Raw genomic sequence first — 144,179 nt, forward strand, 5'->3', positions numbered from 1 at the left:
GCATAAAAGTCTGATAATCTGTGTCTAGCATAAAAATCAATCAGAATTACAAACTTGTCCTCTTTTGGCACATTGTCAATGAGGGTCTCTGGATAAAATTTTTCTTTGACCCCCTCAGAGTTGGTAATGATGGGAGCATATGTACCAATGATGGTGGTGTGGCACTTTCCTGAAAGTGGAAGTTGCATTGCCATAAGCTAGTTGTTCATACAAGTTTTTTAATTTTAATTTTAATTTTTTTAGCTTTTTGCAAGGTAAATGGAGTTAAGTGGTTGCCCAAGGCCACACAGCTAGGTAATTATTAAATGTCTGAGGCTGCATTCAAACTCAGGTACTCCTGACTCCAGGGCCAGTGGTGCTAGCCACCCCTGGCATACAAGTTTGCTGACTAGATTAGATCTTATTGTGAAACCTTTGCCAGCTTCTTGGTACTCTCCATCACAGCAGTTACACTGTGTATTTAGTTCCAACTTCAGTAAGTTGATTTTCATTTTCCAGCCTTGTTTCACCAAGGGCTACTATTTGGATGTGGTATCTGCTGAATTCTCTTGCAATGAGAGTTGTTTGCTCTCAGGTTTATTGGATTTGCACTTTCCAAGTATTGGAATTATCTTTGCAAAAATTTTTGTTCTTTTTATGCTTTGAATGCAGGGTGGGATTCCTGTCTGACCTGGTAAGCAGATCAGGCTTGAGTGAAGCAGATAATGCTAGGGGCACTTTATTTAGACCCTTCCTCATTGCTGGAGGCAAGTAGTATGTGCTCAGACACACCCAGGGAGATGACTTAAAAGGTTTTGGAAATTCTCTTTGTGGATTCCTAAAGATGTTCCCCTCAAGTATGGGTCAATTTTCTTTTTTATTTCTTTTTTCATTTTAAATTTTTAAAAATTTCATTTGTATTTTTTCAATTACATGTAAAGATAGTTTTCAACATTCATTTTCTGTAAGATTTTGAGTTCTACAGGATAAAACAGAGCATCCTTTAATTTAATTACTTTGATTGACTGATTGATATGATAATGTTGTTCTTACCTGATAAAGATACCTGGGTAGACTATCTTCTGAATTATTTTAAATGAATTAGTTTTTTGGTTTCTTTAGTATTTATTAAGCACTTATTAGATCCCAGACACTCTGCTAAGCATTGGGAATATGAAAAAAGACAAAATTAGCTTTACTCCAAGAACCTTATGTTCCAATAGGGAAGATGCTGTGTAGAAAACAGAAAATATAAGACAAATACAGAGAAGATGGAAGGTAGTCTTAGAAAGGAGGGTACTAGTAGTAAAAGGGATTGAAGCCCTCTGGGAGGAAGGGAGGTTAGAATGCTTAGAATCTGAATATTGGAGGGAGAACATCCTAGACATAGGGAGCATCCACTACATAGACAGGAGATGTCTTCATAGACAGGAGATGGAGTGTTGTATGAGGCAACAGCAAACTGGTCAATATGTGCAGAATATAGAGTTTGTAGAGAAAATTAGACTACAGAGTGATTACATACATTAAGATGAAAATGAGGAAGATGGAGAGATACAGAAGCTGCTAAATGAAAAACAAGAACTCCACAGGATTAGCCAGCAGGATGGTTTTCATTTTCGAGAAGGCAGCATTTAATTCCATCAAAAGTAAAATACAAGGGGAAACTTAGAGAGATTCAGGATTCTTGGCTTAGCTTGTTGGCAGAGGAAATTTAGTTTTACTCTGATATTAACAATTCAAAGTTACTTTAGGATGTCCTTTAGGTTATTTAGGAGCCAGGGACATATGTTACTTCTCAACTATTTAGGACTGATGGAGTCACATTGATTAGTGAAAGTAACATGATCCTAGAGAGATGGGCTGAACACTTCCATAGTATTCTCAACAAATCATTATGAATCAGTGTGGAAACCATTGACTGTTTACTTCAAGTTGAAGTCATTGACTATCCCTCACTGAAGTTCCAACTGAAAAAGAGATTTTGAATGCCATTAGACTTCTCTCCTTTGGCAAAGCACCTGGTGCTGATTCTATTCCAGGTGAGATTTACAAGAGGGGGGGGTCCATTTTCCAGGTTTTATGGCATGAGGAGGTTATCCAGGAATCCAAGGACACATCCATTATCAACTTCTATTCAAGTAAAAGGAATAGATTGTCCTGTGACAATCACAGGCATGTGTTGTGGCTTGCTTCCTTGGGGCCCACAGCAGTGACCTCCCTCCCGAAGGGGAGCTGAAAATAAGGAGTCGAGCCACTACTGCCTTTTGCCTCCAGCTCAATTTTATTACTGCTTAGCTATTACATATATAATGTTAGGTCTTCTGGGGTAGAACAAAGAATAATGAGGTAATTGGGGGGGATACAATCGGGGTATACGTGCAGCTTTAGGGGGGAGGTGATAAGGCACAGCTGTGTCTAGTGCCTTTGGTCAGTGGGGCAGAATGTCCAGCTCCCAAGGACTCCAGCACACCTTATCTCTCAGGGTGGCATGCCAGCTCCTGAGACTGTCCAGGTGGTGGTTTTACTTGGAGATGATTTGTGTCATGGCAGTTAGAATAGCCTGTGTACCCACAGGAATGTTTCTCTCTTAGTCATTGTTGGCAAGATTCTTGCCAGAGTCCTCCTAAAATAGACTGATCCTTCACCTGGTCACCTTCCTGAGAGCCAGAGTGGCTTCAGAAAAGGTCAAGGAAACAGTTGCTATGTTTGCTGCTTGACAAATCCAGGAAAAACACCATGAGCAGAACAGGGTTTGTATACAACATTTGTAGGCCTTTGATACTGTCAGTCATGAGGGCTAATGGAAAGTTATATCAAATTTGGTTGCCCAGAGAAGTTCATAGTTTTGTACAACAATTTCATAACAGCATGCTCAAAGGGGTTCTAGATCATAGACAATGCTCTCATGATTTCCCAGGCACCAATGGAGTGAAACAAGATTGTGTCCTTGCTCCCATGCTATTTAGCATGTTTTCAGTCTTATTATCCAATGCCTTCACTAAGGATGAACATAGCATCAAGTTCAGCTATTGCACTGATGGCAAATTCTTCAACTTGAAAAGACTCAAGCCAAGACTAAAGAAGAGGGAGGTTGGTGCATGATCTTCTGTTTGCAGATGATTGTGCATTTAGGGCAGCCTCTGAAGCTGAGATGCAACAAAGTATGGATCAATTCTCTGCTGCTTGTGCTAATTTTACACTAAGAAAATAGCTCCTCCATCAGTCACCATCATACCATCCAAATTTGAAACCATTGGTTACAGCAAATGGGGAAGTTTTGTATGCTGTGAATAAGTTCACTTACCTTGGCAGTATACTTTCCAGGAAGGTACACATTGATAATGAGTTGACACTCACATTGCCAGAGCCAGCTCAGTATTTGGGAAACTCTGAAAGTGTGGGAAAGAAGAGGTATTTGACTATCAAACTGAAGGTCTACAGAGCTGTTGTGCTGACCTCATTAATGTATGCCTGTGAAACCTGGACAGGCTATGAGCACTGTGCCAGGAAACTGAATGGCTTCCATTTAAATTGTCTTAGGAAGATTCTGAAGATCACCTGGCAGTATGAAATACCAGACACTGAGGTCCTTTCTGGAGTTAAACTGCCAAGTATTCAAACATTGCTACAAAGAGTGCAACTCTAATGGGCTGGGCATGTTGTCCAAATGCCAAACATTTGCTTGCCAAAAAGACTATTTTATGGAGAACTCACACCAGGCAAGCATTCATGGAGAGAGAGAGAGAGAGAGAGAGAGAGAGAGAGAGTGTGTGTGTGTGTGTGTGTGTGTAGGTGTAGTTTTTCAGAAAAAGTGTTATGAGGAAACTCTCAAAGTCAATAATTTTGGAATTGATTGTGCAGAAAGGGAGACACTGGCACAGGCCTGCCCAACATGGCTTGTCCTCATCAGAGAGGGTACTATGAGCAAAATAGAATGGAAGTAGTTCAAAGGAAACATGAGATGTACAAGTTTAGAAAACTCATCTCAGGTGTTCACATGGATTATTTGTGCCCAACCTCTGTTAGAGCATTCCAAACTTGTATTGATCTGATCAACCACAATTGAATATACTGTAACTTGTCTCTAACATAGTGATGTTAGTGTTAGTCTTTTTTTGATAACACAGAACAAGAATTAAAACAAACTGCAAAGGCAGAAAAATAGAATAAAGTGAAAAGTGAAAGGAACTGTAACAAAGTCTAGGGGAACATCCACAGTGGGAAGGTATGACACATGAATGAAAAACCAACAAAAGAAACTAAAAAGTGGTCAGACAGGTGATGATGTTTGGTCCTTTATTCTTTTTTATTTAATTTTTGCAAAGCAATGGTTAAGTGACTTGACCAAGATAATACAGTTAATAAGCTTCAAGTGTCTGAGGCTGAATTTCAACTCCATAGTCAGTGCTTTTTCCATCTAGGTGTCCTGGCCAGGCAGATATGAAGAGAACCAAAAGAAAACAGTCATGAAAATCCAGAAAGAAGAGAATATCCAGCAGAAAAAAAGTGGTCAGCAATGTCAAATGCTACAGAGAGGTCAAGAAGGATGAAAACTAAGAAGAAACCATTAGATTAGGCAATTAAGAGATCATTTGTAACATTGAAGGAAGCAGTTTCATTTGCAAAATGAATTTGGAAGTCTCTTTAATCAACAATCTTAAAACCATTGAAAAATCCAGATAAGGAGTGGGGGACCCTCCTGTGGCTGTCCATTCTACTTTTGGACAATTTTAAATGACTATTGTTTCCCTTATGTTGTACTAAAATCTGCTTCTCTTCAATGCAATTTTAACTCGATGTTTCTCTTTTCTAACACACAATAGATTGTCTATTCCTTCTTCCACATGAGAGGCCTTCACAAAACTGGAGAAAAATCTTGCATTCTCCCTAAGTTTTTTCCAAGTTAAACTACCTCAATTTCTTCCTCTGAGCCTTCAGTTGCATTATTTTAAATCATCTTTCCATCTTGACATTTACAATATATCGGACACCCAGGAACAAGCACAATACTGAGGACCAGGCAGAATAGAGTGGATTATTCACCTTCCTCACTGACCCTGGAGTCAGGAGGACCTAAGTTTGAATCCCACCTCAGACACTTGACCCTTATTAGGTATGTGACCTTGGGCAAATCACTTAACCCTGATTGCCTTGAGTCCAGGGCCATCTCTAGTTGACCTGATTCATATCTGGCCACCAGATCCAAATGACTCTGGAGAAGAAAGTGAGGCTGGGGACTTAGCACAGCCACCCTTGCTCAAATCTAATTCATGTGCTTGTCATGGCATCACTTCCCTGCTGTCAAAATCATCTTCAAGAATAAAGATCAAAACATTATTTTTATTTTCATCCTTTACACTATGACTTTTTTTTAAAGCAACTTATAATTGGGACAGTCTTCTAGGCTGCCATGATCTTTTAAGAGCTCTTGCATATTCGCTTTCTTTTCACTTTTTTTGGGGGGGGCGTTTCCTCCCCCCCCTTCCTCCACCACTGCCCCTGTGGTAACTTAATTCAGTGCTGAAGACCGTGAGCTACTTGAGAACAGGGGCAGTGTCTGTCTTATCTCTCTAGTATTTACACTTAGCATTGTGCCTGTTACATAGTAGACACTTAATATATGTTACAGATTGACTTCTAGAATTGGCTTCAAATGGATACATTACATTGAAGAGATGTTGTTTGAAATACCTTTTATAGTTGCATCTGCAGCTTTGGACACTGAGTCTCACAATGGAGGTTAAAATTCATCTAAAATTTTTGGATCTCATTTTTTTAAATCTGGAAACTAAAACATATGTTGCTACTGAGAATGACAAATTAAGGTTAGTCAGAATAATTTGGTTCCATAGCTAGTTTCATTCCTTTGGCTCATGCCAAAAAAGTGGCTTTGCCTTCAGTAAAGATGAATTGGTAATACCTAAACTCATCAGTCATACTATCCCTTGCTGTGAATGAATTTCTCCCAGATCCTTTTGGTGGAAGCCTGTCTGATTGAGAAGGTGGTGGTGGGGAGCAATCAGTATAGTTGATTCCTGCTGTGGGAGGGAAAAGAGCTCAGGAAGGGAAGCGAAAGGCCCTAAAGTGTGCAATTTCATCTTCATAATTTTGTCTATCTGGTCCAGTTTCCTATAGATAGTTCACTCCCCAACACATACTCATGTAAGTGAATCTCTGGTTTCATTGTCTCATTTACCTTGTCACCTGCCTAAGAATCTTTGATCCAAAACCCTCAGCAAGGTTCTGTGGCATGAGCTGGACAGCCGGAGCTTCAGAGGTAAGAGAAGGGGACTTTAAGGCAGGCACTGGATACCTTGGATCCTTGTAATCTGCAGGGCTTGCACAACCTCTCGATTGCATGGTTACTGGCTTCAGTGCATCTGGGCTCCATTTCAATGCACATCTATGGAGACCATGTTACAACAAAAAAACAAACCACTGTAACTGCAAGTTACATTAGCAGCTTAAAAAAAACAAGTCAACACATTCGAAGTGTTCTGCTCAGGGGAGCCCCTCCCAGGGAGTCAGCTTTGGGCCGAGAGGGAGTTACTGTGCCTCCTCCTTGACTTCTTTTTTTTTCTGTTAAAAAAATTATTTACTCTGAAGTTATTCCCTGTCGATGGTACTTTTTTCCCCTCCAGAAGAAGGAATTCTTTCTAGGTCTTGAACCCATCATCTCAAGTTGGGACTGGATTTCCCAGAGATTCCCCATCAATGCTTCACTTTTTAAATGGATATAGGAGCAAGGTAACCTAGGTAATAACAACCCATAGAATCATGCATCTAGGAATGGAAGGGGACTTTAGGAGTCATCTAGTCTAGTCTCCCCAATTTGCTGGGTGGCAGAGAGGGTAAATGACTTACCTGAGGTCTTAGAGGTAGGGATCATGGAACCCATATCTTCTGACTCCCAAGACCCTAGGTTCATACAGTATGTTTGTCACAAGCACATCACTTCAGATTTTCTTGCTCTTTGGATACCTAATTGTTGCTTGAGATAGCCATTCATTCAGAGAGTTAATGCACCTTCCCAAATCAGGGACTTGGGGGAGAAACCTACTTTTATCCCATTAATAAATAATGAATTGCTCAAAGTTCCCATAACACAGTGCCCTTGTGTGAAGTGAGAGCAAAGAGTTCCCGAAATGCCAGGGAAGCAAGCCCAGGGTTACCTGTAGATTGGAGTCTTTTAAAAATAACCATCCTCCGTGTACACATATATTTCTCCTCAAACCCCATTTATGAAAATGAAAACTGGCAAGCCAAGAACACTATATTGAAGTAATATGAAGCTATGGGAGCATGGAAGGAACATTAAAACTTTCCAGAATGTTCCTGTTAGCTACTCAATTTAATCTTTTAAAAAAACCAATATTAGGTAGACTTTAGACATTTTACCGTTTCCTTTTTTTTCCAGTCCTTTACCTCTTTCTTCTTGCCTTAGAAATGCTCATATTTCCAGGGTGCAGAATATTGTAATGTTTCTTTTGTATTGTAAGCTTTCATTACCTTTGTTAAAAAAAAAGGTCAAACAAACCAAAAACCAAAACCCCACTCTTTCTACTACTTTAGTTTTATCTGAAGCAAGGTCCTTTGGATTCTTCTCCTGGTATTTTCCTTCTTACACTTAATTTCTCTCTTGTTTCCTCTTGTCTTCCTTGCTCCTTTCTGTCTTCTCAACTAATTGAAATGTCTTACCATCTCTTCTTATTTCTCCTGGCCTTTGGGGAGAGAGAGAGAACATTCTTTTTCAACTGTCATAACAGAACTTTAATGAAATTTGCCCCCAAGGCTTGTTTAATACAGTTCTATTCACAGAACAAATGGCTCTGCCTGCTCTGAAAGAAAACTAGGAATTATTTGAATGTGTGGGTGTGGGTGTGGGGTGTAAAGGGTGGTGGTGGGGGTGGAGGATTAGATGACCTCTTCAGGGCCTTTCCAACCATGAGATGCCATGATTCTATGAAGAGATGCACTTGGGTGTGGTGGATGATAGAATCATAGCTGGAAGGGAATTCCCTGGGAAGGGAATTTAGAGTTTATCTAGTCCAAGCCTTTGATCTTGGAAATGAGTTCACTGAGGGCAGTGAAATGACTTGCCCAAAGTCATATAGCTAGATAACATACACATCATGAAATTCAGTCCCTCTTGGCTTGTTATTCTAGATTCTCCAGCACAGATGTTTCTAGTATGCAGTTTAGCCCTTTACACTTGGCTCATGCCATTCCCCATTCCCCCTTAACCCCCACCCCTAAATTTAAAAGAGAAATCCCATTCTAATAGTAACTTCCAATTTACATTATCCATGGTGCCTTATGATTAACTAATCTCTTTCCTCACATCTTCCTCTCTGTAGGAAGTGTAAGCATTTTTTTGTCCATACCTGTGATTGCATCATTAGAGAGCTTCTAAGAAAGGAAACTACCTCTGTCAAGTCAATTGGATGATTTTTCTGCAGTTTAAAGTAATAGAGAATTCCCTGGAGATATTGAGAAGTCAAATGACTTTCCTAGGATCATTCAGTGAATTTGCAGTGAATTTGAACCAAGGTCATTGTGACTTTGAGGTTATAGGATTCCAACTAACTCTTCAACACAATTTCCTTGCTAGAATCACATTTTTGATAAGAAAGCTGAGGCTCAAAGAACCCTAGATTGAGAATCTGAGATTCTAAAAGACTCCTTGAGTGCAGGGGCTATGACTTAGCTAAACTTTCTTTCTGCTCCTAGTAGAGTATAAACATATACAGTAATAGTTTAATCTTTGTTGAATTGTAAGACAATAACAGCATAGTACAAAGTACTTGATGTTTGTTATGTATTATTAAATGATTTACCAAGTCATAGACAATCAGGGTCAGAACAAAAAACAAACAAATAAAAACAGCAAATCTTCCAAACAGACCCATATCATCTAATCAAGTTACTCCCAAGGTCAATGGTGTACATTGTTCTATTTCAGTAGAGTCTAAGTTTCCTAAGATTGGAATTGTTTTTTGCTTTTTTAAAATTTCTCTAGTTGGCACTGTGCCTATAAATGATCACTGATTGAAATAACCCTGAGGCTTTGAAAGTCTCTGAGAAGCTGGAAATTCTGTTGAGTTGAATTCCTAAATCTTCTATGTACATTGTTTTTCCTTCCTACTTACCAGGAAAACTCAAGAATGTTCATATATATTTGTGATAAATACCTCACAGAGTTATTGTTGTAAGGAAAATACTTTGTGCATTATAAATAGGTAGAGAAATATAATAACTTGTTATAAATAATTTTTAGCAATCTGTATTTTCTCTCTGAACTCTTTTTTGGGGAGGTTATTTCAATAACTGTGGACTTGGAAGATATTCAGGAAAATTCAGTTTCTTAATTAGTAAAATGAGTGGATTGTACTCAATCACTTCCACTTGCACATTCTGTTTACTAATGTCTCCTCCATTTCTCTACTGTCCATTTAAAACTAACTTTTCATTTAAGGTTCAGTTCAGCTCATCTTCCTAGATAATAACAAACCCACAAAGTTCTTCTTTCTCTATGAACACTTAATGTCTATGATCCTTTATCTTTTTAACATGTCTCATGCAAATGTTACATTTTTACACATGGTACACAAATGCTATATTTCAATATTATTTGTTAGGTGATGCAAGGTATAGAGAGTTGGGCCTGGAATCAAGAAGACTCACCTTCTTGAGTTCAAATGTGACTCAGATACATTAGCTATGGGACCCTGGACAAGTCATTTAATTTAGTTTGCCTTAGTTCCTCATCTGTCAAATAAGCAGGAGAAGGAAATGGCAAACCACTCTAGAATCTTTGCCAAGAAAACCCCAAATGGGGTCATGAAGAGTTGGACATGACTGTAAAACAATTCAACAGCAAAAAATGTTACATGTAAACAGAACTTAAAACTGCAAGTAACTTTATCATTTATTTGCTATATGGAAATGCCATATATCACAATCACATGTAAATATTACACATTCTCTTTATATGTCACATGAAAATATTGATTTTTGTATTCTGTGTAAACAGCCTGTTTTCCATATTATAGTACATGTGGTATTTTTGCCTATTAAATCTAAATGTTTCCATGTTATCTTTTTTTTATATATTGTCAACCTGAAATAAAGAATATTACCAAAAGGAATTATAATTGGGGGCCAATGGTTGTTTCTTGTCCTTCATTATCGAAGATGACCAAAATGACATCACTAGATTTGAGACGAATTACATGATGTCCAGCAGTGGCTGATCAGCCCAATATGAGCTGAGAATGCTTACCACAGGTTGGGCAGAAAGATTCTTATTTGCTGCTTATTCTAAACTTACATATGTCACATTTCCTTTGAGCTGCTTCCATTCTGTCTTCCTCATAGAATGTAGCACCTTCTCGAATAAGGGCACACTATGCTGGGCGGTCCTGTGCCAGTATCTCCCATGTTGCACAATCATTTCTAAAGTTCTTAGGAGAGACCTTCAGGGTGTCCCAGTATTGTTTTTTTCTGATCCCCTTGTGAGAGCTTGCCCTGGGTGAGTTCTCTATAAAATAATTTGGCAAGCATACGCCTGGCGTTCTAACATATCCAGTTCATCATAGTTACACTCTCTGTAGTAATGTTGGAATGCTTAGCAGTTTAGGTCAAGAAAGGATCTCAATATCTGGTCTCTTCTGCCAGGTGATCTTCAGAATTTTCCTAGGACAATTTAAATGAAATCTTATAGTCGAGCACCATGGTGGAGGGAGATGGGTACAATTCTTGGGATGACCCAGCCTCATGTGTGAGGGGGGTTGAGACATGCTAGATTTTAAAAGGTAAGTTGTTTTCTATAACAACCAAATGTCCATAGAGAAAGCTTGGGATTCTTGGGAGGGAGGGGAGAGTTGAGTTTTTACAGAATGGGTGATGGTGGTTGTGCTGGTGGTAACATCTTGTCACCCTGAGATAATTCATGGGTTTTTGGGAATGAGGACAGTTTCAGTCAGGTCAGAGTAAATTCAGTAGCAGTTAGCCCATAATCAACTGTATTCCACAAAGTCTATATCTTGATCTACAGCTAAATTATAAGGGTTTTTCTTTGTGGTTTTTTTTTTTAGGATTTTGCAAGGCAAATGGGGTTAAGTGGCTTGCCCAAGGCCACACAGCTAGGTAATTAGTGTCTGAGACTGCATTTGAACCCAGGTACTCCTGACTCCAGGACTGGTGCTTTATCCACTCCGCCACCTAGCCATCCCGCCTTTTTTTTTTTTTTTGCAAGCAATGGCCATGCCTTTCACTTCTTTGTATTTCCCACAGTACACAAGATTTAGAGAATTTAGGTTGAAATCTCACCTCTGAACCTTTGTGATCTTGGACTAGTTTAATCCTCCATAAACTAAGAAGTTTGAACTAGCTGCCCTCTGAGGGTCCTTCTGGCTCAAGATCTATGAGTTTATGGATTAAGTACAGCACTTCACACATACTCCGACAATCCATAAATATTTATTGATCATCTGATGAACCTAATTTTACTCCTTTTCTTTAAATGACTTTTTAGTTGCCTTTGTAGGAAATAGGGAATACCTAACTGTTGGATTAATTGAAATCAGAAAACTTTTCCTTTATTCTGCTTACAAGTAAAGCAACTCTGTACTTGTTGAATTGCATTAATTTGACTGGATTAATTTAGCAACTGGATTTTTTTTTTGAGTAAGAGCTACTTCAGCAATATTCTCTTCTTCATGCAGTACTTCAGACTCACTTGAAGACGTTGCAGTTTTCTGAGTTACAATCTATGATCAGTGGAATTTTTCATTGTATTTGGTGGAAAGTAATCATGCCTCCAGATTTTAGGTTGTGCCAAACTGAAAAGTAATTTTCAGCAATTAATTATGAGAATTAGAACAAAATTTGGAAGATGACCAAAGAATACAGATAGTGAATATTTAAACAAACAGATAAAATGTTTACTACTGGAGCCATTCACTAAACCATTCTTAGGAACTTGGGAGTGGGTGGTATTAGAGGGGTAGGGGTTAGTGAAAACTAAACCAACCAAATTCCTGGAAGTGTTAAAGTACATATATATGAGGGCCTGAAAAAAATCACAATCTACCCATTAAATCTACCCGCTAAAATTTTTAAAATTAATCTTTTTTAATGAATGAAATTTATTTTCTCTACCTCCCACCATTCCCCTACCACATAGGAAAAAGAAAAACAAATCCTGGTAACAAATATGCAGAGTCAAACACCCTTTTTGTTGTTGTTTTGTCATGGTGTCTGACTCTTCCTGACCCCATTTGGGATTTTTTTTTATCAAAGGTACTAAAGTGGTTTGCCATTCCTTCTCCAGAAAATTTTACAGATGAGGAAACTGAGTCAGGCTGAGGGTTAATTGACTCTGTCTCTTTCTCAAGCCTAAATATAAACGTCTTTGTGAGAAGGTACAAAGTGTGCATGCTTCCTCATTAGACCTTTGAAGTCATAGATTATCACTACAGAGACCAGAATTCTTAAAGATTTTGAACTTGTTTATCTTTTTTTATATGATTTTCATATCATTTAATATGTGTAATGAAATTAATAATAATAATAATAATAATAATAATAATAATAATAATTTAGTTTCTAGAGTTTCTTTTTTTTACAGGCAGAGACTCTGGCCCTGGGAAACAGTGAAAACAAAGTAGCAAGAGTAATTTGTTTTAATTCTGAAACTTGTTTATCTTTTTCATGTTGTTATTATATAAATGGTTTTCTTAGATTTGCTCATTTTATCCTTCATTAGTTTATACCTATCTCAAAAGTTTTTTAAATTACTTATGTTATAATGTAAATTAGATTGTTCTAAAAACATTAATCAGTGAAGCAAAATACAACAATAAACTATGATTGAGATTTGGAAAAAACTGAATGTTCCACTATATTGGGTAGATTGTTAGGGCAGTTGGTGGTTCAGGCAAAAGGGAGTGAAGTCAAGGGAGATCTGTGTTCAGATTTGGCCTCTGACTCTTATTAGCTGTGATACCCTGGGTAAATCACTTAGCCTCTGTTTGACTCAGTTTTTTCAACTATAAAATAGGAATAATAGTGATAGTACAACATGCCAAGGTTACAAAGATTATTTCTTTATTCCTGTGAAATGTTAGGCTATATACAGAATGTCCACACACACACACACACACACACATTTTTGTCTCCTGAGCTTAGTATGTACTTTCTCCTCCTCTGTCAGCCCTTTAGAATCCCTTTCTTCCTTTAAATTCAATTTTCTGCTCCCAGTGGGAGCCTTTTCTGATTCCATTAGGCATGAGCATTCTTTCCCTCCTCAAATGATCATATATATATATATATATATATATATATATACTTATTGATTTACATATCATATATCCTTTATAGAATGTAAGTCCCATAAGAGTGGGGACTTATTCTTCATTTTCTTTTTGTATCTCTACTGCTTTCTACATAGAAAATAGCACATATTTACTCGAAAGGAAGGAAAAAAAAACCTCATTTATTAAGTGCCTACTATGTGCCACCTCTGCTGAGTACTTAAAAATATTGACACTTTAAATACTTAATAAGTATTTACTATATTGGACTAAGAAAGGTGGCAAAACAACAGGACTTAGAATATGGCAGATGGCAACCATGTGAAGAAATGAGAATGGCAGATAAACTTTGAAGACATGTACCCTGCATGTCAGTGTCTGGAGGCAAAGCTTTGGCTGACCAATGCTAGTTGGGGCTCTCCTTCTCTGCACTGGGAATGTGAAAACACCTTTTTTTATGGTGATAGTGTTACAGGCAGTTTCTGTTTTTATGATCAAGAACTAATCCTCTGACAATCCTATGCATGTAGGTACCCTAGGGGAGAAAGTACTAGATATGGTGTCAGGAATATTTGAGTTCAAATCTTGTTCAAAAGACACAATACCTATGTAAACCTGGGGAATTAATTTGACTTTTGTGCCTCAGTTTCCTCATGTGTAACATGAATTAGTTGAACTTTATGGCCTCTAAGGTCCCTTCAAATTCTAAAATTATGATCTGAGGCTTTCATTTTTATTTTGTCATTTTAAAAATAGCTGCTATGTAATCATTAAAAACTTAAAAATATGAGTTGCACTTTAAAAAGGTGTGCTGTCCCATCATTTAATTTGCAAGTTTTTTTAAAAAAACATGTTAATGTATATTTAAAGATTAGAACAAAGTAATAGCATGTATTTGTCTAAGAATATATCAGGGATTTGTAAAATTGTAAAAGAAAATTTGGATTAATAAAATAAATAATTGTAAATTGAGTAAATCTATAAAACAGACCAATTCCTTTTCATGTATTAAAAAAAGCTTTGATCTGAACTGAATAAAAATAAATGACTATTTGAATATACAAAGAAGAGACAAAAAAAGAATATTTTACACATCTTCAAACACTCTTAAGTTTCTTTTTATGCATTGTCTTTCTCAGTTAGATTGTATGCTCCTTGAGTTTAGGGATCATCTCTTTTTACTTGAATTTCTATCCCCAGTGCTGGCTATAATTGATTGCCTGACTAATCTTTTGGACCACCACAAAAAAAAAATAGAAAATCTATTCGGAGGTTTCTAGTCAAGTGGTATATTACTTTAATGGTAGAAGAGTTCCATTTCAGAAGTTTCTGGCTTGAGAGATGGAGTAAAGTCCTAGTTAATGCTGAATTTAGTTCATTCTAGGCTGACCTTATTACAGCCTAGGCTGGGGTTGCTAGATCTGATCCTTATGAAGCTTTATCTGAATTACCATAGCTACTTCATATAAAGACAGTTACTAAATTATTTGATAATGATCATAATCTTCCTTAACAATAAAATATTACTCATATTTAAAACATTTCCTATTATGTATATTGTGCTATGATAGTTATTTGATCAATTATTTGTCAATGTTCATGGTGTTCTAGGCTCTCTTGAGACTTCAAATTCTCTACTGCTTGGACAAGAAAGGCAAAATGATCCTTGTCCTGAGAGGTCCCCATGTGTGGCATTCTTTTTAAATACTCCTGAGTAGGCTGCTATGACTTCTTGGGATCTTCCATATTTCACTGAAACTTTTGCCTATTTAAGATCTTTGCAAATAAGAGAAGAACAAGAATTTTCCCTCTCCTCTTAAAGATGTGTGCCTCTAGTTTGAGTAAGTTTTGAATTATATACATTTAGAATTGGAAGGGGATTGTAAGCCCCTCCCTTAAAACTAGTACATAGCAAGTTTGTTTGTTTTCCATTCAATCTCTTCTTTTGCCAAGTCTTTTGTAGTGCCCATAAAACAAAATAGGTTCATTAAATCTGAGATAGGAGTCATGTGATAGTAAATTTGACAATTATACCAATGCAAATTAAAAAAAAGATGTTTATATATATATTTTTTACATTTTTAAAATTTAAGACAATGTGGTTAAGTGACTTGCCCAAGGTCACACAGGCAATTATTAAGTGTCTGTGGCCAGATTTGAACTCAGGTACTCCTGACTCCAGGGCCAGTGCTCTATCCACTGGGCCACCTAGCCTCCCCAAGATGTTTATATTTGATAAAAAAAAAAAGAATAGCTACAAGATATATAATTGTGCAGCTACTGCCTATGTTGTGATTTTAAGACGAATGAGGTCGACTTGACCCCCCAAAAAGATAGATAGTTTCCTCTACATTTAGTGAGAATCAAGTAGCTCAAATATGAAACGATTTCGTTGTTGTAAGGACAGAGAGCTATCAACACGTGTTTCTTTTCATCTGCCTATGACTTGGCATCAAATTGTATGATGGGGCCACAGGAGATAGTCAGTGAACACCGTGATTTTTGAACCCTGATAAGTAGTAGAATAGTGGAATCATTAACAAGAAATATAGAAAGAGCAGGTTTTTTCACAGGGAAGTTGATGACTTCAGTTTTGAAAGTGTTGACTTTGATGTACTAGTAAGTCCTCTAGGTAGAAATGTCTAGCAGGCAACCTAGATGGGAGATGAGATAAACTCACATGCAAAGATAAATGACAATTCAAGACAGCAATTCAAGGTAGGGTATGATATATATGGGTTAAAGAGAGTAGTACAGAAAGTAAATGTAGTTGGAGGACAGGTAGGTGAGAAAGCACTGTGGTGATTTAGGGAAGATTTCATAAATAATAATAATAGCTAATATTTATATAATACTAATTATGGACCAGCACTGGACTAATCACTTGATAATTATTATTTCATTTGATCCTCACAACAACTGTGAGAGATAAGTACTATAATTAACCTAATTTTACATTGAGGAAACTGAAGCAAAGAGGTAAAGTGACTTGCCTAGGGTCACACAACCATTGATTGAGATTGAATTTGAAATCAAGTCTTCTGACTCCAGGTCTAGAAATCTATCCATTGAACCTCCAGTTGTGGTGCTAGGTCTCTCTTCTGACCTAAATTACCAGTCTCTAAGTAGAGAACCTCATCTGAATATTTCATAGACATAGCAATCCTTCCTCAATCCATCCTTCCTCATATCTTCTCTTATTCCTGACAAGATACCACCATCCTTTTAATCATGCAAGTTTACAACTTCAGAGTCATTTTTGTCTCATCATTTTCACTCATCCTCATATCTGATCAGTTGTCAAATCTTATTGTAATCTGGCACCAGTCCAGACCACCTGAGTTGATGTCTCTCTACCATCTGGAAGACTCTAGAGAGTTACTTCCAAGAGAATTGTAATGATGTATAAGTGAAGTGCCTTGGAGAGAATGAAACATGTGTGGACCTTCTGAGACTGATTTCAGTGAACTAACTGTGATGAAGGAAAAGCTGTCTGATTGACTTTGGAGATATTCAAAAAGGCATCTGGTGGAGTGAGGTATTTCCTCTCTCATTATATCTTGAGAAGTTTCCAGTCTGAGTTGGGAATACAAAATTATGGGAACCTGCAGATTTGATGTTGCAACCAACCCAATATCAATGCCCTAAGGCAACAAGGAGTGACCTTTGGGAGTAACTTTCAGATCCCAGTCCAAATGATGACAGCAATGTATATGAACATTGTGGAACCAATACTGAGTTAAGTTTTGAGACTAATCTTGATCATAGGTCAAGGTAGTTTTAGGGAGATTATGCCTCCATAGTACTGAGAGAAGTGTTTATATGTTTGTTTTTGCTATATCTTTGAAGTCAATATCCATTTATAAAAACCAACCAATGTTAAATGGTAAAATGGAACTGGGACACTAGTCACAGGTTCCTAACAAATGGGGAAAACAGGAGTTGTTGCTCTTCTTTCAAAGAGAACCAATGACAACATAGGTAATGTCTTGTCTTATGTGTGAATTGGATTAAGTTAGTCTGAGTTGCACAAAATTCTCAGCTTCACTCTCTTCTCCTGAGTCATCAAAATCCAATGGTAGGACAAGAATCAGGATTACTGCTGAAGGCATAGTGAATGAAGTCTTTGATGTCTGACTGAGCTCCAAAAGTTCCACAATTTTTGCTTTAGTTGTTTTCATGGCCAATGGAACAAATTATTCTCATCTGTCCATTCCACTGGAGAAGTCTTCATATGCTTGGGGTAGACATCCTCTTTTTTTTTTTAATTTTGAATTTTTTACAATCCCCCCCCCCCCCCCCATCTTGCTTCCCTCCTCCCACCCCCTACAGAAGGAAGTCTGTTAGTCTTTACATTGTTTCCATGGTATACAATGATCTAAGTTGAATGTGATGAGACAGGAATCATATCCTCAAGGAAGAAAAATAAAGTATTGTGCCTGATTGTTACAGTAATGGAATGAGCAAGTCCATCAAGGTAGGTCATTACCCCTATGTTGCTGCTAGGGTGCACAATGTTCTTCTGGTTTTGCTCATTTTGCTCAGTGTCAGTCCATGCAAATCTTTCTGGGCTTCCCTGAACTCCCATCCCTCCTGGCTTCTAATAGAACAATAGTGTTCCATCACATACATATACCACATTTTGTTAAGCCATTCCCCAATTGAAGGACATTTATATTAATTTCCAATTCTTTGCCACCACAAAGAGCTGCTATGAATATTTTTGTACAAGTGATATTTTTTAATATACAATACTAAAATATTCTTGTTTAAGAGTAACATAATACCCCCCCCCCCCCCCCCCCCCCGCAATATAGACCCTCATGAGAAATAAAGTAAACAAAAGAGAAAAAAATGTGTTTCATTCTGTGTTCTGTTGCCATCAGCTCTGTCTCGGGTGGATCACATTCTTTATGATAAGTCTTTATGATGATAAAAAATACTTCTATATTTTTGCACTGTTGCTGTTGCTGATTATAATTTCCTCCATCCATTCCTCCCCACTACCATATACTATATTTTATCTCTTCTTTCACTCTGTCCCTCTTCTAAAATGTGCTGTAGGGTAGCTGAGAGGTGCAGCAGACTGATCACTGGCCCTGGGGCCAAGAGGCCTTAAGCCCACATACCACCCCTGAGACCCAGCAATCACCTGGTCCTGTAGTTCTGGGCAGGCCACCCAATTGCACCTCCTTGCAAGAAATAAAAAAGAAAATGGGTTATATCTGACTATTCTCTCCTATGATCTACCCTCTCCTCTTTACCCATATCCCCCCCTTTCCCCCTTCCCCCCTCTCCTTTTTACTCTAGATGTCTATACCCTATTGAGTGTGTATGCTGTTTCTTCTCTCATCCATTTCCGATGAGAGTGGAAGGTTCCCTCATTCCTCCTCGCCTCCCCCACTTCCATATCATTTCAAAAGCTCATTGTAAAAAAAATATCTTTTTTTTAGTTTTTTTTATTTGCAAGGCAATGGGGGCAAAGTGGCTTGCCCAAGGCCACACAGCTAGGTAATTATTATTAAGTGTCTGAGGCTGGATTTAAACTCAGGTACTTCTGACTCCAGGGCTGGTGCTCTATCCACTGAGCCATGAAACTGCCCCCCCCATATCTTTTATATGAAATATCTTAGCTGATTCCACCTCTCCTTTCCTTTACTCCAAGTGCATTTCCCTTTTAGCCATTGACTCCATCCTTACAATATACTATATTTTCAAATTCAACTCTTTCCTGTACTTCATCTAGAAAAGTTCCTTCTACCTGCTCTATCAAATGAGAAGTTTCATATGAGTATCATCAGCATCATTTTTTCTATGCAAGAATACATGCAGTTCATCATCATTAAGTCCTTCATATTTTACCCTTCTCCTCCGCTCTCTATACTTCACCTGAGTCCTGTATTTGAAGGTCAAACTTTCTTTAGCTCTCGTCATTTCAACAGGAACATTTGAAATTCTCCTGGTTCATTGAAAGTCCATCTTTTGCCCTGGAAGAGGATGTTCAGTTTTGCTGGGTAGTTGATTCTTGGTTACATTCCAAGCTCTTTTGCCTTCTGGAATATTATATTCCAAGCCCTATGAGGCCTTAATGTAGTTGCTTCTAGGTCCTGTGTGATTCTGACTGCAGTTCCATGATATTTGAATTGTGTCCTTTTGGCTGCTTGTAATATTTTCTCTTTGACTTGGGAGTTCTGGAACATGGCCATAATATTTCTGGGGGTTGTTTTTTTTGGATCTCTTTCTTTTTCGGATATCTATTTTTGCCCTCTGCTTGTAGAATATCAGGGCAATTCTCCCATAGAATTTCTTTAAAAACAAGGTCAAGGCTCTTTTCCTGATCATGGCTTTCAGGTATCCTAATAATTTTTTAATTATCTTTTCTGAATCTATTTTCCAGATTAGTTGCTTTTTCAATGAGTTGCTTCACATTTTCTTCTAATTTTTCATTCTTTTGGTGTTGAAGTATTGTGCCTTGACTTCTCATTTAGTCATCAGCTTCCTTTAGCTCCATTTTACATCTGAAGGATTTGTTTTCCTCAGAGAGCTTTCTTATCTCCTTTTCCATCTGGTCAATTCTGCTTTTTAAAAGCATTCTTCTCCTCAATAACTTTTTAAACTGTTTTATCCATTTGACCTATTCTGGTTTTAAACATGTTATGTTCTTCAGCATTTTTCTTTTTTTTTGGGATCTCCTTGACTAAGCTGCTGACTTGGTTTCATGATTTTTCTGCATCTCTCTCATTTCTTTTCCCAATTTTTCTTTTCTCTCCCTTAGTTGATTTTCAAAATCTTTTTTGAGCTCTATCATAGCCTGATCCCAAGTTTCGTTTCTCATGGAGTCTTTAGATGCAGGAGCTTGTACTTCCTCATCTTCAAATTGAGGAGGATTCTTGGGATCATAGACAAAGAGTTTCTCAATGGTGTTCCTCTTTTTTCTCTGTTTACTCATTTGTCCAGCCTGTGCCTGGTTTTGGGGTGCTTCCTGAGCTTTTGAGTATTATTAGGACTTTGGGGAGTTTTTTGGGACACCCCACTGGACCTCTATTCCTCCAAGGTCTTATGTTCTCTTGCCTGTGCTTTGATGTTACAGGGGCTCCCCTCTGCCCTGGAGCTGTGAGGAGGATCCCTGCTATCTTAGTATGGAAGGCCAAACTGCAACCTGGATCTGAATGTGGACAAACAGCAGAGTCTTGCCTCAGGGAGAGCAGATAGATTTCTGTAGTCTCCCCTGACCCCCTCTACCATCTGTGGACTGTGCTCTGGAGATACAGACTGCTTGCTCCCAATTCACGCTGCAGGTTCTGTGGCCTGTGCTCCTCACTCCACATTCATTCTGGTGTAGCAGAGTTTTCTCATGGACCCTTCAAGCTGTTGCCGGTGATTCCTGGGTTGTGCTGGGCTGTGTAGTGTGTGGCTGTGGCTTTTTTCCAACCCCTGGTCTTGATGAAACACACCTTTCCAGCACAGAACTTCTAAGTTATCTTGGACTGGGAAAATGGACTGGGACTCAGTCTTTCTGTGACTTCTGCCCCTCTAAATTTTGACTAGAGTCATAATTTGCTTGCTTTTGGAGGTTTTGGGGGAAGGAATTTCTGGGAAATGCTGCCTTCACTCCGCCATCTTGGTTCTACCCCCCCTCCCCCCCACTGTAGACATCCTCTTAACTCACTGATGGGTTTTGCAGCCTTTTCAGCCTGGTTAACCCAACTGCTGAGATGGTAATCTGGCTCTGTATGCTATAGCTTCTTGGAGTTACAGGAAAGAGTTGGGTGAATCTGATGGATATCAAAGGTAGATGAGCAGACCTAAAAAACCTGACAATCCTCACCCCAGAAATGTAATCCTCCTGAACCCTAATACAACAATAGAGTTTAAATGAGTGAGAGTGAAAGTATTCTGGTAAGAAGGAGAATGATTTGATCCTGGAGATTAAATATAAAAAATTCAGTAAACAACCAGTAGACTGATCTTGCTGGAGAAGAAAATCAATTAAATTCTATTCAACTGAACAATATTTAGACATATGAAAAAAAATGCGCAAAGTCCCTGGAAGTTTACAATCTAATGAGGATAGAATGAAATGAGTGTGGTACAAAGTAGAATGTGATAAGAGTAGAAGAGAGGCTTGGAAAAAAAGTGCTATAAAACATTTTTTGGATCCTGTCCAGTTTACTACCCAGCTTGTCCTCTAGCATGTGATAAAGCATTTTCAGCCCTCTACTTTCCCTGACACTATCAAAGCAATTTATACCCTATAGTTGTCTGAATAAGGTCATGAAAGAGCCCAAATACCTCTCATCTAATTCCAAATCAGTATAACTATGGTTCTTGAAAGGGTCATGGAATGTAGAAAATGGCTTTCTATAATGAATATAGGCTAGGACACCCTTGATCTAGTATGCCATACCTGAGAAGTTGTTTATCCTAGATTAAGGGAGATTGCCTTCTGTCGCTTCCCCCCCCCCCCCCCAGAGTTGTGGTGAGGATAAAGTGAAATAATATTTGTAAAATGCTTTGCGAACTTTTAAAGTCATATACAAGGTGTCCCAAAAGTCTTAGTGCTACTTAAAGTTTTAACATATATTAACACACATAAATTGCATAAATGCTAGTGATTATGTTGATGTTGTCATATTCTTCTTGTTCCAAAACTTGCTGCTTAGAATCTGGTGAAACTTCCAATGTATGACTGAATGGATTAAAAATATTTATTAAATACTTATGTGCTAAGTATTCAGAATACAAATACAGAAGCAATGACAGTCCCTATCCTCAAGGAGCTTATACTTTTCTAAGGGCAAGCAACTCATATAAGTGAACAGGAAAAAAATTTTGATTTGGGAAGTCACAGGGATGGAGGGTGGAGCAAAGGAGAAATGCATTGATAAGTCTTCTCCAGAAAGAATGGCAATGTTGTTTTGCTCACAGATGATTACAGTGTTGATTTGGACTCTCAAAATAAGGTGGAAAATGGGAGGAAGAGGAAGAGTTGATAAGTATATGGTGGCAGAGCAGAACATGACTGGAAGCAGGGTCCCAGAAAATTCTGAATCAAGAGCAATGTAGTTCTAGGTTTGGTGCTACCCTTTGAGGGGGTAGTTGAGGAGTTAACTTGGCTTTAGATGCCTAAAAGTATGTGACTTAGTTTGATTAGAGGATTAGACTAGGACTTCTGAAATGTTTACTCTTATTCTTTCTTGCTCTCTTACTTTCTGTTTGAACACAAGGAATGAGACTTTTACTTTTTCTCCTTTCTTTCTTTTTTCTTTGATCAGAGAAATAGGGACTTGGCTCTGTTTTTATGTGAAAAAAAAAATTCTCTCCCCCGCTTAATTATCAGGAGTGGGGAAAGTCCACTCTTAGTTTGCAACATATGTAAATTGCAATCTTGTATCTTTTCCTTTCCAGGAATAATTGTGTATCATATTTTAAAGATTATTGTTAAAAGTATTATTTACATTATATAGGAATTATTTTTTTTTATTTCAATAGGCAGCATGTAGCCAGAAGACTATAATATGAAAGTGTACTTAGGGAGTCCTAGAGTGTCAACTAAAAACTAATCAAAATAATTAATAACTTCAGCAAAATCGAAAGGTATAACATAAATCCTTATAGATCATTAGCATTCCCATATATAACTTAGCTAAAGGAGCTATAGATAGTCCATTCAATATAAGTACAGAAGCTATGAAATACTCTTGAGAGTGTATCTTCCAATATTCAAATTACAAATCTAATTATAAAATACATACTAAAATAAAGACTTAAAAACAAAGCAAAAACATTAATTGCTCATGGGTGGATGACAACACTATCTAAATTAACTTACTTATTTAATTTTTTTGTCAATTCTTCTAAAAGAATATTTGATAGAACTAGAAAAAATAAAACTCGTATGAAGAGAAAAAGTAATAATGAAAAAGGGAGAAGGATAGAGTTCTTTCAGTATCAGATCTCAAACTGTGCCACAAAGCACTAATAATTAAAACATTTTAGTTTTAGTTTTAAAAAAGAAAGGTTCATCAGTAGGACAGATTAGTTATACAAAACAAAGATGTAAATAAACAGTAGTTTTGTGTTCTATAAACCCAAAGACCCCAGTTTCGGGGGGGGGCAGAATTTGCTATCTGACAAAAATTACTGGAAAAAATGGATATTTAGCTAGATTTCATAATGCATAGAATGCTTGGCCAGGAATCAGTTCTAATTTGGCCTTACATACTGGGCATCTGTTTCTCTCAATTTCCTTAACTGTAAAATGGGGATAGTAACAGCAGTATCAATTAGGGGTGTTAATATTAGATTTCTTCCTTTTCTTCTTTTTTATACATACATACATATATAACTTTTTAATCTCTAAGTGCTAAAACTTTTCAGAAATCCTGACTGTGAACGTGTTTGGAAAACTGTAAGTTAGCTAATAAGGACATATGGAATTTTCTTCCCCAAATCCTTTTGTTATATTTTATTCATTCAGGATATTTAAATACTTGTTTTTTTTTTTGTAAGGCAAATGGGGTTAAGTGGCTTGCCCAAGGCCACACAGCTAGGTAATTATTAAGTGTCTGAGGCCGGATTTGAACTCAGGTACTCCTGACTCCAGGGCCGGTGCTTTATCCACTGCACCACCTAGCCGCCCCCTATTTAAATACTTGTTAAAATTACATACCAGTGTAGAGATTTTTGTTCTTTCCAAAAATCCTTCACCTTTGTCCCTCTCTTCTTGTGGATGTCCCAAATTTCTATAACAGGAAAACAAAATCCTTCATCTTAAAGTTAGAAATTAGAGGTTATGGTAACAAAGACAACTCGCTTATAATATGCAATCAATCACTATGTCAGATCCCTCTCTGATTTAGAGAGGAAAGGAAAAGTGGGCATTTGAAACAAAAAAATCCAGGACATACACAGCCTTTGCTTGAATATCTGTAATAAGGGGGAACCCACTATTTCTAAATGAACCCCATTCCATTTTTGGTAGCTCTAATTATAAGAAAATTTCGTTTGACCCTTACAATAATTCTGTCAGAGAGAGGTATCATCACTATTTTAGAGATAAGTTAAAATGAATTGAAAAATGATTAAGTGACTTGTTCATAGACAGCAACCAAGTGTTGAAGAGAACATTTAAAGCTATGTTTCTAATACCTATGCTCTCTGCTCCCTGTGTTTCTTCTTGCACATTCAACTTATAACCCAGAAGACATATGCTTTTTTTGTGGTAATTGCAAGAAGGAATAATGGAAAGAATCTGAATCCTTTTGTTCTCCAAAGGGTGGAATCTAGGATTCCCATTTTTGTTTTGGGCAGTTTCTCTTTGTCTTTGGCCTAATGTCGCCTGACTTATTGGCATACCCTAAAAAGGGATGAAATTGTGTATGTGCTAGTGGAAATTGCTTATGTGAAAATCTAAAGTCAACCCTGACCAAAATGTGGTTGGAAACTTTGACTGGGAACCATAAAACTGTCAAAAGCTAGGGACTGATCTTGCTGTCACACCAAATAGCTTGTTACGGAAACTATTGAGAAGATAAAGAGTCATAGATTTAATTTGCTTTGTGCTCAGCATTGTTTGCGACGGGAGCATCTGGCAGAGTTAAATAGCTTTGCATTACATCATTTTTCATCTCTTGGTTTTCATTTATCATTTTCATTGATTTATTTGACACCGAAACTGGTCCCACCCTCTTCTGAGCACGTCCTGTAGAATAAAAAATGTGCATCGATATCATTCAGTGTCCTCAAGATGAAATATCTTCTTTGATTTGGTTTGGCTCTTTGGAAAAAAAAGAGAGGATTCTTTGATGCTTTTGTAGCAGATGGTTTTATTTCTCCATCCACAGGGGCAAGGGGGGCAGCTTATATACTGAAAGGATTTCAGATTTCAAGTTCTATTCTTGACTTTCTATTGTTCTGTACTAGCATTCAGAATCCTGGGTGCCTTTCTTTATTGTCTTTACCTAGGCCAAGCCTGTTCCTCCTTCTGTTATGAGGGCTTCCCTTACCATTCACTTCAGCTCCCAGAGCTGGAAGCGTTGGTGTTATCTTTGACAGGAAGTGTGGTGTTGTGAAAACAACACTAGATTAGGAAACAGGAGACCTGCTTTCAAGTCCTGAGTCTGATCCTTACTAGCTGTGTGTGCTCAGGCAAATCATATAACCGTTTAGAACCTCGATTTCCTTACTGATTAAATCTAACAATGCTGTTGATGCTATTTGCCTCATAGTGCTATTGTGTAATTTGTATTTTGTAAACTTTAAAGGACAATATAAATATGGGTATTATCACTGTCTTTGACCAGCCTCTGCTTCAGCATTCACATCCAGTCATGTCAATTCTGTCTCTTGTTAGCTCTTTTCCTCTCCTAATTGCTGCCCTTCAATAGGTGTTGATTAACACCCACCTGCACTATTGCAGTAGTCTCTTGCTGTCTCCCCATTATTTCTCCCTCTCTTTTTCAAATCATCCTTCATACCGCTATCAGACTAAAGTAGAGTTAATAGGATTTGAAAGGACCTGGGTTTGAATTAGTATTTACTAGTGATATGTCTATGACAAGGGAATTAATCTTTTTGTGCCTCAGTTTCTTCATCAGGAAAACTGGAATAACCATAGATAAGGGATCTATATGATAGGTTTGATGTAGATCTTTAAAAGTACTCTATATAAATGTGAATGATTATTATGCACATGCCACTCATGTTCAAAATTTCACTGATTCCCTATTGCCTTAGAGATAAAGTTCAAATATCTTTTGAAATACTTTACATTCTAATTTGCTATGTAATCCAATCATCTTCTTTGAATCCACCTGTTTCTGCCTACTTTGGATTGGCAGACCTCTTGAGAGCTTGCCTGGGAGAATTTACTCCTCTCAGCTTTGGAATTCCTGCCCTGGACTGGAGCTGTCCTGATAATGACCTATTAGATTATGTTTTACATCCAATCCAGCTGTCCATTCTGGTTATCTTCCTGACATCTGTCCTGCTCCTGGGCATATTTACTTTTTTTTTTTTAAGAAAGGTTTTATTTATTTTGAGTTTTACAATTCCCCCCATTCTTGCTCCCCCCCCCCCCCCCGCCCCAGAAGACATTCTGTCAGTCTTTACATTGTTTCCCATGGTATACATTGATCTCAGTTGAATGTGATGAGAAGAAATCACATCCTTAAGGAAGTATGAGATAGCAAATAAAGTATGAGATAGCAAAATTGCATAATGAGATAATGTTTTTCCCCTCCCTAAATTGAAGGTAAAAGTCTTTGGTATTTGTTCAAAGTCCATAATTCTTTCTCTAGATACAGATGGTTTTCTCCATCGCAGATATACCAAAGTTGTCCCTGATTGTTGTACTGATGGAATGAGCAAGTCCATCAAGGTTGATCATCGCCCCCATGTTGCTGTTAGAGTGTACAATGTTTTTCTGGTTCTGCTCATCTCACTCAGTATCAGTTCAGGGGTATCCTTTGTCTTGAATCACCAGCTTCCTCCTATCTTTTTCATTTCTTGCTCTGGCAACAGTAATCAGATCAATCAAATTAGTACTACCATGCCTTCAAGAAAGAACATTTAAATTCATTTCGTTCAACATCTCTGTGGTTTACCAGACTAAACCATCTTTCCCTGGACATTAAATTCTTCTATATGTTGTCTTTCCTATTAGAATGTAAAAATCTTGAAGGGAAAGAATCTTCTCTAAGTAGATGATTCTGTATTAAATTCCTCAGTGCTTAGCACACTGCTTGGATAAATGCTTTTCATTCATTCATTTAATTTCATTTATTCTTTTACCTGTTGAATCAGGTCCTTCACAATTTGGTGACATCCAATCTTTATAGCTTATTTCATATTGCTTACTTTTACACTCTAATCATACTGAACTAATCTGTTTTCTAAATAGGTTTCTTCCTTTGTAAAAATAAGATTTGTGGCTTTTACCTTTATCTCATAGTTATTTCTATATCTAACCTGCCTGATCCCTTTCACTATTCTTCCTCATGCTGAACTTTGCTTGGTAAGAAAGAAAAATAATTAAGCAAAGCAGTGACCAATCTGATGTTGTATGCAACATCATGGCCCTGTAGTCCTCCATATTACTGCTAAGAAAAGAGAAATATTTCATTTTTATTTTCAAGGACCTAAACTGATAATAATAAGCATTTATAGTTTGGTTTTATTTATTTTTTTATTAATTTCCTTTTAGTCATTGTGCAAATTTTTTCCTCATTCTTATTTCACTCTAGGTCAATTCAAGCTATGTTTCTCTAAATTCTATTATTTATTAATTCTATCCACACAATAATATTCTATTATTTTTATTGGTCATTGCTTTTTTAATCATTCCTTAGCTGATGAGCATCCACTTTGTTCCAGTTCTTTGTTTCTATCAAAAAGTATTTCTATGTCCTTCACTTTCCTGTGAATACTTGCACTCATGAAGTGAGTGCAAGAAAATTTTCTGTGCCAGAAAATTTTGAATTTTAAATGTTTAGATGTTTTGAAATTTTAAATTTCTCTTCAGATGTTGAATTTCTACTCATTTTTGACAGTACAATTCAAACACTATCTCTTCTATGAAGACATCCTTGGTGTCCATTTAGTAACCACCTTTTTCTGCTGTGGATCTTACAAAACTTTTTTTTTTTAACTAATATACTTATATTTCCTTGAGGGCACAGACTCAAGTCTCATGTAAACTTTACATTCTCTCAATGACCTAGTACAGAGAGCTCTGCAGACAGACTAATTATTTGCTGAATTAAATTGCATTAAACTCATTGTAACCCATTATAATTTCAAGTAATTATTTGTAGTCTTGATTTTGGGATGCCTCAGATTTGTCTCTTATTTTTCTCATGGTACATCACAATATTTTCAAAGTAGTCTCTGAACAAAAATATCTTCCTATTATCAATTTAAGATTAAAAAATGTTCTTGTGGAAAAGGGGAGAAAGTAGAATAAGTTAAATCTAACTACAGTAGGATGCTGCAGCTCTGCAGAAGTTGTGAATCTCTGCTAAGAAGGAGAAAACAGAATGATCACATGTTGAAATTCTAAGGTTCCTTTTAAATTGGGCCTTTTTCTTAAGTCATGTCACAAAGAGAAGAGATGATTTGTAAACAGTTTCTCCTCCTTTGTGTTTTGTAGGAAGCTAAGTGGTCTAGGCTTGTTATCTAGCTATTAGATAGCTAGCTAATTATCCACAGGGTTAATTAGGCTTGCTCTTAAAGAAGAGAAGGATGCCAAATCTTTCATTACATGTTTAATTAAATTTTGCATTATTCTTCAACAGGTCTGAATTAATTATTATATAGGATCTTTTTTTTCTTGCTCTAGAATTTTATTCATGTAATTTCATTGGTGTGGATACTTTCTTTATTGATAGAGATGGGGCCATTCATCTGAAATTTAGCTTACTCTTCTCTCCATTCACTTTATCATCTTGTTCAGGCCCTCATTACCTGTCACTTGTACTATTCAAATAATCTCTTAATTGGTCTTCCTGCCTCAAGTCTATCTCGATATCAATCCATCTTCCACCCAGCTGCCAAATGATTTCTTAAAATGAGGATCAAACCAGGTTACTCTCTACTAAAACAGAAAAAATCAAAACAAATCTCTAATAGTTCTAACTTACCTCTAAAATCAAGTATAAATTTCTCTGTTATTTAAAACTTTTCACAGTGTGGTCCTTAATGGTCCAATTTACCTTTCCTGTTCAACTTTATTATTACATATTACATTACTTTTATTCTCAGACATTATGGTCCTGGCCTTCTTACTGTTCTTCAAGCAATGCCCTTTATCTTCTCTTTTCATATGTTTATACTGATTGTCCCTATTCCTAGTCATCCTCACTACTTCTTAGATTCAACACTCAAGGAGCATTTCTGAATCTTTTCTTCCCACTCTTCTCACCCCCAATCCCAGTAATAGTAGTCTACCTCTAAATTAGCTTGTATCTTATTTTTTTCAAATATGTACATATTTTCTTCTTCATCTAGATTATAAGTTTCTTGACGCTAGGGACTGTTTCATTTTTGTCCTTATATTTCCAGAGTCTTGTAAAATGCTGGGAAGACAGTAGATACATAAGAAATACTTGTTGCTTGGTTGATTAATAATAACGAGCATTTATATGGCTCCATCTAGCTTTGTGAAATGCTTTATAAATATTTTCTCATTTGATCCTTACAACAAGTTTGAGAGTTAGGTGCTATTATTATCTTCATTTAACCAATGAGGACACTGAGGCAAATAGAGGATAAGTGATTTGTTCAAGGTTTTTCAACTTGTCAGTGTCTGAGATCATATGCTCCTGATTCTAAGTTCAAGGTTTTGTTCACTGCACCACCTAACTACTACATTTCAAATGATTCTTGCACAAACATGATTGACTCCTAGTTGAAGAACAGCCTTTAAGATTTTGTTTTTCTCTACTAAATCAAATACTTTTTCATAATTAACAAATAATGACGAGTCATTTTTGCTCTCTGTAGCTCTCATTTTTTGACTATAGCAAATTTTCTAAAAGTCATGACAGACATTTAAGTTTAGTTGGCATCATTAAGATTTTCTTCATCATTTTCTTAATTCTAAACAATCAACAAGTGATTAAAGTATGTCTGAGGTGTAAATCCCCCTATTGAAAATTTAACAGTTGACTCTCACAAACTGGTTTGAACTGGCTTCCCCTGGCTGGGGAAGAGGGTACAAATAGAATAGAAGGAAAAAAATGATGAAATAAAAATTTAATTGTCATTCTTTCTTGCCACCCCCACCCACAGAGTCTAAACTTTGGTTCTTTTCCAGGAAAGATGCTTTGCCTGCCATGATGAAGGAAATCCATCACAATATTTTATGAGAAAAAAATCAACCAGTGTTATTTTTTTTCAGATTTTCAAACTAAGGAACTTTCAGCCCATAAACCTGTTTCATTTATTTGATTTTTAAGAAATTGCACTTTAAAAATTAGATAATACTGTCTCATATGGAAAATCTTATTCCACTATCTCTGATCAGGATTTCTTTTGGAATGTTATTCAGATTTTTTAAAAAATGCATCTGAGACACACAAACAGCTCAACAGACTTACTTAAACAAACTTAGGAAGAAAAGGCACAGATTTTTTTCTGAATGTAGCAATTGATATCTTGGCTTGGCAAATGAAATTTTGGAACTAAGAACTTAGAAATTTAAAGAATCAAGAAAAAATTGTATGAACTCTTCTGCATTCATTAATATGGATTTTTAAATTAAATTGTACAGATGATAAAAAGTATGAGCTTCAAGGAACTTCCCCCCTCTCCAACCATATTTCCATTATGTACAAATCTTCGTATATACTGTTAATGTTCTTATATATTTACTATATACTCAAAATAAATTAAACTGCAATCTCCAACCCCTTTGGAAGTTTTGACTCTGAGACACTGCAGTACACTAAGGCAGCCCGACATATTTTTTAGTTTTCTGCAGAAGGAATAGCTGGGAAATGGGAATAACCAGTGACTGGTAGTACACACTCAACCCCTTCACATGTAGTAATTATCTACTTGCTCTCCATTGACATCACAATACTGTCTGTAAAAGGTAACCATTCACTGAAAAACTTCTATCTTCATCTGATGCAACTTTGAAATTTCTTCCCCTATTGTTGCCATACAGATGTTGGGAGACAGCTATCTTTTCCTCTAGAGAGCATAAATGGTGGTTCTTTCATTATCCTCAAAGTTATGTCTTCAACTATATGAATAACTATTAGACTCTACTGTCCATAGTGACCTCTGCCATAGGAAACCTGTAATCATGGAATATGGGATTCCATCCTCAACACTTAGAATATTAATCTCACTTCCCCAATGAGAACTTTGTATAATTTTTCAGGATTCCTTCATTTTGTGCGCCTTCAGGAAAGAACTCATCAGTTTTTGACTGATGTTTTCTATTGTATCCATACAACTGAGAATTTAAACTTTGCCCCACATATTGGAGGGTTACTAAATTTGTGAATGATACAGATGTGATAGGAAGGAGAATATCTTGACCTATTGCATTGGGCAACAAAGTATATAATTTGATTTCTCTTTGGAGGCATACTTAATATTTTATCTAGTACCAGATTTATGTTCAGTTTTTGGCACTGAGCAATCAAATTGGTTTTTCAACTTACAAGTGCTTCAGAATTTGTCATCTTATAGCATGAATCAATATTATCTTAGGACATCCTTTTTGTATTACACCTATGATTTCACACTTGATCATTGTGATTCCAACAAGATTTTTATATTTCAAGAAAAAACTGCACATGATCATCTTTGATAACAAGTTAGCTGGTGCTCGTGGATGTATCAATTGTAGTTTTCCACTTCATTGCTTGACATGGCTTTGGTTTGTTGCCCTTTTACTCAGATACCAGTGGTACATGGGAATGTTTACTTCTGGCTCTCATTAGATGTCTTTAAGGGTAGTCTTTTTTATACTCCATTTCAAAACTCTCATATTGGAAACTTCCACTCCTATTATCCCCTGTGACTTCATAGACATTCCCATTAGTCTTCTTGTCATTGTCTGTGTTTGGAAATCCAGCAGATGGGAGAGTCCTAAAAGAAAATTCTGATCCTTTGCCACTGGGACCTTTTACAACACAGGCTCTACTGGTTGAAGAACATTTACTAATTTTGAGGCAGCTGGGTAATGTAATAGATAGAGCACCAGCCCTGGAGTCAGGAGGACCTGAGTGCAAATCCAGCCTCAGACACTTAATAATTGTGTGACTTTGGGCACTTAACCCTATTGCCTTAAATAAATAAAATTTTAAAAAAAGAATATTTTCTAGTTTTGCTATATGGTTCCTGAAATCCATTGCAGGAGTACCTGAGGAAACTGAGCTTTTTCTATAAATGACACTTGAACCCTCAGGCTTACAATCACCAACAGATACATAGTTGGGATGGTTCTAGTGCTGTGGTTTTAGGCTCACCAAAATTTCTAGTCACAGTCCTTACAAAGTCAGAACTTTGAGAAGTAGCGCTGCATAAGGGGAGTTTCCCTTAGGACCTGGACTATTATCACAACTGGAATAAATATATTTGCTTTTCTTCTACTTGAGCATTTAACTGGCTGCTCTCACATGTACTTTGATCTGCTCACTTGTGACCTGGAAGCTTTTCTCATAGCTATTTTCCTTGATAGAGATAATTTCAAATGACCCATTTGTTGGGAGGAATTGCATCACTTTTTCACTCCCTGGGAGTTGGCTATATTCTGCTGGCTTTCCAATTTTGTCTTCTTTATCAGATTAGTTCTGATAATTGTTCTTAGTAATATAGGTTCAAGGAACTCCCATACTCTTCCTTATCTTTGCTCTATGATTCAAGATGGATGATTAGTGTTGTTTTTGTAGCATCCTCCTTTTTTTTTCCTATCAACTTCTGTGAGTTGATGGGTTGAGGGGTTTCCCACATCTTTCATGGGAAAAACAGCTTGGCTGTGAATTGGGCCTTCATTTCTACTCTATCTTCCTCAAAACTTCTTTCATTTCATTCTGCCTCAACCACAATTCAATGAGCTGACCGGAAATTTCAAGTTTTACTGAATAATACCTTACCAAAGTAACAAGCCCTATCTATCTTGAATGGTCTGTAATCCAAATTTTTGGGTTATGCAAATGAAGGCAATTATAAATGAGTAGGTATTGATATAGGAAAAACTTCATTGATATCCTTCATCCTGTCTTCTGTCAGAATTTTCCACAATATTAACAAAATTGAACTTCACCAAATTGGCACCAGTCATTTTGCACTGTTATAAAAACTCTCAGCTTGAGAGTTTCAAACTGAGGGAATTCCAATTCTGCCATCTTTAGTGCAGAAAAGATACCATTTTTGATTAGAGAAGGTTACAACTTCATGTAACCTTTCAAGCAATAGTGATGATGAAGTAGCCAAGACTTGTCAAGAACAGCTCCCAAACAATAGTGTACAGATTTCAAAAACAACCTGATCATCAATTGTATTCAACTGCATGTTGGATGAGACCCCTAAGGAAAGGAATTTAAGCCAATTCTAATTGTTCCAGGTTTCAGACAGAAGCTAATCCTATTACCAAGGGTACATACTTCAAAGATTTTGTAGATCCAATACTATTCCTTATGACAAAAGTGTATATACTCCTGCAAAGGAAATCTTTAAAAGACTGAGGAGTGGTGAATCTAACCCACTTCAAATACAGCTGCTTAAGCATTGGGATAGAATTTCAGGAACATTCACCCCCCCACCCCCACCCCCAGCTAGATGCAAGATTTGATTTTTGGTTCCTATGGGAATTTTCAATTTGTTTTCAGAAGGGATGGGAAAAGCTCCATTATGATTACGAAACTTCCCTAAAATATGATCTTGAGACTTATAAATCCAGATGACTTCTACTAACTCCAAATGTGAAGTCTCTATGCCCAGTAAGTTTGAGCAAATCTACAAGGCTTCTAGCATATTAGGAATGCTATATGTCTCATTGCTATGGTTCATTACTTCTCATGGTGAATGACATGGAGCTGTTCAAGGTCTGGTATAATCTTGAGTGTTAGAAAACTGGAATCAGTAAAGACAATTGGCATGTATTCCCACAAGTGACCTGCACAAGGAGCTACAATATTTCCTATTCTCAGATACAGGGTCATAGACTCCTTCAGCTTCTGGGAGAGGAAGTCCATACATGATTTCCTACAGAAGGAGATACCTAAAGATATGGAAAAGTACTACATATGAGAGCTGATTTATAAGCCAGAATAATGAAGGTCACTTAATGATATGTAAGTTTTATCATAAATGTAATTAGCTGCTTAATTAAGTTTCCTGAAACTCCATTATAGCTAAATAATAGGCCAAATTTTTTTCTTACTTATTTTAGGATGCTGCCTTATAAACTAGGGAGACTTACAAAACAATTTCCTCAAAATATATCTACTTTTATTGCCTTGAATTCTGCCTGCTTTGATGCAGGCAGAAATTGAACCCCCCACCCCCACCCCATTTAGAGCCCAGCCTGTTTATGCAGCCTTTTTTAAATGCTTTCAAAAATGGAAAAAAAATTCCCTGAGAACCATTAATCAAAGTTGTGTCATGCCTAGCTACAGAACTGTAAGAAGTGGGCTCATGGTTGTTATGAGCTGCTCCATTTTGATGATTTTTCTATTGGTACACAGCTCAGTTCTTAAGAACACATTAAAATCTCTTGTGATTTTGATTGAAAACATTTTTTTCCCAGTTAGGTTGACTATATTTGGCATACACTTCTCCAGATGGAATAAGATAAACAGAAAGTTATTTCATTTGATAATTTTACTTGATAAATTTTACCTTTTCTTATTCTAGGCAAGGCAATTACCATAAGGTAATTTGTTTGCTTCATGGTAATTTGTTTTTACTTATGGTAATTTGTTTTTATTTCATGCTCACATGTGGCCTTATGGTAATTCATTTTCACTTCATGGAAGAAATATGACTTTATGAATTCCATTGTGGAATCCCTAAAGCCACATTTTTTTTTAAGGTTTTTGCAAGGCAATGGGATTAAGTGACTTGCCTGAGGCCACACAGCTAGGTAATTATTAAGTGTCTGAGGCCAGATTTGAACTCAGGTACTCCTGACTCCAGGACTGGTACTTTATCCACTGTGCCACCTGACCATCCCCTAAAGCCATATATCTTACATGTTGATTTCTGTATATGGATTAAGTGTTTGAGGCTGAATTTGAACTCAGGTCTTCCTGATTCCAGGACTGGTGTTCTATCCACTGTGCCACTCAGCTGCCCCTAGGATGTAACTTTTCTTTTTATGTTTTTGTAAGGCAAATGGGGTTAAGTGGCTTGCCCAAGGCCACACAGCTGTCTGAGGTGGGATTTGAATTTAGGTGCTCCTGACTCCAGGGCTGGTGCTCTATCCACTGAGCCACCGAGCCGCCCCTAGGATGTAACTTTTTTTCTTTTTAGGATGTAACTTTTAAAGATTTTTTTTCCCCCTTCTGTTTCTAAAAATAAAATATTTAGAAATCACTTAGATACTTAAAACTTAGTCACCTAGAGCAATGACTCTTTTCTTTCTTTCTTTTTGTTTTTTTTTGGCAAGGCAATGGGGTTAAGTGGCTTGCCCAAGGCCACACGGCTAGGTAATTATTAAGTGTCTGAGGCCAGATTTGAACTCAGGTACTCCTGACTCCAAGGCCAGTGCTCTATCCACTGCGCCATCTAGCTGCCCCCTCTTTTCTTTTCTTTTTTTTTTTTAGTGAACATGTATTTATTTTCTATCTCTCCCAACTATCCTCCATTTAAAATTAAAAAAGAAAAAACCTTGTAATAAATATGCATTATCTAGCAAAATAAATTCCTGGGTTGTTCATTTCCAAAATGGACATGTCATTCTGTATTCTTTTTATTAGGAGATGAATAGCATAGCTCCTTATCAGCACTATGGAATACTGGTTGGTCACTTAGAATTCTTAAGTATTTCAAAGTTGCTTGCATTTATAATGTTTTTTCATTTTGTTTAATTTATTTTTCTTTAATTTATTTACACATTACTAAAATATTCTTGTTTAAGAGTAAAAATAATACCCCCTCTCCCACAAAAATATAAAGCCTCTTGAGAAATAAAGTAAAAGAAAGAGAGAAAAATGTATTTCAGTCTGTGTTCTGATAGCATCAGTTCTGTCTTGGGTGGATCACTTTCTTTATCACAAGTCTTTAATCATAAGAAGTTACTTCCATATTTTTCCACAGTTGTTGTTGCTGATTTTAATTCCCTCCATCAGTTCCTCCCCACTACTATCTGTTATATTTTATCTCTCCTTTCACTTTGTCCCTCTTCAAAAATGTGCTGTGGGGCAGTTGAGTGGCCCAGCAGACAGAGGCACTGGTCCTGGGGCCAAGAGACCCCAAGCCCGTATCCCACCCCAGAGACCCAGCAACCACTAGGCCCTGTGGTCCCAGACAGATCACCTAATCCCAGCACCTTGCAAAAAGTAAAAAAAGAAAATGTGTTATATCTTAGTATCCTCTCCTATGATCTACCCTCTTATCACCCACATCCCCCCTCCCCTCCCCCTCTTCTTTTTCTTCTAGAAGTCTACACCCTTATTGAGTATGTATTCTGCTTCTTCTCTGAGCCATTTCTGATGAGAATAAAGGCTCCCTCATTCCTCCTCACCTTCCTCCTTTCCATACCATTGCAAAAGCTACATAATATCTTTTATATGAAATATCTTAGCCTATTCTGCCTCTTCTTTCTTTTACTCCCAGTACATTTCTCTTTCACCCATTGACACCATTTTTACAATATATTGTATCTTCAAATTCAGCTCTCTCCTGTGCCTCATCTATATATGCTCCTTCTACCTGCTCTATTAAATGAGAAAGTTCATATGAGTAATATCAGTATCATCTTTCATGCAGGAATACACACATTTCATCATCATTAACTCCTTCATAATTTACCCTTCTCATCCACTCTCTCTATGCTTCACTTGAGTCCTGTACTTGAAGATCAAACTTTCTGTTCACCTCTGGCTGTTTCAACAGAAACATTTGAAATTTCCCTGGTTCATTGAAAGTCCATCTTTTCCCCTGGATGAGGACGTTCAGTTTTGCTGGGTAGTTGATTCTCAGTTGCATTCCAAGCTCTTTTGCCTTCCAGAATATTATATTCCAAGCCCCATGAGCCCTTAATGTAGTTGCTGCTGCTAAGTCCTGTGTGATCCTGACTGCAGCTCCACAATAATTGAATTGTGTCCTGGCTGCTTGTAATATTTTTCTCTTTGACTTGGGAGTTCTGGAACTTGGTTATAATATTCCTGGGGGTTATTTTTTTTTTTTGAATCTCTTTCCAGGGGAGATTGGTGGATTCTCTCAGTTTCTATTTTGCCCTCTGCTTCTAGGATATCAGGGCAATTTTTCTGTAGAAATTCTTTAAAAATGAGGTCAAGGCTCTTTTCCTGATCATGACTTTCAGAGAGCCCAATAATTTTTAAATTTTCTTTCCTAAATCTGTTTTTCCAGATCAGTTGTTTTTTTAATGAGATGTTTCACATTTTCTTCTAATTTTTCATTCTTTTGGTGTTGAATTATTGTGTCTTGATTTCTTGCAAAATCATCAGTTTCCTTTAGCTCCATTTTATATCTGAAGGATTTGTTTTTCTCAGAGCTTTCTCTTCCTCTTTTCCATCTGGCCAATTCTGCTTTTTTAAAGCATTCTTCTCCTCAATAACTTTTTGAACTGTTTTATCCATTTGACCTAAACTGGTTTTTAAAATGTTATTTTCTTCAGCATTTTTTTGTCTCTCCTTGACTAAACTGCTGACTTTATTTTCATGTTTTTCCTGCATCTCTCTCAGTTCTTTTCCCATTTTTTTCTTCTGTCTCAGTTGATTTTCAGAATCTTTTTTGAGCTTTGTCATAACCTGAGCCCAACTTCTATATTTCTTGGAGTCTTTAAATGCAGAAGCTTGGACTTTCTCATCTTCTGATTGTGTGGTTTGGTCTTCCATGGGACCAAAGTAATTGTCTGTGGTCAGGTACCTTTTTTTCTGTTTACTCATTTCCCCAGCCTGTGCCTGGTTTTGGGGTGCTTCCTGAGCTTCTGAGTATTATTGGGATACCCCCTCACCCCCCATAAGGACCTCAGTATGTGAGGCTCTGACTTTTCTCTTGGTCTATTGAATGACCACAAGTGCACCCCTCTGCCCTGGGGCTGTGTGTGGGGGTGTCCCTTCTCTATGGGAGGCCTAGACTGTGACCAGGGTCTGAATATGGTCAAAGCCCCAGAGTCCTGTTCCAGGGGCAGAGGACAGACCTCGGCAGTCTCCTTCCACTCCTTTTCCTTCCGTGGGTTGAGTACTCAGGGCATAGCTGGCTGGATGCTTCTGCTGGGCAGCTCCATGGGCCTGCTTCTGTTTCCCGGGATCTGGGCTGTGATGAGTGCCATGGCTGTGCTGAAGGCCTGGGCTTCACATTCGCTCTGGCAGAGGTCTCCCTGCTGATCTTTCAAGTTGTGCTTGGTGCTTCCTGAGGTGCAGGTCAGGAAACTGCTTCTGCTGTTAGGACCCAAAGCTCCCAGGAGCCCTGGGGCTGTTCCTGGAAGACTGAAGCTCTTTCACTCTGGCTTGGTGCCATCCAACCCCATGGAACAGAGTCTTCCCATTATTTTCCAGGTTACCTTGGGCTGCAGAATTGCCTCACTGGATCTTTCTATGGGTTCTGACTCTCAATAATTTAGTTAGAGACATAATTTTAAGGTTTTTGAAATATTTTGGAGAGAACACCTGAGAGAGGTTGTACTCCTGCCAACATCTTGGCTCTGCCCCCCCATTTATGGTTTGTTTTTTTTTTTTTTTTTAGTTTTTGCAAGGTAAATAGGGTTAAATGGCTTGCCCAAGGCCACACAGCTAGGTAATTATTAAGTGTCTGAGGCTGGATTTGAACTCAGGTACTCCTGATTCCAGGGCTGGTGCTCTATCCACTGTACCACCTAGCTGCCCCCATTGATAATGTTTTTTAAAAATATTTGTATAAATTGTTCTTTTCTTCTTGCTCATTTCATTCTGCATCAGTTAATTAACCTACTCCTTTCATCTTTTCTTATGGCATAATAGTAGTCCATTATATTCAACCATTCCTTAACTGATAGGCATTCTGGTAGTTTCCAAGTCTTTACAATCACTAAAACTAAAGAAGTCTGAGTCCTAGACATATTCATTGTCAGAGAGTTTATTTCAAAAGGACTGAAAATCCATATATTTACCAAGTATTGGCACTTTATATGCTGAATGCATATAGGTCATACATAAGACATGTTTAAAAAATGACAAAGATGATGCTGACATTCATAAATATAAATTCATTTAAAACATTACTAAATTCTTAGTATTTTTATCATTTTATTATTTATTTGTTTGTTTATTATTTGTTTATTATTATCTTTATTATTTTATTTTATTTTTGTCTTATATTTTCCAATCAGTGGATCCTAATAGTATAATTATTGCCCTGTGAGGGTCAAGAGAGCAAGAACTCCTCCAACTTGACCTTCAGCATCTAACTGGTCTAGAATATTCTCCCTATTCCTCTTAATCTATCCAAAGCTTACCTGTCTTTCAAAGTCTTGCTTAGGTCCCTCTTCCATGAATCTTTTCCCTGTTATTTCCCATTTCTGAATTCATCTCATTTAGTGTACATACCACCCATTTAACAATTAACCTTCCATTATTTTTCCTCTATAGCATCCCTATATTTTGTATGAGAAAAAACCAAGTATATTTTATAAGATCAAGATTAGGTAAATTTGGTTGATAAGACACCTCAGTCTTTAGTTGTAGAGGTGAGAGATCAATTGAATTTAAAGGAAGCATTATGACTTCCCAAAGTGATTTCCTTACACCAGACCTGTGAAACAGAAGTCAATCCCTATTTTATACAGAAGAAAAAAACTAAGGCTCAGGGAAATTAAAGCTGAACTCAGGGTTTAATTGACCAGAAACAGGATATTTTATGATAGAAAAGCATGATTTAAGAGAAATTGAAATTACTTTGCTTGGATTAGTATTTATTGTGTCCCCTTGTTAAATGATAATGCTTTGATATGGAAGAATGTTTTCTTTGGGAAGATTAAAATTGAGTTGTTGCATTCATTTAAAATTCTCTTAAATCACTTCTGTCTTATAAAATTGGTCTGTCTTCTGCTAACAAATATCTTATCTAGCATCTTTATTGACCAAATAGAAGTTCATTTTTTTAATTTCAGTTTTGTTCAGTGGACCTGATATCTTGGTCTACTGGACTGATGAAAGAATTCTGATTTTTGGTACCAGATGTATCATAGCTTAGGTTTGTTTCCTACAGGTGTTCTCCCAGCTGGGAAGTATGGAACCTTGCCACAGTTTTGAGATGATGATTTGGTATGGAAATGTGAGAGTGTTAAAAATAATTCTACATGTTAACAGTGAGCTGTGTCCCTGGTGGGCTCCATATGCACAACATATGATCAGTCCTGCAGCTGTTCTACATTTTAACAGGATAGTTATTAAGTTAGAGACACATACATGGCTATTCAAAACATAAGCAATTGCTTGGAGTCATGGAAACAAGCTTCAACAATAAACTTGATTTGTGAGGTTTCCAAAGAAAATAATCTCATCATCCTATGTTCAGGTGGTCTTGGGGTATTGGATGAACTTTCTTTCTATTTCCATATTTTTGGTTTGCTGAAACATTTATCCCCTAAAGGCACTGTAGAAGAGAAGTTAGCACTATTGCTTTTTTTCCCTTCATCTACAGCTTTCATTTAACACATTGTGAAAGAAATAACAGATACATTGGGATTCTGCAATAGAAAATTACTGTATTCCTGTCTTCTCAGTCAAAGGCTCTATGCAATGGCAGACTTCAAAGGTCCACATCATGTACTTAAAGTCTTTTCCAATATTAGTGGATAGTGTATATATATATATATATATACATATATATATATATATATATACATACATATCAGTACACAATATGATACTGTGAGATGAAGTGCTAATACAAAAATTTATATTTTCATATATATTCTCATAACTCACATTATCATAACTTTTTTTCCTAGAGTGGGCCATAAGAATATTGTTATCTCCACTTATAGGAGAGATAAATCAAAAGCCATAGGAAATCTTGACCAAGTTCATTGAGATGGTGGTACAATGAAGACTAATACTTCTATACTTTTTAACATTATCAAACATCAAGTAGATTGTGACTCATATTGAACTTATGTTCAAATGAACTAGAATTCTACATTGTTATCTTTTACCCTTATACAATTCAGCCATGTTGGTTATATATATATGCATAGGATGTGTGTGTGAGTTTGTGTGTGTGTGTGTGTGTGTGTGTGTGTAATTCTTTCATGGCCAATGCATCCAAAATCATAGTAGGAGTCATCTTCTCATAGACCACACTGTTCTCCTCCAAGACTTGGCCCCAAACAGATTTATCCTCATGTTAACTGCAGTGAAAAGGAACTACATACTATAAGAGAAATTGTCATTCAAAGTAAAAGTTGCTTTTGAGGCATGAAGACACCATATTGAGAGAACATAGTACCCATCATTATTCACATGAACTATAAAGTGTGCCTTTAGACCAATTTTACCACACTATTTCCTTTTATGTAATAATAATGCAGTTGAAATATTCACCACACTATACCCCACTCTACATTTTTTCCTTCAACAAGCTATGGTTTCCTTCACTAATTTTTTCCCTCCATTTATCCTGTGCATTATACTCCCTTGGTTGACAACTACCTGAATCATTCAGGGGCTATCATGGTTAATTTACAGTACATTCTATTGGTATAGAAAAAAAAGTGGTATAAAAACTGGGTCTCCAACTACCGACTACTAGCATCCCTGGGAGGAGGACTTAGGAATAGGAATCTGAAACTTATATGCCAATAGATCTTGGAAATTCAGTGGCAAGGTCATAATATAATCATAAATGAGTACATTGTAGATAAGTGCTAAGCACACAACTTGTGGGCTACATGTGGCTCACAACACTTTTGAATGTGGCCTGAACTAGATGAAAATGTAATTGGGAACAAATAAATATACAATAAAACCTAGATAATATTGCATTTTAAAGCAAGCCAATATGTGACTTTTAAGGATATATGGTTTAATCAGTTCCAATTCTACTTCTGCATTAGATGATCTATAAAGTATTTTCCATCTATAATATTCTAGGTCCTATGAAGAATTACAGCCCTGAGAAAAAGAAGAGAGGAAAATGTGTCTATCTCAGGTTTTATGGGAGTCTTCCAATGCTATCCTATCAAATCACAGAGCGTTCCTTTCCACTCCATGTTGAGACTCGGTTTTGAAAGTAGTTCAGTTCCCTTTCTATTCAATTATGGATCTAGTTCAAATTGATCTTTTGAGAAACTTTTATTCAATTAGATATTAGAAGAAAACCTCTTTCATTGTTTGAACCTAGCCCTGCATGACTGGGAAACTGGACCGCCTCTATCTGCTGTTTAGAGATCCTTAACCAAAGACTTAGGTTATGTTGACCAGAAAGTCAGTCAGCTCCAAAGAGTGATGCAAGGAGTCTTCTCACAATTGTTTATCTCAAGCAGCTAATGTGTCTTATCTGAAAATTGGCTCTGTACTGAACAATCAGTTATTGTTTCCATGTACCTTTATTCACAGACACTTGGAGTGGAGGGTATAGGACACTTCTTTTTCTGAATTCAGGGAATTAAAATCTGTTCACTCTCCCCCTCCCAAGTTGTAAAGTCCTTAATCTTTCTTCTAATTATAAGTCAGACTCTACCTAATATTATATTGTTTCCTTTAAATTAATTGACCTTATTTGATAATTGTTTTTAATGTATAAAAATCTGTTTCCCCCTGAATTAAGGATCTAGCCCTAAACTGAGGAAATGACCTGGTCCTGATATGTTAGGCAATTAGTATGCATTGCTTAATAAATTAAGATAGAATCTTTGTTTCCTTAGTGTTTTCATCTTTTAATTGCCACACTTTCTAAAGGGAAAGGTAATATCTGGGCTCATATATGATGTTGATATTAACTACAAACAACAGTCATAGCTCAAGTTATATGAGAAAAATCAACCTTTTGCCAATTCCTATTTCTCGATTATAGAGAATTTTTTTTCAACCCTGTGGCAACTAATCTGGGTTTTGACTTTTATTGTAAACTCCTATTTTTTTCTTTAAACCTTTGGATTTGGTTCACAGGCAAAACTATAGACTTTGCATTGACTAGTACAATATTGGTTTTTTTTTTTTCTTTCTGGAATTGGAGCAAACTCACAAAGGGTTACTCTCAGTTGAGTCTATCCTGTTAATTGATCTTATCTATCAGAACCTGCTAACTTAGCTCCCATAAGGGGCACAGATTTGGAATAATCTTTTTTTCCCCCCAAAACCAGAATTGTATAGGCTCTCATAATCTCACATAGGCTAGAGACTAGATGATGCATTATAGGAATTATATTTATTTTTATAAAAATATATTTGTACATTAAAGTAAAAACTGTTACATTTGAGACAAAGAAAAGGACACTAAAGCTTTTCCAGTGATGTAAATAGAAAGGGAATTTGATATTGTTCTCTTGAATGTCAGTTCTAAGCCCCTCCCTAATCTGAACATAAGGAATAAAATCTCAAGTCTTATACACTAGCCCATTCCTGTTTTTTTTTTTGTGTGTGAACTTGTCATATACAAATTGCAAGCTATATTTCAAAGACAATAAACATCTAGAATTGGAATTCTATCCAGGAAGCCAAATCCCTTCAGAAAAGAATTCTGAAAAATTGCATTTTATCTTTATTTTGTTTTATGTCACATGTCACTCTGATGCCAGAGGAAGCTCTCCTTTCCTTGAGACTCCATTCAGATCAGTGACATCAGATATGCCACAGGAATAGTAATAGTCATGATTTTCTTATACAGAAAAAGAACACTGAAAATACTTTTCAACACTATAATTTTCTATTAAAAGTTTCATGCACCGTTAGAAAAAATTTATAGTGCCTGGCATATAATGGGTGCATAATAAATGTTTATTGAATGAAAGAATGAATAATCACAGACCATATTTTTTAAAAGGAAAATTAGTATGGCCCTTTGAAATGAACATCATCATATTATAATCAAGGCTTCAATACAATCTCTCCTCTGCCATGTAATAAATAGCCACCTCTAAGCCAGATGTGAAAAACAACACACGTATAAGATAGGTCTTCATTTTCTAAAGAAATAGATTTTTTATTGGCCTTTTCTCTTTCTTACAAGGCAGTTAAAAAAAGAAATACATTTAACCTATTAGATAATTTTTCACTTGTGTGTTACTTAATAGTAAAATTTTGTTTCCTTTATGTGATTGTCAGTAGAATTGTATTAAAATTGTTTTAAAACCATTATAAGTATTATGTATTATCTTTTCCTTTGTCTTATTGTGTTAGGAAAAACAAACCAACCCTGAAATTTCACAGGATAGTATATGCATAGATCTCTTGAACTAGACCTGTTTTAGTGGATTAATGTCTAATTCAGATACAGTAATAAAGGCTAACATTGAATCTTGACAGTATGTGACAATGCCCATTTATAAACACGGTGCTATTTTTTTTGAATTATAGGTGAGTGTACAGATTACAGATGCAGGCGTACTAGATATGTCTATAAATAAAACATTAAGTGCTTTAAGAATACAATATTCTTTGGCTGATTTACGTGCCTATGGTGGTTTCTGATGAATGATTAAAATGAATATGGCCCTACTATGATTGTTAGTCTTAACAATGAGCTGGTTCGGAAGGTTCCTAGGCTGTTGACTGTCAACATCTCGAGATCTACAATATATTCTCTTGGTCCAGATAGTGACTTCACTAGCACGAGCATTGCACTTATGGCACTTGTTTGCTGAAATTAGAAAAAAAAAAAGAGGTAGTAAGAAGTTTTTCTAGGTCTTTTCTCATTAGGATCTATAGTTCTTTAAAGAGCTATGGGAAAAACCTGAAAGGAAGGCATCAGCTTTTTGCTTCCTCACTCTGTTCCAATGCAGCTTGACTCTTTGTAAAATTCACCTTATTCCTTGTTCACCTCCAATCCTTGTTACCTTTTTTTTAAGGTTTTTGCAAGGAAATGGGGTTAAGTAGCTTTCCCAGGGCCACACAGCCAGGTAATTATTAAACGTCTGAGGTCGGATTTGAACTCAGGTACTCCTGACTCCAGGGCTGGTGCTGTATCCACTGCACCACCTAGTCCTTCATTTTTGACAAAGACCTTACACTTTTTGAATTACATACTAGTTGAGTGACCCTAGGCAAACACTTAACCTTGTTTGCCTCAGGTTCCACATCTCTAAAATGAGCTGGAGAAAGAAATGGCAAACCACTCCAGCAACTTTATCAAGAAAACTCCAAATGGGTTCATGAAAGTTCATGGGGTAGGAATACACTGACCCCATTTTGGTGGAGGGGAAGTGTGGACTGGATGAGAAGGATGGTGAAAAAGTTTGAGAACTGCCTTGGGAATTATCAACCATTTGTGGTTATGTCATTTAAAAGTATTTAACATACTCTTCAGATAGTGTTCAATGCCATAATACTAGTCTACATCTGAATGTTTTATTTCTATATTTAAATTAGTTATGCTCTCATATATTTTAAAGATGATAAATAATAAAATTACAGTCATATAATATGAAAATGATTGTTTCAACTAATTGAGAAATTTCGAGTTCATGAGTAAGTTCTAAAGTTGGTAAATTTTCAAACGTTAATGCTTCCCAAGTGTGGGAATTCAGTTAATATCTATAACTATAATAAATATATACAATTAATTTAAATGTTTAATCTTCAGTGATTTGCTTGTTTGCCTGTGTTAATAAACATATTAAAAATACCGAACAATCATTTTTATGTTGAAGGGAGAGTATCATGGCCTTGTATTCTTATAGCATATTATGAATTTGTAAAATTAAACAATTTAAATCTTTATGTAGTTAAAAAAGACATTTATGGAGAAATCACAATATATTTCTTTAACACTATTGTTAGTTGAATGAAATTTTGCAATGTTTAAGAAAAAGGGCTTGGCCTCTTTTAAAAGTCAGAAACAAACTATTTTCAGATGTTTTTGACAGAGACTGTGAAACAGTAGCAAGACTACAGAAACCGATGATACACAAATGCAAGGTGAATAATTGGAAGGAGGTAGAATGTTCAAGCAAGTTAGGTGGTAAATGTTTGTTGAGTGACATTAATTAAATGGTGAAAATTATTCCCTTCTGACTGAAAAATAAGAAGTCTTATGGCACAGAGCAAGGAGCAGTGACTTTGAAGTGAGAGAACCTGAGTATAAAAATCTTTTTTTCCCTTACTTTCTTTCTTGCAGTAAAGTCACTTAATGTAAACTCCTTGAGTCTCAGTTTCCTCACTTGTAAAGTAAAAATAGTTGAACTAGACTAGGGATTTTGTAACCATTTTTTGTCATTGGCAGCCTAGTGAAGTCAATGAACTACCCATTTCAAAAAAAAAAATATTTTTTAAAATACATAAAATAAGGATAACATAGGAAATAGATTATGTTGAAACAGTGATAAAAGTATTAAAAAAATCAAACAAGCATAGGAGTCCCAGATTAAGAGCCCCTCTATCAGATGGGTATCATGGAGATCATGGGAGTCACTCTATAGCATTTTACCTGTCTTTTTTTTTATTTTTTGCAAGGTAATTCAAAGGACAAATAAGACTAGAGAAGAGTATGAATGCATGCTTAATGCCAGTTGACAGTGCAAGAAGATGAAGGTTGAAGGAAACATTTGTAGTGACTTTTCACATAAACTTGTGCTGAAGCTTAGAAGAAATGGAGTGATAGTATCTTAAAAAAGATTTTCTTATACAATGTTCCTTCAGCAAGTATGTATCATCTGAGTACAAAGCATTGTGTTAAACATTGTGAGGGATACAAAAACATTATCCATGCCCACAAAGAAAAATTTTAATATTTGGTGACTAATGTTTGTGATAATTTTAATCAGAATTTATTTGATAGAAAAATGGGAATAGGCTGGCATCAAGTGATACTGTGGAAAGGTCAAGTGATTAGCCTCTTTGGTCACTGTTCATTTGATTAAGATTACTCAAATTAAAGTCATTGTACAGATCAAAATTCAGTGTATTTCTCACCTTCTCCAGGAAGCTTTCTTTGACTAACTGCAGCAGTTCACACTGTTCTTTTTTTCCCAAAATTTTTGTTTTCTATTGTCAGTATTAATTGGCTTGGTACAAAACTGTCCTATGTTTTTTAAAATTTGTTAATTTTGTCTAATTATAAATTCTCTGAGGGCAAGAATACATTTACTATTTCTTCTTCATTCTGCAATACAACCAGCATTGGGTGGATGAGTAGGACACAGTAGTTACTAAATAAGTAGGTCTTAATCTTTGATACTTAAGGGTTAAACTTTTGCACAAGTGAAAAATTCACTGGGAGAAACTTTGTAGCAATTGTTATGGCTAATTTTTGAGTTATGGAATATGAAACAACTGTGGTTTTTATCACTTATTACTATGGGCCATCATATTCTTACAGGCTTTTAAAAATTCTTTTTGAATCAAATAATAAAAAAATAACTAAAATTTAGAACCCTGAAGTTGTCAGTGCTTTATCTCATTTATGAAAGGGAAGATTTATTATTTTCATTTGGAAAAGTATTTAGTTTTTAAATAAGCAAGCTGTGGTATTTATATTTAAATATACCATATCAATAGCAAAAAATAAGGGATTTAGTTAATTATTAAGGAGTACCCTAAAACAAACTATATTCAGCTCTCAAAGAGTACATATAGAAAAGAGTTCATAGAAAAGAACAGATTGAACTGTGCTCCATTTTTAACTGCTTGTTAGTTGTCCCAGGAATATCTTTTTCACATCTTAAATTATGCTTACTTTAAACTTCAAAATTAATTTTTCAAAAGGAAGATTTTGAGATGTTTCTATTCAACTGCTGTGAACTATCATAGTTATTTATATTATTCAATATTATCAATTTAGCATTATCTGAGGAAGTAAAAATTACTCTAATAAATTTTATGTGTGGCACTTTAGACTTTAGACTTTAATTATTGAATGAAACCATGCTCCCTTATAGGTAAACAAAGAGAGTGGCAAATTATAAGGTCAAAGTTATAGATGACCAATTTTTTCTTTTTAAAAGTCAGTTATAAGAAATTAATCATTTCTAGCTCACTGGCAAAGAAATACACAGAACCATGTAAACATGAAAACATTTAAAAATGTGCAAACCCTACCACAAACATAATTTTCCCCAGTTTATTTTTCCTTTTCTTTAAATGAAACTTTGACTTTAAAGTTGATTAAGAATAATCTATTCCTAAAGGGATTTTTGAGAAAGTTTTAACTTCATGAATAAGGTTATTTTAGAATGAAATTGCCCCTACCAACTTATAACTGCTCTATGAAGGGTGTTGATCCCATTTTAACATGTGCCAGATTTAATACCAAAAATAAACTCACTGAAATTATATAGACTAGCACGGGGGGAGACTGGAAACAGTGAAACCAACTGTAATAGGAGGCTACTGCAGTAATCCAGTCATGATGTGTTAAGTGGCTGAACTCAAGTGATGACAGTTGTAAAGAAAGTAGATCTGAGAGATTCTCTGAGAAAGGGTTCAGTGACAGACGAGAGTAGGGAGGGAAAATGACTTTAAGGGCAGCTTGCAATGATTGAGAATGGTGAGAGTACCAGTGACAAAAAAGTTACATTTAGGAAGGAGAACATTTCTCAACTCATTTAGGGATCCAGTGTGTGCATTGAATTGTATGTGAAAAATGAAAAAGAAAATCATGAGATTAAAAAAGAAATTTTTAATAATTAGTTTTCTACTTTTGTTTAAGACTGACTGGAAATGCCCAACTTAGTGTGGTGCACTTGCATCATATACCCTTCTTCAAAGCTGAGACTTAATGTAAAATACTTACTCGTAAGTAGAACTCTCCATTTTCGTTTCCAGATTTAATCCTGAAAGTGTTAATAGTGTTGGCATAAATGGTAGTGGCCTGGATTTGGAAAATATCTGATGGCACAGACCTATCTGATCGGATACTCATATACTTATAGACTATAGATTGAGGAAGCTCTCGGCACACGGCATTTGATACAGGGCAGACACAACGACTGTTAAAAAAAAAAACCCAAAAAAAGCATTAAAAATAAACATATTCATGAAGAAGCTCGTTGTTTTGTCTTTCTGAGTTGTGAATTATGCCCATCTTGGAGAAAGATTTAACTTTTTCTTACTTCTCTGATGTTAGGATGTAAGGATCTGGGCAAGGGTTTCGTGGATAACAGCGGAATCCACCATGGTAATTCCAACACATTTCCTCTTCCCGGCATTCATTTGCTGTCTCACACTCATTTATATCTAGAGATGATAGGTCAGAATAATTTTTATATGCAAATAAAGGTATATACATGTCAAATACTGATTTTACAAGGAAGGAACTTTTTTTAAAGAATGGAGATGATATAACTCTTAAAAATTTATAAAAGCATTTTGTTTCAGTGTCACAGTAATTGCTCACAATTTCCCTCATGACAAAGAAAAATAATTAAGCAAAAGTATTAGATTTAATAAGGATATTTGATAACATACATGGTAATACGATAGTTCCCTTTCTTCACTATTTCTTTTCTGAGACTTTCCTAGTTTTTCAGTTATTTTGAACTCTACTTCCTTTCAGTGAAAATTTCATATACATTGTTGTAGTCCATATGTGTATTGTTCTCTTTGTTCTCTTCTTTTCCCCACATTTACCCGAAGCACTCAAAATTCATTTTTTCTTACTGAAAAAAGAATATTCCCTTATAGTCACATATCATAATTTTTTCCAGCCATCCCCAGATGTAGAAGTACTTTGTTTACTATTACACAGAGACCTGCTATGAATATCTCGGAATATACTGGTGTTTAATTGTCTGACTTATTTTCCTAAAGGGTATATGCTTGATTGTGGCAATCCTAGGTCAAAGGGTATAGATAGGTGAGGGCAATTTTCCTCAAATAGATTTAAAATAATATGTAGAATTGTTGGATCATTTCTCAACTCTATCAATAGTGCCTAGGTATACTTTTATTTCTATAACTCTTCAAAATTGACTATTTCCAACTTTTACCGTTTTTATTTTCCACTATAATAAGGTAAAAACTCAGAGTTGTTCTAATTATCATTTACCTTACTATTAATGATTTAGAATAAGTTTTGGAATGGTCATGTATAATTAGCAATTCTTGTGGAAACTTCCCATCTTTGTTTCTCTTCTAATTTTGTCTTTCTTGATTTTTGTTAATAAAAAAACTTTAAAATTTCATGTATTCAAAACTACCTGTCTTACCTTTTATTTGTTTGAGAATTCTTTCCCTGCCATAGCTAAGAAATATTTCTGTTGTTCTTTTTAAATGGTGTGACCTTTAATATTGTTTACCTATTTTGAACTCAATGCGGTAAAATGATATAATATATTTATCTAAACCAAATTTCTACTAAATTTCTTTCCAGTGTTCCCATCATTTTTGTCAAAAAGGGATTACTTCTTTTATGTAACTGCTTTTGATTACATGTTCTTGCCTATCTAGTCTATTCCTCAGATCTACTTTTCTGTTTTTTTAACCAGTGCCAAAAAATTTGTTTACTATTACTATTAAAAAAAAACTTGAAATCTAATGGTAAGCTCCTTTCTGCATTAATTTTTCTCATCATTACTTTTAAGATTTTAGAGTTTTTGTTCTTTCAAATGAATTTTGTTATTTTTTCTAATTCTAAAAAGTATTATCTTGATAATATGATGGGAAAAACATTAAATGTGTACGTTAATTTAAAAAACATTGCTATTTTTATTATATTGGTATTGCTCCACCATGAGTAGTGAACCTCTGTAATTATTTGTTTCCCCTTATTTTTTGAGTGTTTTATGTTGTATAAATCTTGAGTGTCTTGTAGTTTTACTACCATATATTTTATTTATTTTGTAGTTAATTTAAATAAATTTCTCATTGTTTTTTCTTTTCTTTTTTAGGCTAGTACTTTATGGAAATGTTGGTGATTGCAATAGTCTTTTTTGCTATTTGGGTTTTTCTTATCTTTTTTTTTTTGTTTTGTTGACATGGGTTTTTCTTTAAGAAATTCTACCATGTCATGTTCAAATAGGGAATTATTTTTCTTCTCTTTGCTGATATTTATGCCTTTGATTTTATTCCATTATCTTATAGCCACAGCTAGTATTTTGATAATTACATTGATTAATAATGGTGAGAGGAGGTAACTTTGGTTTACCCAGTTATACTGGGAAATCTTCTAGTGTTTACTACAACCAATGCTAGATCTTGGTTTTTAAATATATGCATTTAAATCACATTTGAGTAGGCTCCCATTCATTCATCTGCTTTTTAGTTTTGTATTTTTTCTTTAACATAATAAATACTATATTTTATCAAAGCTTTTAAAATCTTTATTGAAATAATTGTGTTTTTTGTTATCTTTATATGTTTGATTATTTCTAATTTTGTATGATTCTTGCATTTCTAGAATTCAAATTGGCTATTATGAATTATTTTCTAGATAAATTCCATCATCTCTTAGGTAAGATTTTATTTATATTTTTACTTTAGTATTTATTAGCAAGATTGGACTATATTTCTCTTTTGACTTTTACTTATTTAGATTTTAGCACTATATTTTATCATTAAAAAGATTCTGAAAGCATTTGAGGGCACTTTTTGTTGAAGAGGCATTAATTGCTCTTTAAATGTTTGATATAATTCATTTATAAATCCATCTGTCCCAGTGATTTTTTATTTCCTTTGATAATTCATTTGTGGCTTGTTCAACTTCTAATGTTGGATTGTTTAATGTTTCAATACATTTTTTTTCTAGTTTGAGTATTTTATATTTTTTGTTAGATTTCACCAGTTTCTTTGAAATTCTCAGTTTTGGCCATGTATAACTATGGTGTTTTCTCATAATTCTTTTTGTTTCCTCTTATCTTGCATTTTGAAGTTTTTACTCATTCTACTATCTTTCCAGAATTTTTTCCAGGACTATTTTGATTTTTTTGGGGGAAAGTTTTTTGGAATCTTTGTGATCATAATAAAGCAGGTAGATGGTGTGGGATAGAGGACTTGGAGTCAGGAAAAAAATGAATTCAAATCCGGCTTCAGTTGGGCAAGTCATTTAACCTTATTTTCCTCAACTGTAAAGAAGGAGGATTAGAATTAATTCCTAGAACTGTTGTAAAAATCAAATGAGATAATATTTATAAAGCACTTAGTACAGTATCTGGCAATTATTAGACAACTTTAAATAGATATTATATATAAATATATGATAAACATAATATATTTTAATATACACAAATAATATAAATAAATATTATTATGGTTTATATAGTGCTTCAAACTTTACAAGTATTTTAAAAATATTATTTCATTTGATCTTCACGACAATTCTGGGAGAAGTTGAAGCAAATAGAGATTTAGTTAGGTGCCCTAGGTCATATAACTAATTAGTGTCTGAGATAGAATTGGACTTTAGGTTTTCATGATTCCATGTCCTGGGATCCAATCACTATGCTACCAGCTGCTGAGATTACATCATTATTGTCATGATTACTGAAAGGATAATAGTCAGACCATTTCAAAGATAGGTATCTGTCTTCCTTTTAAAAGCTATTAGGGGGCAGCTAGGTGGCACAGAGAATAGAGTACTGGCCCTGAAGTCAGGAGTACCTGGGTTCAAATCTGGCCTCAGACATTTAATAATTACCCAGATGTATGGCCTTGGGCAAGCCACTTAACGCCGTTTGCCTTGTAAAAACGAACACCTTAAAAAAAACTACTAGGAACAGATTTTTTTTTTCCTTAATGTAATGTATTTGTGTATCACTTTACCTTTCATCAAAATGCTTTTATGTTTATATGTTCTTTGAATCTCACAATAATCTAGTGAGGTAGAATAGGGCTAGGTATTAACATCTAATGTTGATATAGAAGGGTTACATGACTTGTACAAGGTCCCAAATTAGTGATTGAGCCAAGATTATTCCTTGGTGACCAATGTTTCCACTATGTCATAATAAATGGTACCCACATGAATGTCTTCCATGTTTCATTTTATTAAAAAAATTAATGCAAAGAATAAACATTGAGTCTCTGACTTTTATTTAATAATCTAAAACTCTAGAAAAACCTAAAATCATATAATTTTTAAGATCCAATGATTAAGAAATTATAAACTCAATGGGGCTAATAATAGAAATCTTAGATTCTACCAGAATAAATTTCATCAGACTTTACCCCTTAATATTTTTTTGGTTATTTTTTTAGAAGTATAAAGGTACCATTTGTTCTCTAGTTCTACCAAAAGCCAAGAGCAGTTTGTTAATTAAAGGTTAGGAACTGCTAAAAGAACCTTTATGCTTCAGTTTCATTCATGACTTCCAGTAAGGTGAATTTATATTTAACTCCTTTATCTATCTAGATGGATTTTAAAAGATTGTTTTTGTTTTATCAGTTCTTAGGTGGTACATGATTTCTATGGTTTATGAAAAGTCTAGTACTTGGAGTAAGGGTGCTTATATGAATACTTAAAGAATTTAAGGTAAAAGGTCTTTTTTATAACTTTAAAGAACTAAGCATCATTTAAAAATGGTACCCTGGGGGGCAGCTAGGTGGCGTAATGGATAAAGCACCAGTCCTGGAGTCAGGAGTACCTGGGTTCAGATCTGGTCTCAGACACTTAATAATTACCTAGCTGTGTGGCTTTGGGCAAGCCACTTAACCCCGTTTGCCTTGCAAAAAAAAAACCAAACTAAAAAAAAATGGTACCCTGGTAATTATGCTCTCTTTACAAATTGGGCTATAGGTAAAGAAAAGTATGCAGGGTGAAATTAGATTGCAGTCCCTCACATTTAATGCTTAATAAATTTATTTTGGCATAGTCCAAGGTAAATTCAATTCATTTCAATTAACATTTATTAAAAGCCTAATATGTTAAAGGTTCTATGCTAGGTCATATTAAAAGCTAGTATTTATATAATATCTTCTAATTGCAAGAGAATGTATTAAGCACCTTATTTATCATCTCAAATTGGGCCAGATATTACACATTTGGTCCTCATGACAACTCTGGAACATAGATACTATTATTATTTTACAGTTGAGGAAACAGAGGCAGACAGAGGCTAAGTGACTTGCCTAGAGTCACACAATAAGTAGTTGAATTGAAGATGAGACTGAACTGAGTTCAGGTCTTCCTGACTCCAGATCCAGCTCTCTATCTGCTGTACCACTTTGCTGTCTCTATTTGGATCATGAGGATAGAAAGACAAAATGGAAAATAGTCTCTGCCCTTAAGGGAATAACATTACTTCCAAGCCTATTTTTGATAAGAAGGCTTTTATTAAGTATCTATTATATGATTGTCACTATTCTAAGCCCAGAGGCAAAAATAAAGCCCTCAAAGAGTCCACTGTGATGAGAGAGACAAGGTGCAAATAAATATTACTGAGTTCATCCAAATCCTACTTTCAAGAAAGGATCAAATATCACTGAATATGCATTTAATATATCCATTTTGAGCTTTATTGCTTATGACCTTGTTTCCACATTAGTGGATTTTGACTCCCACATTAATAAAAATTTACATTTCATAGAGTAGGTGAGAGAGGCATAATTTTGGCAAAAAGAGTTTTTTCCTGAATCTTTGAAGTTATACTACTTATGGGGTTTCTTGTTGCTTTTAGGCATAAATTTTAATATTCTTATTCTTAAGTGTAACACACAGAGATTGAGATTAATAGGATTTTTTTTTCTCCAAAGAACTCAAACTATGAACAGGCAGACAGCAAGTTTTATGACAAAAGAAATCCTATTTTCCCAGTACCTATGTGACTTTCTAATTTAGAACCTTGATAATCTTAAAACAATTTATGTAACTTCCAAAAGAACCCAAATTATTTACTTGAACATCAGACAGTGAGAGAATCAAGCTCATTGTAGAATTTTCTTTTCCTGGAGTATTGGAAACTTATTGATCACACATAGTACAACAAAGTTCTGTAATGCTGAGATTTGTATTTCAAAAAAAAGTTCCATCCATGAAAACCTAAGTGAACTAGGAAAAAAACTGGTTCCAATATCTTAAGAAAAGTTAATGTTTTAAATCATTTGTGAATTAGGCAAGGAGCTTTGTTCTGATTGCTCTCTTGCTGAATGATAGAGGAAAGAGTTTGACATGAGCTAGCATAGAGAAATGAAGATCAGCAGTGGAAAATTCAGCAATTTTTTTTCTTCTAACCTTCCCCCCATGTGAAATTCACAGCTAATGCCAAATATTTGAAAGTACTGAGATAAGGGATCTTACCTTGACAGGTTCTACTCCCAATGACCTGGTATCCATCAGGACACACGCAGGAGAATTTTCCAGGTTCGTTGACACATTGATATTGGCAAAGGTAGCTTGAAGTTCTGCATTCATCAATATCTATAGAAGAGAACAAGAACTAATTCCATTCAACAAATTCACTGCAATCAGTCAAAACATCCACTATGTATCAATGTTAAGTGCTGGAGTATAAATACAAAAAAATTAAATAATCCCTTAAGAGCTTACATTCTAAAGTGAAAACAGGGAGGATATTCCCTGTTATTGAGTTCCATGTGTCAAAGACAACTAATCAGAAATGAAAAAGAGATTTATTTATTATATAGATATTAGGCTATAGATAATAATATTAGATAATATATAGATAATAATAATTAGGTTATAGATAATAAGTTAACATTTATGTAGTCAGGTATTATATAAGCACTTGATAGTTTTTTTTATTGGATTCATACAACAGCCCAGATATATAGGTGCAATTATTACTGGCAATTTTACATTTGAGAAAACTGAAAAAAAAGTAGAGGTTAAGTGATCTTTTCTAGGGTCAACCAACTAATAAATTTCTGAGGTTGAATTTGGACTCAAATTTTTCCTGACTTTAGGTTCATCAATCTATCTACTTTTCCACCTAGTTACTTATTCCTAGGTATTCTCTGAAGTCCACACTGGCTCTAAGATTATATAATATTAAAAAAATAAACATGTATAATTAAAAATACAATTCTAATATTATGAGGTGCCTGCTGAATGCAAGAATATTGTGTTTTTTGTTGGAGAAGGAACAAAGTTTAGATAGGACACACTCATTGCCCTCATGCAGCTTAGTAGGGGAATAAGACAAAGTCTGGCTACTTATACTGAGGGCTAATTTCAATATATTTGTAGATATATTTATATTTCATAATGGGTGATAGAATGAAAATAAACATATCAACCTTTAAGTCACAAACAGAATTATAATATGAAAAAGTCAAGTTTTAACAAAAGTTAACAATATTAACTGATCTTCAGGGCATGAAGTTAATTGGATAGAATCTTTTTTGGGGGATGAGGTAGTTTCTAATCCAGACTGAATGAACTAGTTAATAAATTATAAGTATTTCCCTTGTTGTTGAGTAGGCAGTCTTAAGGCATACTTTAAAAAATTAAACTCAGAAATTGAGTGAATTTGCCATAAAGATGATCTGAAGATTAAATAAAAAAAGTCCCAGCCCTGGCAGGGTAGGAAGGCCTGGCAGGATTGGGGAAATGGCATGCTCAAGCCTGGAGGCAAGGAGTGCTTCACATTTCTTTGTGGTGATGTCCCTCTCATTTACTCAGAAGGGGCAATGGCAAGTTCCAAGGAGCAACTCTTTTTTAATCTGAAGTACAGTAGTCATGATGTGGGGCTTTCAGGGTGGGGTATGACCCTCATGGCCCCAAGTGAAACTTGGAGGATCCTTTGGGTGGAAAGGGAAATGAAATGTGGATGATATCACCCTCAGGAAAATCTCATGCTTTTTGAATTATACTTGTGGGACTCTGCACATTCATTCTCTTTAAGGGACAAGCTACTTTTTTCTTCCCATATCAACTAAATAACAAAGAAACAAGGCTTAGTTCAGTATCTCTGTGACTCTGGATTATATAAGATTCTATCTTTGGAAATAGATCACATAGTCTTACTTCTTCCTTTGACAAATGAAGAAACCAAGGCCCTGAAAAATTAAGTCATAGACAGACTGAAAAATGTATTGGATCTGGAATGTTAAGATCCAAATTTGAATTCTTCTAACCACTTTCCTGTGTGTTCTGGGACAACTGCTTCACTTCTCTAGACCTCAGTTTCCTTATGTGAAAAATGAGGTGATTGGACTGGATAGATGACCTATAGGGCACCTTCTCCTCTAAGATACAAGTAGAATTGGCATCAGAACCCTCCAAATCCAGTGTTCTCTTTCATTTGACAGATGCAGGAATTAAGAACCAAGAATTGAAATGACTTGAACATAGTCAAATCACTGAACAAATGGTGGCAGAGATGGAACCATCTTGAACCCTATCTGTTGTTCAAGTGCCTACAGCACATTCTTCTTAAATGAGAGTTAGGTGGCCTGTCATCCATCATAAAACCATAATTTATTTTGACTTCCATTTCCTATTGATAATTCGTATTCTAAGTCTACTTTTGGTTGTTGTTTAGTCATTTCAGTCATGTCTGACTTCACGATCCCACTTAGGGTTTTCTTGGCAAAGATACTGGGATGTTTTGCCATTTCTTTCTCCAGATTATTTTCCAGTGTGGATACTGAGACAAGTTAGGGTAAAGTGACTTGTGAAGGACACACAGCTAGTGTCTGAGGCCAGATTTGAATTCATGGAGATGTGTCTTTTTGACCTTAGGCCCAGCATTCTATCTATTGTACTACCCAACTGCCCCATTTTTATAGCCATATTATATTTGAAATTCAGTGTTGAATTTCTCTGAGCATAAATTCATTTCCCAACAGGTACAGGGGTTCCTCCCCATTCCCTGCCACCTCTACATTGTCACACTTGACATGATCTGAGAAATAACTCACCTTCACAGCTGAGTCTGTCACTGCTTAACTCATATCCCTGGTTACACTGACAGATGAATGAACCAAGGATATTGTAGCATTGCTGAGCACACTGGTTGCTGGCATCACATTCATTGATATCTGAAAGCACAGGTTTCGTATCTTTAAACATAGTTTCTTTCTTTGTACCGGTTGCATCAGTTGATGACAAGTGGCTGATTTCCCTAGCTGAATCCTTTGCCCTGCAGAAGCTCATTGGAGAACATCAATTTAGATTTCATTGCTGCTGGAATAATTTCAGATCAGGGCTTTACATTCCTTTTTAGAAACACTGGAATTATTTTTCGAAGAATGACAGCTATTCTAACGTGTGATGAACCTTTCCAAAAACAATTTAGTGTTGCTATTAAACTGTACATTCCAACATCTTTCTTTTTTCAGGTACAAAATGCCAAGTCTATAAATAATTGATATAAGAAACACACACTGATATGGTCTCTCAGCATGCTGTGGTGAAGATTTATCTGTGCTATTTATTACTTTTTAAATAGGTTCTGTTAAATTCCATTACAATTATAACATGGGCCTTTGAGACCCATACGGAGTTTTGCAATGCTCTGAGGCACTGAAAATATTGTGAAAAGGCATTTTTCCCGTGCTAGATTCTTTCCATGTCATGCCAATCTTAAAATTGTGTGCCGTGACAGTGCATTCTGAAGAGAGAAGCAGCATGTGAGAATTGGAGGTGCTGTCAGTGGAAAGTTTATGTACATGAACTTGCAATAACCCCCAGTCTCCTTGGCACCTCCAACCCTTATTTCACACGCTATTGACTAATTGGTGTGTGTACATCAATCGCTCTGTAGTTTTTTTTTAAATGCATACACAGAGGAGAAATAAAACTGAGAGTAAAAAATTTTCCATTCACATCTTGATATGTTTTGGAAAACAGATTGGTTATTGTCTTCTTTTCAGTCTGAGGATTGCTTAAGGGACTATGATGAAAACCAGTTCACTAAAAAACACCAAACTGGCAATACACCATGCTGTGGTGGGGGAGATACACTTTTATTTATTTGTATATTACATATAGATTTCTATTTTGGAGAACTAAATAAGCTAAAGGGGCATCCCCCTTAAGCTGAGATGACTTACCTACGCAGGTGTAGTTGTTTGCTGCCAGTTGAAAGCCAGCACTGCACTGGCAATAAAAGGAACCTGGGGTGTTCACACATCTTTGCTGGCAGTAAGGAGGGATGCTGCATTCATCTATGTCTAGGATATCACAGAGAAAAATACCATTACTTATTCATCTTGCACAGTGGTTTGTGTTTATGGTCCCAATTTAGAAGGGTGAATTCAAATAAATTTCATGAAGGATTGGAAATTCAAAACCTTTTTTTCTGTATGTGGTACTTGGGGGTACACTTAACATTACCTTGAATACTCTTTGATCTAAACTTCACCATGATATTAGGAAGGTGGGAATATGTCTTTTCCTTCGCCCATCACAAGTTTCTTCTTTTTTCTCCCCTTTTTTTAAAAGCTAGGCACAATGGGGTTAAGTAACTTGCCCAAGGTCAAACAGATAGATAATTATCCTGAGACAGGATTTAACTCCAGGGCTGGTGCTCTATTCATTGTATCACTTAGCTGCCCCATCACAAACTTCTAAGAAGAGTGATGAGTTATTTATGAAAATCAGCTATGAATAGTATCATCTGTAAGCAAAAACTTAAAGAATGCAATGCTTACTTTCAAATATTAGTGTATCATATAGGGGGTTATATCTCAGGAATATCTAAAACATGAGTAATATAAATCAGAAATCAAATTTTGGGGTGATACATTGGAAAATATCCAGGTCCAAGAGTCCAGAAATCTAGATTTTAGGTCCATCACTAAATTTTTCACAAGACACAACAACCTTTCAGTCTCAGTTTCTTCTTCTGTAAAATGGAACAGATAAAATCATGCTTTAGAAAGTAGCACTCCTGTGTCAGACGAGAGTTATTACTCCTTTTAGTTAATGCTGTGATGGTGATCTCTCACCATCCTTACAGGATTTTGGTTCAGAAGTCCTTTCTCTCACACACTTTTCAAACTGACTTCTTATCTGCCTACAAACATAGTCAGATCTTCCTAATTCTAAAAAAAAAATCTTTCCTTTGACCTTTATACACTATTCAGCTATTACCCTATTTCCTCTTACATAGAGAAAATCCTTGGTAAAGTAGCCTACATTACTATCTTCACTTGCTTCATCATAATCTCTTCCCCGAAAACCTCTTGAAATCTGACTTCCATTTCCACTTAACCACTAAAATTTTCTTTCAAGAGGGCATAATGGAGAGAGGATTGAATTTGAATGCAGAAAGACTTGAGACACCAGGTTTTTCTGGTTTTCCCAACTCTATCACTATTCTTTCTTTGTCTCTTTAGCTGTTTTACCTTCCTTATCTGGATCTTTTTAGGTGGGTATTTTTAAAGTTCTATCCTTGGATCTTCTTTATTTCTATAATCTCTCATCTACTCTCCTGGCTTCACATATTACCTTTATGTAGATGGTGTTGAAATATGAACCTTTATTCAAGATCTGTTTATGGAGATCCAGAGTTTCAGTTCAGAATACATGTTTAGTACCTCAGACTTAGATATACAGATCTAAATTTATCTCTCCTCGCAAACCTGCTTTTTCTTCTGTAGTCATTATTTTTTGTCTGTGGTATCAATATGTATAAGTTCTTCCCATCTCTATCCCTCCTCTCATAGCCAATAAATAATCGATTCCCTATTGATTGAATCTGCAATTTCTCTCTATTCCCAATGCTCTACCTGCTCAATGTCACCTGCCTAGATAATTGAAGGAGCCTACTAACAGGTCTTCCTTCTGCTGTTCTCTCTGTCCTTAAGTCAATCTATTTCCATTACTGCCAGACTGATTTTCCTTATGGTTAAGTCTGGTCAGGTCATTCCTTTGGGTAAAACACTGCAATGCTTGTCATTGACCTACTGAGGAAAACTAATTTCTTTTGTTTGGCATTCAAAATGATCTACAATCTGGTGCTACTCTACATCTATCTCTTTTAATTTTTCTTTTATCTCTTGAATACTTTCCCCACGGACATTTTCAAGGCTTGTTGCTCTTGACAATGCTGTTCCTCACAACTGAAACCCCTTTTTTGAATTCTATCATTTTAAAGTTTAAGTGCCACCTCTTCCATGACACATTCCTTTCTTACCCTGGCAGTAATGACCTGTTTCTTCTTATAGTTCACTAATCATTTTGCTTGTACATCTTATATGCTCATAAAATCCTGTATTTAGAGATGGAAAGGACTTCGGAGGTCATCTATTGCAACCTTCTTATTTTAAAGATGGGTAAAGACTAGGAAGACTTAGTAACTTGCTCATGGTATCACAAGCTTTAAGAATGAGAACTCCAACTCCCAGGCTGTCTGATTCCAATTTCAGGATACTTTCCACTCTGCTGTGATGTTTCTCATCTGTTATCTTGTATTTTAGATTTTATTGTGTGTAATAGCTACCTCAGATTCTAAGCATGCTGCTCTGGACCCAATAGACATTTGATGGTATTTCCTAACACTAAAACAATACAGAGAAAGGTTAATATTTTCAGTAAAACATCTAATTAATTTGGAATTGTTTTACATATAATAAAGATTGAATTTTTATGTCTCTGTAACTACTCTGTGATAGAGCTATCTGATGGTAAAAGAGATTTATACTGAGATCCTTTAAGTCATTGATCTTCAAGATGAACTTGCAAGATCTGACTTGGGACTTTTGACACAAGCTTCTAAGAGTCCTGAATTCCATCCTATTATAAATAGCATTATAGGAAGATTCAGTGTGAATATTAAACTCTCACATTATTTGTTATAAAGTTATATTTGTGTGTTCCTATTCTATGTGCTTTTGTTCATTTTTAATGGATATTTGTCAAGTCAGTCAACAATCATTTATTAAATACTTACTATGGACCAAATATTGCTAAGAGCTATGAATATAAAGAAAAGTAAAAATATAGTCCTTGCTCACAAGTAGCTTACTGTCTTTATTTGCTCTACTGTCAATATTAACTCCATGTTTTTGAGAAGATGCAATACTCTTGAAAAGACTTTGAATGCAATTTTTTTTCTATATCCCTTCAACAGTAATGACTTTTCTATGTTCTTTGCATTCAATAAACTATTGCAATAAACTGTGAACAAAAGTTGAGTCCCTGATGATTTTTTAGACTATCTTTTTCCAACCTTAAGGTTTAGTCAGCAGAATTAATGATTGGAGTACAGGCACTCAGCTCCAGGCTGGAAGCAGGGAAGTAGATAACTTTAAGATACAAGCATATAGTTGGGTGTTTCATAAATGGCTTGTACTCTTCCCTTTCTCTCTCCTCTCCCCCATCATTAGCTGTCATCTTTTATGAATATGGAGATGGTTTATCATAAGAATTTAAACACTTACAGATGAAATGTCATCCAGAACCAGTATGCTTTATTCTACTAGGGTACTTACCAACACACTGATCTCCTCGTTTCTGATATCCAGGGCGACACTGGCAGCTGAAAGATCCTCTTAAATTGATACAGATTTGGTCTGCCCTACAGTTATGAGTCCCTGTCTCACATTCATCGATATCTTTTGAAAACAAATAGACAAAAAGAAGTAGTTTTAGTCAGTTGTCAAAGATAATATTATTTCTATCTTGAAATTTTGTTTCCATTTTATTCAAAAGACAATGCTACTAGAATTGGATAAAGAGCTCCAACACCTTGGACTGATCCTCCTTAATGGACTTACAGAAAGACAGGGATAAGAAATGAGCAGCATGAGAATACTTGGAAGGACTGAAATTTCCTTCCATGGAAGGAATATCAATAGTGATGAAATCAAACTATTACTACATAATTTCTGTAAGTAGCTGTTTTAGTCAAATTCTACTGGACTCTATAAATATTCAAACTTTAATCTTACATTTTTACCAGCTTGTGTTTCCTGACCTATAAACACTATTGCTGTGCTTGTAAACTTTATAATTTGAACATAAAGAATAAAACCATGGCAAATTTCAAAATGAATTGAAACAAATTTGATTATATATATATTAGTTGTTTATATAAGAGAGTGCTATAACTTAAAATGTTTAATTTCTCAAAGTTTTCTGGTTTTTCTATAACAGAATAATTTAAAAAGTCAGATTATATCCTTTCTATTCCCTTTCTAATGTGCATATATGTGTGAAAATCTCACATTAGGCCTGTTTACAAGAGAAAAGGACAGAAGGTTTTTTTTTTAACTTCAGATCTAATCATGATTCAGTTATTTGGAAGCATTTTCAATTTGAATTTAAAGTATGATTTTTGTCGGCATTTCTGGGTGGGTGTGTATATATATATGTGTATATATATATATATATATATATATATATATATATATGCAATTTATACAATTTAATTTGTTTCCTTTTCTGTATCATAACTATTACTTTGAATGATTCTTATTGTAAAGTTGTAAATGAAGAATTATGCAATCTTTCTGCAACTAGAGATGGCAAACTGCATTACAAATTCCTCAAAACTTGTGATTTCTAGTTGACAAATTTCTTAGCTGAACCAGTTGTTTATACAAGCACTGGGGGTTTTTAGAACATCACAGTGGCAGACCCTGGGTGGTGCTTTGGAAAAAATGATGAATTCTTTTATGTACTGAATGAAAATGATTTTGACCACAAAATTCAGTAGAAAACAGACCACTGACAATGTGAATTTAATTTTCAATGCTTGCCTCCCCTGGAACATAAAGAAAACATAAGAATATTTCAAGAACACATCTCCAAATCTGGCAGGTTTAATTACAGTTCAAGCTTTGCTATAGACTTGTCTTTTGCATGTCTGTAGTTTACATATCTGTGTGGATGATTAAAGCATAAATATATTCAAGAGTTGCCCTATTCTGCCAATGGAACAGCTTGGGTTCAGGCAGAGGGTAGGACTTTCAGACATCAGTTCAAACTGACTGGACACTGAAATGATATGACAGATTTTTTCCCTGAGGAAAAGGGAGGGACAGATGTTAACAGACAAGTGTAGACATCCACCTGTTTCATATCAACTCTCAAAAGATTAACTTTTAACCTTGCATTGGGCTTATGAAAATGTCTTCTCAGATTCTTAATTTAATCAAAATTGTACTGCTAGTTAAATATACTTGACAGACATATATTCCAATGTGACAACAATGGACGTGCACTGACATATTCCTCTGAAGGTATTGTAAAATTCTTTGGCTGTTTAGCAGTCTCCTGAGAGGCAGTAATTACAACTTATTTTCTTTCTATGGATGGTGCCAGAGGTGGAACCTACCTCCCCCTGGAAATCTGCAATCTTTATGCCTTCTATTATATTCTCGTTTGCAGCTGATGAAAACATTCCTGTAGGGATTTCTTTAGTACTTTATGACTCTCTCATGCAAAATGACTTTCAGGATTTCTATTGTTTTAGATCAAGAAACTTTGCCAGAACTTACAGTGATAACTGCCCTTAGAGATACTGAAAACTTAGATTTAGATATGGCAAGATTCCCCATTTAGCAAGTGCTGGCTGTCAATTATAGATTTGTGTTTGGATTGCTCCGTTTTCTAAAGAAACATCACAAATGACTGATACTTTTCCAAGACTACTCTATTCATAATGTCTCCACCCCATTCATATTTTTTATATTTTGGGACTCTCCTATATTTCCCTTCATTTTGTATTCTAAAATCTTTTTTTTAATAAAACTGATTGAGATTTTAATTTTCTTGTGAGATAAGTTTAGAATTAATTAGTTTCATAAATAAAATTGATGCTGACTAAACTTTTTACTTCTTGAACACTGCATCCATTCATCTCTAGGGAAGACCATTTAGTAGGCAAGGATATGATATTAGATAAACTTCTACTGGTGTTAACTAAAATCATTTAGAATTCAATAAAGCAAATGTCTCCACTCATTCCTTCTTTCCCCCTCTAATCCTATAATAAATCTGGAATATGAGATCCTTGAAGGGGTGTATTTCATTTTGTCTTTGCATCCCCAGTGTAGTGTTATCCACACATTTGTTAACCTCTATAATCAGTATTTGATTTTGTTGAGATGCTACTCAACAATGTCAGAGAAGTTACTCCAGGGTTTAGGAAGTAGCTTTAGGTAATAGGATCTTGCCCTTAGCAAACAAACTAATTACTCAGAAAAATTAAAACAAAACAAAATACTTTATGCATCAAAGCTTATTTTTTTTGTTTTTTTTGCAAGACAGTTGGGTTATGTGACTTTCCCAAGGTCATACAACTAGACAATTATTAAGTGTCTGAGCCCTGATTTGAACTTAGATCCTCCTGACTCCAGGGCCAGTGCTCCATCTACTGCACTGCCTAGATGCCCTATTTTTTTGTTTGCTTGTTTGCTGTTTTTGTTTCAAAGCTAAATTGTTTTTAAAAAACCCTTTGTTACTTTAAAAGATGGATGTATGGAATAGAGCTGCAATGTAAAATCTAAAAAGAAACAAGGGTCACTAAACTGTACTATATATAAGAATCCCTAAGGGATTTCATATTGACTTAGAAATCATATATGTTTATATATTTCTTTTTCTCATTAATATATCAGTACATTAAAATCAGATAGAAATTATGTCTTGGTTTGGCTCAGAACAAACTAGAGAGTATTGTGGGTTGCATGCAGCCCTTAGACCAAGTGACACTTTTGTGATATAATAGTATTGTTCCTGTGACACTTCTATACACTTAGTGAGCACTGTAGGTACTAGATATAAGGGGGAATCAATAAATCACTAACTCTGTCAATTCTTTCTTCTACTTTCTTCTACTAATTCTTGCCTTGGCTTAGGCTGCTTCCCTAGACCTAAATGCCCTTCCTTATTCTCATATATTTCTATTTAAATAATTGTTTAAAATTATTCAATCATTTAAAAAGTCATTTAGTTTAATTAAATTAATTAATTAAATTAAATTAATTTAAATACTTATCTGCTATAATGAGGATAGATTCCCCAAAGAATAGTTACCCTATATTCAAGGTAATTATTATTAGTCTATATTCCTAAAGCTAAACTTAGAAGTCTTCACCAATGTGTTTGCCTTAAATAGTCAGAAGGTACAATGAATTCAAAGCAAAAGTATTTACAGAAAAAGTAAGTGGAAACAAGAAAGGAGGAAACAAAACATCTCTCCTGTTTACCAGGGGGTGTCTTCTCCCACAAATATATTCAGGATGAGTACAAAGAATGGATATACACAAAATTTATATAAAGGCATGGAAAGGCACATATGTGATCAGTATGTACCTGGAGAGGGGTAACTCCTATCTCTTATGCTATAGGAAGTCTAATGTCTTACAGTGTTTTGTGCTTACCTTGATGTCTAGACTCAAATAGCTACTACTCTATCGACTGCAGCTAATCAAGGCTGTGCTGAATACTTCAGGATGTTGCCTTGGTGGATGTTGCCAGATGCTGCTCAACTATGGTTTCTACTGCTTTCAACATCTGGTTAAGTTGAAATTTTTAGATCTCTTACTGTGATGCACTCTTAGAGCAGGAACTTTTATCTGGCTTTGTGATCCAATCAGGACACTGCAGCAGACCATGTGAATTATTGTCTTCTTTCTCTGAGGAGCATAACTTCTTAGAAAATACAGTGCTTACGCTTAGGAATTCTTGAACTTGGAGTTACCTGTGAAATAACTCTCAATGTTGGTATTGTCTTGGAGGTAGCATGGAATATAGTGTAGAGGGCTGGAGTGAAAAATGCTCAAATTCAAATCCTATCTTGCATACCTACTAGCTATATGCTTTTTTGGAAAGTCATTTAAGCCTCCTCATCTGAACAATGAATGGGCTGAATTCAATGATGTCTAATGTCTCTGCCAGCTCCAAATATATATATGATCTTATGATATATCTTATCCTATGATCATATGATTAATCATAAATTCTGCGTACATATAGAATAAAAAGTAAAACCAGAAGTGGGAAATTTCTTGAGAAGTTGGATTTTTGGATTGGATTGGATATATAAGGATAGGGAAGAGATTCCTAAGCAGAGGGGAATGGTACACATAGAACAGAGGGTCAAGAACAAACAGGTTGTTGGTGAAGAATGAGAATTAGATTGAGCTTGCTGAAACAAATTGTCCCTGTAAAGAAGAAATGTGGCTAAGTGGTAGAAGGCTTGGAAGGTCAAACTAAGGGCTATGATTTGGATATATAGCACAGAGACTAAAATTAGTTACAAAACACAAAAAATAATGCAACTTTGCAAAATGTCATAAAGCATATGTCAAGACACATTTCCTTATTCTACTTCTTGAAATATAGCTAATGGGGATAGCTAGTGATTTTCTCATTTTCCAAAAAGTGCCCACCTCCTCCCTTTCCTCAGTGTTGAATACAATACTGTGATGTCCCTATTGCTGACTATGGCAAGATAATCTTCAGTCATCAATTGCTTCAAATAAACCTGTATTACCTATATTTTGCTTTCTCTTTAAGACTTTTTGAAACACTATTCTGGTGTCTTTTCCATGTTGATTATTTCCTATTTATTCTATAAGTACATAGTTTGTTAAATAGGTTTTTTGCATGTTTATTTGCATTTTGTTCCCCCCCCCCCCCCACAGTGAACTCATTGGGAACAAGAATTCTCAATCTTTCCTTGTGTCCCCAGCAATTAGTATAGTGTCTGGAACTCAGTGAATGTATAATAAATGCTTAGTAACTATATCATGGCATTGCATATTTCGGTTTCTCTCAGAGTTTAATGGGAACAATTGTATCCCCATTTCACTTATGACCATTCAATCCTTGCTTAGTTTCTCATTTTCTAAACCATGAATTTGGAAATTTCTCCTCATTCTGTGACTCATATTTCCCAAACCCCTGACTCATACTGCTTGCTCTCTGTCTTATGCAACATTTTAATCTCTGCAATGTTCTTTCCACAACTTGATAACTTGCACTACACATGGGCATTTCAGTGAGTTCTCACCAGTGTAAGAATTAATTTCACTCAATACATTTCTGTAAAGTTCCCCTCAGGGTCTTTTTTTGATTTATGAAGATCCTTGGTGTTGGATTTGTATTAAAGTGGAATAATTCATGATCATTTTTTGAGAAGTTATAGAACAAAGGTAAAAGTAGTACTGGGAAGCAGGGGACATGAATTCTTTTTCGCTTGGCTTCTCATTGTGTAGCCTTTGGCAGGAATTCCAATATTTTTCCCTCTCTGCCTTCCTATCTATAAAGTGGACATAAGGTCTACTCCACACCCTTTCATAATGATCATGGACAAAAATCAAAACAAAACACAAAGAAGCACCACTTTCCTGTAGGATAAAGACCATATCTTTGGTATATGCTGAATGGAGTATAGTTCGTAGAACTATGTTGATATTTTATAATTTTAATTTAGTGGAGATTTCTATTTTTGAAATCCTGGCAGGGAAATTATCAGGTGGTTCTTGATTTGTCTGTATTTAAAGACTAATTTGTGTTTGGTTTCCATCTGGGACCCTTTCACATTGGAAGCATGTGAGAAAAAAATGTCAGGAAGGATTTATATTTGATATAAATAGCTATCTAACTGTCTAGTGAGTATCAGACACAACACTTATAGCTAGCTATTCTTTCCTTAGAATATTTTGAGATTTGGACCTATGCCAGTCTGTCTGGGATGCTTTAGGTCCAATTTTCTCTTGGGGAGAGAGGGCTGAATTAGTTTGACCTCTAGCACAATGATGTCAAACTCAAAAAAGGAATGGAAGTTGTGTTCTGTGTCAATGGAGTAGTATGTAGACCGACAAAATCCAGATAATTGGATATATGAAATTTATTATATGTTTCTTGAGAACTGGGACTATAGGCATCATGAAGATTTTTTTTCATCACTACATAGTATATTGTAGATGCTCTGGAAATATAGTTGAATAATTGAATGAAAGGAAATCCTCAGAACTACCTAACCTCATCTCATATACATAGAACTCCCTTGATATGCATTTTTCAGAAGAGTTTAGGGAACATCGAACTTTCCTGCATTGATAGATCTTGCTTTCCTCACTTGTATATAAGCTTTGGCTTCGTTATCTACCTATCCTTAAAAGTCCACTTCTTGCCTAATGCTGTTTTGAATTTATTTGATTTGTTTTCACAGATGTGTTGGCTTATTTCCAAATATTCCAAATATTTTAACTTTTTTATTTTCTAATTAAACATTCTTGGTTTAATCTGATTTTTTGCAACAGTCATTTCATTATCTTGATTCTTTAATGCTCCTCTACATAGTCATGCTCCTTAAATATAATTAAATAAGGCAAAGATTCTTTATAAAAGTGACTGATTAGACGTGAGTAGATGAAACACTGGGTCCACAGACAGGAAGATCTAAATTAAAATCCAGCCTGAGACAATTACTTGTTGTGTAACCCTGGACAAATCACTGAACATATCTGCCTCAGTTTTCTCAGCTGTAAAAAATACAGATAATAATAGCATCCACTTAGCAGGGTTGCTGTGAGAATCAAATGAGATAATATCTATAAAGTGCTTGGCCCATAACAAATACTTAATGCAAACTTATTCTCTTTTCCCTATAGAATAATCTTTGGTACCTTGGTAAACTTTTCTAAATATTTTAAACTATCTTCATTGTCATGATTCTTTAAATAAATTGAATATTTTAAATAAACTTAAATGTATAATTCTTTTTCCATGCCAATCTACTATCTCTCCATCACTCTTTTTTGAGGCAATTAGGGTTTAGTGATTTATTTGCCTGGGGTCACATAGCTACTAAATGTCTGAGGCTATATTTGAACTCAGGTCCTCCTGACTCAAGGACTGGTGTTCTACCTACTGTGCCATCTAGCTGCCCTGACAATTTGATATCAAATCAATAATTCAACGAGCATTTACATGCCAATGTGCTAGTGGGTACTCATATAATACAAAGGGAAATATTTCTAGAGAATTTGTTATTCAAATTCAAACTCAGCAAACTTTTATTACTTTGAATTCATTCAATCTTGCACAGCTAAATGGAATATAATTGGAAACCACTAAGTAAACAAAAGAGTTCACATGAAGAAAAAATAGGGGTCAAATAGTATAAGGCTGATATATACTTTACTCAAAAGAGAACTTAGTAGGCCCTTACTCAGAGACTACTCTTTTTTTTAAATACATTTCTAATGACTGTGGCAGTTTGATTTTTAAAGCTCAAAAGGCTCAAAAATTGCAGGGAGATATTGATATATATATATATATATATATACATATTATATATATATATATATATATTCAAGAATAAGAACTGACAGCAAGAGGAGAAAAAGAAAAACTATAAAGAGAACACACAAGAATTCAAAAACATGGCATTCATATTGTTCATATTGATGATGATGAGACATTAAGAAAAGGTTTAACTATATTCAATACACTCTGGTTAAAAATGCTTGGTTGAATGTGGTGCATTTGAAAAATACATTTTCAGAATGGTAGAAATAAAATAGTTTCATTTTTCATGGGAATAAAGCTTGAACTCTCTGGAAAACTACCATCTAGAATAACCGACTCCTTGACGATGCTGGTGAAAATATATTGACTTTCTCATTTGTCCTATTTTTTCTTATGAAGGTTATTACTTTGTAATTTTTTGGTTCTTCCCTTGATCCTTTCTTTTATATTGGAATAACATTCATAATGTTCCAAGTTTTCTGGGTTCCCTCCCCAATCCTCAGCCAATTATCAGCGATTTCTGTCAAAGACTTTTTATTTTCCTTGCTTCTTCCTTCACAATACTGGAATCAAATTAATCTGGGCCTCTTGCCCAGTCCAAGTTAGCTTTTTCACCCTTTTGAAATAATCGGCTAGAATTTATCCATGCTAAATAGTCATGGGAGGAAAAGTAAATGTCAATATTAAGTAACAGAAGAAAACTATCTTTACTGATGGCCAACAAAAGGTTAATAGTTTTAGTTGCTTATCAGTTCTGCAGAAGAGATGGTAAATAATTCATTGTGCCTTAAATTAAAAACAAAAATCCTGCCCAAATTCAACAAATAGCACTCCAAAGTCCTTTCAGTGTTCCTGTTTTAAACAATGGGACTTAAGTCTTTGCATGAACTGCCAAGTCAACTGTCCTGGATTTCATAATGGAATAATATGCTGTCATTCATATGTAAAAATGCTGCTACTGCATGTGTTTTTAAGTTGCTTTTTCCAGTAACCCTCTCTTGACTTGTCTCCCTGGTGACTAGCGGCACACATCTGTGGAATGGTCAAATGGGGGTTAGAGGTGTGGTCTATGGCTGTGGAAGAGAGAAAAGTTAACTGGCTCATGTGAAAACTGATTCCATGACTCATCAGTACCATTCACTAAACACGTGAGCCAATTAGCCAGAGACTTTTACAAGAATGAGCAAAGAAACCAGGGCCCTAATTATTATTCTTTGCTTGCTTCCACACTACCAAAATGGATACTCCATGACATAAGTTATAGGGAATAGAGCACTTTGCAAAGAAGTAAGTTAACTTTAGGTGTACATCTTGGAATTTTTACACATGATATATTATATCCATGTAGAACTTTCCTGTTCTATTCCCAACTTATTCAGTTGTTGGAATTCAGTTTTAAAAGGGGAAGAAAAGATGACCCCCCCACCAAATAATAGATTTAAATTTGAAGATAGTGGGACAAGTAAACCATTTCTACCTACTTGGAGATAAAGAATGTTCAGTGAAGCAAGTAGCATTATTTTTGTGAAAATTAGTGTCAGACCAAGTTAATCATTCCTGTTTTCATCACTACATCTAAGCAACTTTTGACCAAACTATTAAATTTATTGAATTTACTTTGGTAATTTTTTTCTAAATTTCTGTTGATTATCCATTATCTTTTAGAACAGATTCAAATGTGTAGTTGTTGCTTGCTGAGCTTTCCACTATTCTGTTTGTATTTTTCTTATATTGTCAGTAGTAAAAATAATATCAGGGACAATCTCTATTGATGTCCTGCTTGATTCCTCCTTTGTGGTTAGGTCAGCAGAGTGCCAATACTGGTAAGCTGTACCAAGATCAAAAGAAAGTCTTTGACCATGGGGTCAGATGGACTCTGTTTGCCGTCCAAGAACCAGTCTAGCTAAATTCACAGATGTTTCTTGCTAAGTTAGTTCCAATAGGAGTGATTACTGTTTTTGGTCACAACAACTCATATACTTTCACACAATACTTCAACATGGTGCTTGGCATCTAGAATCCACTTATTAAAATGTTTGTTGATTGATTGATAATTGCATCACAGTGGAAGTGTCTGTATTGGTGAAATAACAGATTCTTGAAATGTTAGAATGGGAGAAAAGATCTAAGTGTGCTAATTCTGAGATGATATGTGATTACCTGAAACAATGAGGCAAAAAGAAATAATAATAATGAATTATTGGTATTTATAAATTATGTGTTTATTCTGCTTTGGCAGTGTGCATGGGATGAAGCTGGACAAGATTCTTAGTTTTTTCTTCTATGTATTGGTCCTTTTGTGAAGTTCTTTCCTTAAAGGAGATTAGTATCAGGTTGTCTCGTGTGTGCCTTGCTCATTTACCTCCATACATGCTAGCTGCTAGGAAGGCATAGATAACTGCTTTCTGACATTTTCCTCTAAGGGAATGTTCTTCTTTTCCTTAAAGTCATTCCTTTACAGAAGTGCTTTGGTTTTTCCCTTAATTTCAACTTTCTTTCCTTGATTTTGTGCAACTCAATTGTACAACCTGAGTATCTGATGGTTGAAGTTAATTTGCTAGAAAAGCATGATTGGAAAAGACTTGATCTTCAGTGATCACTTAGGGGCATCTGATGGACACTTAAGCTTGACATGGACAGATGATTATCTAGTGTATTTTTGGTGACTTTTAATGAAGGAGAATCTATAGTCTCAATATACTTTGGGCATTTGACATTTATTGGCCAATATGTTATAGGTAAACAATGATGTTATTGTATCTGTGACCTTCATGTCATGAAGTCAAATAGGAAATAACACTTTGCTTGGTTCCATATATGGATTATGGCCATCATTTCTTTTAGGGTTTTAATATAATCATATTATTCAATTGGATATTTTGATAGATTAATGATTTCATATCTGGATATTACATCTATCAATAAAGATTGTAATCTTTCCCTTCCTCCTCAGAAAATGTGATTTTAGTTCATGTTTTCCCATAAATCCTCCATAAGGAATACACTTAAAGCCTTCCTTTGATTATAGTATACAGGTCCATGATGATGTTGATGGGATAGTGATGTTGTGTGTATGAGTACAAATTATTACCATCTACCACACTAATACTATAAATGCATACTTTCTTGAATGAGAAATTATGCGAGAAAAATGCTTATTTCACTGGCATCTAGTATTCCATTAATAGTGCATTTCCCCTGACCTATCTTGTATTGAAGTCTCTGGCTTGGTCTCTTGCCATGAACTCCTTTAATATTGCCTGCTATCTTGTATTTATGTATCCTTTGAACTTTGGCTTGACCTGGCACAACATTCTGTTTATTCTCTCAGAACACAACTTGAAGCACGGCTTCTTTTTGGACATAAGGTCTCTTCCTTAGGCACTTATCCAAATACACAAAAGAGCTTTGAACCCTTTGATTTTGTCAGTATGGAGAATTCAAGGTAGTTGGCAGTTTGCAGCCATCTCTAACCTTGTAGGTAAGTCTTAAGGAGATGCCTGAAGTACAAAGAGGGTAAGGGCTTTGTCCAGGATCACATAGAAGATTGAGAAGCAGAATTTGAATGTAGGTCTTCCTGAGCCTAAGCCTTGCACGCTATTTTTCTTCTCTTCTCTATTGGCCCTTTTGTTTGTCCACGATCATTACTGTGGAAATGATTTAGATTCATCTAGATCTCATTCTTGCTAGCCTAACCAACTTTTCCATACGATGCCTCTGAGGCTGCTTTTCACATGCATGTTATTCCTAGTATTCCAACAACCAGGAATCATTCCATTCCTTTTTGAGTTCTTGGTCATTTTAATTTTTCATGATGATACATTATTTTCAGACATAAAATTGTAGAGTTCTGGTAAGATCACTGGTCTTGAGAATCCCCACCTCTGACACAAGTCAGATTACCACTTTATCCCTAAATTTTCTCATTTGCAAAACAGATTATGGCATATGCATTTTCTATCTTATAGGATTGTTGTGAGGAAAGTGCTTTGTAAAATATAGAGGGCTTTTATTTCTATTATTAGAAGCCAGAGAACATTAATGTTAAAAGGGTTTGAAATCATTAAAAAGCAAGATTTTTCTTCTTCTTATTAACCAATTTCAATTTTATGTTGATATCAGATACTAAAAATGCCATGAACTCTCATTGTAATTGGCCATCTAAGAAAAAAAGCAAATAAATACCTATTAGATTTGCTAGCTTCTTGTGAAACAAAATTGAAATAATTGTCTAAGTGTTTATATAAACAATACCTAAAAACAAAATGGGAAAAAAGGAAAAATATTTGTTTAATGAAAGTACTTAAGAAAGCTAAATGTTTTGATTTCATAAAGTTTATCAGAAAGAAGCTATATAAAAAAAGTGCATTTATTTGGTCTCTGAATAAACTTGTAACATTTTACCAAAGTTCCCTTACAAAGTTTTCTTGAAATCCCAAATTCCATAGTAAAAATGAAATTTCAAGTTTCTAATTTTAAAATTTCCTCCACATTTAAATTGGAGAGCCAAAGCAAACATAAATGACAATGAACTTCCTAATTCAGGAGGCAAAAAGGAGTCTAGAAACAATCCTTCATTCTAAGCTAGATGAACAATTAGTGTCTTCAGGATAGTTGACATTTAGATTTCAGCTTATTTGTACAAATGGTAACAAACATTTACCTGTCAGAGCATTGGGGATCCAAAAGTAAAAAAAACAAAAAAAGATACAGCTCAAAGGAGCTGTGGTGTTGCTGGATAGTCATTGAACTACAGAACTGTTAATGTTTGGTAAATTCAGAAAAAAAATATTAAAGGAAATAATAGATAATGCAAACAGAGAACACAAAATAAAGAAGAGATGTCACCTAAACATGTGGTTTCAGAGAGACAACCAAATTAAACCAGCACTCAAAATGAATTTCTTAGCATTAAGATATATCAAAAAGTTTGCTTTGCTTTACTTTCTCAGAATTTGATATATATATTCATTCATAATTATGACATGAAGTACTTCCATCGATTCTGCAATATTCTGTTTTCTTTTTTTTCTATCAGAAAAGGAATTAATTTCAATTTCCAATCTCAAAATTAGCTTTAAGTTTTTTTCTCTTACTAAGTTAGTGGTTTATTTACAGAAACCTTTTAATAAAAACTTTTGACTTCAGGCATGCAGATTTGATTAACTTTGTTTATTGTGAAACTATTGGATTTGGCTTAAGGGGTCCCAATAAGTGATCTCTAATTGTGAAAACTCTTTTCACAATTTCCAGGGGTAGCCAAGAACTGTAGTTCAATTAGCAGCATGGAATTACAAGTTTAAATGGACATACTATTACTTTTCTTAAAGCTACTTTCCTACTTTTCATGTTAGTTTTTCCTACTGTAAGAAGGTCATATTGAAATATAAAAGTTATTCAAAAACAAAATGTATGGATAATTTTTTTAAAAAGAGAGAATGTAAAACCAGCTAAATGAAATCTAGGACTTTTTTTTGGTATTTAATAACTATATATAGCTGTGTGACCTTAGGCTAATGCTTTAATCTTTCTATGCTCTAGTTTTCACAAAATAAAAGGATTACAGTAGATGAGCACTGAGGTTCCTTACAGTTCTAAATTTATTTGAACCATTTGGTTTTGGAGTTAGGAAGAACTGAATTCGAGTCTTACCTATGATGTATCCTGACTGGTGGTACAATAGATAGAGTACTGCACTTGGAGTCAGAAAGCTTGAGTTCAAATATGACCCCAGGTACTTAGTAGTTAGGCAAGCCTCTTAACCTCTGCTTGCCTTCACCAGCAATGAATAATAATGATAATTATAGCACTTACTTCACATAGTTGTTGGGAAGATAAAATTTAATAATATTTGTAAAAGTACTTAGCATAGTGCTTCTATTCTACACAGCAAGTTCAATTATATAAATGTTTTTTCCTTCTCCTGTGTGAGTCTAGGCAAATCATTTAAACTTTAAGAGTGCTAGGCAAAGAAGACTGTAAATTGCAGAACAGATGTCCATCTGCTTTAGTAAAGGAAGTTTCATATTAATAAAATAAAATAGAATGAATTGTTGGCATTTATTACAATTTTTCATAGCAATAAAGATATTTTTATTATTAAACAACGGAATTTTAAAAAATGTACATTTCAAATATAGCTCTCATTAAGTGAACATATCCTGGAGGTAATAAGGGAAAGGAATGTTACTTTGAACTAATTTGGAGAAAAAAAAATTTCCTGATTGAAACAATTATCAGCAAATTTTCCTTTAGCAAACTTAATATAACAAAAAACTATTTTGGTGTTAATTACCTTAGTTTGCTGAAGGTCATTTTTTCCCAAATAAATTTTTCTTTGCCATTTAAAAACATGCAATTCCAAATTTTGGTTTCTTTCCTTCCATGCCAAGTTCACCACTAGTAACAATTATCACAGGTAGAAACCTAACATCCTATGCTCTGATTGACCTACTCTGTTGAATATACAAATGACTGTTTCTTACTAGCTCCAGTTCTCACCAGCTCAATGTTAAGCCTAATGTACAATTTCTATAAACATCAGTGCTCCAGAGTAAAAAAAAGTGATTAACTCTGAGCTCAGACAAATGGAAAGTAGTGAAATTATAATTCCTCACTTGGAAATACTGCTGTAATGTTTGTGCTTCAAAGGTCAAGGTATAAAGAGACGTAGATGGAAGGTTACACTTTTATACCTTTTTTTTTATCAAGGTAGGTAGGAGAAATTTAGCAATGGAAAAATGGTGAGTTGGCCATCTTACAGAACACCACAACTCAGAAGTCATCTTATTTTGAAAAGTTTAGAACTCTATAAAGTAGAGAAATTAGATATTAATTTAGAACTAATTAATTAGTTAATTAATTTAGAACTCTATAATTAGAAAGTAATATCATAAGCAGAGAGACACACATAAAACAAAGGTAAAAGGCTGTCACAGAATATATTATTTTAGCTGAAGTAAAAAAATATATAGTAATCCTGATGACAGGCAAAGCAAAAGCAAAAAGAGATTTAATTAAAAGAGACAAAAAGGAAACTTTTGCTAAAAGGTATCATAGACAATGGTAATATCAATACTAAACATTTGTATTAAGTGGTATAGCATTCAGATTCTTAGAGGAGAAATAAAGTGTTACAGGAAGAAATAGAAAGCAAAACTATAGTAATTGGGGACACAACCTCCTCCTCTTAGAACTAGATAAATATAAGAATAAAATAAAAAGAAAAAAAGGTAAGGAAGTGAATAGAACTTTAGGAAAATTAGATATGATAGACCTTTGTAGAAAATTGAATGGATGTAAAAAAATGCTTTCCCCCCCCAGAGGTATATGGCACATATACAAACACTGACCATGTATTAGGCATAAACCCCAGCAATCGAATGCAGAAAGGCAGAAATAATAAATGCATCCCCTTTAGATCATGATATAATAAAAATTGAAAGATAGATGAAAATAAATTGGAAACCAAATAATCTAATCCAAAAGAATGAGTAGGTCAAACAGCAAATCATAGAAACAATTATTTCATCTGGAATTTTTAAATCTCTAAATGGTTATATGAATAAACTAGAGAAAGAGCAAATCAGTGAATTGGGCAAACAACTAAAAAAAGTAGAAAAATTAAAATTAAATAAAAAATCCCCAATTAAAATCAAATCTCAAAGGAAAGATTAATAAAACTAAAATTAAGAAAACTATTGAATTAATAAATCAAACTAAGAGTTGGTTTTATGAAAAAATTGGATAAATCCCTCATTAATTTGCTTAAGAAAAAAGAAAGAAGGAAATTAATTACCAGTACTAAAAATGAAAAAAGGTGAATTCACCACCAATGAAGAACTTATAGCAATAATTAGGAACTATTTTGTCCAACTGTATTTCAATAAATCTAATAATCTAAGTTAAATGGATGAATATGTACAAAAATATAAATTGCTCAGATTAAAAAAGATGAAATAAAATAGTTAAATATACCATTTTAGAAAAATAAATAGAACAAGCCATCAATGACTTCTCTAAGGAAGAATTTACAGGATTAGATGGATTTACAATTGAATTCCAACAAACAATTAAAGAACAATTAATCCCAATACATTAAAAACTTGGCAAAGGAGGAGTCCCACCAAATTGCTTTTATGACACCAATATGGCACTGATACCTAAACCAGGATGACTCAAAACAGAAAGACAATAATAGACCAATTTTCCTAATGAATATTGATAAAAAATTTTTAAATAAAATATTAAGAAAGAGATTATTGCAATTTATTAGAATAGACTAGGATCAAGTAGGATTTATCCAAGGAATACAGAACTGGTTCAATATTAGGAAAATCATTAATATAATTGACCATATCAATAACAAAACCAACAAATCTTATCTTAATCTCAGTAGATGCTAAGAAATCTTTTGACAAAATGCAACACCTATTCCTATTAAAAACCCTAGAGAACATAGGAATAAATGGAACTTTCTTTGAAATGGTAAGTAATACCTACCTTAAAACATCAGCAAGCATTATCTTTAATGGAGATAAGCTAGAAGCTTTCTCAGTAATTCAGGGGTGAACAAGGATGCTCATTGTCAACACTATTATTCAATATTGTACTAGAAAATTTAGCTTTAGAAATATAAGAAGAAAAAGAAAAGGAAGGAATTAGGATAGGCAATGAGGAGACAAAGTCTTTGTAGATGATATGATGGTACTTAAAGAATTCTAAAGAATCAACTAAAAAGCTACTTGAAATAATGAACAATATTAGCAAAATTGTAGTATATAAAATAAATACACATAAACCATCAATATTATTATATATTACAAAGAAAGCCCAGCAGAAAGAGAGATAGAAAGAGACATTCCACTTAAAACAACTGTATACAATATAAAATAAAATATTTTGGAATCTACTTGCTAAGACAAATCCAGGAACCATAAACACAATTACAAAATACTTTTTACATAAAGTCAGATCTAAACAAGTGTAAAATATTAATTGATTATGGGTAGTCTAAGTTAATATAATAAAAATTACAATTTTGCTTAGTTTACTTATTCAGTGCTATACCAGTAAAATTACCCCAAATTATTTTATAGAGCTAAAAATATTTAAAAAAATCATCTCAAAGAATAAAATCTCAAAAATATCAAGGCAATTAATGGAAAAAATGGAAAGGAAGGTGGCTTTGCAATACCAGATCTAAAACTATATTACAAAGCAGAAACTATACTGGCCAAGAGATAGAGTGGTGGATTAGTGGATTAGATCAGGTACACAAGACACAACAATCTACTGTTTGATAAACACAAAGATTCCAGTTTTTAAGATAAGAACTCACTATCTGACAAAAAACTGCTGGGAAAACTCAAAAAAAAGTAAGGCAGAAACTAGGCATGGACCAATATCTCATACCATATAGTAAGATAAAGCCAAAAATGGGTAGATGATTTAGATATAAAGAAAGATACCATAAGTAAATTAAGAAAACAAGTAATAGTTTATCTGTCAGATCTATGGAGAAGTGAAGAATATATGATCAGATAAAAGACAAAGAACTTTATGAAATGTAAAATGGATTATTTTGGTTACATTAAAAAGTTTTTGCACAATAAAACCAATGTAACCAAGATTAGAAGAAAAGCAGAAAGATGGGAAATAAATTTTTGCAGCCATAATTTCTGAAAAAGATCTTATTTCTCAAATTTATAGAGAACTGAGACAAATTTATAAGAATACAAGTCATTCCTCAATTGATAAGTAGTCAAAGGATATGAACAGACAGGTTTCAGATGAAGAAATTAAAGCTATATATAATCATAGAAAAAATGCTCAAAATCACAATGGATTAGAAAATAAAAATTAAAACAATTCTGAGTACCACCCCATATCTATCAGATTAGCTAATAAAATAGAAAAAGAAAAATTATAAATGGTTGAGAATATGCAGGAAAATTGGGACACTAATGCATTATTGGTGGAGTTGTTAACTGATCCAACCATTCTGGAAAGCAATTTGGAACTATGCTGGAAAGACAATCAAACAGTGCACACCCCTTTATCCAACACCATCACTAGGTTTGTATCCCAAAGAGATCATTAAAAAGGGAAAGAGACCTACAGTGGTGGCAAAGAATTGGAAAATGAGGGAATGCCCATCAACTGGGGAATACCTGGAAAGACTTACATGAATTGATGTTGAGTGAAATGAATAGAACCAGGAGAACATTTTACACAGTAACAGTAACACTGTGTGATGATCAACTATCATTGAATTACCTTTTATCAGCAATGCAATGATCCAAGACAATCCCAAAAGACATGATGGAAAATGCTATACACATCCAGAGAGAAAACTATGTAGAATGAATGAAGATTGAAGCATTTTATTTTCACTCTTTATGATTTTTCTTTTTTTCTGGCTTTTCCCTTTTGTTTCTTCTTTTACAACATGACTAGTGTGGAAATATGTTTCCGTGATTGCACATGAATAACCCATAGATAATTTGTGGTCTTGGAGAGGGGGAAGGGAACAAAGGGAGTGAGAAAAATTTGGAACTTGAAATCTTACAAAAATGAATATGTAAACTATCTTAATACATAATTGAAAAAATAAAATACTAAAAAATTTATTTCCCATCTTTCTGCTTTTCTTCTAATCTTGGTTACATTGGTTTTATTGTGCAAAAACTTTTTAATGTAACCAAAATAATCCATTTTACATTTCATAAAGTTCTTTGTCTTTTATCTGATCATATATTCTTCACTTCTCCATAGATCTGACAGATAAAGCATAAGGTTTGAAAGGGATATTCTTTTAAACCTTATGCTATAGACAGAAGAATGTCTGTGTTAAAAAAACACCTAGTTTTAGGGCTTTTAATCTTTTTTTGGGGGGGGTCATGGGCCCTCCTTTTCAGAATAATGTTTTAAATTGCACAAAATCATAAACATACAAGATTCCACAGGAAACCAATTAAATGGCAATATAATTTTCAAAATATTAAAAAATCATGGACTCCAGGTTAAAAAGCTCTCATCTAGTCCAATCAATACAAAAAATAAGAGCAGCTCTTTGTGGAGAAAGGATTATTTTCATGTTCATGCTCATCACTTTCCTTTGCATGTCCACAATCACTAGCAGGTAAGTATGCTGAACAGGAATTCCATTTATATAGATCAAAGCTCAAGGTCAGATTCATTGAGGGAGTGGAAGAAATATTAAAACTGAACTGATAGCCTCCTGCTGAGCAGACCATGAAAGACTCCACCAGATTGCTTGTTGATCAATTCCACATGCATATAATATAGGAGCGTTAATCTTAACATACACATGACTTTGGTTTGTGGCTGAAAACAAGTCATACTGTAGGAACCTAATGCCCCCAAAGCATTTGGCTGTTTGAGTGCTAATATTCAAGGAGACAAATGACATTTGAAAATAAGAGAGCATTCGTTTTATAAATATTATCTCATTTGATATTCAAAATAAGTCTGAAAGGAAAGACTCCCATTTTACAGTTGAGGAAACTGAGGCAAACAGCAGTTAAGTGACTTGCCCAGTTAGTGTCTGAGGTCAAATTTGAATTCAGGTCTTCTTGACTCGGGGTTCAGCATTTTATCCACTGCAATGCCAGCTTCCTCTAATACTTTGTTTTATTCATTTAAAAGACATTAGTCTGAGAAAGATCCATAGGCTTCCACAAGAGGTGGAAGGTATCCATGACACAAAATGATTAGGAGTCTCTATGTTGAAAGGGATGTGATGAAGTTCTGAAGCATCCTTTATTGATGCACCTATTGTTATGTCTGATTTTTATTCTTTATTCCTTTTTAGTCCCTATTGCTCTGGGGACTTAAGTATGGCTGCCATGTAATAGTAAAATTTAGATTTGGAATCAGAAATCTTGGGTTCAAGCACCAGTTTTACCTTGTGTGAAATTTCAGCTCTCTGAGACTTATTTACATTACCTGAAAATAAAGTCACTGTATTAACTGTAAAGTCTCTTTTAGTTTTAACATTTCTGATTTTCTGATTCTCTCATTTATAGGTGACATGAAGCTATAGATTTCTAATTTGTTCACTAACAGGTAGGCCAGAATGGTGGGTCAAACTTACATCCAAATGGAAGAAACTATACACAGAAAAGAACTGGGTTGAGGGCAGGAGATTATAACAGAGTGGGGAGGGGTACAGGATGACAATTTGATGGAATAATAGGGTCTAGTGAGGTTTTCTTTTTGAGATGAGACCTAAGTATTTTTGTAGGCTTTAGGAAAAGAACTTAGGGAGGTAAGGAGAAGCTCATTATGAGATACAGAGAGACACAGAGAGAAACACACACAGACAGAAACAGAGAGAGAGAGACAGAGAGAGACAGACAGACAGAGAGAGACAGAGAGAGAGACAGAGAGAGACAGAGACAGAGAGACAGAGAGACAGAGACAGAGCAAGACTGGGGGAGGGAGTGAGATGAGAGAGAAAGACAGACAGAGAGTCTGAAACAGAGAAAGAGAGACAGAAAGAAGGAATGATACTGGGAACAATTAGCTAGAAAAGATGAAGTGATCAAATGTATATGTGGAAAAGTTAGTTTTGGAGAGAAGGGTCATTTTGATATCAGAGACTGGAGTAAAGGGTCAGAAAGTGGAAATAATGTCAGGATGTTGTGAGATGTAGGGAAAGGGAGAAGAGGAAGTTCAGAGTGAGTGGTCTCTATTTTCTCAAGTTTGAAATGTGATTCTCATCTGTCAGCATGGTGTTTCTCTGTGTTATCTTCTTCACTTTAAACTTTTCAAAGGTTGTTCATTTGTTATTTTGTTTAAAACTACTTAGAAAACCAAGTTTAGAGATGTCCTAAAGATAATTCTGTGGAATACAGGGGGGGAAATGATCTAATCAAGAAAGGAGCAGCAGCAGTGTCTTTAAAGCATCTCTTTTAGGTTATGGTGACATTTTTGATACCACTTTTCCTTGAAGTCTTTTACTGAAGCAATAAAAAGGAAACCTTCATTTGAAAAATCACACTTCAAGCATTTAAAAAGACTAGCATGAATATACAAAAGAGAAGAATAATTTTGTTTATTTTTTTTAAGTGAGAACTAGGATCAAATGTTTAGAAATTTGTACACCATTATATAGACATTACTTCATTTTTCCCATGGTCAGATAGTACACTAAATTAGATTAATATTTAGATTCAGTCTTAGTTATGTTCTAATTTCAGTTCCAAACTACAACTAGGTCTTTGTCAGTGCAATTAATGCATTCCCTCTACCCTCAGTGGCTGCTTCATTTGCATTTACACTGCATATTTCCATTAGGCTACAGTTACCATATTTTACACAACTATAACATTGACTAGTGAGTTAAAAAACATATAACTATTTCATGGATTTTTCACTAATTAGGTCCTAGTAGGAGCCTTAAGAAGGTACTGAAATTTTCATTTCAAAATAAAAATCGTCCTAAGAGATGAATGCCCATCAAGTCATACTACTTTATTTTTTGTTTAGTTAGTAAGTTTCAAGTGACTGAGGCTGGATTTGAACTCAGGTCCTCCTAACGCCAGGGCTGGCTGTCCACTGTGCCATCAACTGCCCCAAGTCATGATACTTTGTGCAAGAAAAACAAAAGTGGCAACTTGTGAAGTTTTTTTCCCTGATTAAAAACTTGCTTCCCTCAGGTTTTGACATTATAAGTGCATAATAACAGAATTGTACTTTCTTTTTAATGACATATCTTTATTTACATTTGTGGCATTTATAAAATCAGTTCCAATTAATTATATAAAAAGTCTAACTAGTTTAACCTATTTGTCAGATTTAGGCCTTAGGAGAAAATAAATTATATTTTATGCACCAAAGATTACAGATTTGCCTATTCAAATTTGGTAAGTAGACACATTAGAGGGAGCTCTTTGAAAGATTTGCATTTCAACATGATCCGAGGCACTTTATTAATAAAAGACAATTTAGCTGGGCACTCAAGTTAAAGTTCATTTCTACTTTGAAGTGATTTTTATGGATTCTGAAGTCCTGTTTGTATGTGTGTGTGTGTGTGCTATTCTCATGTTATTTCTTACAAAGCAAAGTCTCTTCCATATATTAGAATTTGATTCTTCAATCTAATGGGAAATAAAAATGTAGTCAATACAGATAATCTCAAGCAGACTTTCACCTCTGAGAAATACAAGAAAAAGCATGTTCCTTGTTTATGAGGTGTCCCAAGATGGAAATTTAAATTGGCCAATAAATGGATAAACCAGGTGTTTTACCTTTGTCAAATTTTGGCTGTAGGGAGGTCTTCAAAGAAAAGATGGAAAGTCAAGATTGAATAAAATAGGATATAAATATAGTTAAAATTCCTTTGGAATATATTATGTTAGCCAATATATTCTCAAATCTTCTAAACTTTGATTTTATTATCCCAGTAGTCAAACTCCATTTTCTAGATTTTGTTGTCTCACCCTCTCTTCCTTTACAGTTTTTCTCTGGCGGAAAAAAAAGAATTTTCCATAGAAATAGAGGAAAGAAGAAATGTATCTTCTTTGTCCATCCACATGTTTTTCCTGGTAGAAGGGTTGGTTTAATTAGCTATTGGTGATAGAAAACTCTCAATTTTATTATTCTTTAAATGGGGATACTTGCTCTACCTCTCTGAAAATGTTCTTCTGACAAAGTACTTTGTAAATTTATAAGTTCTATACGGCTATGAGTTCTTACTTCCTTCTAACTATAGCCTCAAGGCACCTTGTTATTGCTATTAGCTTTTTATTTACAGACAATTTATGACAGGGAACTTGGTACTGATCACTTCAACTATATTATTGTTACAATTATTAATAATGCTCAGCAACTTACTAGGTTTAGGTAAGGGACAGAAAACTGGTTTAAAAGATTGTTCAAGAGCTTATTTATTAGCATATTGTTTCTTGGAAAAAATCATAGTTTAAACTTTATTAATTAGTATTGTGTTGATTTGGAATTTGTGGTAACATGGTTTTTTTGAGCTAGTGTTTTTGTCTTTTTTCTAGAATAAATGTGATTGCTGGACAATAACTACAATTAACTGTAAAAAACATTTACCCTACTTAAGAGTGAAAATATTATTTCTAAATAACTTTTTTTTTTTGCAAGGCAAATGGGGTTAAGTGGCTTTCCCAAGGCCACACAGCTAGGTAATTATTAAGTGTCTGAGATTGGATTTGAACCCAGGTACTCCTGACTCCAAGGCTGGTGCTTTATGCACTACGCCACCTAGCTGCCCCTAAATAACATTTATTTTATCAATAATATTTACATTCCAAATATGAATAGCATCATCATACATTGTTTTATTTATTAAAGTTCTAATAAAATTATCTATTATAGAGAACTAATTTATTTTGGGCTTTCCTATCTATAGTAATGAAATTATTGAGAAATGTTCTTACTTTTTAACTATCAAACTGATTAGCCACAATGTGAATAAATTAACAAATTTTAATTTTAGATGTGTAATTGCCTTGCTTCCCACACTAAAGTATTTGAAGTTAATGCTTTGATTATGTTACTCTGTCTCAAAAGTATTCTGTGATTCCTTATTCCCTCCACCAATGCAGATCTACAACTGTTTTGCATCTCATATATAGTCTTAAGAAAACTGACTGGGTCATGGAGAAATTAGTTTCTTCATTTGAGGAGATATGACAAGATGACCTGTGAGGTTCCTTCTAGCCTAAATCTATAATCCTATGATTTTTTTCAGGGTCACAAAGCCAGACTGTGCCAGAAATAAAACTAGAACCTGGTTCTTTCTGAACCATATTACCCCACCAACATTTTTCACCATTAGTTATAGAACAATGTCCAAAGTTCTTGTCTTAGCATTCAGATATTCTCTTAATCTTGTTATAACTTAACTTTTTCAATATCATTTCTCACTCTCTCTTATCAAAGCATAGCTAGAGCATTGGAATTCAAGTTGAGAAGTCTTGGAGTCAAATTTTTCTTATCAATGACCATGGGCAAATATTTCTGAGCTTTACTATTTTCATCTGTTACATGGAGAGAAATACTTGTAGTACCTACCTCATAACATTAAGGAGTATAGAAGAGCTTGCCTTGATTACTATAACTTAATGAAAGTGGTATTATTATAACAATGAAAGTGGAATGGATATACTGTGAGGTTAGTGGATTTTCCATAAGAGACCTGCTTCCTCAAGCAGAGACTGAATGACAATTTGTTGAATATGTTGTCAGATTCCTATTTAGATTTTGGTTGGGTTGCTTTCAGAACTCCTTCCAATTTTAAAATTCTGTAATTAAATTAAATTAAACTATAAATTAAAAATTGGCTATTTAGAAAAGGGGTCCTTGATACTTAAATTCCCATTTAGAATCTTCAGAGCATGGAGCTGTGGAAAGGTGGTTCCATAACAAAATGTTTTTCCTTATTGTCTATCATTCTAATTTATATTTACCAAAGTGGTCTCTATCTGTTTGAGTACTGAGTGGGTAGACAGTAATCAGGGTCAAGAGCAGAGATTGTTACTTTACTGCTTAGGGGGTAAAAAGGCATCCCTCTTTTCCAGAAAGTCTTACCTTGCCTTCAGGTGGATTAAACACAATACTAATTAGATGGTGGGAATTGGAGTAGCAAGGAAGGGGCAAGGAATAAATCTTGTTTACAGAGTATATTAAATTTTTTTCTTTTGAATAGTTGAAAAGACCAATTTTGATTTGTTTCTTTTTTTAAAAAAAGAAACATACATGATCATTTCTTTAAATTTCTTCCAGATGGATTTAGTCATGAGATGATTGATTATCCACTCAACTTTGTAAGCTATGTGATTAAGGTCAAAAACCTAAAACAAACTGTTTTGGCTCTGTCTTTTATAGTAAGTGGCAGGAAGAGTAATCCTAAAACTATCAATCTGAATTTAGTGATGAGAGGAGAGAGGAATTCAGAAGGAATATTTAGTTCAAGAAAATAGAGTCACAAATAGATATGCCATACAATCAAAATACAACACAAAGAAAACCAAAGGGAACAAAGCTTCTCTTTTTAGCCTGGACAACCTGGGGCTTACTCCAATGTGGAATGTACACCAGGGCCGCCACTTTGGAACTGACCAGAACCCCTGGTTATAGCCCTGGATCAGTCTCACCTCCTGGGAATCCTCTTATGCTGGAGCCAGAAGCTGGCATGTACCTGGCTAGCATGGCACCCATTCATCACCTAATTGCACTTTAATAGAGCTGCATAATTTTTTTAATATTGGCGTCTAAGAACTGAACAAGCGTGGAAAAACACAGATGAGAGAGTGAATAGAAGAGAAAAATGACTATCCTTCACACAGTACTATATTATGTGGTTTTTAAAGCCACTTAGGAATATTTGATTTCTTTCCATCTTCTTTTCAGAATCTTCTTTGGTCACTTTTCTTCATAAATGTGCTAGCATTTTTCTTGTTCTTTCATTGATGCCAACTGTTTCTCTTCTAGTTAATTCAAAATGAGGTTGACAAAATAATTTCCAGCTTTTTTCTGTATCCTAAGATTTTGCTCAAATTTCTCATTCTGAAACTTGCCATTTTCATCCTTCTCTATCATCTCTTCATCCATCTCTCATCATTTTTCTTCTCACAATAAGGTATTATTTTCTTTATAATAATAATAATAATAATAACTAGCATTTATATAGAGATTAAAGATTTGTCACATACTTTACAAGTATCATAGTATTTGATCCTCAAAACAGTTTATAGATGAAGAAACTGAGGCAGACAGAGGTTAAGTGGTTTACTTAAGGATCCATAACTTTGTCTGAGGCTAGATTTGAATCTGTCTTCATTACTCCAGGTTATTACTTCATTACTCCAGTCTATCTTCAGCACTATCCAGCTGTCTGTTAATAGTACTCACTCCTCAGTACACTGGAAAGTTTGTGTTGAAATAAGAAGTTTCTGAATTTGCTGTCATGCTTTATTTAAGTTTCTCCAAAACACAAATCCCCAAACTGAACAAAAAAGTAATTAATGTAAAGCAGAAATAGTATTTATTGAACTTCCTTTATACCACTGAAATGTGGGAGCATGGCAATCTGCAAAGCTTAATTTAGTATGTATATTTTTCTATTTTTTGTTTCATGGTTATTCTTTGTATGTAAATAAAAAGATATTTTTTAACACTTTATCCAAATAAAAGTGTTTTTTAATTTTTTTTGTTTTTTAATTTTAAAAATAAAAGCAGAGAACTCAAAGAGATAGCCTTAGTTATTAAATCATTTAGGAATAAGTTGAAACCATTTTTTATAAATTTCACTTTTATGAGGAAAATAGATTAAATTTATTAAATCTCCCAGAAAGATATTAGAAGTAGTCCAAATCTTCCTTTGGACAGTACACTGCCTATTCTGACCACACCCATCAGTCTGTGTATCTGAATCATTCAGGTTCCTGCCCTTCTGGGGTTACAAGTTTTTCTTTTAACTCCTACTTAGTTTTTTAGGGAAAAAATTAAAAATCCAGATGTGACTAGAAACATCTGACTCAAGACAAATAGAGATGAATGTAGATAACCATGAACCAAAAATTAGCACCTTACTTCATTATGGTTCTATTTGTAATTCTTTTGTGAAAGACATTAAATAACTCAAGCAAAACCCTGCCTTGTTAATTTTTGACTAAAACTATTTCCTAATTGAGGAAAAATAGAAGCATATTATTCCATATTAGCAATGACTAATAATGTCTCTGATGTAGACAGGAGAGGTTAGTCGAGCAAATAACATTAGAGGGATTGATAAATCACCTGATTTATCATATAAATTCCCTTTGATTTGATCCTTTAATATTGCTTTCTTGCCTTTTTTTTTGTACTCCAGTATTTATTAGCACATTGTCTTGAAAGGTAGTAGATGCCTTAAAAATGCTTTTGTCTTGTCTTTGAAGAGCTGTTTTAATCATTCATCTTCCATTTTCTTTTAAAGCAGGGTGTAAGAAAATTTCCTCCATATTAGATCCATCCTTGGGGGAAATGGAGAAAGAACTACTTTGGGCTCATGATGCTATTTTGACCTGAGACTGGCATCATATAATCAAAAGCAAAACTCCATATTCTAATCTCTGAAGGGTTACAAAATTCACTGTGATATATGGAAGAATCTCTTAAAGATTTGAATTGAATTAAAAACCTTGAGCTCTTGAATATAATGTAAGATGAAAATGTTCCATTCTGTAATAGCTTAGTGTGCTATAATAGTACAAATATAAAGTTATTATCAAATAACTTTTCAGTAAACTTTTAGTAAACAACAGATTTGGGAGGTACTCCTATAGATTTGGCACTCCTAAAGGTACTGAGTCCTAATCGTCTCCCTTCAATTCTGTAAAAAGAAAAGGGACTTGCTTCTGGTCACACAACTACTAATGTTCAAGATGTGATTTGATCCAGGTCCAGCCCTGTTATCTTCTACATCGTGTATCATATTTTCGGATTTACAAATAAAGCATTGGCACATTAAAACTTTTGGGTTCTTTCATTCATTTTATGGTTACAGATACACATGAACTTTTCTGAGAGCACATTTTAACATGTCTTGATATGTTTTATCTGATAAAGATACTGTCCAAATAATGAAGAAAAAGTCCACTAATAAAAATTATAAATATATGGTATGTATCAGTATGAATAAACTTCTCAAATTTTATAACTTATGCAACTGTCAATAAACAGGAAGTTAAAAAACTATTTAGTATCCTTATACCTTACCCTAAGGAGAATATTAATTACCAAGCAGTAAAAACAGCCACATTTTAATTTGTATCATAAAAAACTGATTACAAATAGCAAATTAGAAAACATCCTTTTGACCAACACCTAGTGTAAAACTATTTCCCTGATTAAAACCCATAGGTGTATGCTCAGATATGTAGTTATTTTGGTCCAGATCTGTGTAAGGTCAAGGAGCTCTCTGCATAGCAATTGTTTATAGTAATGTAGATCAACAACTCCATTATAATTTATTGTTTTAGACAAATGCCCTCGAAATTGATCAAGTGATCTCCAAAGTGGGGGAGGAACGTGTGAGGGTAGGAAGATGGGTCACATCTCACTGTCCCCCACACCAGATAATTCTAGGGCTTGCTTCGAATACAACCACCTACAGGCAGCACTCCCCATTCTCTCTTTCTCTCTGTATAAACTCCCGATCTGCCCCAGCTTCTGAATTGGGTATTGCACACCCAGGGGCAAGTATAACCTAAAGCTGTCTGATACCCACAGCAGCAGTCACACAACTGCCATTGGGTAAATTCTCTTGTGCCTTTTCCATATCACCAAGTGGCTGCAAGAGAAGTTTATTACCTGTTAATGAGCTCTCTCTCTCTCTCTCTCTCTCTCTCTCTCTCTCTCTCTCTCTCTCTCTCTCGTTTAAAGACATATAGGTTAAGTAGGCATGTATTGATTGTAATCTTTATCTTATTGTGATCTTATTACATTATCTTTCTCCCCAAACTGATTGTTCTTCCAAATTTCCCTACCACCATCATTCTAGTCATCCATTTTCAATATCTCTTTGTTATTTTTCAACTGCCCCCCATGTTTACTTAGTTACCAAATCTTGTAATTTCTATTACCTAAACATCTCTTGCATCTCTCTCCTCTTTACTCATACAGCTACCCCCATACTTTGGGTCCTCATCACCTCTCACCTGGACTTTTTTCACACCCTCTTATTTAGTCTCCTTGCCTTGGCTCTCCTTTCCCTATTTCATGTTTCATACTACTGCCAAAATGATGTTTCTAAAGGACAAGCCTGACCATATCACTCCCACTTCTAAGTAACCTTGTGGACCCCTATTAAATCTAGGATCAAATAGGATTTCATCTTTATCTCATATTTTTAATATTTTTTGTATATAAAATGCATATAGTAATAATAGAGATGATTAATATAGTATAGGCATTTAATTTACAAATAAATAAACATGCATATATAATGTTGTTTTTTATGCTGTTTTTATACCCCAGAGAAAACTCTGTCCTCAGGTCACACTCTCCTAATTGATGACTCTACTTCAGGAAGGGTCTCAAACAATGCTTTTTCTCACTCATGCTCTGACTTTCCATATGTTTTCTCCTCCTTGTTAGCTGCTGTGTGTTTCCCAGATCCTTTTTATGTGTCATCTTTTTCTATTGGAATGTAATTTCCTTGAGGAAGCAAGTTCTTTGTTTTGTTTTGTTTGCTTTTATTTGTCCTTGGTGCTATGCTTAATAAATACTCTGCTTATTTCTCTATATAAGAGATATATGACGAAAACAGAAACAAAAACAAAACAACAAAAGTTTGAAACCCTCTGTATTACATGATATTGATCTACCCACAGTCCCCAGCTACTATGCATCAGAGGGAGAATTAAATTCAGGTCTTCCAGACTCCAAGGCTGGATCTCTATTGTCTACCCTATCATCATCTCATAACATCTCTCATCTCTATTCCCTCTTTCTTTCCTTCTCTCACCTCCATTTTTCCCAGCTCTCATTTTTCATTTCTCTCTGTGTACAAGAAACACAAAAAAGGTTATTAAATATGATCTTCATTTTCTAATAATTTTTGGTGATTGAATAGAGAAATGAATGTCAGTTACTGTAAAATAGATGTCCTGTTTTTAAATAGATAAAATAAAGTATAGATATTCAATAGGCATTAAAAAAGGAAAAAACCTGAAATTTTCATTACTTTGTTTTTAATCTTCTTAGTCAATCAAATTTTAACAAAGTAAAATTCATTGATTTATTTTGTGTTCTTTTTCTTTCTGAATCTGTTTCCTTGAGCAAGATTTGTATTGCTTTTAAACAGCCTATTTCATAAAAAGATTTGTACATGAAAATGTGGATCTTGATAATTATATTTTAGTAAAATATAAGCTTCTTGAGTGTAAGCACTGTTTCATTTTTATCTTTGTATACTCATCACTAATCTAGGTATTCAATAGGCACTAAATATATGCTTGGTGAATTGAATAGCCATAAGGTTATTTGACAGAACTTAGATATAGCCACTAGGATTCATTGCAGGTGGATAATATTTCTTTCTATCTATCATCCTCTTAGTTCTATTATTTTCTCTTTGCAGTATTGGTATTCTCCTTTCTATGACTTTCTTTTTCTTATTTTCCCATAATCTTTATGCTGTCATATTCCAAAGTAAGAAGCTCATACTAGGTTATATGTAATGACTTATATTTTATATTTTGCTCCTAACTCCATTGGTGACTGACAAAATGATGGTTATTTTTCCAGCATCCTTTGGTTTTTGTCTACTAGTCCCTGGATTTATATTTCTGCAAACCAGTTTAGTAGAGTGCTGCAAAAATCATTCAGAAGAAGGGGAAGGAAATAGTATATCCAACACAACCCTATGGAATATACATTGAAAAAAATTATCCATATTCAGATCTGCACTTAAGTCATTTAGTTACCAGCAACTAGTTTTGATTCTTCTGCAAATGGATGGTTTAACTTTTAAAATGTTAGTTATGTAGTTAAAGGTTTTATTTAACTGATAGGAGGGGAAATAGTTCTTTTTTTTTCCTCCAGGAAAATTTGATGAAATATTTTTCCTGATAAGCAAAACCTTTGCCCAGATTAGATGTAGAGCCTACTTGAATAATTTTAAAATTTAAACAGAAACTTAACTAGTTTAGGCAGAAAAGATGCAAGACTTTCCCTGCTGAGTTTCAAACAATATGATAAATTCCATTTATAATTATTAAAGAAAGCAAATAACTCAAAGAAACCTATGAGACAAAGTAAGGTTTAGTTGAGGGTTAAAATTTATGAACTTAGTAGAATAATTTTGGGACATGAATGAGAGAACAGAAAATATTCTTTTGAATCTATGACAATCGAAAAATGTTAAACAATGAAACTAGTGTAAATCTGAGCTAATCCCAAAGTGAGATGGATAAATTCTCATTGATTTTTTTTTCTTATTAAGACAAAAGGGGATCATGTTAGATAATCATACCAACAGTTTCTAATCACCTGAGCTATCAAAGATGCCTAGTAACTTTAGAAAGGATTACGGCTATATTTAGAAATACTCATGGACTAATGAGAATCCACTATAAAGTCAAACCTGTAAGATAATGCTGTTAGCATTCTAAATTTAACATAAGGTTTAAAACTTATTCATAAAAATCTCTCCTTGTAAGAGTTAAAAAAAATAGCCACACAAACTTCACATTATTTATGATTTATGAGATTACTACAAATTGTCTTCAAATGGAGACATTTTGTAAATAAAATTATGAGAAATTAGATATTTTCTTGAACAGGACCAAGAAAGCAGATTATGGTGGATGGGTAAATTAATGAGGAAAAAGAACTGCCTTGAGGTAGGTGGATTATTTGAATTACTTTATAATTAAAATGTTATTAAAAACTATAAAAACAGCAAGGAAAAATAAGGTCCTGGTAAGACTTTGGAAGTGGTCAAAAGATATCCTCATGCCATTGAACTTTGTGATTAACAGTTCTCCTGCTTATTCCTTGACCTGATATTTGAAACAGAAAAGCAGGGTCAGTGCACAACTAAACAGGAGGATTAATTTATCATGAATGACTAGATTTTTTTTATCCTTGCTCAGTGAATGGAATTCTGTTCCAAAATGACTCCTGATGATAAAAATTTTATAAGTCCAAAGAATAAAAAACTAAGATATATATACTAGAACATTATTATTTTATTTTTTTATCATATTAAGTTCTTCTATAGTTTCAATGCTCAATAAAAAATATTTTGCAGAAAGAAATGCACATTTGCCTGTGAGGGCTGACATGGGTAACTCTTAAGAACAAAATTAAAGAAATTGGATAATGATGATTCATTATCTGAAATGAGGCAAATTTATGTCTTCTGAGGTAACATTTTTGTCTCTATCAAAAGCAATTTTGAAGATATTTTACATTGGATGACCTTTTGGACATTTAATAGTAATTTTAGAAGTACTGACTGAGAAAGACTGTATGGTAGCTGTCCAAGGTGCCCCTTTTTCTTTTGATAGATTAAAACATAACACTTTGGAGCTTTAACATCATATTTAGCAGAGAATCCAATCTAGAGAAAGATTTTTATCATATATTTTTATCCTTTATCATACCATTTTAGTCATTATAATTTCAGATATATTAGTTCTCTACATAAATGGGGTGTGTGTTTTGCATATAAATACAACTATAAATGAGTTAAAACTTGGCAAGGAAGAAAGACATTAATTTTGAATGAATAATTGGACTCAAAACATTTTCTGAAAATTTATGCTGGATTATTTTTTCTTGTTAGATTATGAAATCAGGGATCTTTTGGCATCAGGTTTTGAACTAGCTGTTCCTGAAAAGGTACAACATATTCAGTCTTAATGGGACCTTGGTTCAGTGGGAGATATACTTTAAACAACAAAAAATTCCCTGTATGCTGAAATAACATTGATTTGACAAAAACTGAATTTTGTTGAAGGCCTGACTTAATAGTATTTTCAGACAACTGGATATGTGGATTGAAGCAAGATAGTTTTTCCAAATAGAATTAGTTAGTAAGATTACTCATTATCTTTTTTTTATAACTTTTTTTTCTTTAGGCTTTTGCAAGGCAAATGGGGTTAAGTGGCTTGCCCAAGCCCACACAGCTAGGTAATTATTAAGTGTCTGAGACCAGATTTGAACCCAGGTACTTCTGACTCCAGGGCTGGTGCTTTATCCACTGCACCACCTAGCCGCCCCCATTAGCTTTTGATATTGTTGACTATCACTTTGGACATACTCTTTTCACCAGGTTTTTGTGACACTGTTCTGACATGATTCTCTTTTTTGCCTTTTAGTCTTGTCCTTGGTTTCATCCTCTTGTCACATCTTCTCTGCATACGAGAATCCCAGAGTTCTGTCTGGAGCCCTCTGCCATTTAAATTTTTTTCCCTCAATGATGTCATCAATACTCATGAATTCAATTTCTTCCTTGCAGACATCTCCTAAATCTACACATTTAATTCCAATTTCTCTCTTAATTTCCATTCCTACAACTCAACTATCTATTGAATTGTCCACTTTGATGTCCCAAAGGTATCCCAAATTCAATATGTCCAAAATAGGACTCATTATCTTTCCTCCTAAATTCACCTTTCCTCTTAATTTTCCTGAATTTGTCAAGATCACCACCATCATTCCAGTCACTCATATTGGCAACCTAGGAGTCATCCTTGACTTTCTTATTCATCCTTCCATATTCAATTAACTTCTAAACCTTATCAATTTTATTTTCTTGGTATTTCTCACATCTATCTACTTTCCTCTCTACTCATATAAAAACTGCTGTAGTCTATATTCTCATTTGGACTACTAAAATAGTCTTCCTAATTGATCTCCCACTCTCCAGTCTCTGCTCTTCAATCTATCAAACTAATATTCCTAAATGAAAATCTAACCATCTTATTCCTCTGTTTGAGAAGCTTCAATGGCTTTCTATATTTTAGATTTAAACAGAAACTTTAGGTTAAAATATTAAATGTTAAACAAAACATTTAACATTTAAAATCCTTCACAATCTGGCTCCAGACTATACTTCTATGTTGACTATATTACTCATCTTCATTCAATCTATGCTCCCATCTCTGTGTCTTTGCAGAGGGACTCCTCATGCCTAGAATGCCTTCCCTCTTGACTTCTATCTCTTGGAACTCCTAGTCCCCTCAGACTCAACTTAAGAGCTACCTTTTTCAAGAAGCCTTTCTTTATTCCCTCAGTTTATATTGTCAATCCCCTATCATTTTGTCCTTATTTTTCATAGCATTAGAATGTAAGATTCAAAATATATGTTAATGATTTACTGTTTTCATTATATCTCCAATGCCTAGCATACAGTAGTCACTTAATAAACACTTGTTGGGAAAAAATAAACACTTGTTGGTTGATGGATATAAGTCATATATGTTCTTATCTGTGAACATTCTTGATGGCAAGGGCTATTTCATTTGTGTGTTTATATACCAGCACATACCACAATACTTAGTATAACCATGAATAATAAATCCTTGTTGATTGATTATCTCAAAGCTAAGCCATTTTAAGAATTCTATAGCTGGTTTTAAATAATTGAGTTTTGTACTACTGTGTTTACAAACTTGGAAATATTAGAAAAGAGATAAATTTTAGAAAAAACTATAAAACTAAAATATCACAGAATAGTCTAGAGCTATAGCTGCTTTCAATGTAGGTATGATAGAAATGCTCATTAAAATGGTGCTCACTTTTTTTTGAGGGATCTCGGATGGAGGGTACAAAATGTTTTACAAATAAATTAGAATTAGTTAACTTAGAACAGATATTATTTAGATATTTAAAATTTGGATTGTGAATAACAAGAAATGAAAAGCAGCCTTGAGAAATTTTTAGGGTCTCTTGCCACTATTATATGGACTAAAAGTAATCCATAATCTATTCTCTTTTTTCTTCCTTCAGCATATGTTTCTTTCTACCATGTAAAGCAATTTTTTGGAGTGAAAAAATGAATTTATTGCATGGAAATTTGAGGGAGAGAATATACAAAAAAGTAATGGCAAGTCCATTCTGCATGTTGACTTCAGTATGGTACATACAAATGAATAACTTCATTGGACTCTTTTCACCAAAATTTCTATGAATTAGTTCTAGAATACTAAATCCTAAATAAGTTAGTTAAGTAATGTTTTTGTCACACATTTATTAATGGTAAAGTCATAACTAGAATTTATATTTTGAACCTTCTTTCTAGTGTGAGACCTTTTTTACAAGTATCAACCCTATGCCAGGTCTAGAGTCTATTCCTTTTGACTTCTTTGGTCCCTGAGGAAGGTAGATCCCTTCCCTCTGGGCAGGTCATTTCCTCAGAAATAGTTCAAAACTGTTCTAATAACTAGATGAATCTTAAATAAACAACTTCATTGGACTCTTTTCACCAAAATTTTTAAGAATTAGTTTTATAATACTAAATCCTAAATAAGTTAGTTAAGTAATTTTTTATCACACATTTATTAACGGTAAAGTCATAACTAGAATTTAGATTTTGAACTTTCTTTCTAGTATGAGACCTCCTTGACAGTATTTGAATCCTGAATACTTAGTATAGGACTCTGATAATATGTTATTGACTGTTTGTGTCTTTTTCACTCTGCCATACTGCATCAACTTCATCATCCACCATTGTTTACCAGGCAGCTGGTGACCTTGGCAGATTAGCACTTTTTTAAGCATGACTATTTTTATATTTGAGGGCCTTACAATTAAAAAAATCAGGGAGAATGGATTCCACTCTTAATTGGGAGAAAATATCTCAATAATACTCATGGAGAATAACAAAAGTTAAATATTTATCAATTATAAAATTACATTATTCACAAAATGATACTCAGCTTATTTTTTTAGCTATGGTTGAAGAATTTCAGGCTGACTGGGTCCACTATAAATTAATGTGTTATTATCTCATTTGGGTCCTCATTGTAGCCTAGCAATGCTTTTACACCTCTCTAATTGAATCCCTAGCTCATTCACCCTAGCAGCTATTCCAACTTTTTAATTTCTCTTCAAATCTCCCATGATACAATCTTCCCCCAAATCTTTTAGTTGAGGTGTTTGCCTCATTCATCACTGAAAAAATTGAGACCATTTGCCAAGAGTCCTCCTCTCCTCATCTCACCTCACTCAGACATCCTCCCTCACTACCTCTCCTTCATCTCTGTGTCACATGTTGAGATGGTCTTTCTTGTTGCCAAGGGTAACCCTTTTTACAGGTACCCTTGATCCCACTCCATCTTGTGTTCTCAAAAAAGACTTTCTCTTTTATCATCCCCATCCTTTCACTACTCTTCAATCTGCCTACTGACTGCTTCCTTCTTACCTAAAAACACAGTTCTTTCCTGATCCTGCTTCCCTTCATCCTCACCTGCTAATACCTTCTGATTTTATCTCATGTTTACATTGCTCATATCTTACATGGACTTAGATGTTTGCATCTTATCTTTTCCATTAGAATGTGAGCTCCTTGAGGACAGTGACTATATTTTAACCTTACTTTGTATGCCAAGTCCTTAGTATAGTATCTGGCAAACAGTATATATATAAATAAATATATATATATATACACACACATATATATGTGTATATATATGCATATGCATACACATATATGTATGCATGCATATATAAAACTAATATATGCTTATTGACTAATAATAAATTCTGTGCCGCCAGAACAAGTATTTTGGCACTGTGCTTAGGCTGCTTCCAAGATGCTCTGCTAAAAATAAGTAAATAAGATAGTTGCCCTCATAATCCAAGAGGAGCATGAATATGATGATATGACTTGCACATCATGTTTATTTTAGTACAAAGACATTTTTCTTACTTGCCTTTCTAGAACTGTTTAACTTCATGACCTGATCAATAGTAAATAGAACTTCTGATGATGTTTGGATGCTGGCCTTATGCATATGGTTTCCCATCCATATCAGCAATGTACCATGGTGTCCCAAGGATGCTAGGAATAGCACTAGTATATGATTTCTGGTGGCAACTAGCAACAACATAGTACATCCACACCTGTGTCTCAAAAGACTAATTGTCAATTCAGTGATTTTTGGTGATAATCTTTTGCCGTAAAGGTAAAGTTAATCTATCTCATGATGCACATCCAACAATATGGGACAATTGTGACAAGCCCTCAATAGTATGACAAAGCCAACCTGTCATTCAGCATTTTATGTTGTTCTTCTCTGTCAGTACACTCCCCTGAGCTTGAGCCTGACTTCACTGGACCCTGAACTGGATGTCTCATTGTGTCTGTCTCAGTCATTCTAGATTCAGGAATCTGAACCCAAATGCCTTTCAAATGGCTAAGGGCAGCAGAGGCCATCACCCATCCCTTCAGAATGGCATTTATCTCTCAGGACTGATCCATGTTCAACTTCTGTTCACATGGAATCCTTCTTCAATTGACCTTTAAAGGTGACTTTATTTATGCTTTGTATTTTCCATAAGCCCTAACACAGTATCTTTTCTTTGAATTTCAATTAATATTTGTCTTTAATTGAATTAAGTGCCTATACTTAAGATCAGTGAGGCAGAATGGTATTTAAGACAGAGCACTGGACCTGGAGAAAGAATTCTGTCTCTAATTCTTCCACCTGAATGACCTTAAGCAAGTAACTCCAACCTCCTTGTGGTTCATTTCCTCATATGTAAAATGTAGTGTTTGGACTAAGTGCTATCTGAGGTACCTTCTAGTTCTAAATCTGTGATTCTATGATGTCATGATCACCTCATACTAAAACAAAAAAGGTAGTAATTTGTACATGTGGAGGGAGTTACACATCTACGAAATCAAGAGTTCATGAAATACTGTATTAATTAACAAATGACAGTCTTTCAAAATGCCACCCTATCCAGTTGATTTTTTTTATTCTTGATCACTCATTATTTAGTATCTAACAGCTTTTAACAGATGCATTCCTTCTTAAGAAGCACACACTCTTTTAATGTGTTTATTCAAAAGTTTCTGAATCTGGTCAGGGTATGATTAAATGGCATGATAAACTGGTCTGTTCTTAGTTTAAATTTCTAGCCATCTGGAAACTACAGCAATAAGTCATCCATGCTAAGACTAGCATCTGTGTACTGTGCTTCCTTTTCATATAATTTCTTCACCCTCAGCCTTATTAAATGTTTGCAATCATTTATTTAAGTTATGCTACAAGGCTACAATTGTGGCTAAATGTTTTGTAATGACATGATTTCTTCTGCTAATTTTGGAGCAGCTTTATTTTTTAGCATGCAATTTATAGGTACTGCCTGGAAAAACATGCAGATGAGTTTTAGATGTAGAATAAATTATATGTTTGCTCAGTTGGGCAAAACCAAGCATATGTGGGAAAAATTCAGTTTACTCTTTGGTTTTAAGAAGAGAACTGTGCCAATAATTCAGCAAGTGTAAGGAGAGTCTCTATAGGCTGGACAACTTGTTGATTCCTGAAAACAAAATATTGAGGCTTTCTCCTAGAGAAAGTAATAATAAGCAAAGACCACTGCACATTCCTGAGGTTATCCAGGCTTTCAGTTTTTACTAAAATCTGCTTCTCATTGCTACGATTATGTGATGAGACTTCATTCTACAGATTGCATTAACTAGTTTTAACAAGACTCATCTCCCATTATTAGAAAATAAATCTTTTAACAAAACTGAACAGATGATACAGCAAATAAACTCTTCAGATGCTTGACAACTCAATTGTAAACAGTCAATCATAATTAAACTTGATGTCTCTTCTTTTCTTTGAAATTGGATATCCTACTCTGACAAGATGAAAGGTGCATTGAGGCCAAGGTTGAGTTTGACTTCCCCCTGGAGATTACTTGCCTTTTTGAGAACAATTAGCATGGAATAATAGAAAAACAACTGGATTTGATGTTAGAGAACCCAGTTCAAATCCTTGTTCTGCCATTGACTCCCTGTATGACCTTTCTGAGTCTCTTTTCTTTCATCTGTAAAATGCCTATTGGATTATAATCAAGGTTTCTTTCAACTCTAAATTTGTTCTCTGTGAATAAACCATAAATTGAATTCCTAACTCCCAGAGATCATCTAATAAATTTATATCATTTATTTTAAGGGGGAGCAGCTGAAAAAAATTACACTCCACAACTCTTCAGCATGACTAGAAAAACAACAAAAAAGTGAAAAAACTACTGATAGCAGATTATTTGTGTCACACTGATGAAAAAAAAATTTATTGGATTACAAAAAGATGACAGCAACTTGCTGGTTTTTTAGATGTTCACTGCTATATCCAAAAACCTCATTGCCTTGCTTTAGGGAGTTAATTACATGTTTTTAATAAATTCTCAGAATATCTGAGTTGTAGCTCAGATTTTTGAAGTCAGACTATTGGCAAAGTCAGAACTCAGTAGCCAGTACAGAGAATCAAAGAGAAGTGCTAATAGTGCTAATTTCTGTTCAGAGTCAAGGAAAAGGATGAATAAACAGATTCTGCCAACATCTTTCCCTCCTATTTCCTAAACCATCTCTTGATAGTATTTTTACCTCTGCTCTTTTTTTTCCCTCTAGAATTGTTTGTACCTCCCTGAAGTAAAGGCTGGATTACTAGAAGGAAAATTGTAGTTTTTCTGAGAAATTCCCAATCTTGCTTTTATTTATAATTATACGGCAAATCACTAAATAAACATAACTATTTTAAAGTGAAATAAAATTATAAATTAAAAATTTCTAAAAAGTTACTTTTAAAATATGACATCAAGTTTTCAGAATTGATGATTATGACTTCTTTAACTTAACATTCCATGGTTGATAGTATTAATCCTAAAAAGTAAAATCTATAATTCGTAAAGATTTAATGAATTTTTAAGAACAGAAAAATTTAATTAACAAAAAGCATTGAGATGCCTTAAGTATGATAAACACTCATTGTATTGCATGTTTCAATACTTTTTTTGTGAATACTATAATTTACTCAATAATAGCAGAGTTCCCCCTCCCCCTTAGTATACTAAGTTTCTGATTTCAAAGCTTTTTGCTATACTATGTAATTACACATACCAAAAATTAGGCATTTTCCCTTCAAAAAATGATCTGAGCTAACTAGATTACAACAATCTTATTGTGTATCAACAGCAAGGCAATGTAGAAAACTATTTGGAAATGATAACCTTACTAAACTACTTGGTTACACTGTAATTTAAAAAATCTTTTCTGTATTGTTCGGTAACTTAAGTTGCAAATTAAAGAAGTCAAAGAGGGACTTTTTCAACTACTAAGAAGCACCCTACATGTTAGCTCAAGTTTCTCTTTTTTAGAGTAAAAGGTTGACTAAGATCTTCTTTCCTTTTCAAAACAATATTTTAGCTTTCTTATGTCTGTAAAGGAAATATCAAAAGATAATAGGAGATCCCAGAGGGCATAAAATATTTAATCACTGAGGATAATCTGCTTAACATCATAGACTTTTTACCAGAGGGTAGGCTTTTTGAGCTTTTAAATTACTCCTTAGTCACAGATGGTAAAAATCCATCAATCAATGAATATCCAACTTAATACTGTGTGTGAACTTGGGAGAAGAAAATTTTCATTTAATTGGGGATTTTATAAATGAATCAGAATGTGCATTTTCAGTTTGTATTAAAATTTTCTTGTACACCAATCTGAAAGGGTACAGCTAACAGAAGTTTTCACATGTATGTAAGGAGGGTGCTACTGCCTAGATATTCTGACCCCCTGAAAGGGTCCATGTGGAATGGTCCAAGTATAAACAAATTTAATTCAGGATTCAACCCCATAGCAATGAAGTTCATTTAAACAAAAATCATGTCAGCAGATTTTACTTTTAAATAATTAAGAGGGTTTTTGTTCATTTTAATGAATTAAAGATTTAAAAGCCATTAATTAAAGAAGGCCTTGAATCAAAGCTTTGATTTAATTCTCTCTTGAGTCTAGACACAATATATTAGTTTGCAGATTGACTCATTTATTAACAGGCAAACTTCCCATAAGGATCATTTTCTTTTATATTTGAAAATGGCAGTATTTTGTATTTGAACTCTCATACTCTGCTTTTTTAAATAAAAGAACCTTATCTAATTTTGATTATAAGACCTAGAAAAGTAGAATAGTGGCAAATGTAATGAGAAATGATAGATGCTAAAAATCACTTCTATAATAAATAGTACTTCCAAAGTTCTATGAATTCAGTACTTTCAGTCAAATATGATGAACTTAGAGAAAATTGTTCAGGAAAACCATCCTGTGCCTTTTCTTTGGAATTCTCTAGATTTTCCATATCTTCCATATTTTATCAGGTTTTGACACACCTTCCCTGGTTTAGGAAAAGTATGTAAGTTTTAATAAGATTTTTTCTGTATTGCAGGGTCATAGGGAAATAAAAATGTACTAAGAGAAAGTGAATAAAGGCACCAAAGAACTTTATCACTTAATCTGGCAACTTATTTCAATTTTGAAAGGAAACATTTATATGAGCAAATAGATAACTTGATGCTTAGGGAACATGGACAGAGAGCCAGGTTTGGCTAAGACCTGCATTAAAAAATCTCTCCTCTTAGGCTATAATAGCTATGAGGCTCTGGACAATTCATTTATTAAGCCACAGATTCCTCATAATAACCCTTATAGAATCAGTTCAAAGGGTAATTATGAGGGTTAAATGAAATGAGGTGTATATATATATATTATATATATATATATATATATAGTATTCTGAAACATTAAAGTGTTTTATATATATTCAGTTATTGCTATTATAATTTAGTTTTTAAAAACCAATAAATAAAATGAATATGGGGGGAATCCTTAGATTTTAGTTGTCTGAAGGTTAGTTTTCCATTGATGTCATCACTTCTGTGAAATGTTTCCTAATCCTCCTAGTTGTCATACTCCCCTCCTCAAGTTACTTTAATTTATTGATATGTGTACCCCAGTGCTTGTAGTACCCCAGAAGAGTGGAAACTCCTTGAGAGAAGGGGGTATTTCATTTTTTTTATCTCCAGAGATAATATTCAGCACATAAATGTCCAATTTAATTTATTTTCATTTATGACATAATTAAAAAGTATACTTTTGTATCAAAAGGCTTCTTCAGATCACTAATTAAAAGAAATGACTTCAACTTTTTTTACATTATTTTCCCTGATGACAATTAATGAATGACTATGTGCTTTATTGACACTGGCAGAAACATAGATGTTACAAGTACTCTTACTAGAAGTGTTAATTTTGAAAATAAATAGGGTGTGTTAGCAGGGATACAATGCTGCTAATTCCTAATGCCTAAGTTTCTTCAATCTTCACACCTTTCTCAGAGAGTCCAAAGATCTACTTCCCTAGGAAAAAGGCTTATTTTTTCTTAGGAGAAGAATAAAATGGAGAGATATCATTTGCTATTGTGCACTTTAATTTGCTGATCTCCAGATTACTTTGATGAAACAAAAGTTGCTTAGACAAACTACTCTTCCAGAGAGTCATATAACACTCTTGAATGTTCCAAAATCATATCAACATGTAACTGGGATATACTTAACAAAATAAATAAAAATAAAACAAAACAAAGATAATATGAATATGTAGTTTTCTAAGTCAATATATAGCTAGTAGGTGTCCTTATGTAAGTTTTAGTTGTCCTATTTCTACTTGAGTTTGACACCACTGAATATATGAATATTCCTCTTTTACTACACTTTTCCACTCCTTATTGTAACTTATTTTCCTAGATAATCTTTCTTCCCCACCTCTGTCCCTATCTGGAGCATCCAGGTAGCACAAACAGGCCTGGAATCAGAGTCATCTTCCCAAGTTCAAATCCAGCCTCAAACACTTACTAACTGTGTGACGTTGACTAGTCATTTTAATCCTGTTTGCCTCAGTTTCCTCATTTGTAAAGTGAGAAGGAAAGGCAAACTAATCCAATATCTTTGCCAAGAAAACCCTCAAATGGGGTTCCAAAGAGTCAGACTCATGTTCAAAACTACTAAATAACAGCAATAAAAGTATTTTTGGATACTAAATGTTTGTTTTTGTTCTTTTAAAAGGAAAACAATGTTTAAAAGAGTAAATAACTATATATTTTTTATGGCTTTTGTTTTTGTCTTTATATTTTATTCAGTGTGATTGATCTGAATGTTAAGGTAATCCAAGGAAACTTCTCTGGGATCATAATGTACTACATATTGTTATACACTGAATTATATGATTGTTTTCCTTTTTTCATTGATGTCCTGTGTGAATTAACTATAGGAAGAACTGATTCATCTGGCATTTATATAACTAGCAATCTCTTGTTACAGGCAGAAGCTTTGAGTAAGATGTTCATTTTGGCCTATTCGTCATTCAAGACCATTATTTGGACTAGGCTACTAAGAGGCACTACTGTTTTCAGGATCACAGGACCATAGATCTAGGACTAGAGGGGCCCTTAGGATCCTTTAAGTCCACCACCAACTTTTTATAGTTGCAGAAACTGAGGCAGAGAGAGGTTATGGATTTAATCAGGATAACATAGGTAATAATAACATGGCTCAGTACTATGCAGTCCTAGGAGTAAAAGAAGTCGATGGAAAGGATTTGAGAATTTCTAGGTAGAGCTCTCGAATGGTTAATGTGGCAAAACAACCCTCTAAGTTGAGGGAGGTCTGAGGGTTTTGAGAATAAGAAAAAATTGTGATGGTTCTTTGATTATTCAATTTTCCTATGTAGAATTTAAAAATATTTAGGGTGAATACATTGTTGGTGGAGCTGTGAACTCATCCAACCCTTGTGGAGAGCAATTTGGAATTACACCCAAAGGGAAACAAAAATGTGCATACCCTTTGATCCAGCAATACCACTACTGGGTCTATACCCTGAAGAGATTATGAAAAAGGGTAAAAACATCACTTGTACAAAAATATTCATAGCAGCCCTGTTTGTGTTAGTAAAGAATTGGAAATTGAGTGAATATCCTTCAACTGGGGAATGGCTTAGCAAACTGTGGTATATGTATGTGATGGAACATTATTGTTCTATTAGAAACCAGGGAGGGATGGAAATTCAGGGAAACCTGGAAGGATTTGCATGAACTGATGCTAAGCGAGATCAGCAGAACCAGAAAAACACTGTATACTCTAACAACAACAACATGGGGGTGATGATCAACCTTCATGGACTGGCTCAGTCCATCAGTGCAACAATCAGGTACAATTTTGGGAAATCCGTGATGGAGAATACTATTTGTATCCAGAGAAAGAATTGTGGAGTTTGAACAAAGACCAGACTATTACCTTTAATTTAAAAAACCCGTTATCTTAATATGTAATTTTGCTCTTTTATACTTTTTTTCCCCTTAAGGATATGATTTCTCTCAATCACATTCAACTTAGATTGATGTATATACCATGGAATCAATGTAAAGACCAACATTCTGCCTTCTGTGGGGGGTGGGGGGAGGGAAGCAAAAGTTGGGAAAAATTGTAAAACTCAAAATAAATAAAATCTTTCTTAAAAAAATTTAGTGTGAAATGGAAAGGTTACAAATAAAATCAATGACTCATCATCCAGATATATCTAATTTTTATTTGCTATAGTCAATATTATATGTGAGAGGTAGTGCTGCTTAAGACTAGGAATTTAGAAGTCATTTAATCTTTCTGTGCCTCAGTTTCCTTATGTGGAGAATATGATTAAACTCGATGATCTCAAGTCCCTTCTGGGTTTAATTCTATGGCATATAGATTCTGTGAACTAACTAGCAAGAGATTGTGTTTGTTGGAGAGAACTACAAGGTATGGGCAAGGAGGACCAGATTTAGAGGGGCCAGAACCAGACCAGGGTCATGTAGTCTTAGACTGACTGGAGCATCCAGGTGACACAGGTCTGCTTTAAACACTCTGATTTTCAAAGTAAATATTTTGACCCTGAGGAACATTCAGCTAAGAGTACTGAGGAAGCTCACGATTAGGACATTGAGAGACAGGTTTGAGATATACTGTATTGTCACCAATTTGTTGCCAGTTGGAGCACTGTGGTGCATCACTAATATAGGAGAGACCCACATCCATAAAGTCAAAGACTCTCACAGCAACCAGGCCAACACCACAAGTCTTGTTTCCTATTACATCAAACAATGGTATGATACTGGTTCTGGTAAAGGCAGTGAGAAGGAGGTCTGCACAACATTCCTTTCACTCTAATCAACATAAAGTGCAAGTCATGTCATCATTCATTTGATGTCATGGTCTTCTTTGATTACAAAGGACAACAATCAGACAGACTGTCATATGTAGAAGTGGTGACAGCTATATATTAGGGGATAAACTTGCTTCAAGAGATCAAGAAGTAGAGAGAAAGGAGGTGGGAAGTTAAGGTGAGAGTTGTTATTCAAATGTGGAGACCTTCAGAGGAGGAAGGGAGTAGGGGAATAAAGACAGTCCTCTCCAGGTGTTTGGATAAGGAATTCCGTGGAAAGCCCAACTAGGGGAAATGCAGATGAGAGGAAACTGCCCTAAGATGAATCCATTATGGAGAAATGTGGTCCTTCTAGAAGAAAAAAAAAGTCCCTTCTCTTTTTTTTTGGCAAGCACTCCCTAGCTTTCTGCCACTCCCCAAATTGGCTTTTGGCTCTCTTTTATGTATTGTCTTCTCCCATTAAAATGTAAGCTTCCTGAGGGCAAGGACAATCTATCTTTCTGCTTGTATTTGCTGTGCTTAGCACAGAGCCTGGATTGACCGACAAGAGATGCCTTGACATGTACATGAATTGTATTTAAGTGAAGGGGTGCTGTACTAGATCACCAGCCTCACTTTCTCCTTCAGAGCCATCTAGGTCTAGTGGTCAGATATGGATCAGAATGCTCGGAGATGGCCCTGGATGTGAGTCATTCAAGTTTAAGTGACTTGCCCAAGGTCACACATAAGTATGGCTTTGAACTCAGGTCCTCCTGACTCCAGGGATGGTATTCTATCCACTCCATCATCTGATTGTACAGTAAGTGCTTAATTGACTGACAAGTTTGATAGATTGATAGACTCCACTATAGTACTTTCTAGTAAATCTTCTAGACACAAGAAATTGGCATGGTCATGGAAAACTAGGGAAAGATGTGGGTAGGGTTGAGGGTTGGGAGGAAAGTACTGTAGTCTACTTAGTCTTGGGGTTGGGGTGTGTGAAGGGGGGACTCTGGGATTGAGGGAAACCTAAAACTCAACAAATGATACCAGTCATTGAGGTCTAGGGCTGGCTGATGCCAAAATGAGGCAATCTGGGTCCCTAGACCCTAGTTACATGGCATCACATTTGGATAGGTTAAGACTGGGAGCAATTAGACAATTAGGGTGTTCAGAGGGGCTTTTAATTGCTGTGAACAATGGTCAACTAATATTTGAAGCCCTGAGACAAGTTTGCAGTAAGGTCAACCTTGGGCAAAACTGTGGCTAAGGTAAAGTTTATCTTTGGCACTCTCCCTCTTTCTCTTTTAAGGTTCAATTATTCTTCATTCTTCAGGTAGCCTCATGCTGCCCAAGTCACTTGGCAGCAGTGTTCCCACTAGACTTGCCCACCCTGCCAGGGTGACAATGCCAGAGCTCAAGACTACTTTCCTGAATCTTAGGACAGTAGTACTTCTGTTCAAAAGCTCTTTGTATATAGGAACAAAATTTAGGATTGGCCTAATTAGCTACTGCAAAAATATCTGTTTCTTTTAATTAAATCATTAGATGAAAGAAATATATATATATATATATATATATATATATATATATATATATATATATATATAAGTCTATGTATGTAACGTATGTATTGCCTATTCCTCCTTTCCCCCTCCCCCAGCCATGGTCACAGTCTATTTTTCTCCCATCAGTCAGTGGTTTGATAATTTTGTTTCATTTTTCACAATCAAGTCTTTATCTTTTGAAAAAGTTATGAGTAACAGAAAAAAAAGACTGAGAACAGAAATTCTTTCTCAGTCTTAACTGGTATTTTCAGTTTAACTGAAGGGGTACATTGTCATCATATGTTTTGCTATATTATAAAAATGTTGAGAACTACATAAAAGCTTAATTACGAGCAAAACGAGTATAATTGGCAGCTTGATTTCCTTTACTGTTTGATGCATTTGGAGGTAGATTGCTGTTAAAATAGCTAGGTTAGATAAAATACTGAACCTGGAATCAGGAAGATCTAGTTTCAAATCAAGTCTCAGCCATTTAGAAGCTCAATTTATTAACCTGTTTTCTTTAGTTGCCTCATGGGTAAAGTAGGGATAATAATAGTACCTACCTCCCAATGATTGTTGTGAGGATAAAATGAGATATTTGGAAAGTGATTGGTATACCTTCAAGTGAAACACACACACACACACACACACACACACACACACACACACACGTATATTTATCAATGTGTATATACAAATGTATACATATGCTAGCTCTTGTTAGAGTAATATAAAATTAACTTGGTAAAAGAATATATATTAAAAATCTAATTTGTGGTAATGGGAAATTTATCTACTATATATATATGTATATACATATATGTATATACATATATATATATATATATATATATATATATATATATATACAACTTCTTTTATTGGAAAATCTTTCTGTGGGTTGCTGCTACTGAGAATTGTTATTCACATAGTATGCTGTTTAAATTCTCTTGTTTTCCTATGAAAACAAAAAAAATTAGAAAAATAAAATAAAAGTGGAAATGTATAGTTTATTTCACTATATATTCAGATTTTTTTTTAGGTTTTTGCAAGGCAAATGGGGTTAAGTGGCTTGCCCAAGGCCACGCAGCTAGGTAATTATTAAGTGTCTGAGACCAGATTTGAACCCAGGTACTCCTGACTCCAAGGCCGGTGCTTTTATCCACTACGCCACCTAGCCGCCCCATATATTCAGATTTTATAAGACTTTCATTCAACTGATAACTTTCATTAAATACATTGATGACTAAATAAAAAGTATATCTAAGGGGTGGCTAGGTGGCGCAGTGGATAAAAGCACCGGCCTTGGAGTCAGGAGTACCTGGGTTCAAATCTGGTCTCAGACACTTAATAATTACCTAGCTGCGTGGCCTTGGGCAAGCCACTTAACCCCATTTGCCTTGCAAAAACCTAAAAAAAAAGTATATCTAAGCTAGAATATCAAAAAGCATGCATAATACCTTATTTTACATTACTAAAAACTTTGAATTAAAATTGATAACTAAAACCTAATGGAGAATTTATTTAAGTGGGAAGCTAGTATGATCTTATCAGAAAATAAAGTTATAAAATGTTCTCAGTTTTAAAACATTATGTGCCAATTAACTCCACCTGTTGAAAAATCTAAGGGGAAATGAGAGATACTTTTAGTGCCAGTGTGACTCATCCTTAGGCATCCATTCATTCATTCATTCATTTGAAGGCAGCAGCTCATGGTAAAAGTGTTTGTATTACCAGGCACAACCAGGCAATACTTTAAAGGGAGTGGGTATCTTTATTAAAGCAGAAGGCTCTTCAAACTCCAATATGATGTCAGTAATATAGGTCCTTAGAGTGCACTATTGTTTTAAACAGAGGTCCCCACATGTTCACATTGGTTATAAAATATTATTTAGTGCTGCTGGACTGGAATGAGAATGTCATACATCTGTAGGCAATTAGAAGAAGCTGGACTGCAGGTTTGATTAAATAATAAGACAAGCCTAAGTGTGACTCTTCTTAAGTTAGTCAGATTCCCTTGACAGATTAGCCAGTTGTTATCATATGAAATAACCTCCTTTTAACAACAATTAAGTAAATCCACATTTATAGAAGTTTTGCAAAACTGTAAAGTGGGAAGAAATCCAATTTAAGCCTTAAGTCATCCAAAAGACTTTTAATCTTGTTTGAAAGCTATACAGACCCATCATATTTTTTTTTTACAAGATGGATTAGAGAGAGAATCTTTTTAGTTGGAAATATTAGTGTGCACTCATTCAGCAGTTATTTATTGGGTTCATGCTAAAGTGCAGTATTTAATGATTCTAATTTACAAATTAAGTTTTTCCCAAACTAAGTACTGTGAAGGTGTATTTTTTGGGTATTTTTAAATGGTTGAGAATAAATTTTTCAATGAAAACAAGATATGATTTAGGTGTGTTCTCATCAGTAAAATCAAATGTGACCTTGCAATATAACTAATGACTAAGCATTTGAATGAGTTTTAATACTAGGAGTGCTTAATTATAACTGCCTCTCTGTCCCTTTTTTTTTCTTGTTCAAGTCTATATGAACCCTGTAGATGGTTTACTAACTTACTAGTTGGAATGAATAATTTTACAAAGCACTGGGAATTATCTCTTTTTTTTAAAATCTGATTGACATAGTGACACAAATGTACCTAAAACTTTGGGTACTGAAAAAATCTAGTACTCATAAAAGTGAGTTACTTTTTGAAAAAAAGTTATAGTAAAATCCACATCAAGCTTATCAATTTATGTATGGTAGAATAATTGATATGTTTGCAATAAAATCAAGACACTTTTCAGACTTCACTATAATGTACATTATCAACTCATCAGTTTAATTTCCATCCCATGCGACATAATCTTTGAATTAAATATACTAGACATCATGCAGATGTTTAAGAATTCATCATCAATATTTAAATACTGACTCATGAAAGTAACAAAAAACAGATGCTAATATGAAGAATCCTCTGAAAAGTGACACAATCCTTTTCCTAGTCAGTACATGATGTGGGAGTACTTTAGAATAAAAAAAAAGACAGAATTTGATGGATTTCACAGATGTTGATCCTTCACTGAATGGGGCATTCTAAATTGCAATATCTTTTGAGTAGGACACATACATTAAATGAATAGTCATAATGATCAAATACTACTGAATGAGAAACAATCTCATAGGTGGTTCTGGGGATAGGACTGAGAATACTTAATATGATAGTCATATTCTTCCTTTCACATTTAGGACAATGCAAAGCAGTATACTCTCTCAAGGGCATTGGTACATTCCCTGACTATGAATGACTGGAAGGTAGTTGTTCTCCCAGCTTCATGTTGCTAGAGAATGGAAATGAATTATACAGCAGCACTAAGTCATAGGCAGATGATTGTATTTGTAGATTGTTGTATTTGACAAGATGCTTGTAGTTATACGTTCTTCAGCTTGTCCTGATTTCAGTCAAGCTCCTATCATATCTACACAATTAGGGATAAGGTCTACTGGAACAGCCTGCCTCCAAGGCACTCACTGTTCAGATGGGCAACAATTGGCTTTTAGCCACAATTAAATGGATTGTGTTTAGGAAGGGAAAGGGGAAAGGAGTCACAAAAATCTATCCCCACAACCTTGCTTTTTGGTGAATAGATTCCATCTCTTCAAAACGCCAGATTCTTATCAACTTTGCAAGTTTAACTTTATTATTGTTACCACAGTGACACAGAGATGAGCACTCTTTATAAAAACAAACCAAAAATATTGCCAGTTGAGCAAGTGATATGAGTGAAATGTGGTTAAATCAAAGTTTTTAGAATATAGAGATAAATGTGGGGTAGCATAAGAGATCATTCAATGGCAGCATGGAATATGGTTCCTGTTCCTGAACAGGAAAGAAGTTAGTGGATAGTTTGGAAAAACAAAACAAAACTAAACTAAATGTATTGAAAATATAAGAGTGACACTCTGTTGAATAGTACTATTTCAAATTATATATGAATAAATTGATACCCACTAATAAAATAGTTATCTTTATGACCCCATCTCATTATAAAGTGATGATAAAGTAAGCACTTTAATGTTTAAAAAGGAATGAACACTTACCTTGGCACACATTCTGCTCACTTGGTTCGTACCCTGATACACACTGAATCTGATGAGGAGAATGGGAAGTCATGCGTTCTGGGTCAGCTGGGGTCCTTCGAATGACAAAATTGTTTCGGCCTGCAGGTACTTCTGGGGTTCTTTCAGGCTGTGGTGGCTCATTATTGACAATAATTTGAGCTGTTCTAGGTAAGCAGAGGTAGCCACCATAGTGGTTTACACATTTCATTCCTCCTTTGCAGGCATCTGGGACAATTTCACATTCATCAATATCTGTAGTTGGTAATAATACAAATGAGGAATATTCTTAGTGGGAAAAAACCTTTCTTATAATTAGGGCACTTCTCAGAATGTGTAACTACAAGGATCTTGTCAAACATAAAAATCTAAGTCTCCTTACTTGCATCATACTTTTTCACAATAATAAATTATAGAAATGAAATAAATTGCTCATGAAAGGAAAAATGGAAAGCTAAGTTAATATATAAAGCTTTTAGAATTCATTTACCTTTGCATTGCTGTCTTACAGGATCCCATTCATAGCCATCTGTACATTGCTGTGTATGAGACATCAAAAAGTGAGTCCATAAAATAGTTAATTACTACATACTTTCCCTTGAAACATTCTGAAATGTCATTTTTATGTTATAGTGACAATTTATGTGCCCTCTGTCATGGATTCATAGATCATTGATGAGTGTTCTGAGAACTATATTAACTATCTGGAAAGAAGTCAAGTAAGCATGCAAACTGGGCATGCCTTTTATTAGCCAGATTTGATTGTCTCTTCTTAGTTCTAATTTTGACTCTACTGGTCACTTCTTCATTTGACTGATCATACTGATGATTCAGGTTTCCTCCTAATTTTTTGACTAATTTCTCTCACTCTTTTGTTAATTTTTTTCCCTCTCACTGTGGAAATTCCCCCAAAGTTCATTTTTTCTGGGTTTTTTTTGCCTCTAGATATATATTCTTGGAGAGTACATCTACTCTTTTGCCTTCTATGATCACTTCTTTAAATAATTTCTAAATCTACATCTACAAACTCAATCTTTCCCCATCTCTCCATTTATATATCTGTAGTTATCTACAGGTAGATATCCTACAGATGGATATCCTGCAAATACTGTTAGCTTAATAATGTGAAAACAGGATAGCTAGGTGGTGCAGTGGATAGAGCACTGGTCCTGGAGTCAGGAGGACTTGAGTTCAAATCTGACCTCAGACACTCAATAATTGCCTAGCTGTGTGACCTTGGGCAAGTCACTTAACCCCATTGCTATAAATAAATTTTAAAAAATGTGAAAATTAACCATATCATATGATCTTCCAAACCAGTCTTTGTTCCCCATACTGTCAGTGACTTCATTTTTCTCCTGATATCCTAGTTATTCTGACTCTTCCACTAATCCTAAATTCCTCACTACTCACCAAGTTCTGCTAATTTTTTTTAACATCATTGTCTCCTATTCAAATATGTTCCTATCCTATAATCATAGCATCATTCATGAGTCTTCATATCTGGATCCCCAGATTATGTCTTCTATTTCCCAGTGTTAAAGGGTTCAGATAAGATAACATGTAAAACACTGAGCAAAATTTAAAGTCATACTTTATACAGGGTGCTAGGTGGCACTGTGGACAGAGCTCTGGGTTTGGAATCTGGAAGACATCTTCCTGGGTTCAAATCCGACCATGGATACTTAAACCATTGTGTTACCCTGGGCCAGTAACTTAACCCTGTTTGTCTCATTTTCCTCATCAGTAAAATGAGGTGGAGAAGGAAATGGCAAGCAATTCTACTATCTTTGCCAAGAAAACCCTAAATGGAGTCATAAAGGGTCAGTCATGACTGAAATGACTGAACAACAAACAATCCTTTATAAACCTGCCAGTATAATAGTTTTCAAACACTCATCACCACATCACTTCTCTGCCCAAAAACTTGTGAACTGCCATCTCAATTTACCATTTAATTCAACCCTTTTAGTCTAATCCATTCCATTTTGTTCAGTCTCCTTTCTCTATCTTTAATACTCTGGATGAGTTATTCTGAGCTCTTCATTATTTCTTGAACATTTTGTATCTTCCCTTGTTTATGCCTTTGTTCATGTTATTTCATAAAATTAATTCATTTCTTCACTGTCAACTTCTTTGATTCTCTCCATTCAAGAACCAGATCAAAACCAATCTTCAAATCTTCTCTAACTAACCTGAGATTGATTATTGTCTTGCTTTATTGTGTACACTGTATAAGGGGAATAAATTATACTCCTCTCACCCCATCATCCTCCAGGAGTCGATAATAACTGTTTAATGAAATGTGGTTATAGCAAGGATGGGTAACATAGAAATATCTGTCAGATAAGGAGAACTCCTTTTAAGTATCCTCTTAATGAGAGAAAGCTGATTCACTCAAGTAATTGGTATGAAAATTGAAAATGCTTTCCCAGTTAGTTTTAAGTACTTGCCACTAATATGTTTTATAATGAGCTGATATTAAGCATAAACTGCTCTAAATCTAGTATTAATGTGAGATATCAACAATATTGTCAGAACAAGTGTAGATTTAGTCCAAAAAGGGTATTGTTGCACTTAGGAAGTCTTCTATTTTGCATGAATAGTGAATTCTAAATCAAGAACTTGAAATTATTATGTAACCTTAAAAAATCCACAGATATGACTGCTAAGGTTGATAAAGTTTTAGGTGATTAGTAAAATGAGATAAAAGACAGTATAAGTAAAATGATAAATATTCATTTACATTCTTTAGTTTATATTAACTGATTTATTAAAGCAACAGTCTTTTATTAAATAATTGGATAAAGGGGAAGCAAATTTAGTTTTCTGAAAGAGTGATTTTGGACTGAATTAATAAATGAACAGTAAAGTCTAGAGATTAAAAAAAAAGGAGATGCACTCATTTAGTATTTCTCTGACCTGGCTTAGTCCCAGGAGAGGAAGAAATTATTAGTTGATCATTAAATTAATGCCATTTATATCAAATTGTGTTTCATTACAATTAATCTGAATAACACAAAGACACTTTGCCAGATGAAAATTAACATTTTGAAGTTTATATAGTATTGAAAAAGTGAGATGTTTATTATTAGTAAGATACTTGCTCACTTTCGAGAAAATTTTAAAAATTTCCACAGTATTTGGAGAAAATATACTAAATTTGCAAATTAGAATCTGTTTATGTTTAGAATCTTTTAAGCCAGGGTAAATGTTATTATTCTCCTCATAATACTGATTATTAGAAAGCAGAAAACACAAGCAGGGTGAAAAACTTACCGGAAGTAAGGCAGTCCCGACCCTCCTCTGTTCTTACCACATCAATTCCCGGCAATGGGAGGAGTGAGAAGATATTTCCAATATTTTATTAACCATTGGTCATAGCCATACAATTATTTTCTCAAAGAACTACTAGAAATGTTATGTATTCTAATAAAAATTTCACATAACCTGTTTGCACAAAATATATTTTAATGCAACTTTTTACTCAACATTAGGCTTTGACTAACACAAAGTTTCTCACTAGTGGGAGACTTTAAATCCTTAAAACATTTGACTTTGCTGTTGGCAATATTAAACACACATAATCTATGAAATATTTAATAAATTATTGTCCCTTCATATGAGAAAGGCCAGTTAGATGTATACATGATCTAAGGTACTACAGTAAAGTTCCTTAAGTTTGATTTTCATTGGGAGCAACCTGAGACTTTATCAGTTAGTGTATGATTTCCTACTTACCCTTTCAAGTTTTTTTCTGGTTTAATGAATATGTCTACTATGTATAAATAATGGCTAATGTATTGTTTTAGTTCTTATCTTAGTTCGTGATGTAAATAAACTTTTGAAAGGTCAGCCCCCAAGGTAGTATTGTTTAATTCATCACACACATCATGGTAAAGACCATTGGGAGTAATCCTACATCTGCAGTCAGAGGTAGCTATCTCTCTTGTGTCACCGAATCTCTATAAATTGAAGTGATGTCAAATTCCATCAAACCTTACCGTGTATGTGATGGTCTCCTCAGTCTCCTGTGACCTTACAAGAGCAAGAGTCAAAGTGGTCAGGAAGAGTATTTTCAACATCCTGAATCTCAAAGGAAACACAAGACAAATGGCCTTTTAATATCTTTTCCAAGGACAAGACTTGGGATGTGATGTAACTTCTAAAGGAGAATGGTTCTGAATTTCTACCCTGTCATATGGAGAATTAACCTTCTAATCTTCTACCCCACCCTTTCCCTGGGTCAAACTAGACACTAAAGGCAACAACAACAAAACCCGGCAGGAACCCTTTGGACACCGTGCAATGTGTCACTTGGCTGACAGATCTACATAAACAAAGTCTCCAGTCATAAAGGAGTGTGATGTAGTTCTACATCGCATATTTTACCTAGAGGGAGAATGAACCATAATCGATTTCAAAGGAGATAATAGGCATTCATTGCTAGTCTTTTGGGGAGAGGAACTCTGTGTGTGTGTGTGTGTGTGTGTGTGTGTGTGTGTGTGTGTGTGTGTGTATTATTTTCAACACAACTTCAGATTTCTTAAAGCTTTTTCACTGTCTTTCTAATAATCAACTGCAAAAACCCAACAAAGACCCTAGGGAAGCAAAAACACGTTTCCTTAGTTTAGGATTTTTGTAGGGCTCTCCTAAGCTCCCCCCCCCGCCCCCCGTTACCCACCCATCTCGGGAGAGTCCTCTCTTGGCAGCTCCCTCCTCCCCCGCACAAATTCTCCCCGAGGAGTTTTCCCAGAGGTCCCCAGCTAACCAGGGTATATTGCCTTACAAGTCCCACGCAAAGCAGATAAGCAAATCGCAGTGCTTGGCTCCCTTTTTCACAGTTCCCCCGCTTCCTCCTCTCCACCTCCAAGCAGAGGGCAGAGGGAAAGGCAGCAGGATAGCACCGACCTGGGGAGGAGGGGGAGGTTGGGGGCGCGGGGGCCAGCACGGAGGTGTTTTCCAGCCTCTTTGCAGGAGCCTACCGACCTCCAGGGATCCGAACCGCAGAATAGAAGGGCTCCTACTTTCAATTAACTCGGTTCTTGAAGGGTTTGAGATTTGGCTTAGGGCACCTTCACGCTGAGAGGCATGCATACCCACAACCACACAATCTGAAACCTATCAAATCGTATTGACGTCCAGGCAAACTTGCAGATGGCCATGCATGCCACGATGAGCGAAGAAATAGCGCATTGTTGCAAACAGAAGCTTATTTGCGTGGATCGCTTCCGATGGAGGAATTCTCCTATTCTGGAATATCACTTCCCTCTAAGTGCACACACACACACACACACACACACACGTGTCCACACCTGACACCTAAAGTTGTAAGTGGTGCAGAGAGACACTCGGACCTGTTTGCCAGCAGAGTCGCGCTCACACTCCCCAGTGCAAGTCCTAGCTTCTCACCAGCGCCCACTGATGAACTTAGGCACTCTCGGACCTTTGCGCTCGGCTGCGGCTCGGTCCAAGCACTAAAAACACTCCCCCACACCCCAGGGGGTTCTTACCTGCAAAGATGCGTTTGCCCTCCAGCCCGAGCCAGTCCAGGTGTGTGCGATGCAAAGAGAAGCTAGATGGGTCTGAGCTGGTGAGGTCTGGCAGCGGCGGCGGCGGCGGCGGCGGCAGGAGGAGGAGGAGGAAGAGGAGAGAGGGAGGGAAAGGGGGAGGGAACTGAGGGAGGCGCAGGGCCGGGGCAAGTGAGGCAGGGGGATCGCGGCTCAGCTCCCGGCGCGCTCTCGCCCCGTCTTCGGCCTCCCGGGCGCTCCAGACCCGCCCGCCCCACCTCCCCACACCCTGCTCCTGGCGCCTCAGTTCCTTCCCACCACCTCCTCTCCTAGTCCACCTTCGGCTTCTTCGTTCTTTCCCTCCCTCCCTCTGGGCTTTGCCTTTCGGGGAACTATAAAATGTAGGCTGGACAGGGGCACATTTGGCTGTGTTTTCTCGTGGTTTGAAATAAGACTTCATTTTTCTCCAGTCCTTCAGTTGAAAACATGCATTATGGATAGCTACACACAGCACACACAGGATTTTTAACAGTGATTAGACTTATTCCTTATAGTTTTTTTTTTTAAAAGAACAAGTTACTTCCAGCGTTTAGAAGATGAACAACCAGCAGGCTCTGCCCCTTTGCCAGCTTCCCCTACCCTCACCTTCCCCTTCTGTGCTCTTTTTCTCTCCCCCTCTCTCTTCTCCAGTCTTTAATTTCAGGAATTAACAAGAGGCAACCAAAGAAAAGTATTTTGGGGAAAGGGAAGTCTTTCCAGTCCTCCTCTGTTCTTTAAAGTTTTTATGTTAAAGTCAGATCAGTAGTTTGTATGTTTATTCGGATGGTAACCCACTATGCCTTTTCATCCTGTTACTTGTGCCCACCTTTCAAAAATCCTCTACAAGGGTTTAGCCTTGGTTCAGGGAGCTTTCCTCTGGTCCTTTGGGAGACTACCAAATGGGTCACATTGTCCATTTGCTATCTTTCCTTTTTTCATCATAGGACCCACCAAACTTATCACCATTGCTCAATTAATTGCTGATAAACTGTAATCCACTTTTGCCCATCATGAGTCCCTCCCCTTTTGGGTTACCCACAAATTTAATTCTTTTAATCTGGTATTCTATTTCTTGTAGCAATATGCATTCACCAGAAGAACTGGGGATCTTAAGGAGATGGTTCTTTTAGGGTAAAAGCCCTGCAAATTTTTCTTTTAACAATATTTTTAGTTTGAACTTAACAACATAAGCAATTCTACATAGAAATGCATGACAGGATTATATATGAAACTGCAGATCTCTCTTGTGTACACTTTACTTTTTAAGTTTTCAACCTGTAACTTTCAAAGATGCCCTGCTTATCTGTTTTTTCTTTTCATTAAAAAAAAATGACTAAAGTCCTAATGACTCTAGGGTTGGTGCTCTGTCTATTTTGTCATCTAGCTGTCCTTGCCTAGAGTTCTTAAACGGAACAGTTTTGGTAACATATGAATTGATTCTGCTCACTTCATTCTATATCTGTTTCTACAAATCTTCCCAAGTTTCTCTGAAACTGTCTCATTTTCATTTCTTATGGGGAAAATGGTATTCCATCATATTCAGATATCAACACTTGTTTAGTCATTCCTCAATAGAGGAGAATCTCCTTACTTTCTAGTTTTTTTTGTCACTATAGTGTCAGTAGTTTTGTACAAACAACCCATTCATCTTACAGCACCAACAAGTGATAGCTGGATGAAAATGATGGATGGAGTACCAAGACTGTAGTTAAGAAGTCTCATCTTCTTGGGTTCAAATCCAACCTCAGACACTTTGCTAGCTATGTGACCCTGGGTATCTGTCTTCTGACAGAAAGCTGATGAGCTCAAAGTACAGAATGAGACATACATTTTCTGATATGACCAAGGGAGGAACTTGTTTTGTTTGATTATGCATACATGATGCATAATGGTGCCCAATAAAGTTTATTGACTGGAAAAAGATACCTTAATGTTCTCTTTCCCTCCCCTCCTCTCCCCTCCCCTCCTGTCCTCTCCTCTATTCCCCTCCCCTCCCCTCCTCTTTCTTTTCCATTCCTTTTCTTCTTTATCCCTTTCCTGTTTTTCTTCATTCTTCCATCTATCCCTTTTAAAATGAAATTTAATCACTGTTCAAAGGAATATACAAATCAAAAGTCTGACATTGCCTATATCTGAAAATATGACTCTGCTTCTTAAGTCATTATTTCTTCTCAAGCTTGGTCATTGCATTGTTCGGAGTTCTCAAGGTTTTCACAGTTTTTTTTTAATGTTATTTTTATTGTACAATTGTTTTAGTTCTACTCACTCTTCTCCAGAAAGGTTCATATTTGTCTTTGCAGGTTTCTCAGAAGCATTCATTTCATTATTTCTTAGCGCACAATAATATTCTATTAACTTAATATAATGATTTATTATCCATTCTCTGGTAAATGAGACTTCAATTTTCAGTTCTTTGTTAATGCAAAAGAGCTACTGTAAATATTTTTGTATGTACATATAGATTGTTTTCCTCTTTGATCTTTTTTTGGGGGGTATCACCTTAATAGTGATATTGCTATACTATAAAGGGTGTTCAGTTTGGTAACTTTTGGGACTTCATTCCAAATGATATTGCAGAATAACTGAATCAATGCACAACTCCACTGTGTCTGTCAAAGTCTCTTCGAAAATGGCCATTTTCCTTTTTTCTCATTTTTGCCAAACTAATGGGTTTAAGGTGGAGCCTTAGAAATGCTTTGATTCGGGCAGCTAGGTGGTGCAGTGGATAGAGCACCAGCCCTAGAGTCAGGAGTACCTGAGTTCAAACCTGGCCTCAGAAACCTAATAATTATCTAGTTGTGTGGCCTTGGGCAAGCCGCTTAACCCCATTTCCTTGCAAAAACAAAACAAACAAAAAAAAAAAGAAATGCTTTAATTTGTATATCTCTAACTATTAGGATTAGAGGCATTTTTCTTTTCCACTCCTCCTTTGACCATTTATTAATTGAGGAATGGCTCAATGAGTTCCTTTTATATCTTGCTTATGAGATCTTTATCTCCTTGATGGACTCCTTTCCCATGGTTACTTATTTTCCTTTTAATTTTAAATGCTTTAGTTTTGTTTGTATATATCTTATACCATCAAAAATGTCCATTTTATCTTTTGAGGTCTTATGTCTTGCTTGGTTCACCTCCACTATTTATAGATCCAAAACTTAATTTGCTCCTTCAATTTATTTATGGCTATCTTTTATATTTAAGTCATGTGTCTATTTTGATCTTCAGTTGGAATTATAGTATGAGATGTGGGTTTTACCTAGTTCTTCCCAGACTATTTTTCAGGTTTTCCAGCAGTTTGAGTTGAATAGTGAATTTTTCCCCCAGTATTGGGATCTATGAGTTTACTGATGATTTCTGTAGTGTGTTTTGTATTTTGTTCATCTAATCTCTTGTACTAATCTACTGCTTTATTTTTAAATCAGTACCAAACCATTTTGATCTGTACTGCTTTGTGTGGCACTGCTGGCTCTCCTTTTCCCCTAGTTTTTAAAAATTATTCCCTTTGAGCTTCTTTGTTTCTACATGTGAATTTCATTATTATTTTTCCTAACTCTAAAAAAAAATGCTTTGGTAGCTTCATATGATATAGAATAAGCAAATTAATTTGGTAGTATTGCCTTTTTATTATATTGACATGGTCTACTTAGCAATTAATGATTCTCCATGTCTTTATTTTTAGAAATTATTTTCCTGCACAAGTTCCAAAAAATAATTTAGCTTACTTTCCTCCTCCTGTTCAATTATGGTCCTAGTTCATGGTCTACCCACAGTGTCTATCTAACATATGTGAACTAATTCCCTCATTTCTCTGTTCTTATCAGTTGACAGTCTTGCTGAATCTTATTTCCTTGACATATCATAAGATTATAGATCTCGAAAGGTATTCAGAATCTAGCTATTCCAATCCCTAATTTTGCAGATGAGGGAATTGAGGACCAGGAAGGGTTAGTGATTTCTCCAAGGTCATAGAGGTAGTAGCTATCAGAGGTTATAGTTGAAGTCTTTTGACTTCAGAGGAAGTGCTCTTTCCACTCTAACATAATACTTTATCACATTTATCTCCTTTTCACTTACACAATTATCATCCTAGGACAGGGCCTCATTAGTTTTCACCAGGACTACTGCAACAACTACTAATTTGATTTCCAGTCTTTCCATCCTCCACACACCTGGCAACATACTTTATCTAAAGCATATATCTCATCATGTCATTTGCTCATCACTATCAGGTGTTTTCCTATTGCCTGAAGGATAAAATGGTAACTCTTTATCTGGGTATTTGAAACATTTTATAATTTGGTTTCATTTTACCTTTCCAAGATTATTCTACATTATTGCCTTATTGTACTTCACATTTCAGCCAAACTGGTCTACTTAATATTACCTTAACTGGACATTTTGTGTCCGGGCTCTCTACCTTTGCAAAAACTATCTCTTGTGTTGATTACACTCCATCTTCTCCTCTGCCTCTTAGAATCCCTAGTTTCCTTCAAGGGTGTTTCTTAAGGGAAGCATGTTAGTGGTAACTGCTTTCTCCTTTAGATCATTAGGTGGATACATTTTTTTTTTTACATGTTGTATCTTATGGTAATGAATACTTCTTGAAAACAGTACTTATTTCTGTGTTGGCTTTGTTTCCCCATCACCTAGTATAGTTCCTTGAACAAAGACATTTAATGAATACTTGATAGAATGGAATGTATTGAATGGATCATCTCTATGACTTTTCCCTCTTATTATATATCATGATCTGAATAATAATCTACTTGGATTTTCCTTTGTAGGTAGTTAGGCTCAACTCTTTTGATTAAGAGATTAGATTGCTAGTTCTTTGTGGAAACGGACTATATTTTTCCTCTTTTTGCATCCATTGTGCTTAGCAATGTATCTGGAACATAGTAGGTACTTAATAAATGTTTATTGATTGATTGAAGTATTTTTCTCACATAGACAATTCTGCCATGTTCCACTGTTTGATACAATTAGCAAAATGTCATTTGAAAAAAGGATCTCACTATTTATAGGGAGTTACATTTCCATTAAATTCTGTTTTGGACATTCTACATGGTGGGGGCAAATACCTCTAGTGAGCATAAGCTTGTGTTTTTCTTGTATACTATTATTAGTATATTAAGCATATATGTTTATATACATAGTGTTATATATACTTGTATGCTATATTTTATATGCAACAATATATTATAGAAATATATATTCTATAGTTATATATTATTTAAATTTATATACTTAATAATTATAAAATATAATCATATGAAATATGATTATAAGTTCCAGTACACAATAAATTAATATTATATAATTATAAAGGCACATATTTATATGTTACACACATGTATAATATGTGCTCATATATGGTATTATTGGTATTCCTTGATACTAATTATCAGAATGACATCGCCTAAAGTTATTTCTGTTACATTTCTCAAATAATCTTGTATGATTTATACATGTATATATATATATATGCACATATATAGAAGACAAATTGTTGGAATATACTCTTTAAGGTGAACTTTCTGAACCAAATGCTTTTAAAAATAATTATTAAGTATTAGCCATAGTTGCATCTTATATACTCTATGCATTTCAGTTGATTATGTGAATCTAAAGGCATAGTTTGCTGTAGAATATATTTTGCCTTTATATTCCTCATTCATTACTTCATGAAGGATGTAGTTGATGAATAAATAGGTTATTCTCAAAAAGATTTTGTAAAAAATGGGAAAGTAGGCATTTTGGTAGGTAGTCATTAATATTTCCTCAGATACTCAGATACATATTCTTTTTTTTTTTTAACATTTTATTTGTTTTCCAATTATATACAATAGTAAATTGTACCCATCATTTTTTCAGGGCTCTGAATTCTACAATTTCCCCCCCCCTCCCTTCCCTCCCCCCCCCCCCCCCCCCCCCCCCCGCCCAGGCTATCTGGAAGTGTCTACATTGTTTCCATGCCATACATTGATGTAAATTGAATGTTATGTGCAAACATAAGAATAAACATAAGCCCCCTCCCCCCCCAAGAAGATGGGAAACCTCGAGAATAGAGAGAAAAAACATTATACTTCAGTCTGTATTCAGATTCCAACTCTGTCTCTGGGGTGAGTTCCTTTCTTTAGCATAAATCAACCAGAGAAGTTGCTTCAATATTTTTCCCTCAGTTGCTATTACTAACTGTACCTCCACTCTATTCCTCCCCACTCTCATTTATTCTATTCTCTCTCTCTCCTTTCATCTTGGCCCAGTCCAAAAACGTGTTGCATTTGAGTACCCTCTCCCTTGATCTTTCTTCTGTCACCTATTCCCCCCTTCCCTCCCCCCATTTCCCCTCATCCCGTCCCTTTCCTCCCATCCTTCTCCAGGGCAAGACAGATTTCTTCACCCTATTAAGTGTGTATGACATTTCCTCCCTGAGCCATTTCCAATGAGAATAAAGGCTCACTCATTCCCCCTTGCCTTCCCTCCTCCCCTCCATTGAAAAAGCTTTTTTTTTTGACTCATGTGAAATCTCTCAGCTTCTTCATCATCTCCTTTTCCTTCCTTCCAGTACTTTCCCCCATCACCCTTTCACTTCATCCCTTTACCACATCATACCATTATATTCCACTCCTTCCTATGTCCTGTCTATGTATGCTCCTTCTAGCCGCTCTTATAAATGAGAAAGTTCATATGAGTTATCAATATCTTCTTCCCGTGCAAGAATGCAAACAGTTCAACATCAACAAGTTCCTCATAGTTAGTCCCTCTCTTCCACTCCCTCTATGGTTCACCAGAGTCTGGTACTTGGAGATCAAACTTTCTGTTCAGCTCTGGTTGTCTTGTTTGGAAAGTTTGAAAGTCCCCTGTTTCATTGAAAATCCATCTTTTCCCCTGAAAGAGGATGTTCAGTTTTGCTGGGTAATTGATTCTCGGTTGTAAACCAAGATCTTTTGCCTTCTGGAATATCATATTCCAATCCCTATGAGCCCTTAATGTAGATGCTGCCAGATCCTGTGTAATCCTGATTAAGGAGCCTGGGTAGTTGAATTGTCTGTTTCTGGAAGCTTTTAGAATTTTCTCTTTGATTTGGGAGTTTTGAAATTTGGCTATAATATTCCTAGAAGTTTTTCTTTTGGGATCCCTTTCAGGGGGTGACCGGTGAATTCTTTCAATTTCTATTTTACCCTCAGTTTCTAGGATCTCAGGGCAATTTTGCTGTATTATTTCTTGAAAGATGAAGTTTAGGCTCTTTTCCTGGTTGTGGCTTTCAGATAGTCCAATAATTTTCAAATTATTTCTTCTGGATCTGTTTTCAAGGTCAGTTGTTTTTCCAGTGAGATATTTCACATTTTCTTCTAATTTTTGGCTTTTTTGGAAGAGTTTTATTTCTTCCTGATTTCTTGCAAAGTCATCAGCTTCCTTTAGTTTCATTTTGCATTTGAAGGAGTTATTTTCTTCAGAGAGCTTTTTTATCTCCTTTTCCATCTGGCCAATTCTGCTTTTTAAGGCATTCTTCTCATTTGCCTTTTGTTTTCCTTTTTGCATTAGGCCTAAACTGGTTTTTAACATATTATTTTCTTCAGTATTTTTTTGTATTTCTTTCACCAAGCTTTTGATTTGGTTTTCATGACTGTTTTGCATTGCTCTCATTTCTCCTCTCAATTTTTCCTCCACCTCCCTGAATTGCTTTTCAAAGTCTTTTTTTGAGCTCATCCACAGTCTGAGCCCATTTTCTATTTCTCTTGGAGGTTTTGGATACAGAAGCTTCGATTTTTATCATCATCAGAGTATGTGTTTTGATTTTCCATAGGACTGAAGTAATTCTCTATGGTCAGATCCTTCTTTCCAAGGTCTTAAGCTCTCCAGCCCGTGCTTTGATATGTAGATGACCACAGCATTGCCCTCTGCCCTGAGGCTATAAGGCAGGTCCAGCTATTTTAGTAAGGAAGCCTAAACTGCACCCTGAGTCTGAGTGTAGGCAAACAGCAGAGTCCTACCCCAGGAAGAGCAGAGCAATCTCTGCAAACTTCCCTTACCTTCTCTGGGGGTGCAGGATGCTTTCTCCCAATTCTTGCTGCAGGTTCTGTGGTCGGTGCTCCTCACTCCACACTCACCCAGGTGCAGCAGAGTTCTCTCTTCTCCCCTTCAAGCTGTTGCTGGTGATCTCTGGGCTGGGCTGGACTGGGCTTTGCTGAGCTGGACTGGGCTGCCCAGTGGCTTTTTTTTCCCACCCCAGGTCCTGGTGAAGCACACCTTTCCTGTGGAGGTTCTAAGTTATCTTGGACTGGGAAAATGTATCACTTAGTCTTTCTGTGGGTTCTGCCCCTCTAAATTTTGGCTAGAGCCCTCATTTGTTTGTTTTTTAGGGGGGGTTGGGGGGTTGGAGTTGTCAGGGAATGCTGCCTTCACGCTGCCATCTTGGCTCCGCTCCCTCAGATACATATTCTTGGAAATAAAAATTTTCTGTCTCCTCCTTTGTCTGTACTTGTTGCATTTTTTCAATTGAGGCTATTCTTCTTGATCCCATTTGGGGTTTTCTTAGCAGAGATAGTGGAATGGTTTACCATTTTCTTCTCCAACTCATTTTACAGAAGAGAAAGGTTAAATGACTTGTCCAGGGTCATATAGCCAGTAGGTATCTGAGATCAGTTTTGAACTCAGGAAGATGAGTCTTCCTGACTGTACGCCTGATGCTCTATCCACTTTGTCATCTAGTTGCCCCCTTGTCTGTACATCTACTCCTATTCTTGAAAGGCACATCCTCTCACCATTGTCTTTTTTTTTTGGTTTTTGCTAGGCAAATGGGGTTAACTGGCTTGCCCAAGGCCACACAGCTAGGTAATTATTAAGTGTCTGAGATCGAATTTGAACCCAGGTACTCCTGACTCCAAAGGCCGGTGCTTTATCCACTACACCCCACCTAGCCACCCCTACCATTGTCTTTTATAGACATTAATTCTATTTAAGGCTAGTTTAAGGAATGCCTTGTACATGAAAGTTTTCTGACATCCACATACTTGTTAGTGCCTCATTCTACCAAGATTTATTCATATTTACTTATTATACATTTTGCATATTTGATGTATAATTTGTTTCCCCTCACTAGAATACAAACTCCTTCAGACCAGGATCTCTTTTGTTTCTGATTTTGTATTTCTATTATCATCTAGCCCAATGTTTGAAGGCACAAGAAAAGATTTAAATGTTTGTTGAATTGAATAATAAAAATTTTAACATACTCAGGCTTTTTACTAGACCTGAATTTAATTTTAATTTAAAAAAAATGGTCCATACTTATATAGGTTTCTTTTCATTTCTTGTTTGTACTTCTTAGCTCTCCTCTCTGGTAGTTGCTCAATATAGCATTGACAATGTATTTTATTTTTTTAGGAATCCTTTTTTTTTTCACTAGAAGACTCTGAAGGATTGACATCTCTACTGTAATATCCTATGGGATAAGGAATATTTAAGTGGGAATTTTATAAATTTTACAAACCATATTTGTAAGGTGGAAGAAAAGAGTCATTGACTGAATGGGTGTGAATACAGTAGAGAAGATGAGGCCCAGAGTAAATTCCAATTTTGTTTGTTTGTTAATTTATTACATTCTGCATTGCTTAAATATGTACAGTAGAATGATTTAATTTTATATATGATTTTGTTCCTTTTTGTATATTTGTATATTTTAATGGATACTTATTAATTTTATAGAAGCACTTGGAAATAAAAGAATGCTGAGCTTGGAATCAACCAAATCTTAACTTTGACACTAGACTATATAAATCTTAGCAAAATCTTTATCTAATTCTCAGAGATTTATATATCCTTTTTTTTTTTTTTTTTTTTTTTTTTTTTACTTTTGCAAGGCAAAGGAGATAAGTGACTTGCCCGAGATCACACAGCTAAGTATTAAAGTGTCTGGGGTCAAATTTGAACTCAAGGGCTTTGCTTTATTCACTGTGCCACCTAGCTGCTCCTATATCCTTTTTTAGAAATAGTTTTAGTTCTTGATATGCTGACTTTATAGTAGTACTTAAAAAAACTTTTAAGAGATTGCAGAAGTATAGGATTGCAGAAAGCTTTACCCCAGGTTCAAAATCCTGAGACTTTCAGTTTTTGTGCAACACTGGCAAAATCTTTTACCTTTCTGAGCTATATACATGTAAAATAGGGATCAAGATTTCCTCTGTGTTTAACTTGGTGCTTTGAAAAATGCAAAAGCTTGATATACGTATAATTATTTTCATATTATAATATTATTTATTATAATATAATATAAAATAAAATTATATTTTCAGTTGAGAAACTATGAGGTATTAGAGAAAAGACAAATTTTGCAATGTGGTTGGATGGAAAGCCTAAACTTGGGACCATAAGATTTGAATTTGAATCTCCATTTTTCTACTTGTAGACTTTTGGGTCACTAAACTTTTCTGGCTTTTTTCCTAATATGTAAAATGAAAGTGTTGGACTAAGTGACTACTGAATTTCTTTCTAGAGCTAGGTCTATGACTCTATTAAAAGGGTAGTAATTGAAAGAGTAAATCAATGAAGTCATTCTGCCTCATTTATTGTAATAGATGAAAAAAAAAGAGATTCTAATACTTTAGGTGAAAACAGGTTTCAATCAACCAATCAATTATAGTCTTTAAAGAAAGTAGGAAAAAATTTCCTGATCAACTACAGTTAGTTACTTAGGAAGAATATTTAGATTGTCTAAGGAAACTAACACACTCCTTGGGGACCTGCATCAAACCTGAGAACTAGTTTAGAAAGGAGGAGTGTCTCTAAGAGAGTTGAAAGCACTCTAGCTAAATCCCTAGGAAGGAATCAATGGGGGTGGGGGTGGGGTGGGGAAGGAAGAACAGAGTTCTCTTCTCATTCCCTTTCCTGGAAGATGATCTTAGGTACTTCAGAGATGCCCTTCTTTCTATGGTTATCCTGGCAGTGTCCTCAGATAAGTTGTATCGAAAGGTGAAGACATACAGAAACACAAATTGATAGCTCCATAAAAAGCTGAGGAGAGAAGCAACACCATTAACTAGGGGGGGAGGGGAGCATGATAGGGTTCTAGCAAGAGAAATTTCAGGAACTATGGCACTTTGGACCAATTGTTCTTATTCTTTTCTGTCATTGTTTTAGTTGTGCCTGACATTTTGTGACCCCATTTGGAATTTTCTTGGCAAAGACTGTGGAGTGGTTTGCGATTTTCTTCTCCAGCTTATTTTACAGATGAGAGAACTGAGCTAGAAAGGTTTAAATGACTTACCCTGGAGTCACACAGCCAGTGTCTTAAGGCTACAGTTGAACTCAGGAAGATGAATCTTCCCTGATTTCAAGTTCAGTGCTCTCTCTACTATATCATTTATTTATCTTAGTAAATATCCCTTTCTAAAAGTTAATTAATTCTGGCTAACTAATTGACAACTGACAATTATGGCAAGAAGCATCCTAGAAGGGGTTCCTGAGCTATGCATTAGAAAAGACTTACACTAATCTTTAACAGTTACCTCTAGACCCCAGAGTTAATATAATAGCTATAGCTATATTCTAGGGACCTGCCTTATCAGTGGAATCTGGATTAATAATAATAATAATAATAATAAGCATTTATATGATGCTTTAAGGTTTACAGAGTGCTTTATAAATATTATTTTATCTTTACAACAATCCTGAAAGGTAGTTGTTTTTTTTTTTAGTTGAGAAAACTGAAACATAGAGCAAACAAATGCTTTGCCCCTAGAGTCATAGAGGTGTAGTATCTGAGTTCAGATTTGGACTCAGGACTTAATATCTAGCTTTCTTTTAGAGGGAGAGCTTCACTATAATCCCCCAAAGAAAACTCTGCAAGCTTTCTTCATTATAGGGACTTTAGGGACTTAGGATGACATGTAACATGCAGCTGTGTGGATAGCATAGCCTTCTGTATCATGAATTATGGAAGCTGAGAGGTGATGTGCGTGTGTTTATGTATGTATGTAAGTATATACCCTTGTGAGCTGGACCCCATGGACAGTTTTTCATATTCTGTTCTCAGAGTATGAGTCATTGGGGATGCCTTGAACTTTTACCAGAGAGAGGTTGTTGTGACAGTTTTAAAGACCTTTCCTTTCTGAGGCAGGTTGAGTGCTGAAGCTATTTTCTGCTTGGAGCAGTCTCCAAGTGGAGTTATTTTTGTGACCTTGCACATCCACATCTTCAAAGTTTTAAGGCACTAATTCTTGCTTTCACAATCACTTGATGATGACAAGCATGACTCCTTCAGGAATCTGACTTTGGCTTCCTTTCATGTGGTTTAAGGAAGAAGCCAGTGAGCAGTTTCTAAACAGGTTCCCCTGTTAGCTATTAGTGTACTATTTTACAAAGGCAATCTTACATTCTTAAGTCTTCTTAACACGTTCTTTTCTTTTAACTTATTGTTCATAAATTCCAAGGGATAAAGTTTTAAAAAGTTCAAACTCAGCTTTAACTTCATGAACTCTTTTGTAAGTTAATAGAAGTCATAGGGTTTTAACTCCTTAAATCCTGAAGGAGGATGTTCGTTAAGATAGGGTAAACAACAGCCTGTGGTGGTTCTAAGCTGAAAACAATACCCAAAATAAACTTGACAGAGAGAAAGTAAAAAGGAAGCAAGTATATGAGAGGCTCTTCCTGCTCTAAGATTCTGTGATGCTATGGATTTAATCTTTCATCCATAGAGGAGACCTAGACTGAATTCAGGATTAGATGAAGGGGAAAAAAACTACAAGTTTTAGCCAAACTTGTAGAAAATTATCTGTTTTATAAGAAATCATGAGGTCTTGTGTTCTATAGGTGGTTGGTTGATTTCTTTGAGAATTCTGAACCTTAACCATATGACTAGGTGGTCTGTACTTTGGAAAATGTCTCCGATGGGAAATGTGGAGGGGGAGCAGTAGATCAGGATTAAGGAATTCTAGCAGACTGCTATTTACATAAAGTTTGCCTGAAGCCTTTCATTGCTGGGAACACCAAACCCATCTTTAAAAATATGCTCAGTGCTTCTTTCTTGTCTGCAAAATGGGCATGAGAAAACTTGCAGTCTCATTTTGAACATAAAAAATACTCTGAAATGCCTGAAATTCCAGTGGAGGCTTGATTTCGTCATAAGACAGAGGCTATCTTGAATGATCAAAAAGGAAATTAATCAGGAATGACTTCCACCACTAGAGAGATGAAGTTATTTAACAAATTTACCACATTACTAAAAACTAACAGAAAAATACAAAAAACAAAAACATGACCTTTAAAATGATGTTAAATCTAAAAGCTTCTGATGTGGACATAATTGTGGTCATATACTTTGTATTTTGCCTTCTGCCACAGTCTTTTTCACCTGACCCACTCTGATTAATCTGATTAATAAAGACCCTTATGTATTTTAAATGGTTGAGAGCATATATTATCATGTAGATAAACTTGAATTAAGACTATCAGGAGCTTCCAAAATTTTTGTTGTTATTTAGTTGTTTTTGGTTGCATCTGACAATTTGTGTCCCATTTGGAATTTCCTTTGCAATGATACTGGAGTGGTTTTGCCATTTTCTTCTCCAGCTTGCTTTACAGATGAGGAAACTGAGCAAACAGGGTTAAGTGTGGCTAGGATCACACAGTTAGTAAGAGGATGAGGCAGAGATTTGAACTCAGTTCTATCTGGCTCCAAGCCCATACTCTATCTACTGTGCCATTTAGCTGCTCCTAAAATTTAATTTAAGTATTCATTAAAGACAATATCACTGCTCATTATCATTTCACAGTGATTGAAGTGACTAAAGATTAGGGTAGTAAATCACAAAGCTTGTCATTTAGAAAATCTTCAAAAACTGAGCTGCTGTAGACTTTCTGTTATACTAAGATTCAATTAAGAGAGGTTTATAGCCAGGATGGGCCATTAGTGAGGGAGGGATCGTGATATCACTGGCTGACATTCATTAAAACAGGATAATTGATAGCACTTTAAAATGTGTAAAACATGTTTCATATATTATATTACTCGAACCTCCTATGAAGTACATATTAGCAACTATTATCATTCCCACTGTACAGACAGGGAAATTGAATCTCAAAGACATTAGGTGATTGGAGTTTATCTAACAAATAAATGTAAAACATGGGATCAAAACTCCAGTTTTCCTGCCTCCAAATCCTCTCTAATTCCATCTACCTTGTTACCTCTCACATATCCATGTGGTTTAGAAATATATCACTAAAATGGATTGCCAATGTTTTATTTTTACCTATTTTTCTCAACAGTTATAATTTTTTTTTGCATATGGCTTTCAAAATATCTTGAATCTTGTCCTAATTATCATCTTCCTTGATTTTGTGAAGGATCAGTTGCAGCAAAAATGTTTAGCATGTACATTCTGTGAAACTTTGAACTTGCATTTTGATCCTAAATATGAGGAAGAGTGTAAGTCTGAACTAGAATCATCTAGAGTCAGGCAGACTCAAATTCTGCCAATGATACATTCTGGCTGAGGGGGTGGACAGGAGATTCCACTTTTCAGTGCTCCAGACAACTAAGACTATAAGTTGAAGGGCAGTTTCCAAACTTTATTTGTTTTTCTCATCACTTCCCAATATCAATGAAGTCTCGAGCATGGAACCCCTCTCCTTCCAAGCATAAAACATTTTAAAAGATCTGTTTTGCAGATATGTTAGTTAAATGTTGAGTGTTGATGGGGAAACAAATAAATATGATTCCTTCTGTGTATTTAAAACCTAACTATAAACATTGTGATATGATATTAGTGAGGGTAATTTATGATTCCTCCCCCTTATGTCTTGCTATGTAGCAGAGGAATTGCTGAAACTGAGCCCTAAAATGGAATGGAAGTTATTATTTTTCTCTCTGAACTTAGAGGAATTTTAGAGCATAAATTATTTTGATAAAGTAGCTTTGACTGATTTTACTTTCATTATAGAACATAGAAAAGCTGAAAAAAAGCCTTCAACTTGGAATTTATAGTATGCTGGTAAAGGATAAATTATAGGAAATGACATCTTTGACTTTTATTATTGATTAAAAGGACAAGCATAGAAATTCCATTTAAGGTAAGAGGTTGAAAGTTTATCTTTATATATTTCATTTGGATAAATATTGTTTATATTTGAGTTTTTTATGAACATTTTAAAAGATACTTAAGCTGTAATTATATATTTTTAAAGAGACAGTAATTACAGAAATGATTCAATTCAGTTGGGAGGATTTTAGGAACAGAAAGAACTGTTTTAATTTCCATTTAATTTAAAAAAAATGGTTTGAATTTACTTCATGAAGAAAGGGAAGAATAGAGAAGAAACATTATTAGAATGATAGCAGTAGTAGGAACTTGAAAGGTGAGTTAACCTAAATTCTTTATTCTATATTCCCTATTCCCTCCATGAATCCAGACTCATGACCTCAGAATCACCAATAAGTATCTGTCAACAAGTATTTATTATCATGTTCACCATGCCAGACATGAATTATAAAAACAAATAAACAATCCTTGCTTGTGTTCAATTGAGTTATCCTTAATTCTTCACTAATCCTGTTCTTTATCTTTAGTTATAGATCTAATAATGTGCTAAGTCTCATTTTATCTTTCCTATTTCCATTTTACTTTTTGCATCTATCAACTTCTTTCCACTTACCTGGCCACTACTCCAGTTCAGGACCTTTTTAGCTATTTTCTGAACTACTGCAATAACTCCCTTTTGGTCTCCTTGCCTTTGGATCTTTCCCATAGTCCAAATATCATCCATAATTTGCTATTCTCCATATATATATATATATATGTATATACATATATATATATGTATATATGTATGTATCATGCCATCTCCCACCACCATGCCTTTGCATAGGCTATCATTCATAGCTGGAATATGATCTCTCATCCTTCAGCCTCAAAGAATTCCTAATTTCCTTCAAGGCTTAACTCAAGTGACATGTCCTACCCAAGGCCTCTTGGAACACCTTTTTTTTTTTAGTACTTTCTTAAAGTTTCAACTCTAGATATAGTTTGTATTTTAACTCTAGACATTTTATATAAAACACATTATATAATGTTTATTTTATATTTATATAGATCTAGATTTTTCTTCTATCTCTCTGTGTATGTCACATGTGATATTATATTGCTTCCTTCTTCCCACCCCTTCACCCTGTATTATGTAAGGTCCTTGAAGGAAAGAACTGTTTGGTTTTTGCCTTTTTATCTCTATGGCCCAGCACAGGTCCTAGCTTGTGGTAGTCACATAATGCTTATTGAATGAATTAAATTCAACAAACATTTATTAAGAAAATAATATATGCCAGTCACTTTTCCAAGCACTCTGTTCAGCCTACACTTTACCAAAGCAAAACTCAACAGTCCCTGCCCACTATGTTGAGATCAAATAATATGTGTACATATAAGTAAATGTTGATTTCTGCAGGTAGGGAACAGGTCTAATATTAAGTACAATTTGTCAGGACTAGATCAAACATTCCAGCAGGTACAATGGTATGGTAGGGAAGAGAAGTATAGGAGCAGGGAGAGATGGGGTTGACATGGAAGAGTATGACGGAGGAGTCAACTTTGGTTTAGAATAGATAACTCTTTTACAGTGGCATTGGGAGCATAAGTCCTAATGAAAGAGTTGGATGATGGAGTGATAGTTAAACAGGACTGGCAGCAAAGTCCAATTCTTGGTCCTGCCTGATAGTACAGGTTAAGTTTGATAGAGTCCTAAGATCATTTTTTATACACAATTGTGAAACATATTTGTACTTACCCTGAGTCAGGTGAGTTCATCTCAGCATCAGGATTTACTATGATGTTGAATAGATTTAGATTATTTCTCCATTTGGTAGAGGGAGGAAACAGGAAGGGCTTTGTACTTAGACTGGCATCCCATATAGAATGGGAGAAGCAGAACATATGACCTATTCTTGATGGAACTTGAGCTTAGAAAAGTTAAGGAAAGGATTTGCACAACATCAGTTAGGGGAAGATCCTGTAGGAATATAATACAGCTTTCCTAATTCTCAGTCCAGGGACCATTACACTTCACCATCCTTTTTCTTTATATGCTAGACTATTTATATAACTCCCCTTTGCCCTTAACTCATCCACCTTTATTTACTTAAGTGCCTACTTGCAGATTAAGTGAGATATTTGGAGGAATTATTAGAGCAAGAGAAGAGAAGATATGGTCTCTGTTTACAAGCTATGTTTAAATAGAAAAAATACAAAGATCATCCCAAAATATCCTAAATTAAAGGAATAAATGAAAATCATTTAAAAATCTGAACTGTTAAAAGGTAGATTGTATGGTTAAATGGAAAATTTTCAGTTTATTCTGTATGGTATAGTCTTGGCCTGAATAAGAGATTTAGTGTTTTAAGATTTTGTTTTCTATTTCCCTTCTCCAAAGAAGGAGTTCAACTTTTTTAAGATATATTTTTGCTATAGCTAGACATGGATTATATATCATGGCACTTGATTTCTTTTTTATTTAGAATTTCAATTCTTAAAAAAAAGAATTTCAATCTAGATTTTTGTAAATTATCAGTTGTTTTAAAAGAACAAAAATCCTGCATGATGGAATCCATTTGATGGCATTAAAATTATCTGTGGTTTGTTCACTAAATTTTTTTTCTGGAGAAGCACCTTAAAAAGAACAGGAAGTCAAGATTATAAAGGAGTTTTTAGTAGTATGCTAAAATTTAAACTTCTTGGGAGTGTTCTTTTCTTTTTTTAATTTTTTTGGTTCATTTATTTTATATTATTACGATAATTTTGATATAAGAGTAAACATAGGGGTGGCTAGGTGGCGTAGTGGATAAAGCACCAACCTTGGAGTTAGGAGTACCTGGGTTCAAATCCGGTCTCAGACACTTAATAATTACCTAGCTCTGTGGCCTTGGGCAAGCCACTTAACGCCATTTGCCTTGAAAAAAAACAACAACAAAAAAACCTAAAAAAAAGAGTCAACATAACCTCCCCGCCCCACCAAGAAGATGAAAAACTCAAGAAGAGAGAGAGAGAGAGAGAGAGAGAGAGAGAGAGAGAGAGAGAGAATGTATTTCCGTTTATGTTTAGATTCCAATGGCTCTGTCTCTGGGGTGAGTTGCCTTCTTTATCAATAAGCCCACCAAAGATATTGCTTCAATATTTTTCCCACAGTTGTTATTAATAGCTGTATTTCTCTCCACTCTATTTCTCCCCACTCTCATTTATTCTATTCTTTCTCCCCTTTCACCTTCTCCCTGTCCAAAAGTGTGTGTATCTGAGTACCCTCTCCCAAAAATCTTCCCTCTCTTCTATCAGCTATTCTCCCCTTCCTTCCCCCCATTCACTCTTATCCCATCCCTTTTGTCTCATTTTTCTCTAGGGTAAGATAGATTTCTATATCCTATTAAGTGTGTAGGTTATTTCCTCTCTGAGCCATTTTTGATGAGAATGAAGGCTCACTCATCCCCCCTTGTCTTCCCCTTTGCACTCCATTGAAAAAGCTTTTTCTTGACTCTCATGTGACTCTTATCTTCCTCTCCTTTCCCTTCCTCCCAGTACTTCCCTTTATCACCCATTGACTCCATCTTTTTACTATATTATACCATTATATTCTGCTCCTTTCTGTGCCCCCCCTCTCTCTTTCTCTCTCTCTCTCTCTCTCTCTCTCTCTCTCTCTCTATATATATATATATATATATATATATATATATACACTCCTTCTAACAGCTCTTATAAATGAGAAAGTTCATATGAGTTATCAGAATATTCTTTTCATGCAGGAATACAAACAGTTCAACATCATTAAGTTCCTCATAGTTAGTCCTTCTCGTCCACTCCCTCTGTGGCTCACCAGAGTCCTGTACTTGGAGATCGAACTTTCTGTTCAGCTTTGGTTGTTTCAAGAGCAAAGTTTGAAAGTCCCCTTTCATTGAAAGTCCATATTTTCCCCTGAAAAAGAATGCTCAGTTTTGCTGAGTATTTAATTCTCAGTGTAAAACAAGAATTTTTGCCTTCCAGAATATCATATTCTAGTCCCTGTGAGCCCTTAATGTAGATGTTGCCAGATCCTGTGTAATCCTGACTATGGAGCCATGGTAGTTGAATTATTTGTTTCTGGCAACTTTTAGTATTTTCTCTTTGACTTGGGAGTTTTGGAATTTGTTTATAATATTTCTGGAAGTTTTTCTTTTAGGAGGTGACCAGTGAATTTCCTCAATTTCTATTTTACCCTCTACTTCTAGGATCTCAGGGACATTTTGCTGTATTATTTTTTGAAAAATGGAGTCTAGGCTGTTTTCCTGATCATGACTTTCAGGTAGCCCAATAATTTTTAAATTATTTCTTCTGCATCTTTTTTTTTTAGGTTTTTGCAAGGCAAACGGGGTTAAGTGGCTTGCCCAAGGCCACACAGCTAGGTAATTATTAAGTGTCTGAGACCAAATTTGAACCCAGGTACTCCTGACTACAGGGCCGGTGCTTGCATCTGTTTTTGAAGTCAGTTGTTTCCAATGAGATATTTCACATTTTCTTCTAATTTTTTATTTTTTTTGGAAGATTTTTATTTCTTCCTGGTTTCTTGCAAAATCATCAGCTTCCTTTAGCTCTATTCTGCATTTTTTTGAGGGAGTTATTTTTTTCAGAGAGCTTTTATGATCTCCTTTTCCAGCTGGCCAATTCTGCTTTTTTAAGGCCTTTTTTTCTTCATTTGCCTTTTGTTTTGCTTTTTCCATTTGGCCTAAACTGGTTTTTAACATATTATTTTCTTCAGTGTTGTTTTGTATTTCTTTCACCAAGCTGCTGATTTGGTTTTCATGATTTTTCTGCATTGCTCTCATTTCTCCTCCCAATTTTTCCTCCACCTCCCTTAACTGCTTTTCAAAGTCTTTTTTAAGCTCAACCATAGTCTGAGCCCATTTTCTATTTCTCTTGGAGATTTTGGATATAGATACTTCCATTTTGTTATCATTTGAGTATGTGTTTTGATCTTCTATGGGACCAAAGTAATTTTCTATGGTCATATTCTTCATTTTCTGTTGTTTACTCATTTTCTCAGCCCAAGACTAATTTACAGCACCTCCAAAGCTTTGGGGTTTTTTTCGGGACACCCCACTGGGACCTTTATTCCTCCAAGGTCTTATGCTCTCTTGCCTGTGCTTTGATATATAGATAACCACAGGTACTCCCCTCTGCCCTGGGGCTGTGAGGAGGATTCCTGCTATCTTAGTATGGAAGGCCAAACTGACACCTAGATCTGAGTATGGGCAAACAGTAGAGTCCTGCCCCAGGGAGAGCAGAGAGATTTCTGCAGTCTCCCCTGACCCCCTTACCTTCTGTGGGCTGTGCTCTGGAGGTGCAGTCTGGTTTTCCCCCCAATTCTCACTGCAGGTTTTGTGGCTAGTACTCCTCACTCCACACTCATTCTGGTGTAGCAGAGTTCTCTAACTACTACTTCAATCTGTTCCTGGTGATCCCTGGGCTGGGCTGGGCTAGACTGAGCTTTTTTCTAACTCCCGGTCCTGGTGAAACACACCTTTCCCATGGAACTTCTAAGTTATCTTGGACTGGGAAAATGTCTCATTCAGTCTTTCTGTGGGTTCTGCCTCTCTAAATTTTGACTATAGTCATGATTTGACGCCTTTTGGAGTTTTTTTTGGGGAAGGAATTTCTGGGAAATGTTGCCTTCTCGCTGCCATCTTGGCTTCACCCCCATGAGTGTTCTTTTCTAAAAATTCTATTGCTTCTTTCTCCCTGGTATTACTTAAATTCTTTTTCTTTTCTATTTGTATTGCTAATTCCAAAATGTAAATTCTAATCCCTATTCAGACAGATTATTGTAATCTTGTCCTTACTACCTTGTTGATAGTCTTGTGACATATAGTTTTAAAAGACTGATCTAAGATTACAGTTTATGATGAAACAGGTCCAGAGTTTTCTGGTCCATTCTTTCCATTATTAAATTAAAAATCTGTAGGGTGGCCTAAAATAAGATAGTTAATAAGGAATTATTAAATGCCTACTCTATTGTGCTATGGAGAAGCTATCAATCTAATTGAGGAGATAACCTGTAAATAAATATGAATGAAACATTATATAAATAAGAAATATAGGAAATAATAATTAGAAGGAAGATGAGAATGGGGGAGGGTTTGATAAAATTTTATTGATGCAACAACTCAGAAGCAAAGACACTTTGGTACGTGACTCTCTCTTCATTGGTGGATTTGAGTGCCAGAGCATTTTGAATTTGATCCCAAGAGGCAAAAAGGAGTGAGAGGAGTTTATTGAGTGAGGGTGGAGGGGAATGGTGTCAGTGTTGGACTTGTACTTTAGAAAAATCACTTTGTTGGCAGAATGGAAAATAGATTAGAGTGTGGGGAGACTTGAGTCAGGTAGTGCAAACCATGGCCAAAGTTTAGGTTTGAGGTGCTGAGGGCCTGTACCAGGGTAATGGCAGGGGCAGAAGACATTAGGGATTATATTTGAGAAAAATTGCAAAGATTAACTGTCTAGTCATTGGCAATAGATTGAATATGAGGGGGAGGTAGAAGAGGAGAGATATAAGTCAAAGAAGACAGCTAAGGTTTTAAGCCTAGGGGACTGGGAAGAAGAAGGTATCTTCAACAATAATAGGGAAGGTAGGAGGGTTTTTATTTTCTTTTTTGAAGAAAATTAATGAGTTCTGCTTTGGACATGCTGAGTTTAAGAAGTCTATAGGACATCCAGATATAATAGGCAGTTAGAGATGCAGGACTCGAGGCCAACAGACAGACTAAGGTTGAATAGGTAGATTTGAGAATCATGAGTGTAGAGATTATAATGGAATTCATGGGAGCTGATGAGATCACTAAATTAAACATTATATAGGGAAATGAGAAGAGAGACTAGAACAGAGCCCTGTGGGACATCAGTGGGATGATCTGAATGGAAACACAGTAGGCAGGAGGAGAACCAGGAGAACATAATGTTCCCAAAACCTAGGGAGAAGAGAATATCTAGAAGAACAAGAAGACTGACATGTCATTGACTACAGAGAGCTCAAACTGGAGGATTGAGAAAAGGCCATTGGATTTGGCAAGTAAGAGATCACTGGAATTTCTGGAAAGAACAGGTTCAGTCGAATGATGAGTTAGAAAGAATGAAAGGAGTGTAAGTGTAAGACCTTACTGTACATGGCCTTCTCTAGGAGTTTAGTCACAAAAGACAGGAGAAATATGGGATGATACTGGGAATGGAAATGAGGAAGACATGGACATGTTTGTGGGCAGTAAGGAAAAAGCCAATAGAGGGAGAGATTGAAGATAAGTGAGAGAAGGAGAGACCCAGCATTATAGATGTAAGTAAACTAAAGACAATTATCAGAGATGACTTACATGCAAGGAATGAGTTCTAAAGGTCTTCTGAATAGCTATCTAGAAATAAAAAAAAATTGATAATCATAAAAACTTAGAACTGAGGACCTTAAGTCTAATTTCTGCCAAATTATCAAATACCAATCACAGTGCCACAAATGTGTGTGTGTGTGTGTGTGTGTGTGTGTGTGTGTGTGAGAGAGAGAGAGAGAGAGAGAGAGAGAGAGAGAGAGAGAGAAAGAAAGAAAGGAAGAAAGGAAGAAAGGCTGCGATTTGTCCTTCGTCCAAGCTTACATACAACTTAGTATCAGAGGTAAGGTCAGAACCTGTCTCCTGGCTTCAGAGATGTATTGATAAATATTTAATAACTGTCTTTAGGGGAAAACAATGATGTATAACCCATTTTACATTATAAACATTTTCTCCATCATTTTCTTAGGCATAGACAATGAACAAAATAATAGTTTGTACTATTTTCTGATTTCTGAGGTATAAATGTTTACACTGAAAATTTAACAATTGTTTGTTCTGAGCTGGTATGAGTGATCTCTTGCCTAAATTCTAACCAAGTATTCTTTCTACTATACACTCCTACTTACAATATTTGATTTGGTTTCATTTTATGGCCAAATTAAAAGTGAACCAGACTAAACTTTTTTCAGAATAGTAAAAAAAAATAGATGATTTTAATGAAATATAGTTTTACATTTATGGTTCTTAGAGAGAACAGTATTTAATGTGTTATTGAATAGTAGTAGTAGTAGTAGTAGTAGAAACTTTTCAAATGCTTTTTATTGAGTTGTTATTTATATAAAGATTCTGTAATGTTTTTATTGTCAGTACAAACTTTGAGTTTTTCTAATAATGGGGATATGTTTGTCCTTATCCATCCATTATCTTTTCTGTATTTCCCCCATTACCAATATCATAGATTTGCCAAATTTGGTCAAGTTTAGGGATTTAGATGCTAACTGAATGGAAGAAAAGAGCAAAGGTACACTAATAATCCTTAAATAAAGGAGTGTTAGTAATGAACAAATCTTAGAATTGAAGACCTTAAGTCTAATTTCTGCCAAAATATCACGTACCATCCACAGTGTTCCCAATGCTAGGGTATGACTTAAAACCCCCCCAAAGTAGTTCATTTGCCCCAAAGACAATAAAACTGCATTCCCTTTGATCCAGGAATACCGCTACTAGGTCTGTATCTTAAAGAGATCATAAGAAAGGAAAAAATGTTCACATGTACAAAAATATTTATAGCAACTCTTTTTGTTGTAGCAAAGAGTTGGAAATTAAAGGAATGCTCATCAAATGGAGAAAATTGTGGTATATGATTGTTATCGAGTACTGTTGTTCTATAAGAAATCATGAGTGGCTGCTTCAGAAAAGCCTGGAAAGACTTGAATAAAATGATGCTGAGTGAAGTGAGCAGAACCAGAAGAACATTGTGCAAATTAACAGCAACATTTATGATGATCAACTATGATGGACTCGCTCTTCTAAGCAGTACAATAATCATAGACAATTCTAAATGAATTGTGATGGAAAATACCATCCAGAGAAGGAACTATGGAATCTGAATGACGTTAAAAGCATACTTTTTTCAATTTTTTTCAATTTGTTTTATGTTTTTTCTCTCATGTTTTTCCTTTTTGTTCTGATTATTCTTTCACAATTTGATTAATATGGAAATATGTTTAATATTGTTATATATGCATAATCTATATTACTCTTTTTCTAGGGTAGAGGGGAGGGAAAGGAGGAAGGAAGAAATATGTTGAACTCAGAACCTCACCAAAAATGATTGATGAAAACTATCTTTATATGTGGTTGGAAAAATAAATAAATTTATTAAAAATAACATTCAATTTATGATTACAATATTCAAAAATTGCATCCTAAAGTTAAGAGAATCTAAGGATGCCTTTTTTTTGTTTTAGAAAAATGTCATTTTTGAAGGAATATGATGAATGGGGGAAAATTTTGGGGATTAGAAATATATTGATGGTTATTTATTTTTAGAATTACCCTGTAGATTTTTTATTGTTGGATTTGAACCACATATTTAAAGTAATTTTTAAAAATACACTCCATTCCCCAAGATTAGATGTATGTGTAGTTGGGGAAAAGAGTGGAGTAGGGGAAAAATAACAAAACAAGTGTCATACCCCCTCAAATAAACCCAATAAGAATATGGTGAATGTGTAAAAATGTTTCAAAAGTCAGACAATTCTAGGTAGAGAGCATTAAAATTTAAACACCTTAACTTTATGTTTCTACATAGTGTGAAAAAATTCATCATAATGATTATCAGAATTTAAAAAACAAAATAAAGCAACAAATTGAAGGCTCTAATTCAGTTTTGTTCTGACTTGTGTTGTCATTCTTTTGATCAACATCCTCTTCAAAGTCACCAAAATATCTATTAATTGCTAAATCTTATGGCCTTTTCAAAAGCCCTTTCTGTAGTGACTTTTATGTAACATTTGACACTGTTGATTCTAGTGGTAATATCTGTCACATCAATCTCTTCCTGATTACTTATACTGCAACTATTCCAATCTACTTAAGCACATCACTATCTTTCAACTGCTCAAATTTAATAACTTCCTAACTGGTCTCTTTTCTCTAGTCTCTGTATCCTTCACATGGCTACCAAAACAATCTTCCCAATGAATAAATATAAATGTCATTCTCTTTCTCAAAAAAAAAAAAGCCAAAACACATTAGTCATTCTCTCCTACTGCCTCTGGGATAAAATAGAATCTATTTTTTTGTTTTAAATTTTAAACTTTATTTTTTCCAATTAAATGTAAAAACAAATTTTTTTACATTAAAAAATAGGTTCTAAATTCTCTCTTTCCTTCCTTTCCTGGCCCTTCCTTGAGAATACACACAATTTGATATAGATTATGCATATGTAGTCATACAAAGTATATTTTCATGTTACCTTATGTTGCAAAAGAAAATGCAGACACCCCCCCCCCAAAAAAAACTAAGAAAAATTAAGTTAAAAAAAGGTATGATTTGATTTGTATTCAGACTCCATCAGTTCTTTCTCTGGAGATAGCATTGTTTCATCATAAGATCTTTTGCACTGTTGTAGATCATTGTATTGTTGAGAATAATTAAATACTTTACAATTGTACAATATTGTTACTGTGTACAAAGTTCTTCTGGTTCTTTCTTTTGCATCAATTCATATAACTCTTCCCAGGTTTGTCTGAAATTGTTTATCATTTCTTATAGTACAATAGTATTCCATCACAATCACATACCATAACTTGCTCAGCCATTCTCCAATTGTTTCTCTCAAACTTGTTAAATAACCTTCCCCTCAAAATTCCAATTCTTTGCCTTCACAAAAAGAGCTGCTAGAAATATTTTCGTGCATGTAGATCCTTTTCTTTTGTTTAACTCTTTGAGATAGTAGTGGTATTGCTGAATCAAGAGGTATGTCCAGTTTTATAGTCCTTTGGGCAGTTTCAAATTGCTCTCCAGAATGGTTGGTTTAGTTCATAACTCCATCAACTGTGCATTAGTGTTTCTTAATCCTCTCCAACATTTATCATTTTCATTTTCTGTCATACTAGGTGTGAGGTGGTACCTCAGTTACTTTAATTTGCATTTCTTTAATGAATATTAATTTAGAGCAGAAATAGAAACTTCTTAATCTGC

General features: G+C 34.9%; 1 protein-coding gene and 2 pseudogenes across 4 annotated transcripts; all 3 read right to left on the reverse strand.

Annotated features, from left to right (window-relative positions):
* Positions 1–30,836: 30,836 nt before the first annotated feature.
* On the reverse strand, positions 30,837–32,890 carry LOC141514212 (F-box only protein 38-like; annotated as a pseudogene).
* Positions 32,891–32,929: 39 nt separating this feature from the next.
* LOC141514267 (F-box only protein 38 pseudogene) lies at positions 32,930–39,474 on the reverse strand (annotated as a pseudogene).
* Positions 39,475–40,944: 1,470 nt separating this feature from the next.
* EFEMP1 (EGF containing fibulin extracellular matrix protein 1) lies at positions 40,945–118,243 on the reverse strand. 4 transcript variants are annotated; one of them, XM_074206491.1, is made up of 12 exons: positions 118,109–118,243; positions 116,600–116,681; positions 115,875–115,901; positions 113,086–113,134; positions 112,578–112,850; positions 62,414–62,536; positions 59,030–59,149; positions 57,896–58,015; positions 55,311–55,430; positions 49,192–49,315; positions 48,873–49,068; positions 40,946–44,783 (listed from the first exon to the last, which is right to left on the reverse strand). In XM_074206491.1, the coding sequence occupies exons 2-12, from the start codon at positions 116,678–116,680 to the stop codon at positions 44,622–44,624; spliced, it is 1,395 nt and encodes a 464-aa protein (XP_074062592.1). In that variant the 5' UTR covers position 116,681; positions 118,109–118,243; the 3' UTR covers positions 40,946–44,621. The 4 variants fall into 4 exon arrangements, with proteins under 4 accessions (XP_074062600.1, XP_074062592.1, XP_074062585.1 ...); XM_074206484.1 differs by having other exon boundaries at positions 40,947–44,783; positions 116,600–116,687; positions 118,109–118,242; XM_074206499.1 differs by lacking the exon at positions 118,109–118,243 and having other exon boundaries at positions 40,945–44,783.
* Between the last annotated feature and the right edge of the window lie 25,936 nt (positions 118,244–144,179).

The sequence above is a fragment of the Macrotis lagotis genome, chromosome 1 (genome assembly GCF_037893015.1).
Source record: "Macrotis lagotis isolate mMagLag1 chromosome 1, bilby.v1.9.chrom.fasta, whole genome shotgun sequence".
NCBI lineage: Eukaryota > Metazoa > Chordata > Mammalia > Peramelemorphia > Peramelidae > Macrotis > Macrotis lagotis.

What these genes read in the sequence shown, in the direction of transcription:
- EFEMP1 (XM_074206499.1), bottom strand. Translation starts at nt 116,680, where the DNA reads ATGTTGAAAATACTCTTCCTGACCACTTTGACTCTTGCTCTTGTAAGG. An exon ending in AGGAGACCATCACATACACG is followed by an intron (nt 115,902 to 116,599) that starts GTAAGGTTTGAT and finishes TGGTAAGAACAG; the next exon opens with AGGAGGGTCGGGACTGCCTT. An exon ending in TACATCCTAACATCAGAGAA is followed by an intron (nt 49,069 to 49,191) that starts GTAAGAAAAAGT and finishes TTTTTTTAACAG; the next exon opens with TCGTTGTGTCTGCCCTGTAT.